The following is a 144,179-nucleotide window of genomic DNA, read 5'->3' as shown; positions in this document are numbered from 1 at the left end:
ATTTGGCTTTTATAGTTTCTCTATCAAATGAATATTCAGTTAAGGAGGTGGCTCCCAGTTATATGCACCAGAATGTTCAGCGCTCTTTATTGAGCACACCCAGCCCCTGGATTGTATAAGTCAGCCCCTGTGGTCTCATTTTCCTGGTGTTGGTGTTGAAAATAGGTCTAACTGGCAATGGTAACTTTCCTCTAGGGGAGAGCTAAGAGAAGGGGGCCTGAGACCCCAGGGAGTGGCTGGAAACTCAGAAGCATGTCCTGAAACTGGAGCCCAGGGAAACTGAACACATCCTATATCAATACTATTAAAGTTGGCCAATAAATCACTGTAGGATAATTTATTGCAATAAAATTTTTCACAGAGAATAATGATTTAGTATATAGTTGCATATTTTTTCTGTTCTTGAGTTCTGTGTGTGTGTGTGTGCATGTATGTGTATGTTTGACACATAACGTAAATTTAAACTTTGTAATGCAAGGTGCCACCTTCACTAGTGCCTAAGTAAAAGCATACTTTCTTTCTGTAGAGTCCTTATATACAGTAAGTGCTACTTTTTTCAATCTGTTGGAGTCCTAGGATCCTATCAGTTTTGGTGTAGGTAACCAAAGGTGAGGGTACTGTGATGGAATAAAGAGTCACTGGAGTCAAAGGATGTGACCTGGACTCTTTCACTGGCATTCAGCCATATGTCTCACGACCTGACCACCAGTTTGCTAACTTGTAAAATGGGGGAAAATCCTCTTCACCTCCTTAACTTTTACCTTGAACTCCCAGCCCCTTTGATTTTCTAATCAGTGCTCCAGAACTTGGTCTGAGCAGGGAAAGAGCACACGATACGGGATGTGGAGACAGAAAATGATAAGAACAAACTTTTCCTTAAAGGGTGTTTGGTTACATGGACACTTGCCCAGGCTCACTCATGTAAAGTTTATTCAGAGGGTGCAGGTGGACTGAACTGAAACTAGAACGCCAGCAGGAACCCAGGAAGCGCTGGGAAACAGCTGCTGGTCCCCGTCTTAGGCATCACATCTCTCACCCCTGCTTTTTATCACGGCAACCGGCTGCTGTCTGTTCCCACCGGTGGGGCTCGTGCCACTGAAAACCTGCCTTTGCTTACCTGTGGCTTCTGCTTCCTCGTGACTTTGAGCTGCATGTGGCTTTGGCTGTCCTGCTGAGCCCAAATCTACCTTGTGACATCTCCCATGCAACCTTTCAGCTTCTGCCCCACTAACTCTCAATCTCCCAGTTCACCAACTCCAGATTTTCTAGAAAATAATCCGATCGGTCTCATCACTTCCTTTTGGAGTAGCCCATCAGTTCTGAAGAAGAGGGACGTGCTGGCCTTTGGGCAAAGGTGCAAACCTCTGTAGATGGAAGGTGTGGCAATGTGGAGAAAATCACAGCTCCTGACCCTCAGGAGGGACTATGTGTGGATTAGCTCCAGCTAGAAAGTCGCTGCACGAAAGGACACTGAAAGCAGCGGTCGAGGAAAAAACACAACCACCACCAACAACATACTCAATAGAGTCCAAACACGGCGTTCAGCAAATTTTTCAACAGAAACCCCGCAGTCCTGGAAAGAATGGCATGCAGAGGTCAAGTGCAAAGGAAGAAGAAAAGCAAGTCATTCAAACCGAGAGGGCTACTCTATCCCCCAAAGTCTCCTTCAAACACGGAGAGAGAAAATCCGAGAATTCATCAGGACACCAAACCCCTCCTGAAAAATTCCAAAGCCAGTTCTTCCGTCTGAAAGAAGATGCCGGCGAGTAACAGACGCGCATGCGACAAAGCAAGTACAGCGACGGATTCAGAATACACGAAACCTGTCATCGCCGGGAGCAAACCGCTCCCCGTCCCCGGGGCCGCGTCCCCCGCCGCGCCTGCTTCTCCCGCCGGCCGGGCGCCCCTCGCCGGCGTCCCTCCCCGCCGTCCGCATTCCGCCCCTCCGCTACCCCGTCGGGAATCGGGGGACCCTCCTGAGGCGCCCCACGCCGCCCTCCTCTCGCCCGACACTACCCCCGCCTCACCCGGGCCCTACCTGCTCCGCCGCGCCGCCCCGCTCGCAGGTCTCCTCGGTCCGCCGCCGCCGCTGCCCCGCGCCGCACTCTGGTCCGCACGCGCTAGAGGCCCCTGTTCACATCATCTCACATAGTACATACGTGCAACTTCTTAGTGAAGAAAGTAATTTAGAGCACAGATTACTGGGTGTGAACTTTTTCAGGGAGCACACAGACTTCTAAATAAATTGATTCTAGGTGATATTGGGTGTTTTTTCTCTCTTTGGGTATAAGACGATTAAAGTTTGCATTGTTACTTATTTTGCACTTGAATTCATTCATTGGCTTAGCAAATATTTGTTCAGCAGCCTCTACCAACCCAGACCAGTGCCAAATAGAGGATGCATATCTACCCATCCCTTTAAAGTTCCACAGTCTGAGTAGCCTGGATCCTGCTTTTTCCTCTAGAAATGTACAGAACTATTCTCCATTTCCTCCCAAAAGTTACAAAATAGCACATTTCTCTTGAAATTAGAAATTTAAGTAAAAGTTCTATCCAGTATTGGATTTCAGGCTTTACATTCAGTAGTTGTTACGTGGGAATATTACTTGCCCTGGCTATATTATGTCTGTTAGAAGGGAAAGAAGGAAAATAGGTACAAAAAGCACTTTAAAATCATAAATTTTTAAATTAGTAAATTAGCAAATTATGTACATAAAGTGCTATTTGAAAATATAATATTATTACTACCACAATTAACATCATCATCAAAAGCATATTTTCTAGTCTTCCTTTAACATGGGAAATTCAGTTGGTCATAAATTATAAATTTATACATGAGACATACACTAGAATAAATGGTGTATATTTAAATATCTAAATAATATATAACCTTGAAGATACTGTGCTTAATATAGCAACTTCATTTTCACAGTTCCAAATGTGTTACAGATCATGACTAGGTCCATATGATGCCGAAAAAAATTTACCACTTCCAATTACTTAACTATTCGGCATTATGTAAATAAACCATGAATTTTTCACTTTCTATCTGTGAATACACCTCTTATTGGGCAATGTTGTTATTTGAATAAGAAGTATTATTTGCTGCTTTGTGATCACTCTGGAAGTATGGAGAAAAGATATATAAATCCATAGAATCATTACTTAGTTTGAATTTCATATTTTAAGAAACTATTAGTGGCAGGGAAAAGGAAAAATATGAGAGGTGGAGATTTTAATAAAAAATAGTCTTTCCACCCTTGCAGATGTACATCACATGTGTCCTTTCCTAAATCTCTGTCTCTGGATCCAAGAAAAATGCTGTCATGGCTTAGACCTACCTGCCCTTCCCAGAGACAAAGGACAAGAAATATTATCAGATGATTATTTGCAACCTCTGCTTATCCATCACCTTCTAATACAGGTTGAAGGAACTTGAACTAGTCATACAAAGAGCCACATTCACCTATTGTTTCTCCCTGACTCTAAATAGTCCTGCTCTCGTATGGTGATCATTTGACCACATGGATACCCAGAAACCAAGCACAATGTAAAGAAACTCTTTGTAATTTTCTTATACCATAGATATCTAGGCTCACTCTATGTGTTGTTATTAATCATCCTCATTTTAAAGATAATCTAGTTCTAAATATGGTCAACGCAACTCTCTAAGGTGCATAAAAAGCAGTCTGTCTTGTGCACATCTGCTTGGTTCCATTTCTTATCTGGTAGCAGCTACCTAAAATTTCTGCTTTTAGCTAAGGGAAGTGACCTACAGTAAAGATGTATAACGTACATCCTGATCCGTGGTGTAAGTTCCAAATGTCTTTGGGGTCACTGCTCAAAAATGGTGCCAGAGAGTAAAGGCTGCATGTTAGGAGCATTAGGAATTACCTGTTTGCTTCTCATTTAGCTCTTACCTGGCTTGTGCTGCTGGGGACCTGGCTTGCTTCTCTGGGAGGAGTGGGAGGATGAATATTTCAGACAAACAAATAGCCTCCTTGAGAGACTCATAAAGCCACAATTGGGAAAAGGGTCTGCTACTTAAGGCAATTAACTGGTCATCCACCACTTTGCTATTTGCTTAGGTGTGTGGAATAAAATTTATTGTATCTAGACAGTACCATTAATGTTTCAATATTAGATTGAGTGACATGAAATTGCTTTTGTTGTAGGTAAAATATCATCCAACATTAGTAGTTTTGTAAAGTTTAACCTAATACTTAGGAATATTTTTGTTCCTTTCCCCTAAGCAACTTTTCCATAGAGATGGAAAATAATGCTCACAAATTCAAAGAATATTGATATTCTGATCTGCCCACCTGTTTGTAGAATGGTAAATTCCTTTTAATAAGTTCTAGCTAGAAGCTGCCTTTTAAAAGATCTGTTTAGAGTTCCGAGACTACTTCATGAGTAATCTTTAGTATTTAAGGCAAAATAACCTTTCCTCTGCTCACAAATTAGGAGCTCCAGTAAAGTCTGGTCTGTAAATTATCCTACTTGCTTCATTCTACAATTTGTCACATACAGGCTTATTTGGATATAGGAAAGAGAAAAATTAAACATAACTACATAAATATATGTAGTGACTGCAAGAAGTATTCCAACTTCAGAATTGTCCCCCCTCACTGGTTGGCAAGAGCATGAACATCAAGAGAGTTCTATAGATCAGTTTTGTATCAGAGAATATTAGAGCTTGAGGGCACAATTCAAACTACTGTAATGAATAGCTGCTTAATGCATTCAAACGGTCTTTGGACATAAAGGCATTTGGAGTAAAATTTGTGAGGTAAAAGAGCAGCATTCATGGGTGTTTAGCTACTTAGGAATATTTCACACTCTTCCGCCTAAGAATTTTTTTCCTGGAAATGGAACATAAGTCTTGTTGACAGAAAGTGTATTAATTTACACTATAAAAGAAGCTGCTATTGTCCAGTCCTTAAAAGAGTAAGGGTGAAGAGATATGTGCAGAAGTTGTGTGTTTTGAGAAAAGATGCAATAAGACACAAAAAAGAAGCACGCTGACAAAGAGTCTAGCAGAGACTGGCGAAGACATGTTAAATACTTCTACTATTGATGCATGGACAGTTAAAGGCAGGAATAAAGCTCCCCCAGAAATAACTGAACCAAACAACTGAAGTAAGGATGGATATTTTTGGCCAGCTTCTTGATGCTTAGGCACCATGATTGAGAGAAAATAAGTGCTGACCTTTAAGTACAGTCCAACTAGGTGAAGCAGTGATTGGTCTGAACATTAGACAGTTCTAGAGGATATCTGTTGTGTGTAAAATAGTATTTTGATTAAAATGATTTGATTGGCAACTAGAAATAAATTTTATTTGGTTTATTTAACTAAAAGTATGTCCTCAGGTTTAAAAGTGTGAACAATCACACATAATTGACATGAGTTATGAGTGTATTTCAAATCTCACTGAGGGGAAGAAATTCAGAAAATTGTTCTCTACTGGCAAATCTTGTAGCTTCCCCAAATACCTGGTGACTCCTATTCAGAGGTTGAGAAATGGATCAAGGCTTGTTTCACCCAACTGTTTTTTGAGTTCTTTGAAGAGATGACCTGAAATCTGACCTGTTCAGTTATAACTAGTTTCTAAACTATATCCACCCTGAATTTTCTGTATCTCTGGATCCAAGTAAAGTCTTCTCATAACATAACACCATTGTTCCCAGAGACCGAGGACAAGAAGAGCCCTCCCTGCACCTGCTACCCCTGTGGCACTTCTAATTTTGGGCCACAACATTATCCTGGAATCCTCACAGTTCTTAAATCGACACTCTGCACAGTAAATATGATTGTCAGGTTATATAGGAGAATCTTTGTGACCATTTTGTGAAGTTTCAGGGATATGGAAGCACACCAGTCTCATAAAATGATCACTTGGATTTATTTTGCAGAAACCATCACAAGCGTTATCCACAATCTGTTTCCACTTTTTATTAAAATATACACATTAAAGGCTTTCTGTAGCTTCTAGCCCTCTCTGGTCAAATAGCCTCTACTAATGGGGAACTATCTGCAGCTGTTCCAGGTAATGTCACTAGTGGTTCATTATGTATAACACCATAAGCCATGTATATAAATTATGCTTAGTGTGTTATAATTATGAGCACTAACAGTGCATAGCATCAATAAGGCCATTTAATATGCAAACAGTAAGTAGTAACACTAGTAATGTCACCAAGCAGCAATGCTTGATAGCAGCAGGTACATTCAGTCAGCCTATGGCCACATCTCTCATCATCAGAAAGACGTGGAACAGAGCCAGTCATCGGTTTAATGAACACACAGCCAAGTACAGACTTCGTATGTAGACTTGCTTAATGGATGGGAAAATAAAACCTGCAAGGTGTTTTCTTAAGAAATAGGGAAATGCTGCACAATGTGACCCATTTTACAAAACAATGGATTTTGGGAAATCTAAAAAGTAGATTTGGATGGACATGGGGAAAGACCTATCCACCTTTGCATTTAAAACGGTATCTGTTGAAATTTCCTGACACATCTGCCCTTATATTTCCACTAAATGCCCATGGACAAATAGAAAGAAATATGGACACTCAGAACTACCACAAGAATGAGGATTGACAGACAATTTGTAGACAGAATCCTGGAAAATTTTCTCCTGGCTCCCTGCCAATGAAACTGGATTAAAGAACACAGTGGACAGACACCAAGACACAATTGATAGGAATCTCGGGTGGACTCACCGACCAGCTGACCAGGCTGAACAGGGTCTACATTCAAATGGTCACGCGTTGGCCTTAGGACAGGTCTGCATAGATCATTGCTTTGTTTTGTGGAAACATATTAAAAAACATATCTGCACAAGAGAAAAGGAATTCCCTGAATAGGAAGAGACGGATCAAATGATGGAATATATTTTTACCTGGAAAAAAATCACATTTTAGAAAACTCTGGCATCTTTTCAGTCCAAAATTATAATACCAGGATGAAATTTATAAAGTAAGCAGTAAATGTCAGAATTTACACTAGCCAGAAAATTGAATTATTAGTATGGAGAATAAATTCTCAAATTTAGTCAAGACAGGAAAAACAGAAAGAGAAAAAAGGATGGATAAAAAAGTCTCTGATGTGACAGGATTCCCAGGCTAAAACAATAGTTTTCTAAAGAAAAAGAAACAAACCAAAAACCCACAAAAGAAATAGAAGAGGAGACCCATCAAGACACAGCTGACAAGCCACTCGCGGACTGACGTAGACTGGTTGCCTGGGTCAGAGGCCCTCACGTCGAAAGGTCTCACCACGCACTCACCGCTCCCAGTCCCTTTCATAAAGCTCCACTCTTAAATGCGAGCCAAGGATTAACAGAAATTTGAAGAAACCGTCCAAAATTGAAGACAAAGACCAAAATGAAGAAAAGTTTAAAAGAATCTTTCAGGATAAAGAGATTGAGATTGAAGACATTTTTTAAAAAATTACTGATATACTTAGGGAGATAAAAGAAGGTATTTATTCATGAAACATAAGTAGGATGCAATAAAAACAGGATAATCTGGTCAGAAAAGCCCTACTGAAAATTTAAAATATAACAGCAATAATTTAGAAGTTAGTAGGCTAAAATATAATGATGAAATCTCAAAAGAGCGGAGCAGTCACACACACATACACACAATACACACGCACAGAGTAAATAAATTGACAGAGAGAAGATGGGAAAATTAGAAAAAAATTCCTGGTGATCCGACATCCGAGTGAGTCTTTTTCACTTCTAGAATTAAGTTCCAGCAAAAAATTCAAAAAACTTGGAAATAAGTAATCCAAGAAATAATTCAAGAAAAATTATCTGAATTCTGGTCATGAGTTCCCAGGGCCCACCAACTGTCTAGCACAATGGATGAAAATAACCTTATATGAAGTCAGGGTATCATGAAATTCAGAAAAGTAGGATGAAGATAAAAAAAGAAATGAAGAAGAAAAAGTGTGATTCCTGCAGTGCCAAGAATGAAAATAGCATTGGACATTTCAATAGCAATTTGAGATGCTGTAAGTATTGAACAAATATCTTCAAATTTTCTGGGAAAATTACTTCCAGCCCAAGGTTCTATACACTTTAAATTACTAATCAAGAGGGAGGTAAGAATAAACACATTTTAAACAATGCACTATCCCAAATGGACAAAGAGTTGGGCTGGTTCCAACGCTTAGCTTTTGTAAAGAGTGCTGCAATGAACATTGGAGAACAGGTATACCTTCAACTTGATGATTTCCATTCCTCTGGGTATATTCCCAGTAGTGGGATAGCTGGGTCATATGGTAGATCTATCTGCAATTGTTTGAGGAACCTCCATACCATTTTCCATAGAGGCTGCACCATTTTTCAGTCCCACCGACAATGTATCAGTGTTCCCTTTTCTCTGCAACCTCGCCAGCATTTATCATTCATGGTCTTTTGGATACTAGCCATCATAACTGGGGTGATATCTCAATGTGGTTTTGATTTGAATTTCCTGAATCCTGAGTGATGTTGAGCATTTTTTCATGTGTCTGCTGGCCATTTGTACGTCTTCCTTTGAGAAATGACTATTTAGCTCTTTTGCCCATTTTTTAATAGGGTTAGTTGTTATTTTGCTGTAAAGTTGTTTCAGTTCCTCGTATATTCTGGATATTAATCCTTTGTCAGATGTATATCTTGCAAATATTTTCTCCCAGTCTGTTGGTTGTCTTTTATTTTATTTTTTATTTTTTTCATTTTTTGTGACCGGTAAGGGGATCATAACCCTTCGCTTGGTGTCGCCCGCGCTGCACTTTTGTATCATTTTTGGGGTTCCAATTTCATTAAGTTCTGCTCTGATCTTAATGATTTCTTTCCATCTGCTAACTTTGGGTTTGGATGGTTCTTGTTTTTCTAATTTTTAATGTAAAGTATTAGGTTGTTCACTTGCCATCTTTCCATTCTTCTGAAGTAAGCCTTTAATGCGATAAATTTCCCCCTTAATACTGCTTTTGCAGTATCCCACAGGTTTTGGTATGATGTATCATTGCTTTCATTAGTTTCAATACATTTTTTGATTTCCTGTTTGATTTCCTCTTGGACCCATACATCATTAAGTAGAATGCTGTTTAATTTCCATGTGTTTATATAGTTTCCATAATTTCGTTTGTTATTGATTTCTAATTTTAAATGGATTAAAAATTATAAAGTAATTTTGTGGTCTGAAAAAATACATGGGATAATTCCATTTTTTTTTAATTTGCTGAGACTTGATTTGTGACCTAACATGTGATCTATCCTGGAGAATGATCCATGTGCTGATGAGAAGAATGAATGTTCTGAGGTTCTTGGATGTAATGTTCTGTAGATATCTGCCAAGTCCAATTGGTCTAGAGTGTTGTTTAGATCTTGTGTTTCTCTGCTGATTCTTTGCCTAGATGATCTGTCCAATATTGATAGTGGGGTGTTCAGGTCCCCTGCTTTTATGGTATAGTGTCCTTCGTTAGGTCTAATAGAGTTTGCTTTATAAATTGGCTGCTCCAACATTGGGTGTGTATATATTTATGATTGTTATGTCTTCATGATGGATGAATCCTTTTATCATTATGCAGTGGCCCTCATTATCTCTTTTTATGGTTTTTAGTTTAAAGTCTATTTTATCAGATATAAGAATAGCTACTCCAGCTCGTTTTTCATTTCTGTTTGCATGGTAAATCTTTTTCCATCCTTTCACTCTTAGTCTATGTGAGTCTTTATAGGTGAGGTGGGTCTCTTGAAGGCAGCATATAGTTGGGTCCTCCTTTTTAATCCAGTCAGCCAGTCTGTATCTTTTGATTGGAGAATTTAATCCTTTTACATTGAGAGCTGGTATTGAAAAGTGTTGATTTATTCCTAGCCTTATATTGATTTTTAGTTGGATGCCTTAAGTGTCTTTTGTTCCTTTCTTTCTGATTTAATGTTTGTCTTCTGTATTTGTTGGTTTTTTGGGTTTTAGATAAACTTTTTTGTCTCTTCATTGTTGCCATTTTTTATTTTACTAGTGGGTTTTGATTTTTCTTGAATTTTTATAGCAGTGGTAGTTATTTTTCAGGTACCAAACCCAGTACTCCCTTGAGAATTTCCTGTAAGGGTGGTCGTGTGGTAGTGAAATCCCACAGTTTTTGTTTGTCTGAGAAATATACCATTTGCCCTTCATTTTGGAAGGATAGCCTTGCAGGGTAGATTATTCTTGGCTGGCAATCTCTGTCTTTTATTATTTTGAATATGTCATCCCATTCCTTTCTGGCTTTTAGGGTTTGTGATGAAAAGTCTGATGTTAGTCTGATTGGGGCTCCCTTATATGTGATTTGATGCTTCTCTCTTGAAGCTTTTAACATTGTCTCTTTGTCTTTGAGTTTTGCCAATTTGACTAGAACATGTCTTGGAGTAGACCTTTTTGGGTTGAATACACTTGAGGATATGAGCTTCCTGAATCTGGAGATCTGTGTCTTTTCCTATACCTGGGAAGTTTTCTGCCACTATTTTGTTGAATATGTTTTCAATGCAATCTGCTTTTTCCTCCCCTTCTGGAATACCCATGACTCAGATATTGGAGCGCTTAAGGTTGTCTCATATCTCTCTTAGATTTTCTTCAATGTTTTTAAGTCTTATTTCTTTTCTTTTCTTTCTTTCTTTCTTTCTTTTTTTTTTTTTGTCAGCCTGTGTTATTTCAAACAGCCCATCTTCAAAGTCAGAAGTTCTCTCTTCTGCTTCTGCAAGCCTGCTGGTTAAACTCTCTGTTGTGTTTTCTGTTTCATTGAATGAATTCTTTAGCTCAGCAAGCTCTGCTACATTTTTTTTCAGGGCATTGATTTCCCTGTACATTTCTTCTTTCAGGTCCTGTATACTTTTCCTCATTTCATTCTGTTGTCTAGCTGAGTTTTCTTGTATCTCATTTAGTTTCATTAGAATTATCACTCAAAATTCCTTGTCAGACATTTCAAGAGCTTCTTGTTCTATAGGATCTAGAATTTGAGAGATATTAACTTTTGGTGGTGTACTTTCTTGATTTTTCATATTTCTGGTATCTTTCCTTTGATGTTTAGTCATTGTGGCAAGGGATTTCATGGTCCACTGATTTGACACTATTGTCTGGCTAGGATGCTGCCAGGGCTGCCAATTTGGCACGGCAGCCTCAATATCTGCTTGGTCACCCACTGGCGCCTCAGGTGTGTGGTCTCTGCAGATCTTGGGCCTCTCTGGTGGGGTGCCTCTCTGGTCACCGACTCTCTTTCCCGACTGCTGGTGTCTCGGGTGTGTGGTCACCTTGGGTCTTGGCCCTCTCTGGGGAGGTGCCTCTCTGGTCAGTGCACACTCATCCAGGCTGGAGAGGGTGTCTGGCAATGGTGAGGCCTTTGTGCTAGGTTGCACACTGGTGCCACGGGGCGTGTGGTTTCCCCGGGACTCAGGCCTCTCTGTGGGGGCACCTCTGTGGTCAGCGCACACTTTGCCAGGCTGGGGATGGAGTCCGGGAGCAGTGAGGCCTACCTGCTCAGTTGTACACTGGCACCACGTATCTCTGGCCTCTCCGACGGGGTGCCTTTCTGGTGGGCACACACTTGGCCAGGCTGCCAAAGTGTCTTAACTTTGCTGATTCTGCCTCTGTTTTGTAGCAATTGTAACATAGATTCTTCTGGGAACTTCTTTGTAACTTATGTGGAATATTCTCCAATTTGCCAAAAACTGTTTAGTCTGTTAAATTTGCTCCATTGATTTCAATAATATTTTTAGTCTGTATTTTGATGAATGACAGGTTTTTGAGTCTAATATTAAAAAATTCTCTTACATTTTAGAAGCCAGGTAATATCTATATCTCTACCAAGATATGTTAGCATAGAGTAGCAACTCTCAAATAAGCATATTCTTTCTCGATGACAATGGTTTGAATTCTGTAAGAAGGACTGCAGATCAAGGATTGAATTTGGATTTAAAAATTCATGGAAATTTGAAAAATAATAACTTTTTCATGTAAATAGCTTTGAAGAAAATTAGAAAACTGCAGAATGGAAAGCTAATAGAAACTACTCACTCTTCCCACCACCAAAAGATAACCACTATTAACATTTTGGCATTTTTTCGATCACTTTCACTGGTGAGTATATTGGAATGAGATTTTTTGACTTTTTGTTTTGAGTTATTTCATCTATAGCTATACCACATATATCTATGTCTATATCTATATTATCTCTCTATATATATGTAAAGGGAGGTGTATACAGTTGTGATCATATTCTGCATATATTTTCTTGTTTGATGGTATGTCAAGTATTTTCAATTGCTACAATTTTAAACCATTTTTTAAAAAAGAACTTCTGCATTGAGATATAATTCACATACCAACAGTTCACCAATTTAAAGTGTACAATTCAATGGTTTTTAGTATATTCACAGATATATTGTACCACAGTCAATTTTAGAACATTTTTATCATCACAAAAGATAAAGTCCTATACCCTTTACCTGTCACCTCCCCTTTCCCCCCATCTCCCTCAATAAGCAAACACTAACCTACTATCTCTCTATGTAGATTTGCCTGTTCAGGACATTTTACAAAAATTGAATCATAATATGTGGACTTTTGAAACAATATCAAGTCTTCTAATCCATGAGGATGAGATATTTTTCCATTCATCCAGATCTTCTTTAATTTTTTTAGCAGGGTTTTGTAGTTTTCAGTATACAAATCTTTCTCTTTCTTGGTTAAATTTATACCTAGGTATTTTATTCTTTTGGATGCTAGTGTAAAAAGAATTATTTTCTTAATTTTCTTTCAAGATTTTTCATTGCTAATGTATTGAAATATAATTGATTTTTGCATATGGATTGTGTATCCTACCTTGCTGAACTCTATTAGTTCTAAGAGGTTTTATGTAGATTCTTTAGGAGTTTCTATATACACAATTATGTCATCTGCAAATAGAGAGAGTTTTCCTCCTTCATTTTCTATATGAATTCATTTTCTTTTATTTCTTTTGCTTACCTAATTGCATTGCCTAGAAACTCTAGTACAATGCTGAATAAAATTCTGAGAGAAAATATCTTTGTCTTGTTCCTCATTTAATGTGAAGCACCTAGTCTTTCACCATTAAGTATAATGTTGGCTGTGGAGTTTTTCATAGATGACATTGATCATGTTGAAGAAGTTCCCTTCTACTCCCTGTTTATTGAACATTTTTATCATGCAAGGGTGATGGTTTTGTCAAATAACATTTCTTCATTCATTGAGATGATCATGTGATTTTGTGGATTATTTTTTGCTTTTCTTGATATGGTGTATTATTACATTAAATTAAATGTCAATCAACTCTTGAATCCTTGGGATAAATCTCCACTTGGTCATAGTTTATAATTCTTTTTATATGTTGATGAATTCAGTTTGTGAAGATTTGTTGATAATTTTTGTATCCATATTCATAGGAGATATTGACATATAGTATTTTTTTTCTTTCCTTCTTGTTGTGGATTTGGTTTTTGGTAACAAGGTAATCCTGGTTTCACAGAATGCGTTGAGAAGAGTTTTACCTTCTTCAGTTCTTTGGAAGAGCTTGTGAAGAATTGGTATTCATTCTTTAAAATATATTATAGTATTTAGTAGCAAAGCCATATGATCCTGGGATTTTCTTGGTGAGTAGTTTTTCGATAGCTAATTCAATATCTTTAATTCTTATAGGTCTATTCAGATTGTCTATTTCTTCTTGAGACAGCTCAGGTAGCTTGTCTCTTTCTAAAAATTTATCCATTTCATTTAAGTTATTTAATTTATGGACATACAGTTGCCCATACTATTTCTTCATAATCCTTTAAATTTTTGTAACATCAGTAGTAATGTCCCCTCTTTCATCTCTGATTCTAGTTACTTGAGGCTTTCTTTATTTGTTGGTCAATCTAGTGAAAAGTTTGCTAATTGTGTTGATCTTTTCAAATAACAAACTTTTGGTTTTATTGATTTACTTTATTGTTTTTCTATTCCCACTTCCATTAATTTTCATTCTATTTTTAAATTATTTTCTTCCTTCTGCTTGCTGTAGATTTAGTTTGTTATTCTTTTTCAATGTTTTAAGGTGGAAGATTAGATTATTAATTTCACATATTTCTTCTTCTTGTAGGCATTCAAACTGCAAGTTTTCCTGTAAGCACTCCTTCAATAGCATCACATAAGTTTTGGTATGTCGTGTCTTTACTTTCTTTCACCTCAAAGTATTTTCTAATTTCCCGTTTGATTTCTTCCTCGACTAGTTGGTTATTTTCAGTGTATTGCTTAATATCCAATATTTATGAACTGCCTAAATTGTCTTCTATCACTTTCTGATTTCATTTCATTGTGTTTGGGGAACATACGTTGGATAATCTCTCCTTTTAAACTTATTGAAGTTTGCTTTATGTGCCAACACATGGTTTATCCTGGACAATTTCCCATGTGAATTTTAGAAGAATGTATATTCTGCTGTTGTTGCATGGAGTGTTTTATAAATGCCTGTTAAATCTAGTTGATTTATAGTGTTGTCTATGTCTTCCATTTCCTTGCTGATCATCCGCCTAGTCATTTTATCCATTATTGAAAATGGGATATTGCTGAACTGTCTATTTCCACCTTCTTTTCTTCCAGTATTTGTTTTATGTATTTTGGTGTTCTGTTATTAGGTGCATATGTTTATAATTTTTATATCTTCCTGATAGATTGATGCTATTACCATTATAAAACACCCCTTTCTGCCTTTAGTAGTATTTTTTGTTTCAAAGTCAATTTTGCCTGTTAGTATAGCCACTTCAGCTTTGCTGCAATTGCTGTTTGTATGATATATCTTTTTCCATGCTGTTGATTCTATTTATATCTTTGAGTCTAAAATATGTCTCCTGTAGACAGTATGTAGTTGGTCCATCTACTTTTGCCCAGTTTGAGAATCTCTGTTTTTCGACTGAATTTTTAATTCATTCACATTTAATGTTAATACTAGTATAGTTGGGTTTACATCTACCAATTTACTTTTGGTTTTCTTTATGTCTTCGGTTACATATGTTTGTCCCACTATTCTTCTCTTACTTTTTTCTTTACATTAATTTCTAATGTAGCTTTTGAATTTTTGAAATATTTTTTGTTATATGTTTCGAGTCCATACCGTAGGGGTTTCTCTAGGGCTCACCATCTTACATTTTAACTTATCATAAGCAGCTTCAGATTTGTAACAAATTAATGCCAGCACAGTATAGAAACACTACTCTTGTATAACTCTGTTTATTTTCTGCCCTTCTGTGTTATAACAGGAATGCATATTATATATATGAATGTTATTATTCAACAATGTATTGTTATAATTATTACTTTTTAAAATTTTATGTTTTTTATAAGAAGTTGAGAGAAGAAAGCAACGCAAGTATATGTTCACTGCTTTTGCTATAACAAACATTTTATTTATCATTTCTGGTTCTCTTTATCTTTTTCTGTGGATTTGAATTGCCTTCTGTAGTCATTTCTTTAGCCTGATAGAGCTTTGCACCCAGCCACCTCATAATTACAATTATTGGTACATATATTACATTTCTATGTGTCACTTGCCCAACAATACTTTATATACATAGTGATTTATACAACTGCTTTTAAACCAGTAAAAGGAAAGGAGAAAATATGCATGTATACTATCTTTTATAATTACACATTACCTTTACTGATGCTCTTTGTTTTGCATGTGGATTCAGAATGTTATCTGGAGTCACTTGTTTTCAGCCTGGAGAACTTCATTTATTCTTTCTTGTTAGGTTGGTCTGCTGGAGACATATTCTTTCAATTTTTGTTTTTCTGAGAATGTCTTTATTTTACTTTTATTTTTTGAGGTATAGCTTTGTTTTATATAAGGTCTTAGTTGACTTTTTTTTCCTTTGAGCACTTGAATGGTTATCCCACTGTATTCTGGCCTACATTGTTTCTGATGAGAAGCTAATTTTACTGAGGTTTCCCCATAAGTGATGAGTCATTTTTTCTCTTAGTGCTTTCCACACTTTCTCCTTATGTTTGCCTTTTACTATTTTTACTATGATGTGTCTGAATATTTTTGTACTTATTCTGAACTTTATTAGATATGTAAATAGTTGTTTTTAATAAAATTGGGATACTTTTGTTTTTCCTAATACTTATAATGTTTTCTAAAACTTTTATAACATTTTCAATGCTTTCTCTCTCTGTCTCTTTCTCTCTGCTTCTTTTGGCACTTCCATTAAGCATATGTCAGAGGGCTTAATGGTGTTCCACATTTCTCTTAGTCTGTTTTGTTTTTGTTATTTTTTCTGTTTCTTGGCTTTATACTCTGTCTCGATTCATATTCAAGTTTGCTAACACTTTCTTCTACCAGTTCAATTCTACTTTTGAGCCCCAGTAATAATTTTTCATTTCAGTTATTGTATGTTTTAATTCCCGAATTTTCATTTGATTCTTTCTTATAATTTCTCTTTATTAATATTTTGTATTTGATGCAACATTGTCATTATATCTCTATACTTTTTAAATCATGGTTTCTTTGAGTTTTTTGAATGCATTTATAGTGGCTATTTTTAAGCCTTTGCCTGCTAAAAATCTAACATCTAATTATTCTCACAGGTAATTTTGTTTCATTTTGGTTTGGTTTGGTTTGGTTTTTTATCTGCTTTTTTTCCCTCCTATTGTATGGACCATGCCTTCCCATTGCTTTGTATATCTTGTGATTTTTTTTTGTTGAAAACTAGACATTTTAATTCATATGTTTTAGAAATCCTAGGTACTAGTTCATGCCTGTCTCTAGGCCATGTTATTGGTATTTCCTTTTTTGTTTGTTTACTGAACGACTGGATCATTTTAGTGAAGTCTATTTTCTTCCATGCATTCTTAAGTCTCTGGGTATGGCACATCTTTGGTTATGCCCACAATCATACTTAGATGATAGTGTTTTTTGCCAGGTCTCACTGTAATTATCTCTTTCCCTGTACACACCCAGTTATTCAGCTCCACTAATTGCTGACTAATTGCTACATTGTTTTCAATAATGCCCTGAAGCCCAAATTGCTCTGCACACTACTCCAATATTTGGGGCCTTTGAAGGCGTAATTCAGGAAGTCTGTGTTTGAGATTTCTTCCGACCCAATCAAGCTCCTTCCAGCTGTCTTTTTCCTAGGTTTTCTGATTTTTTTTTCCCCCCAAGCATAGTCTCTGAGCCAGAACTCTTGAGCTTGGAGTGCAGACAATGGTATGCTTATCTCTGAGAAGCTAAACACTCTGTGTGGGCACGAAATGGGCAGCAGCCTCAGGTCTTCTCAGCTTGCCTTTCTGGTTTTGGAACCATCATAGCATGAGCTGGGGCAAGATCAATGAGGGCCTTAATATTTTCAGCAGTATCACACCTGAGTTAGAGCTTGCATCCCACAAATGGAGACTGGGCAAAAGAAGGGAGGCCCCATACTTGGCCACACTCATCTGGAACTTCGCTTCAGCAACAGGTAGCCAGGTAGAAAGAGAGTCATGTGTTCTTGGCTACACCAATCTAGAATAGAGTTTCCATGTCACTGCTCTGGACAGGAATGATAGAGAACAGGTATCAGTTCAAATACTACAGACTCTCGCTGTTATTACTAAATTACAATAGATTTTTTTGAGTAAATGTTTCTTTATTGGCTATATATCCTTAGGACTATTTTCAGAGATCTTAAGTTGTTCTTTATTATTATAATTTTAACAAGTTTTCTAGGGAGTAGGTCTGTGGAGGTCCTGAATCCGTCATGCCAGAAAGCCATCATCACCATAAAATAATAATAGCTAAATTTTAAAAAACCATATGCTATTTCATTTTATCAATTAATATAATCATCATAATGATTCCTGTATTACTAAACTTTTGATTTGATTCTAACTTTTTGACGTTAACCATAGCACTATAGTAAACATCTTTGTGCTTTAAGGTTTTCCCATATTTCAATTATCTATTTAGCTTTGGTATTACTGGGTCAAAGATATGAGCTTTTCTGTTTGCTTGTTTTACACATGCTGCCAAAATCCTTTATGGAAATGTTCTAACTATAACTATAAATATATTTTTCCTTCATTATGTAAAATACTGTCATAAAATACTGTTGTAAAAATAAGTTTTAATTAATTTCTTATTGGAATTGTTTTGATTTTAAATGAACTAACATCTGTTTTATGTATTTTCTGGAATTTCTTCTTTAGTGTAAGATCAGTCATTGACTTTAACAATGTTTAATGGGATCTTAGGAATGTTATTATTCTTTTCTGTTCTTTATAAAATTAGAATATTCACCTCTCAGATGTTACATTCGTATTCACTTTTTAATTTATCCTTTACTTTCATTTTTAATATTTTATATATAGAAGACTTTATTTTAATGTAATCTAACATCAATCTATTTTGCTCTTTTTTCCCATTGCTTATAAACTTAGAAATTCTTATAAGTCCTCTTCAATAAATATTTGATAATGAGTTCTAGGTTTTTTAAGAAAAAATAAATTCATTAATATACCTGGAATTTGCTTGATTACAAGGTGGGAAATTCATTTCTGTTTATCTTCATAATAGCTGAATATTAAACTACCTGTGGATTGCTAGAACAAACTGAATAGTCGTTGGGATGGGCTTTGAGTATTTGCTTGGTTTTAATTAGATTGAATGTTATTCAGAGATTCAAGTCTATTTTAATGATGGATTTAGTGGCATGTTTTTAGAATCACATTTGTTACCTTCATAAAATGAATTAGATAAACATACTGATTAAACTTCATATGCTGTAGAAAAAAGAACACAAAGGACTTGTTTCTTGAAATAGGCAATAAAGTCATCTGGTTTTAACATGATTTTTATAAGTGATTCTTTGAAAATGCCTTTTAATTTTTGTGTGTGCATGAATCGATTGAGCTTTTCTCTTTTTCTAGTTACTTTTGTGATTAATATATTTCTAATAAAAAATCCATTTTAACTAAATCTGAGACTTTCTCACATTAGTTACAAAAATCACCTGAGTCTGTGAGGGTTAGCAACTGCAAATTAGAAATCCAGCTTCCTACGTAGCATTCTCTGCAGATTCTGATTTGTGAAGTCTGAAGAGAGCGCCAGAAGTCTGTATTTTTAATAAGCACACCCCAAAATTTAATTTGGGCTTTCAAGTTTTTAGAACAAATACATAAATTTTCTTCTTTGTATCTGTTACCATATTCCCATCTTCCTGTAGGTTTTTTTGTTTGTTTGTTTGTTTCTGTTTTTTGCATTTTTTCCTCTTTTTACTTAATTAGATTTACCAATAGTTAGCCTTTTGTTCAGTTCTCTCTTGAAAGAAAAACTTTTGAATTTAGTTTTGAGGTGAAAGATTTCTGGTTTTATCTTTGCTATTCATTCCTTCCAACATCATTGATATTTGTCTGCCCCAACTCCCACCTTGGCTATTAGCTCTCCTTTTTTTTGGATCAAATTATAAGAACATTTATGATATTTAATCAAAATAGTAAATGAAGATGAGTTTTAGATTTTAAACATTGTTTTATTCAATTATTATTTTATTCCTTAGTTGCTAGAAAACATGGATGATATGTTTTACACTTTGGAATTTATTAAATTTTTTGTGTGTCTTAATACATGATAAACTTGTGTCATTGTCCATCTATGCCTGAGTCAGAAACACACTTGTTATGGTACCAAATTTGTTTTTAAATTTAAGCTTTATAAATAGAATTTTTAAAACTTTACAACTTGTTTCTTGTCCATTGTTTTATCACTTACTGATGCTACAGTATTTAACAGCTTTAGCTTCCCAAATTATGATAACATGTAATTTGGGGCATATAAGTCATTAACACTTCTAGTTGAAGGGGGAAAATGTCTTTAAAATGTAGTAATGGATTTCTTAATGCAAATTCTTTTTTTTCTCTCTTAATCAATTCCTTTTACTCTAAACCTACTAACTCTATGACTCCTTTTCCTTTTACCAGAAACCTTGTCCTCACCTTTATCACTTTCTCTCTCGATCTCCAGCTATCCAGCTATGGTGTATATTAGGAGTTGCTGTCTCCAAAAGGCTGTAGAAAGGAACATTGATGGAGATGAGTGTGTTGGGAGGACGGCATAGTTGGGGTAGAGGGAGGATGAAATCCAGGTTAGACAATGGACCCCTCTTCCTTTCTCCTTCTTCCTCTTTAATCTGCATGTTTGATCAGAGGCCAGTGCATGCTTAGGTAGTGATTCTCTCTCATGATTCTCTCTCTCTCTGTATTCTTCATTCACATCTGAGAAATGTATCATTCACATCTGCATTCCTATCACTATAAATTTACACAAGATTCTCATTTCTTTTTCAAAATTATATTTTTTACCATTGATTTTGCATGTGGTTACAAGTTTTGTACATCCTTACAGAAATTTTAATTAGGAGATATTTTATAAGGCAGATCAACTCAGAACCTCCCCAAATAGAAGCATGTTATTGTAAAATGTACTTTCACTTTGTGTAGTCTCACTTTTGGATTTATTCTATGTTGATTTTGGTGAAGAACGTGCCAGAGTGTACAAAACTTGCTATCATTAGTATATGGGGGGCACCCTTCCTGAACTGACAACGACAAGCCCTATAAATAGCCGTTCACTTAAATAAAAGGGAAAAAAATCTACTTCCTTAATAAAATAATATTTTTGCATTATATCTGTGTAAGTTGTGTTTTAACATATCCATGAATTAAGTGCAATAAATGAAATTAAATTCACTATAAATGGTCAGTCCATTTGGATTTAAATGACAATCAAGGGGTCACGTGATGTAAGCTAGAAAGTTAGCCTCTCATTTCATGAGATAAATAAGAATCTCAACCGTTTGTCACTCTTTAGCAACTGTATAAAAAGTCCCTTCTTATTTTCTTCTTTTTAAATAATCATATGCAAAAACAGTTGCTAAATATAAAAAGAAATATGTTTTCTTTAGCCGGTAGCATTCAGAACTTCATGGTATTTATTTATCAAATGGAAAGTTTCTACCTTCCAGAATCACCTCAAGTATGACATTGCACAGGTATTAGCTTTTATTAACTTGAAGTGCTTCACTGCTCAGGCTACTGTCTCCTAGTCTCACCAAGACTCCAATATCACATGCTCGCATCTGCATGAAGCCTTACCCACCATGGCTCCCATTCTGGTTGTTCTCAGTCACTGCCATCAATGCACACCCTCCTCTAACCCCATTCCGAAGTTCTGTCCCTTTTCCATACTCACATACTCAACCTGCTGTGTCCTTCCTCCACAATAATTTCCTCGTGTACTAAGGATATCTTTCCCAGTCCTTCTTATTGTCTTCTGCAAAAACTCTCGGGACAAAGGGAATGCTATGTATACACCAAATCCTGTTTTGTTTTATTTTCCTGGATACAAATGAAGATGCTTTTTCTGACTCTTTGACAGTTCCACTGGAACCATTTAACTAGGTTTTGTCCAATGGGTTGTGGGGTGAAGTGTTGCAAGCCACTCTAGAGGACGGCTAATTAGAACAACCTGAGTGTGTGACCTTCCTCTCCTATCACCCCCTGACATGAAGACTCTGGAAACCTTTGAAGCAATTTCCTATCCCATCTAAAAAATTGATGACTAAAATAAATCTTCATTTTGTTTATCCACTAAAATGTTGGGTTTACTGTTTTCATGGAATAGCCTATTCTATAGTGTTTAATATAACTCCCCTTGTATTTTATTGTAAGTAAAGACTAGTACATCCTTACCTTTGTAGAATGTTACTTACACTTGCTTTCTTAACTGAAAGAAAGTTCTTTCTTTTAGCAGAATTTGTTTCATCTTAAAATTCTGTATGTACCAAAAAACTGGCTGTGTTCTCTGTGTTATTGATTGACAAATTAATTGTTAATAGTTGTCTGATTTTTCAAATGACCCAGAAATGGAGATGTTTTTGTAAAGTTGACAAATTTTTAAATATTGCAACTAAATTAAATTTTAAAAAGTAAACCTATTATGCAAAGCCTACCCACAGAAATTCAGGTTTGAACTAATTTAGGTCATTACTCCCATTCATCCACAAAACTTTTCTCCTGTCGAAGTCCAAGCAGCTCTTCTATCCTCATCCCCCTTTATCAGATATTCTCACAATTATGCATGAGCATTCATTGAAATCTTTGGTAGCAAAAGAACATTCTTCCTCCAACCCAAGTCTACTCCAATCTTAGTTGTGTTTAAAATCTTCAGTGACGACCCATTAATCATTCTCACGTCAAAGCTCTCATGCACGTGCCGTTACCTAAAACAATAAAAAGTTATTTTAAGGTCCCTACCTAGGGCCATTCCACATCCTGCCATCACCCTTACTTGGCCAACTTCTGAAATTTCAAACATGAGTATCCCACTCTGTGTATAACCTCGTCTTCCTGATCTGTCACTCCACTCTCTCATTCGACTTTCTCGTATACCTCACCGAAATCTCCTGTTTTTTCTTTTCACTGTTTTCTCCTGGTTTTACCTTCTCTATTCAGCTTTGAATACATAACTCCCCTGGTTCTGCCTTACACATATTAGACTTTGTACAAATTAGGGTTTATCAGTCCCTATCCTTATCCACTCAGTGCCCTCAGCCTAATATTTTTCTGGAGCATGCTCCCTGCTAACTATGCATAGACTTATCACAAAGAAAGGATGAGTGTTCGAAGCTCTTTAGTAGGTCAGTCTCCTGCATTTTTGTCTCTTTGCACAAGGATCACTCCTTTCACACACATTTACACTTCAGCCATTTCAAAATACTAACAGTCTAAAAGAGCTATTTCATGATTGGTATCTCTATATCTTTCTATAAGGGTTTTCACTTCCGCTTCAAGGTTCCCATGTGATGGACATACTGGGACAACTATATGAGCTTCAGAGACCAAAAATGTGGCTTCAAGTTCTACCCTCATCACGCTCAGTGTCTCAGTTTTATCATCTAAGAAACTGGCATGTCATAAATTCTAGTTGTTGTAAGAATGAAATTAGATAATTTACACAATGTATTTTACACACGATCTGGCCCATGGTAGGCTCTCAAAAAATGATAACTCTCTGTTATCCCCATTCTTCCCAACACAGCTCAGTTATCTTCTGTTCTGGAATATTCTTCCTAATCAACTGCATTGATTTCTCCTAACTTTCTATCACTGTGTCTAGCACATAATTATAGTTAAACTTAAAACAGTGATTTGAATTTGTTGATGGAAACTTCCCCAGCCCACATTCACATGAACACTATAACTGCAAACTCCTTCTGGACAGAGACCTTACACTGTTAGCTCTATATCTCAGGCATGTATTCAGTGCCTGGAATACCAAAGTTTCTAAATAATTTCTAAATAAACTGGAATTAGTTGTATCTGTAGGTACCATCCAACTTTCCTTTGCTTTCTCATTTCATATTTTTTCAAGTCCACAGTCAGTATCAGTGTTATCCTTAAATAATTGAATTGTTTAATGAGAAAAATTACAGAACACACACATTCACATGTTTCAGTTAACAGATCAAGGCCTTAGATCTTATAGGCAAGAGCAGGAGTAACCAAAACCACGCCCGGCCACCTTCTCCCAGTTCCAGGGTTCTATTTCCAGTGCTGAGACTCGTTGGTTTCCTCTTACCTGTTTAGCTCTGGGCCACAGCTACCATCTGAGGTTTTGCTAATAGCTTTGCTCTGTTCCTTGAGCCTAGCTCAGATATCCTGAGTGGTGGGGGGCAACATGCTAAAGGAACTAGCTACATGCCAAGGTATGTATCTTGATTTAGGAGTAGAGTAGAAGGGAATCATCCAACGTTCTGCAGGAAAAGAAAGGAAATGTGGATCAGGGATTATAGCACAGAAAATGAGCTGTAGATCCCTAGCATACAGGACAGAGAGACGACTGGTTAGCATAAAATAAGGGAAAAGATAAGGAGCTGAAAGGAAGGAGATGTAAACAACCCAATCCAGGACTCCAACTTTCTAGCTCATTCTTTCCAGGATAAACAAAATCAGATTTGGGGATCTGTTAGCTTTGGAAGAAGGAGTGTTTTACGTAAAGATGAAGAAAAACTATGAAATGAAGGGTGTGCAGAAAGAATAGAAAGTTGAGGAATGAATCAGTTTTATTAAGCCACAGAAAAGGAATATTTTTACTTTTGGAGAGGATGATACACCTCTGTGGTTTTGAATAACAGGAATAGAGAAATGGATCGATGTACTAATGAAAATCTTGCAGAAATGACATTTACTATTCCGGGGCATGAAAACGTTCTGGAACCGTTTCATTTTGTCTGTTGTAGCTTCCCATATGGCACTGTGTCCTCAGATTCTGCTTCCCCACTAATAAACTGATTTAAGTTTTGTCCAAAGTAGATTATGTACTATGCAGAAAAATTGAATTAAGAGATTTATACTTAAAGAGTCATTAAAGTTTATCTAATTCATGTCATCTCCAGTGGAGGAACCCACCCTACTTCACACCTGATGTCCATTTACCTTCTATGAAGCAGGCATCTTAGACCACAACCTAGCTGTGCTAAAGTTAGCATGCTCACCAAATTATCTTACGTTTGACAACAAAATGGAGCCCTGACTAAATTTATTTTATTGTCCAAAAAAAAATGAGGGTTAGTTACTTTTAAAAAATCCTGTCTACTTGTTGAGATATCTGTTTACTGAAGGTTTTAGAATGCTCTTCTGAGAATTAAAAATATTCAAAGAAAAGACAATAGTTACCTTTTAACAGTTACATTTGTGTAGGTTTCACATTTTAAGAATATTTAATTCGTGTTTCAAGAGAATTTCTGATTACAAGAAGAACATCCTTTTGTGACTGTGTGTGTGTGTGTGTGTGTGTGTGTGTGTGTTACTGTTCCCATGGTGGAGGTAACAGTAGTAAATGGTGTTCCTTGACAGCGGCCTCAGATGAGAAAAGTGGGAAAGAGTGGACATGTCTTTTATCCATATAGAAGAGTGCAAAGCATTTATTTAAGAATCAGCAAAATGCCAGGGCACTGAAAGTTGTTCTAATAATAATAGTTTGTGTGGCCCTGAACAAGTCATTTTGCCTCTACATCCTTGGTTAAGAGGTTAAACTAGATCATTTTTAAGGATTCTTTCACTTCTAAATATTGTGCAGCATTATAGTAATTCTTATTTTGGAGAAGCTGTTGATGGATTGGATAAAAAAGTATCCAGAGGTCTCCTAATTTCTGATTTTGGTGTGGCAATAACTTTCATTTCCAGTACTACTCTTGATTTTTAAATCCTGCCTTTGAGATTGGCCTCTGAATCAAAGCGAAATGCCCCATATTGTCCAGCAGAGGATACTGTTGGGATATGACAAGCTAGATTCTCCTCTGCACTGACTTCTTGGTAACAATTAAGATCCTGGAACTGAACTGAGGATATAGAATGGTTGAGATCATTGTCAGAGCTGTTTGACAGAGCTCTGTGATGCCCTTGGTGTCTGATGGCACTGCTGTGTGCTAACCTCTTTCTGGGGAAACAGCTTCAAAGCTAGTCAATTACTATCATTTTTACATGTTGGTCTTAAGGTATTCACTGCTCTTTGTGTGTAAGAACAGAGATAGGAGACGAGGTAAGCCAGGTAAGAACAGAGAAAGTCTTGATAGAAATTAAGCTGGCAAAGATCCCAGGACACTGCATTATGTTTATTGACTGGAAAGAAGCCCACGTGATGCTAAAGCACATATCTGAAGAAGGAAATTGGACATTTTTTTCTTAATCAGAGAAAGGGTCTTGATCTCTTTCATCAAGAAGCCCCAGGCATTAACTTTAGCCAAGGAAATTGTGTGATGATAACATGGTACAAGTTTTAGTTTCAACAAAAGGAAGCAGAGAAAAGGGATCTTTCTAGCTACAGGATACAATGACTATTTCTTTACATAAGGTCGATAAAATTGATACTAAATCTGACTGAAAGTTTTGTGATGGGGAAGGAAAGACAAAAGCATCTATCTGAGCCTTGAGAAAATGTATGGTATTGTATTTCTGGTTTTTGATTTTTATAAAGTTGTCCTCATAAAACTTGGTTTTAATTAATAATAGAAATGTTTAGGACACCAGCCCAGACAGAAAAAAATTGTTATATGTCCTCTAAAATGTAAATTTTTACCCCAAAAATGTGGTTTGCTATCTCGATGGTTTAGTTGGTAAGTTGTTTCATTGTTTCCTGTATTTACACATAAGTTGGTATTTTTCTGAAGGTATATACACTCCAAATAATTTTTATTAGAATTATTTTATTCTTCTTCCTTTATTCATAAAGTTATAGTATAAATCTTTTTGATTCATTTAGATCCAATAGGTAGAAACTAAATTCTATGCTTCACTCCCTTTTCTTTTAATTTCTTCTATTTTTCCATAACTCATCACCTGCCCCTTTTGTGGGTGGTGGAAAGGTTGGTTTTCTTAAAATCTTTCTGACATACATCTTTCCTTCTCTCTTCCAAGCCCAAAAGTCTCAGTAGACTTGAAATTGATAGACGTAAGAAACAACTTAATTACTACACTTCCCCCTTTTTAATGCCTGGTTTCAAATAAAATAGATAACCATAATCCCAATATTGCATTTGTTAAAATTTCTCTTGCAGTATTCGTCTCCCATATTCAAAGCTTTAAGCTTCTCTTTGTGTTAACTCGTTAAGTTTCAGAGCTTAGACCTGAAAATATTGCCTGTTCTATTAACAATTGCTAGAAAATGGAATCTCAGAAAAATAAAAGGGAAGAAAGGTTTCCTCTTCCCCTTTACCTGTAGCAATAGATACCACTTAGAATTGCCAGGTCCCTGTGGCTTTTGTCTTTGCTTTTATTGATGTGGTGTATCACATTTATTGATTTGCATATGTTGAACCAACCTTGCATCCCTGGGATGAATCCACTTGATCATGGTGTATAATTTTCTGCATGTGTTGCTGTATTCAGTTAGCTAGTATTTTACTGAGGATTTTTGTGTCTATCTTCATCAAGGATATTGGCCTATAGTTTTCTGTTTTTGATGTATCTTTGTCTGGTTTTGGTATCAGGGTGATGTTTGCCTCAATGAGTTTGGAACAATGGCCTCTGTTTCAATATTTTGGAAGAGTTTGTAGAGAGTTGGTATCAATTTCTCTTTGAAGGTTTGGTAGAATCCTGCAGTGAACCCATCTGGTCCTGGGCTTTTCTTTGCTGGGAGCCTTCTGATAACAGCTTCAGTCTCTTTTATTGTTATTTGTCTGTTCAGATTTTCTATATCTTCTTGGCTCAGTTTTGGTAGTTTGTGTGTATCCAGAAATCTACCCATTTCCTCCCGATTTTCAAATTTGTTGGCATATATAGTTGTTTATAGTAGTCTCTAATGATTCCTTGTATTTCTGAGGTATTAGTTGTAATATGACCTTTTTCATTTCCAATTTTTGTTATTTGGGTCTTCTCTCTTCTTTTCTTAGTTGGCCTTGCTAAAAGTTTGTCAATTTTATTTGTCTTAAAAAAAACCCTTTTTGTTTCATTGAACTTTTGTATCATTTTGGGGGCTTCTATTTCATTTACTTCTGCTCTGATCTTAACTATTTCTAAATATACATCCTTCATTCCACAGACATTTATCGAGCCCCACCATGCACCAGCTGCAATCTAAGTTTCATACACCTGGAACATTGCATTCGAGTATGAGATCGCACTTCAAGGGGGGAATTGACAAACTAGAACAGCAAAATCTCAGGGATCCAAAAGAACATGATCTGTGAGGAATCATTCTTGGAAATTACACTATTTAGATAAGAGGAAGGCAGATATGAGTGGTGATCTTAAATTTGTGAAGGGATGCTGGGTGGTGTAGATAACCACCTACCAAATTTGAAGACATAGCCCAGTCTACAGTATGTAATTTCCATGGTACAAATAGATCAAGGTTTATTGAGCAACAAATACAGAAGATGAAGCACAGTGTTCTTACAAAAGGATAGACCCATTCAGGATAGATAGACATAGATAGACAGAGATGATATATGGGTAGGTAGATGGATGGATGGATATATGGATAGACACATAGACAGATACGTAGATATCTCTATTTACATAGAGATAAATCTATAAATAGAGATAGATAATCTCTGTTTATAAAGAGGTAGGTGGTGATCTCTCCTCTAACACTTGGTCTGCTCCATTTGATTTCAGGGACTGGTTTAGCATTCTAGCTTGATACATATACCTGACTCATATCCCAGCAGGCTACAGGCTTTGATAGTGGGAGTGAAAATCACATGAGCTTGAGAGATTGCTTAGGAATCTATGATGATGGAGGATGCCAAGTCACTAAATATACATTCCAGTGATTCCATTTCCTAATATTGCTTTTATTCTCATCTCTCTCTGATAAAAATGCACAAAATAAGTTTCATAGGTTTCAGTTCTATACTTATTAGTTTATTTCCTCCATTAGGTGGGTCACGCTTCTTCCATAGAAACATTTAGGTTTTCAGGAAGGCAAGAACTTATCCACTGGGGGATGGGGAGGGAAGATGGAAAAGAAGGAAGGAATGAAGGAAACAAAATAGCAGCTTAAGAAATCCATTAGGTGGGTCATGCTTCTTCCATAGAAACATTTAGGTTTTCAGGAAGGCAAGAACTTATCCACTGGGGGATGGGGAGGGAAGATGGAAAAGAAGGAAGGAATGAAGGAAACAAAATAGCAGCTTAAGAAATTTGTCACCCAATAGGAAGCCATCATCCTGATTCTGGACAAGAGGGTCTGAGGAGGTGGGATATCTGACCTCTACCTGGTTCCTGACTTCACCAAAGGAAAGAATTCAAGGGCAGAGTCACAGTGGAAAGCAAAAGCAAGTTTAATACAGAGAGAAAGAAACACACGTTATGAGACGAAAGGCTAATATCCAGAATATATAAGGAACTCAGCAAAAACCCAAATAACTCAATATAAAAATGGAGCAATAAAACATACAAAAGGACAACAGATGTGAAAAAATGCTAAACATCACTAATCATCAGGGAAATGCAAATTAAAACCACAATGGGATATCATCTCACTTCAGTTAGAATGACTATTATAAAAAAGACAGAAAATGTCAAATGCTGGCAAGGATGTGAAGAAAAGGGAACTTTCATACACTGTTGGTGGGAATGTAAATTAGATAGTCATTATGGAAAATAATATGAAGGTTCCTCCAAAAACTGAAAGCAGAATACCTTATAACCCAGAAATTCCATCACTGGGTATATACCCAAAGGAAATGAAATTAATATATTGCACTCCAATGTTCATTGCAACAATATTCACAATAGCAAGGAGATGGAATCAAACTAAATGAATATCAAGAAATAAATATATTTTAAAAATCTTTGCTATATGTACACAATGAAACACTATTAAGCTATAAAAAATGGAATCCTGTCATTTACAGCAACATGGATGGAACCAGAGGCCATTATGTTAAGTAAAGTAAGCCAGGCACAAAAAGATAAATACTGCATAATCTCACTTTTATATTGATTCTAAAAAAAAAAAAAATTAAGTGGTCTCATAGAAGTAGAGAATAGAAGAATGGGTACCAGAGGGAGGGAAGACAAGGGGGACTGGGAGGAGAGAAACAGGTAAATCAATGAGTACAAAGTTACAGGTAGATTGAAACAATAAGCTCTGGTGTTCTAGGCTAAGTAGAGCTGACAATATTATATTGTATATTTCCAAAACCTAGAGAAGAGGACCTTGATGATAATCACCACAAAGACAAGATAAATGTTTAGGTAATAAGTATGCTATCCACACTAAGTGAATATTTGCACAATATATGCATTTATGGAAGCAACACACTATACCCTACAAATAGGAAGCAACACAATGTACCCTACAAATATGTACAACGAAAAATTTTTTAAAAAATTTCATGAAACAAATGAAAATAAAAACACAGCACACCAAAACCTACGGGATACTGCAAAAGCAGTACAAAGAGGGAAGTTTATAGTGATAAGTGCTTACATTAGAAAAGTAGAAAGATGTTAAATAAATAACCTAAAGTTGAACCTCAAGGAACTAGAAAAGCAAGTACAATAAAATCCCAAAATTAGCAGACAGAAAGAAATAATGCAGAGCAGCACAAAATTAAATAAAATACAGACCAAAAAAGACACAAAAGATCGACAAATCAACAAAACAAAAAGTTGGTTTTTCTTATAAAAGATAATCAAAATTGACAAACTACTAGCTAAACTAAGAAAAAAGAGACAAGACTAAAATAAATAAAATCAGAAATGAAAAGGAGACATTGCAAGTGATCCTAAAGAAATAAAAAGGATATTTCCTTTGCTCTTATTTAGATGAACAACTATATGCCAAGAAGTTGGAAAAGCTAGAGGAAATGGAAAAATTTCTGGACATATAAAACCAGTCAAGACTGAACTAAAAAGAAATAGAGAATTTGAAAAGAAATCAATAATGAGTCACAAGATTGAATCAGTAATCAGCAATTTCCCAACAACCAAAGTCCGAGGACTGGGAGGACCGGGTTCCTTTACTCCTGAATTCTACCAGACTTTAAAAGAAGAATGCACAGCAATTCTTCTCAAAATATTCAAAAATTGAAGTAGAGGAATTTCTTCATACTCATTCTATGAGGCCACATCACCCCGAACCAAAATAAGACAAGGAACAACAAGGAAAGAATATTGGAAGCCAATATTCCTGATGAACATAGATGCAAGAATTCTCTACAATAACAGCAAACCAAATTCAACAGCACAGCCAAAAATTATACACCATAATTATGTGGGGTTTATCCCAGGAATGTAAGGATGGTTCAAAAAACACAAATCAATAAACATGAAATATTGCATTAACAAAATGAAGGACAAAAACTATGTGATCGCCTCAATAGATGCAGAAGAAGCATTTGATAAAATTCATTATCCCTTTATGGGATAATGATAAACACTCACAACAAATGAGGTATAGAGAGACCATACCAGAACACAATAAAGGCCACATATGGCACACCCACAGCTAACATTGTACTAAACAAGCAAAAGTTGAAAGCTTAATTTCTAAGAACAGGAAAGTCAAACAGTGCCTGTTTGTAGATGATATGATCTTATACATAGAAAACCCAAAGACCAAACCAAAAAAACTATTAGAAGTAATAAACAAATTCAGTAAAGTTGCAGGATGCAAAATAAACATGCAAAGATCAGTAGCATTTCTACACATCAACAATGAACTAACTGAGGAAAAAATAAAGCAATCCCATTTAAAATAGCTGTCAAAACAAACAAACAAAAATGACACCCTAGGAATAAATTTAACCAGGGAGGTGAAAGATCTCTATGAGGAAAACTACACAAAACAAATAAAGAACTTAAGGAGGACACACAAAAATGGAAAGATATTGAATGTTCATGATTGGAAGAATTAATATTGTCAGTATGATCACACTACTCAAACCTATGTACAGATTTAATGTAATGCTGTTGTGGCAGATGTTGCCAAAGGAAACACAGGCACTCGGAGAAATGGAGAAGTCAGATGATTAATTATGCTAGCAGTCTCAGGGGAACTACCGTTCCAAAAAGCTGAGGGCTGAATGCAGGGAGAACTGAAGTTATATACCTTTCTTGAGGAAGCAAGCAAGCTTTTCTATTGCCTCTGTCTCTATCCAGGCAGAATCACCCAAATTGGGGTCTTCACCAGGTGGTTAAAGGTGGGTAAGGGGCTTTGGGTAGGGGGCTTCACCAGGTGGGCAAACTGGGTTACAGAGATGGGGAATGAGGTTAAGGTGCTTTCTGCAATGTGAGCTAGAGAGCAGCTCCATCTCTCATCCACACAGGAAATGGTGACAGGCTGAGGTTCAGCTCAGTCTCTCACTCACACAGGGAGGTCAAAAACTGACAGGCTTTCACACCACAGAGCTACAGAGTTTAGAAATACATTCAGCTGTTAACCCTTAACATAACTCTAGCTATTTCTTACAAGCAAGCATATTTTAACTGTAAAACTAAAATAAGGATTATAAACAAGGAAAGGACAAGGATATTAGCCATTTCAATGCAGATCAGATACCAATGACATTCTTCATAGAAATAGAAAAAACAATCCAAAAACTTGTAAGGAACCACAAAAGACCCTGAAGAGCCAAAGAAATCCTGAGCAAAAAGAAGAAAGCTAGAGGTATCATACTATATGTCTTCAAAATATACTACAAAGCTATAGTAACCAAAACAGTGTGGTACTGGCATACGAACACACATGGACCACTGGAACAGAATAATGAATTCAGAAATAAATCCATGTATCTACACCAAACTCGTTTTTGACAAAGGCATCAAGAACATATATTGAGTAAAAACAGCCTCTTCAATAAATGCTGCTGGGAAAACTGGATATCCATGTGCAAAAGAAAGGAACTGTACTCTATCTCTTACCACATTCCAAACCCAACTAGAAATGAATGAAAAACTTAAACATAAGACCTGAAACTGTAGAACTACTACTACAAAACTTAAGGGAAGCAGTCCAAGATAATAATCTGGGCAAAAATTTAATGAAGACTTCTGATGCACAGGCAATGGAAGCAAAAACAGGCTAATGGGATTACATTAAACTAAAGAGCATCTGCACAACAAAGGAAACAATCAACACAGTGAAAAGGCAACTGGCAAAATGGAAAAAAAAAAAAAGCATTTGCAAACTATTCATCTGACAAGAGATTAATACCCAAAATATACAAAGAACTTAAACTCTTATGCACTGTTGGTATGAATATAAATTAGTTACAGTAATTAGGGAAAACAGCATGGAGGTTCCTCAAAAATTAACCAAAAATAGAACTGCCAGGTGATCCATCAATCCCACTGCTGGATATTTATCCAGAAGAAGGAAAATTAGCATACCAAAGAGATATGTCCACCTCCATGTTTATCGCAACACTATTCACTATAGCCAACATATGGAATCAACCCAGGTGTCCATCAACAGATAAATAAAGAAAATGTGGCATATATATACAAAATACAATACTATACAGCCATAAAAAGTGAAATCCCATCATTGTGGCAATGTGGATGATCCCAGAAGATGTGTTAAATGAAATAAGTCAGATACAGAAAGATAAATACCACATGTTCTCAGACATGGGTGCTAAAAAGAAAGAAAGTGTTGTCTTTGTAGAAGTAGAGAGTAGAATTGTGGCTACTAGAGGCTGGGAATGAGAAGAGGGATAAGTATAGGTTGCTTGCAAATTCAAAATTACAGGTAGATAGGAAAAAGAAGTTCTAGTGGTCTACAGTAGTGCTAAGAGCTTATAATTAACAATGTTATTGTATGTTTTCAAACGGCTAGAAGAGAGGAGCTCAAATGTTCTCACCACAGAAATACGATAAATTCTTATGATGATGGATATACTAATTATCGATTTGATCATTACAAATTATACACGTATATTGAAATATAACTCTACTCCATAACTATGTACAATTAATACATGCCAATTTTTAAAAAATAATTTTTTAGAAAAGAAGCACATTTACAAAAATTGCTCTTATGACTTGCATCAAGTGACAAGACCTCTCAAAGGGAATCGTTGAGAACTCTTCGAGTTAATTAATCCCAAAGTTACTCATTCCTAGAAAATGCTTTTCATGCTCATTATGACCTTGACTTTTTTGCCTTCTAATTTTTTGTCCCCATTTGTGAGCTGTGTCATGGGGCAAAATGGATTAATAAGACTGGGATTAGCTTAGGCAATGCAAGAAGGGCTTGTTAAAGTATTTATGTCTTGGATTCTCTCTGCAATTAATACTCCAAGGAAAAGCTAATAGTGAGTGTAACACACATACTACCATACGGTCTTCTTCCCAAACACATGCTGACGGACAATTTCATTTACATCATTTTTCCAGCATTTCCAAAATGAGGTCAATTCTTTCTGAATCACCACATTAAAAAAAAAAAAAACTCTCAAAAATATCAACTGTATTGTGGGAGTTAGTGATAAAAATGCTGCCTGCCAGTTACAATACAATTAAACAGAGGAGAAAGGTAAAAATACGGAGATTTTAATGTCAGGGATCCACATGACTACATATTCTGATTGTAGATGCTTCTCACCTCAAAGAAACATTGGTGGAATCTGTCAATCATATTTCAGTGTTCAGAAATGGCTTTGCCCAGTGAAAAGCAGAATTAAAACCAAGCAGTTCAACTGAGCAGCAGGGCAAGGGTAAGCAATTTGGATTCAGAGTGAATTTCAAGAGGGAATGCAGAGGGCTCAATTTATCAAACATGACGGTCCTCATGATTTAAGTTAACCAGATACTTGCTGATAACTTTTTATCAGTGAGTGCAGTGAAGAAGTATCATACGTGTCGAACCAACCCCCCGTTCTAAAACCCCGAAGTTAGTTGTACTTTACATTCTTAGTTATTCATGGCAGCAGGAAATATTTAATTACCTCAAATACATACAAGGAAACACACACACATATGCATGCACACACACATATGCATACACGCACACACAAGAACATACACCATATAAACAATGGGATAACAATGATTTGATAATACACCAACAGAACAGAATCAATTATTTTTAATTAAATATCACAAGAATTCCTTAGTGTCTGCAACAAACCATGTCTATCAAAACAGAGACATAAATGCTTATGTACTTTTAGATGTGAGTGAATAGAAATGGATGGAACCTTAAATCTCATGTAAAGCAATTATCTCATTTTACATATGATGAAACAAAAGATCACAGAGAGGCCAAACAACATGCTTGAAATAACACTATGGGCTTTTCAAGATGGCGGCGGCTGCGGCGGCTGGCGCGGAGTAGCTGAGGTGGAAAAGGCGGCCACTGGGCCTCAGGCAGCCGGGAAACTTGTGGACCTTCCTCTCGCCATCTCTTAAGGGAGGCCTGCTGCTGCTGACCGGTCGTGGGGGGTGACCGCCACTTTGCCCCCGGCAGGAGAGGCTGCCTCATTTACAGGCAACAGCTTTGAAGTGTGGAGCAGGAAAAGAACTGTTTCTTAGCTGCAAAAGCGAGTCTCAAAACAGGGAACACGGCGCCAGGGCTGCTGTGGATGCAGCCAGGATCCTGGAGGCCGGGGCCCGCGCTGAAGGTGGCCAGCTGCCCTATTCAGGATTCGAGGTTTCAGGCCGGCATTAAAGAAGATTCCTGTGAGCGCCCGAGCCGCGCCGCGACTGAACAGCCTGAGGCAGCAGCGGCTGAGAACTGGGAAAGGCGGCAAACCAGAGACAGAGAGCGAGCACCCGACCTGGCACAGCACTGTGAGTGACCCCTGGCACAGCTCTGTTCAGGGGGTGGATGCCCACGCGGCTCCCGCCTGCACCACCAGGCCACTCATCGCCAGGTGCTGCCTCCATTTTCCCAGGTGCGGGCAGCTCCGCCCTGCTCGGCCATCACTGAGCCCTCCCATTTGCTGGCCTGGCGCCAGGCTTTCCGGAGCCTGCGGACCAGCCTTCGCTCCCACTCCCTCGGTGGTTCACTGGCGGGGCTGGTGGCGGGGGGCGTCCCGGGCCAGTTTCGGGAGGGCAAGGAAGTACGGGCGGGCAGACTGTCACTCCACCATACCCTGGACTCCGGCCCCAGGTAAACTCCCTGTTACTGGGAGGCAGATACCATCTCTGCAGCCACCAGTTTGGAAAAAAAGCCTAACGAATTTCTCGTTGGGAATAGTGTAGTAGGAGAGCTCCCAGGTCCGCTTGAACCTGCCGGAGAACAGGCTGCAGGTGGGCGCTAGACTTGGTTTATACTGGGGGGGATACAACGGTGAACAAGACCCGAGAAAGATCTACATAGTGCTACAAAGGCACCCAGAGAGACTGGTCGTCTGTGCCCAGCAGAAACCTGGTAGACTTCCTGGGCGAGGTGGTGCCGAGCAGGGTCTTGAAGGCCAAGCTGATAGACGATGGGTGCAGAAGACACGCCCCAGACCAGCACAGTGCGCACAGAGTGGGGAGACATGCGGCCAGGGAGGCGGAGACTCGACAAAAACCACACACCCAGTGGGGTTGCTACTGCACGATCTAACAGTCTGGGCCAGAGCACACGGAACAGGGAGAAGTCCTGCACAGGAAGTGAAAGTTCAACAGAGATCACACACCCTGTGGTACGTGATCCACCAGCCCAGCAGAGTCCAAGCTGACCAGAAAGGTGGCTCCCCGGAGAAGCCCAAGACCCGAGGCAACCACACACACAAGGCACTAGAGGCCAACTGAGCAGTCACGGAGGGAGCCATACGAAATTGGCAACCACAGCAACACCCTAGTTAGTCATTAGTCTCAAAACGGTGGACTGTGAAACCCCCAGCCACAATGAATAAACACCAAAAAAAAGATACCAGAACTACAAAAAATCAAGAAAGTAAACCACCAAAAGTTAATAAATCTCAAACTCTAGATCCTATACAACAAGAAGCCCTTGAAATGACTGACAAGGAATTTCGAGTGATAATTCTAAGGAAACTGAATGAGATACAAGAAAACTCAGCTAGACATCATGATGAAATGAGGAAAAGTATAAGGAAATCAATGTCCTGAAAAAAAAATGTAGCAGAACTTGCTGAACTGAAGAAGTTATTCAACGAAATAAAAAACACAATGGAGAGTTTAACCAGCAGGCTTGTCGAAGTTGAAGAGAGAACCTCTGAACTTGAAGATGGGCTGTTTGAAATAACACAAGCAGACAAAAAGAAAGAAAAAAGAATCAAGGACATTGAAGAAAATCTGAGAGAGATATCAGACAACCATAAGCGATCAAATATCCGAGTCATGGGTATTCCAGAAGGAGAGGAAAATGGAGATTCCATTGAAAACATATTCAACAAAATAGTGGCAGAAAACTTCCCAGGTATAGGAAAAATCACAGATCTTCAGATCCAGGAAGCTCAACGATCTCCAAATGTATTCAACCCAAAAAGACCTTCTGCAAGACATGTCATAGTCAAATTGGCAAAACTCAGAGATAAAGAGAGAATCTTAAAAGCTGAAAGAGAGAAGCGTCAAATCACCTATAAGGGAGCCCCAATCAGGTTAACATCAGACTTTTCATCACAAACCCTAAAAGCTAGAAAGGAATGGGATGATATTTTCAAAATACTAAAAGACAAAGATTGCCAGTCAAGAATACTCTACCCTGCAAGGCTATCCTTCCGAAATGAGGGGCAAATAGTATATTTCTCAGACAAACAAAAACTGCGGGAGTTCACTACCACAAGACCACCCTTACAAGAAATCCTCAAGGGAGTACTGGGTGTGGTTCCTGAAAAATAATTACCACTGCCATAAAAACCCAAGAAAAATCTAAACCCGCTAGTATAATAAAAATGGCATTCATGAAGAGAAAACAAGCTAACAAAAACACTATCTACAACCTAAGGAACCAACAAACACAGAAAACAAACAGTAAATCAGAAAGCAAGGAACAAAAGACACCTAAGACAACCAAACAACCAATAAAATGCTAGGAATAAATCAACACCTTTCAATAACAACTCTTAATGTAAAAGGCTTAAATTCCCCAATTAAAAGACACAGACTGGCTGACTGGATCAAAAAGCAGGACCCAAGTATATGCTGCCTACAAGAGACCCACCTCACCCATAAAGATTCACACAGACTAAGAGTGAAAGGATGGAAAAAGATTTACCATGCAAACAGAAAAGAAAAACGAGCTGGAGTGGCTATTCTTATATCTGACAAAATAGACTTTAAACTAAAAACCATAAAAAGAGACAATGAGGGACACTACTTAATGATAAAAGGACTGATCCATCAAGAAGACATAACAATCATAAATATGTACGCACCCAATGTTGGAGGAGCCAGATTTATAAAACAAACTCTATTAGACCTAAAGAAGGAAATAGACACTAATACCATAATAGCAGGGGACCTGAACACTCCACTGTCAATATTAGACAGATCATCTAGGCAAAGAATCAGTAGAGAAACACAAGATCTAAATAAGACTCTAGACCAATTGGAATTGGCAGATATCTACAGAACATTCCACCCAACAACCTCAGAATATTCATTCTTCTCATCAGCACATGGATCATTCTCCAGGATAGATCACATATTAGGTCACAAATCAAGTCTCAATAAATTCAAAAAAATTGGAAGTATCCCATGTATCTTCTCAGACCACAATGGATTAAAACTAGAAATTAATAACAAACAAAACTCTGGAAACTATACAAACACATGGAAATTAAACTGCATTCTACTTAATGACATATGGGTCCAAGAAGAAATCAAGCAGGAAATCAAAAAGTTTATTGAAACTAATGAAAACAATGATACATCATACCAAAACCTGTGGGATACTGCAAAAGCAGTATTGAGGGGAAAATTTATTGCATTAAATGCTCACTTCAGAAGAATAGAAAGATGGCAAGTGAACAAACTAACACTTCACCTTAAAGAACTAGAAAAACAAGAACAATCCAAACCTAAAGTTAGCAGACGGAAAGAAATCATTAAGATCAGAGCAGAACTGAATGAAATTGAAAACCAAAAAACAATTCAAAAGATCAACGAATCAAAAAGTTGGTTTTTTGAAAAGATAAATAAAATTGACAAACCATTAGCATGGCTAACAAAAAAAAGAAGAGAGAAGACTCAAATAACAAAAATTAGAAATGAAAAAGGCGAGATTACAACTGATTCATCTGAAATACAAGGAATCATTCGAGACTACTATAAACAACTATACGCCAACAAATTTGAAAATCTGGAGGAAATGGATAAATTTCTGGACACACACAAGCTCCCAAAACTGAACCGTGAAGACGTAGAAAGTTTGAACAGACCAATAACAATAAAGGAGATTGAAGCTGTTATCAGAAGGCTCCCAACAAAGAAAAGCCCAGGACCAGATGGATTCACAGCAGAATTTTACCAAACATTCAAACAGGAATTGACACCGATTCTTTACAAACTATTCCAAAAGATTGAAATGGACGCAAATCTCCCAAACTCATTCTATGAAGCAAACATCATCCTGATACCAAAACCAGGTAAAGATATAACCAAAAAAGAAAACTACAGGCCAATATCCTTGATGAATATAGATGCAAAATTCCTCACTAAATTACTAGCAAACAGAATACAGCAACACATACGTAAAATTATTCATCATGATCAAGTGGGATTCATCCCAGGGATGCAAGGTTGGTTCAACATACGCAAATCAATAAATGTGATACACCATATTAATAAACTCAAACACAAGGACCATATGATCATCTCTATAGATGCTGAAAAAGCATTTGATAAAGTTCAGCACTCATTCATGACAAAGACCCTCTATAAGTTAGGTATAGAGGGAAAGTATCTCAACATAATTAAAGCCATATATGCCAAACCCACAACCAATATCATCCTGAATGGGGAAAAGCTGAAAGCTTTTCCTTTAAGAACAGGAACTAGACAAGGATGCCCACTCTCACCACTCCTATTCAACATAGTGTTGGAAGTACTAGCCAGAGCAATCAGAGAAGAGAAGGAAATAAAGGGCATTCAGATTGGAAAAGATGAAGTCAAACTGTCCCTGTTTGCAGATGACATGATCCTATATATCGAACAGCCTAAAACCTCTACAAAAAAACTGCTAGAATTGATAAATGATTTCAGCACAGTAGCAGGATACAAAATCAACACTCAAAAATCAGTAGCATTTCTTTTCTCCAATAGTGAACATGCAGAAAGAGAAATCAAGAAAGCCTGCCCATTTACAATAGCCACCAAAAAAATAAAATACTTAGGAATTGAGTTAACCAAGGAGGTGAAAAATCTCTATAATGAGAACTACAAAACACTGCTGAGAGAAATTAGAGAGGATACAAGAAGATGGAAAGATATCCCATGCTCTTGGATTGGAAGAATCAACATAGTGAAAATGTCCATACTACCCAAAGTGATATACAAATTCAATGCAATCCCCATCAAAATTCCAAAGACATTTTTCTCAGAAATGGAAAAAACTATCCAGACATTTATATGGAACAATAAAAGACCACGCATAGCCAAAGCAATGCTGAGCAAAAAAAATAAAGCTGGAGGCATAACACTACCTGACTTTAAGCTATACTACAAAGCTATAATAACCAAAACAGTATGGTACTGGCATAAAAACAGACACACTGACCAATGGAATAGAATAGAGAATCCAGAAATCAACCCACACACTTACTGTCAGCTGATCTTTGACAAAGGCACCAAGCCTATTCAGTGGCGAAGGGACTGCCTCTTCAGCAAATGGTGCTGGGACAACTGGATATCCATATGCAGGAGAATGAAACTAGATCCATACCTCTCGCCGTATACTAAAATCAACTCAAAATGGATTAAGGATTTAAATATACACCCTGAGACAATAAAACTTCTTAAAGAAAACATAGGAGAAACACTTCAGGAAATAGGACTGGGCACAGACTTCATGAATACAACCCCAAAAGCACGGGCAACCAAAGGAAAAATAAACAAATGGGATTATATCAAACTAAAAAGCTTCTGCACAGCAAAAGAAACAATTAAAAGAGTTAAAAGACAACCAACAGAGTGGGAGAAAATATTTGCAAAATATATATCTGACAAAGGATTAATATCCAGAATATATAAGGAACTCAAACAACTGTACAAGAAGAAAACAAGCAACCCAATTAAAAAATGGGCAAAAGAGCTAAGTAGGCATTTCTCTAAGGAAGATATACAAATGGCCAACAGACATATGAAAAAATGCTCAACATCACTCAGCATCCGGGAAATGCAAATCAAAACCACATTGAGATACCATCTAACCCCAGTTAGGATGGCTAAAATCCAAAAGACTATGAACGATAAATGCTGGCGAGGCTGCGGAGAAAAAGGAACTCTCATACATTGTTGATGGGACTGCAAAATGGTGCAGCCTCTATGGAAAATGGTATGGCAGTTCCTCAAACAATTGCAGATAGATCTACCATACGACCCAGCTATCCCACTGTTGGGAATATACCCAGAGGAATGGAAATCATCAAGTCAAAGGTGTACCTTTTTCCCAATGTTCATCGCAGCCCTCTTTACAATAGCCAAAAGTTGGAACCAGCCCAAATGCCCATCATCGGATGAGTGGATACGGAAAATGTGGTACATCTACACAATGGAATACTACTCAGCTATAAAAACGAATGAAATACTGCCATTTGCAACAACATGGATGGACCTCGAGAGAATTATATTAAGTGAAACAAGTCAGGCACAGAAAGAGAAATACCACATGTTCTCACTTATTGGTGGGAGCTAAAAATTAATATATAAATTCACACACACACACACACACACACACACACACACACACAAACGGGGGGGGAGAAGATATAACAACCACAATTATTTGAAGTTAATACAACAAGCAAACAGAAAGGACATTGTTGGGGGGAGGGGAGGAGGGAGAAGGGAGGGAGGTTTTGGTGATGGGGAGCAATAATCAGCCACAATGTATATCGACAAAATAAAATTTAAAAAAATAAAAAATAAAAAATAAAGGCTCTCATAAAAAAAAAAAAGAAATAACACTATGATTTTATAATTACTAACAATACTAATAAAATAACTGCTCATATTTTGTTACTATTAAAAAGTACATTTTATCAAATTTATAATGAAAAATAAATATATTAAAATCATAAAATATCAACAGACTTAAAATATATTTAAAAAAATCATTTGTGTAAATCAAATTTCCTATTCATTGTTTCTGTTTTATTGGTAATGTTCAATTAAATTTGGCCTGAAGATGCCTACACATTCACGTCCTTACATAATCAACTGCAATCTAATTTAGTATTGATACCAAAAGCCTAATTTAGGAATGCACTCTTGTAACAAATAACTGCATCATAGCCAATTAGAACAACTGAGCTAACCAATTCAGCTGTTTTTGTGCTTTACTTCTATTTTCTGTCCTTAAATACTGCCTGATCATGTTGCAGGCCAGATGTTTTGAACCTGTTCTGGTTCTGAGAGGTGCTCAATTCACAAATCATTGTGTTTTTTCTTGCTCAAATAAACTCTGCTAAATTTAACTTGTCTAAGGTTTTTTGTTTTTCTTTTAACAGTAACAAAACTAAAAGTCTGTTCATATTAGTATAATTATGGGCCAGTGTAGGGCTACATGACTATGCCAGTTGATGGGTTGAGGCTCATTGCATGGCTAGACATTTCAGACTGGGTCACCAGAACCACTCACATGCCAGGCCGGCTAACCAGACCCCTCACACGCAAGTCCACTCTAGGTAATTGGGAAAGATCCCGGGAGCCATTGGCAGATGACATGAGCTCAGTCCTCAGCATTAGCAGCAGTAGCAGCAGAAGCAGCAGCAGTGATGGCCTCTAGGGGCATCTCAGGGGGCACTGACAGCAACAGCTTGCAGCAACAGCCTCCAGCAGCAGTAGCATCCTCCCCATGGTCACCAAGGAACATCCTGGGGGCAGGGTCCCTGTGGATCAAAGCCACTCGTCCTTTATACTTAAGTCCACAACCCAAGACACCTGGGTGTACATGTGCAATTACATTAAACAATAACCAAGGAACACCTGGATGCACCTGCATATTTACATAAAGCCCTCCGCAAGATTCTGAACATCTGAGGGGCACTGACCATTTTCCTATATTTTCCCTACAGCCAGTGATATTTCTTTTATATTTCTAATCTGCTTACATCTTTAAGAAATCTATTGATAATATTTTAAATCAAATGATGTTTTTGTTTTTTTTTCAAATGATGTTTATTTAAAAAAAAGAAGAAAGAAATAACACAGAACAGGTGAGAACTAAGTAAGGTACTCTGCTATCTAAGATTACTTCACTTAAAGGAAGGGATTGGAATCTAATTTAGAATTTAAATCTTCTATTGATCTTGCCTGCTTTCAAATAAGGTTTTATAATTATCTCTGTACTTGGCTTATCTACCGAATAGATTGCAAATCCCCTGGGAATAGGCACTGCGCGCCCATATATATTCTGCCACGGATCCTGTCTTCACTTCCGCTGCAGTGGTTCAGCCCAGGAGCCTGAGCACAGCTGAAAATCTACAACTATTTGTCATACTCATTTAGATATCTCCTTGGAAATGACATCCTTATACAGCTGGCCTCGAGTACTCTGCCAATTTCATTATTTACAGAGCTAAACCTAACCACATGGAAGCGAATGTGAGCAGAACTAAAGGGAAACATTTAGACTCGGCCCCAACGCATTAGACTTGGCCAGCTTAAATGCACCATAATTGCATCTTACTTTTATATCATGATTATTAAACAGGGCCTTGAACAAGAAGGGACCTCAGAGATTACAACATAAACCCAGCTCCTAAAAATGAAGAAAACCTCCTACACAGCTAAATGAGGCATGGAAATGAGTGCACAAAACTGAGCGCCTAAATTGGGAGCTCTGCTTCCCATCAAGGAACTTGAGGCCTTAGTTGGTACCTCCTGTCCGATGAACTGATCTGTTAATTCAGCAGCCATTCGTTGAGAATCTACTAAGCCACTTGTCTAGGAGCTATGGAGAATAAAAAATGAGTCGGACAGAAATCTGTATGAAACTAACTATGAAATAAATTGTATATTACCCGTCATAAGAAAAATACAGTTAAAATTTGAATTGAGTTCAAATGAGAGAGGTAAATTGGATCCGGAAATATCAGAATAAGCTTGAAGGAGATGACATAAATTTTTATTGGTCAATAGGATTTGAAAACTTGGAAAGAGGGGAGGTTGTTAGAGGAAAATTCTAGAAGAAGCTAAAGCATAGAAATGGCAATAAAATGAGAAAAATACTCTTCTTTTTACTTTTTTTAGTTTTAAAATATTAGTCATATAGGATCTTTATTATTATACTATATAGTAGTTTATTAGTATCTATTACATACACTATTTTTATTTTATATTATCATCATATTATGGGTCTTTAGAATATACCATTTATAGTTTTGAAATGGAGGATTCCTTGTCCCCTTCCCCTTGTTTTATTTCACATCTAAAAATATGCTTGCTTGTAAGGAAGGAATATCTAAAGGTTATGTAAAGGGTTAACAGCCAAATGCGTTTCTGAGTTCTGTGACTCTGCAGTTTGTCTACTTGTCAGCTCTTCCTGTGTGGGTGAGAGACAGGGTTACTCTCTAGCTTGATCTGCAGAAAGCCCCTGAACCATATCCCCCATCTCCATGACCTAGTTTTGCCCACATGGTGAAGCCCCCTACCCAAAGCCCCTTATCCATCTTTAACCACCTGGTGAAGACCCCAATTTGGATGACTCTGCCTGGATACAGACAGAGCCAATAGAAAAGCTTGCTTGCTTGCTCAAGAAAGGTATATAACCCCAGTTCTGCCTGCATTCTGGGCCCAGGTTTTTGGAACATGAGTTCACCTGGGACTGCTAGCATAATAAACCATCTGACTTCTCCATTTCTCCGAGTGTCTGCGTTTTCCTTGGAGACTTTTTCCCCAACCATGTAGTACTATATAATAGATTTATATTCATTTGTTATAAGCTATGCTAAAAGCATTGGCTGTATTGTCAGCACCCAGGGAAAAGGAAACAGTAGGCCTACAATTAATCGTTAGGCTATCCCTGTATGCTCATCTTTCTGTCTGCATTTGATTTCCATGAAGACCTTTCTAGAGAACACCCAGGGTGAGTCCGCAGCAGGCCAAAGCCAGTTCACTGAGCCCCCCAAAATAAGGTGTCAGCTTTAAGGTCAGTGAAAATGTTGCATGTGAAATAATACACTGGTCAAATAATTTTTAAAGTCCATTCAATGCAATTAAGACTATTATCATCCACTCATAATTGTACTCCTGACCATCATATTCTGAGGACCTTGATTCACACCCAGAATCATGTATATAATTGATGTCACTGTGGTATCTCTTGGAAAGCCACAGTATAAGATGGTTTCAAACATGTTAAGAGGATATTAAGCAGGTAAACTATTGTTCACATCCAGCAATCTCGGATGCACAAAATGTAACTTCCTTTATTTTTCAAAACTGAAATTATTTTTATCTTGAGATTCCATTTCTGCCAAATGATAAGCAAAAATAATTTAGTTACATTTAAGTAAACCAGTCAATTTTGAACTTCCGGTCCTCATTCTTCATCTCCCCACAGATGCCTCTAAACTCTGGACTTACACAGCACTACAGCACTGGTGGCAGGTTTGTCCTCTTCTCTACTTCGATGCACCTCCCTTTGCCCTCTTCTGATATGTGCAATGTCCTGTGTGACATGTGGTCATCCAGATCTATCTGCACATCTGCTGGGATTAACCTAGTCCTGCCATGGTCTCCGCAGTGACATCCAACACCACTCTCCCTTGCAGGCTCTTCTCATCATAACCTGGAGACCACTTTGAATTGAGGGCTTTCCTTCAAAATGTAATTGTATTTCTTTTAAAAATTTAATTACTTAGTGAAAATAATATACTGATAAGTTTCAAAAAGTTATTTTAAAAGAAGTAAGATTAGAACAAGAGTTAGAAGGATGACTCAAATGATGGTTAAATGTACTTTGAATTATAGAGTCAAGTTGACAAGTAAAACAGAAGACTCATGAATATAAATTTTTAATATTAAATTCAGTATCAATTATTTGGTTTCAGAAAAACAACGTGATCTGTTAGATGAAATTAATGCTATTAATTGGAATTTTATTAGTTCCATAGTGATTTTTTGTATTTATTTATTTTTGTTTGATTATTGCAGAAAGTTATAAGCCAGAGATTATTACTAACTTTATGTTTGAAATAACATAATATATAAGAAAACATATGAGTCAAGACAAATATTCTTTCCTTTTCCTATGTAACTCAAATGGAAATACCCATAGTCTAAATCCAGCATTTAACTTCTGGGTTATATATCCCAAAGAACCAAACATATGTCCACACACAAAAAAATTGTACACAAATTTTCACAGCAATATTGTTAATATTCAAGCAGTGAAATGAATCCATATGTCTATAAATGAATGAATTATAACCAAATGTGGCATTTCCATACTGTGGAATATTATTCAATCACAAAAGGAACTGAAGAACTGATAGATGCTACAATACAACATAGACGAATCTTGAAAACATTATGCTAAGTGAAAGAAACCAGACCAAAACGGCCACATATTACATGATTCTATGTTTATGACTTCTCCTGAAAAGACAAATCCATAAAGACAGAATATGGATTAGTGGATGCCTAGGCCTAAGGTAGAAACAGGCAGAAACTGCAAATGGGTGTAAGAAATATTTTTGAAGTGACAGAAATGTTATAAAATTGGATTATGATATTGTTGAAAACTAAATTTACTAAAAATCTAAATTCTACACTTTAAAAGGATGAACTTATAGTATATAAATTATATCTTGGTAAACTCGTTATTAAATATACCAGTAGTCTAGGTCTCTTTGGGGCATTACTGCACCTGTTTTTAATACTACTTATTATTAAATAAAAATAAATTAAATAGTGTCAGTTCTTCACATTTGCAGAAAGATTTATATTTCAAGAAAAGCTATGCACACAGAGCACATAGAAATATCTATGAGAGGTATTATCATTTCAATTTTATAGGCAGAGAAATTTGATGATCCTCTGATGGTTCAAATAATTTGCTCACTCTCATACAACAATAATCGCATGGTGAGGATTTGAACCCAGAACTTATGATTCAAAATCTTATGCTCTGGCACTCATGAAGCAACCATTCATTTGTGGAGCTATCAATCATTGAGAGTCTTGAAAAAGGGTCAGGAACAGCAATATTTGAAATAACATTATCTCTTTGCTTCTCAGATAAAATTGATCTGGCTGAGATAAGTTAAATGTTTTCCAAGGTGTCTCGTAACTTCCAGAATGGTCTCGAGCAAAAGTTTCATCATCTTGTGTAAATGGACTAAGTGTTTTTAAAAACTTATTAGTTTCTCCAAACTAGTTAGTGAGAAGGTCATGCATTCTCTAAGCCTTAGGGACTCAAGATGGACTTCAAAAGACTAGGTTCCTCAGTATGCCACCTCTGTTTAAGCCTCTGATACCCACTCTTAGAAGAGGATTTAGAGTTACAGAAGGAGCCAGAAGATCAGTGGGTCTGGTTTGGGAGTTTATTTGCACAGACCCTGACTGGCTCAAGGGTGGAAACTAAATAAACCACAAACTGGTCTATAGACCTCTTAAAATCATCCATCAGTGGTACCAGAAGAACAGAGAATAAGCCTACATTTGACTTGGAACAGAGCATTATATACATGATAAGTGTAAGCCTATACTTTTATTACATAATTTGTTTATTTTTTTCTCTCTTTTTTGTGTTTTTCCATCCTCACTCTCCTCCTCTCTGCCCTTTCAGTATCTTTAGTGGTTTGTTGTTGTCGTTGTTGTTGTTGTTGTTGTTTTTATCTTTATTTTTTTATTACCATTTGCTCTAAGTGAGCTAGTTACAAATCATTTAGTTTACTTATGGAAAATAAACAATTTTTTTAACCTTAGGTTTAGTCTGCTCAATCATAGATATTCCGTTTTGTTTTTCTAATTTAGTCTGTTGAGTAGCAGTTTTTCAACATTTTGATGATTCCGGACCCTTTAAAAAAAACAAAACAAAACAGGAATACTATTGGACATCTCCCCAGAAAAGTGTATGTGTTTGTGTGTTGTATGTGTGTCACTCTTCACAAATCGTTGAATATAATTTCAAGGGATTAAAAAGTATTAGAGAAGACTGTTTCAGAATCACTACAACATATTTTATACCTAAATTCTGAGCCTGAGTATATGACTTTGGCAATTTTCTTCTCTCTTAATCTCACTCTCTTCATCTAATATTTGAGACATAAAATGAGATTGTCTTTTTGGTCTGCGCCAGGTTTAATCACCTAAAATTTATTCTACATCGGTCCCAAAATATAAAGCTTCTCCACGGCCCTCTATTATTTCATGATGATAAAGAAATGTCTACAGTTAAGAAATTGTGCCATAGGATTACCCACAAAACCTTAAGATTTGGACTCCTGGTCTCCTAAGTGTTCCTTGGCATAACTGTTCTCATGAATTTTGGAATGTTCTGAAGAGCAGAAATTGAGAATCACCATCCTAACACACTTAAAGAGTTCTTGTCCCTGGAGAACCATTCAAACGACTAGCATTGCTCAGTGTGTTAGTTTCTAGAATTAACTTCCATGTCATCATACATGAAGTAAACACCCATCCTGAGAGTATCTCTACACATGGTTACGTATATCTGACTCACCCTGTGAAATCACGTCTGCACAAATATATGTGGCTTATTTTTCTTCAACATGAAGGGGTAGTTGGAACCTGAAGTAAAGTTCTAAAAACTCAGAAAGAACCATGTCTGAATATGGACCAGCCATAGCTATGTGACTCTTCCTCACTCCGAGACCTTAAAATACCTCTGTTTTTATTTGGCTCCAGAAAATACTGTCTGGTAACCTTGGGCACATTACTTAACCTTCTATGATTCTGTTTGTTCTATAATTTGGGAATAATAAGGGTATCCACTACAGATGGCTAAAACAATTAAATTAATGTTTACGGCTTAGCATAGTATCTTTCTAGCTTACGGTGAGTAAAAAATAAGTATTAGTAGACATTATTTTTTATTTAAATTTACTGTCTTTAACAGTGTGTCTGAGCCACAGAATAATATGGGGAAAGGTGAGGAGGTGGAGTGAAGGAGGGGATCGGAGCTCCCCACATTACTCAAGAGCTCCAGCTCTTCTGTCATGCTCTTTACTCAGTACTCTTCCACTTCTGCACTTGCCCAAGAAGTCATCTGATTGACCTCCAAATTTTCAAGTGCATTTCTAGCCCTAGGTCCTCTCATTAGTTTCAGAGTCACATATCCAGCTGCCTTTTGGACATCACCGATCAGTTGGACCATAAGCTCCTCAAAGTCAACAGGTACAAAAATAATCCTATTATTTACCCAGAAAAAACAAAATCTTCATTCTAAAATTAATTTCATATGTCATTTAATAGCACTGCAACAAACCTGGTCTTTCTGTTATTTTGCTAAGACTCATCAATTCTACTTCACAAGTGTGTGTGAATTTATCACTTCTGCCCTTGCCTGGACGGTAGCTTCAGATTCTTAGTTTGTCTTCCCAGTTCTAGACATTCATCCTGTGAAACATTCTAGACGTTGCTACCAAAGTCACTTATCTCAAACATGAAACTTATCATTTTGCATCACTAATTAAAGCCTAAGTTTTTATACTTTATATATGGCCTTTCATAGTATAGGCCCTGGATAGTTTCCTCCTTTGTAAAGACTTCCCTCAAAACTACAACATGAAGTATAAATTGTTCCAAAAATGTCATAAACAAATATCCTCAATTATATAATTATTACACTGTATCATATTTATTTAACTGTTTGTATTTTATTTTTCCTTGTGTCTGTGTGTTTCTTCATTGAAGAGTCTCTAAATTATTAGTTTTGATGTCTCAGCATCTCACGTAGTTTCTGACCACAAACTATGATCGATATATGTTTTTTGAGTAAAGAAAATAATTTAGCATTATAGCCATGAGGTATTCTTATAATTAATGTCTAATCAATTTTTATCTTAGCCTCATATAGTGCTAAGATTATTCAAGTGTAGGTTAATAATCTCTCTTCTTTCTCCTGTTGAACCTGTAGAATTAATAGAATTTATCCTACTTACCTAAAATTTCAAGACATCCAAATACATCAAGAAATCAAAATACTATTGAAAGAAATTAAAGAAGATACAAAAAGATGGGAAGACATTCCATGCTCTTGGATGGGAAGAATTAACATTGTGAAAATGTCTATACTACCCCAAGCAATCTACAGATTCAATGCAGTCCTCATCAAAATACCAATGACATTCTTCACAGAAATGAAAAAAACAATCTCAACATTCCTATGTAACGACAAAAGAGACTGAGTAGCCAATGCAATCCTGAGCAAAATAAATAAATAAATAAAGCCGGAGGCCTAATACTACCTGACTTCAAATGATACTACAAAGCTATAGTAGGCAAAACAGCATGGTACTGGCATAAAAGTAGACACTCAGACAAGTAGAGCAGAATAGAGAACCCAGAAATCACCCCTCAGGCTTATAGCCCTCTGATACTTGACAAAAGAAACAAAAAACACACATTGGAGAAAAGACTCCTTCTTTATAAGTGGTGCTGGGAAAATTGGATATCCATATGCAGAAGAATGAAACTAAACACACACCTCTCACCATATACTAAAATCAACTCAAAATGGATAAAATACTTGAATATAAGACCTGAAACTGTAAAATTACTAAGGGAAAATATTGGTGAAACACTTCAGGAACTAGGTCTGGGCACATACCTAATGAACATGAGCCAAAAAGCACAAGCAGCAAAAGAAAAATAAACAAATGGGCCTATATCAAACTAAAACACTTCTGCATAGTGAAGGAAACAATCAACAGAGTGAAACAACAACCAACATAGTGGGAGAAAATTTTTGCTAACTATACATCTGACAAGGGATTAATATCCAGGATATACAAGGAACTCAAGCAATTACACAGTAAAAAAAGAAATAACCCAATTAAAAAATGGGCAAAGGAACTGAATAGACATTTTTCAAAGGAAGACATACAAATGACCAATAGTTAAATGAAAAAATGCTCAACATAACTTATTGTCAGGGAAATGCAAATTAAAACCACATTGAGATATCATCACACCCCAGTTAGACTGGCTATAATCAAAACGACAGAAAATAACAAATACTGGCGAGGATGTGGAGAAAAGGGAACACTCCTACACTGTTGGTGGGACTGTAAATTAGTACAACCACTGTGGAAAACAGTATGCAGCTTTCTCAAACAACGACAGATATGTCTTCCATTGGTGGATGATTGGATAAGGAAACTGTGGTATATATACACCATGGAATTCTATTCTGCCATAAAAAAGAATGAAATACTCCCATTTGCAACAACGTGGATGAGCCTAGAGAAACTTATGCTGAGTGAAATAAGCAAAGCACAGAGGGATAAATACCACATGCACTCACTCATATATGGGAGCTAAGAGAGAAAGAAGGAAGGAAACAAAGACCACAGTAGTGAGTTAGACTTGCAGAGGGAGAGAACATTCCTTGGGCTACAAAGTGGAATGGGGGGAAGGGAGAGAGAAAGGGAGGTTGGGGATAATTGGGTGGGGGACACAGGGTACAAATGCAATTTGTGGTAATGGATATGCTGCCAGTATGAATCTGGCCCTCACATCATGGGCACAAGGGGTGACAATCAGCTTTGTATCTCATGAATATGCATAATCAATTAAAAATAAGTAAATAAGTAAACTTTTAAAAAATTGAAATTTAAAAAAGAAAATATTAATACCTGTTTTATAGGATTATTTTAAGGCTTAACTGGACAGTTTTTATAAAAATTCAATGTAAACTGTAAATGCACCCCGCACTTGTCCTCCTGTTTTCTCTAATTTCTTTTCCTTTACTTTCGATGTCTTTCCTTGCCTTTCTTAGTACTCTACACTTCTCCTATCTTTGTCACTTGCTCTTCTTCATCTGATGACAGTTAAATAGAATCTGATCATTTACCAGTGAAGTTACCCCCGTTCAGTCCTCACTCCCATAGACCACATTTTCTTCTAAGGATATTTGCTGGTCCTGCTGTCTGAATCACAGTAAACATTATCTTTTCATTAAAAGGATCAATGATGGATTTTATCCTCGTGAATATACTAGTAGCAAGCAGTGGAATTTGCTGGCTTGGGTTATGAATGTATGGTCATTTCCCCCCTTTCCATGATAACATATAACTTCTATGCTGGTAAAGAACAACAGGCTGGTTACAGAGTTAATCCTGGTGGGCATCCCACACACACAGGGGCAGGACAGTGTGCTCTTTGTTGGGTTCTTGATCTTCTGTCTCTGAACTCTGCTCATTCTTTTAGCTGTGATGTCTGTCCCACCTCCACATGCCTATGTATTTCTTTCTTTTTAATCTCTCCATGCTGGACATTGGTTTCTTTTACATGAGCACTCCAAAGATGCTGGCCAGCTTGCTGGTGAGGAATTGAATCAACTTGCTGGGTGGTTGCATGTCCTAGGTCTTTTCTATTTACCACTTCCTGGGCTGCATGGGGGGCCTGGTCTACACAGTAACAACCTATGACTAGTTTGTTGCCATCTGCTACTTACTGCCTTACACCATCCTCGTGAACCAAGTGCATGTCCCAGGTCTATTTTTACCACTTCCTGGGCTGCACAGAGTGCCTGGTCCACATGGTGATGGCCTACGACCAGTTTTCTGCCATCTGCTACCCATTGTATTACACCATCATCGTGAACAGCTAGGTGTGTGCCATGCTGGCTGCTGGCACCTGGTTCACTAGCTCCTTTCCTGCTACAATTCTCACTATGTTGACCTTCCAGCTGCCATATTGTGGTTCTAATGAGGTGGACTATTCCTTTTGTGACATCTTCCTCACAGTCACATTGGCATGTGGTAACATCCTTACCATTGAGACGGTGAGCTTCATCGGCATTGGCCTTGTGCCCATGACTTGATTCCTCTCCATTCTGGCCTCCTACATCTGCATTGTGGTTGCAATCCTAAAGATTCACTCTGCTGAAGGAAGGGAGGTACATGGAGTCATCCACCTGTATTTACCACACACCAGTGGTCACACTGTTCTTTGGGCCCTGTGCCCTCGTCTATACCCAGCTGTTTTTGAGTGAAGTGCTGATGACCCTAGTGCAGATATTTGCCAGTGTAGTCACCCCCATGCTGAGCCGCACAATCTACACCTTGAGAAACAAAGATGTGAAGGGAGCCCTGAAAAAACTGGTTGGGGGCCAGATTGTTTCAGAAAGAGGTCACTAGTCCACTTGTGGGTAAAGCCAATTTTTTCCTCTTTATTAGTGTGTTAAACTATTTTTAAAAAAATTATCGACACCAGTTGTAAGGGTCTCTCTGCTATAAAAACAGTTCAAAAACAATTGTACCAAATACAAACCTGTGACATCTTCCCCATCTCATGAACAGAGATCAGTAAACTTCTCCCCTAAAGTCCAGATAGGAAATATAGGTATTGTGGGCCTTATGATCTCTGCCACAAATACTCAACTCTGCTGTTGTAGAATGAAAACAGTCATAGAAAATATTTAAAGAAATGGGTGAGTCCATGTTCTAATGAAACTATATTTACAAAAACAGGTGGCTGGCAGTATTTGTGCCACAGGTCACAATTTTCTGACCTTTGGCATAAAGGGTAGCTGAATTTGAAAACACTTTTTTAAGGATAAGTTGATAATGGGTTAAGAGTAGACTTTGACGTGGGCTGGATTCCATCAGGCCACGAGTTAAACTATGCATCAGGGATAGGTGGTGAAGGGGTGGTTGTTGAGGAACACAGTGAGCACTTTCTAAGAACTCTGCAGTACCCCCAACAAGTGCACCATTGAGAGCTGTTTCTTACAGAAGATTCGTTTGGGCTGTTAACTTGCTAATGCCATTTGTAAATCACAACAAATGTTGGAGCAGGCAACTTGGAACATCTTTTTAACAAAATTACCAAACTTCATCACAAGATGTAATTATTTTATCTCAGCTTGGAGGGCTCCTATTCACAGTGAATCTCTTCCAGCTGCCTTTAGCCTGACTGCTCTCTGATAAATGAAACAATGTGTGATGTGCATGTGCATAGGAGTCCTATGTCTTATTCAGTGGTGAGGCCAGGCCCTCTGAGGGCTGAGAGGTTATTCACTCATTCCACAGACATTTATTGAGCCCTCCTAAGTCTCAGGCACAGTCAAAGTGTCATTACACCTGGGGCATTGCCTTTAATTCTGAGATTGCACTTCACGGAGGGCATTGACAAACTAGAATGGTGAAATGTCAGGAATTCATAAGAATGTGTATATGAGGAACGGTTGCTGGAAATTAAACTATTTAGATAAAGAGAAGGCAGATATAATCAATGATCCCAAATTTGTAAAGGGATGCTAAATTTAAAAAGGGTTAGATTTGTTTGGCAGATTGCAAAGAGTAAAACAAGGAACATTTTCTAAAAAATTTGAGGTGGTAGGCTTTAATGCAAGGGAATTAGTAGCGAGGGAATAGTCCACTTTGAAAGGGTGTCCTTCCTGTCTTTGGAAGTGTGGAAGTGGATTCTGTGTGCTGCAGAGGATAGTCTGAATTGTGCAGAGCAGCATTATCAAATCAGGGGTTTAAAAACACCCAGGGATTCTAAAAATCATCCCAACACTTCATGATTAGTAAAGATTAGCAATGGTACATTCTTTTCCACATAATTTTTAAAAGCAAAAAATAAAGAAAGGAAATAAATACGTTTTCCTCTAAATAAAACTTGTAGTTTGAATGAACAAGTGCATTCGAAAATATAGAATGATATGCTCATGTTTTAGTCACTGATTGGCTGGTAATGTGCAATAATAAGCTAACCTTTGCAGCTTTTAATTGTGTTTCTTGCTAGCCATTTATTTACAATTTCTATCCATATTGGAGTAATGGTTAAAAAAAGGAAGCATGTGGAAAAATGATATTGAGATTATGCTAATGAAGAGAGTAAGTAGTGTGGCATTATTAATATACCTTTGGCTCATATTGAGCTTAAGAACTCCTATTCAACTCATTCTGGTATTTCAAATTGATGTTAAAATATAAAGACAATTATATTAAAAATTTATTTCTTTTTCTGAGGATATAGACCATGTAACTCGTTATAAAAGAATTGAGGAGTGCTTACAAATAGAATCCTGTATTGTTCACTTTTTAATATTACTAATTTTTTTTTAACCATGATGTGTTACAATACTAAACAATAGGTTTTGAATGCTGGATTTTTTTCATTTGTACATCTTAATATATAGTAAAATTTAAAATTTGTATTTTAATACATATTTGGTGAACAAATCATGACTTCATTCAGCACTTTAAAAATTGTATTAATAAATTATGTGTTTATTATAATTAATTCATGATAAATTAAATTAGGTGCATTTTTTTATTGATCAGGAATACATATCTGTTTTTTGCATTTTATTTATATTATGGTATTTAGAATAAACTTAATAATGTACTTTTTAATTTATTTCAACTGGATTTTAAACACTGCTTTTTATTTTAAAGCATTTAAAAAATATTTCATAAATTTTTATAATATTATAAAATTTAAAGAATATTAATAAACACTTGTGCCTTACAGCCATTGCCGCAGACAAAGTTTAATGAAGACATTCCCTCTGTGTACTTCTGTTGGCCCCATCCTCTCACAAGTTATCAGCAACTGATAGAGTTTGGGTATTTTTGTCTCCCCAAAGTTCTTGTGGAAATCTGACCCTCAGTGTGGCAGTGTTGGGAGCTGTTTGCGTCATGGGGGTGGATACCTCATGAATAGGTTAATACCATGGTGGGTGTAGTGAGTGATTTCTCGCTCTTTTAGTTCCCACAAGAGCTGGTTGTTTAAAAGGACCTTGGCACCTCCCCTCTTTCTCTCTCTTGCTTCCTTTCTCCATGTGATCTTCTTGCACCCACGGGCTGCCCTGCCTTTTCCCCCCAGAAAGAGAAGCAGCCTGAGGCTCACACCAGATGCAGCTGTCCCAGAATCGTGAGCCAAATAAACCTCTTTTCTTTATAAATTACACCATCTCAGGCATTTGGTTATAGCAACATAAAAATGGACTAATACAGCAACTGATTCTTTTTAAGGAAATATCTTTCTTTTCTTTGTGAGTTTACCACCTATGTATGCATCCCTCAACAATATATTACTTAGTTTTTTTCTGATTTTGCAATTTGTTTATATGGACTCAGACATGATTGCCTTTGCTCTCCCAAAATTCGCTTTTGAGATTCTTCAGTTGTGGTCTACGTAACTGTAATTTTACACCCTATTTTATGTATTTATTTACTCTATTATTGTCAGACATGTGGGTGATTTCTACTCATTTTTATTATGAACATTTTTATTCATCTCTCTGAGGCACAGGTTCAAGAGGTTCTCTAGAAGATGCATTAGGAGTGGAATGCCAATCAGCCTTCTGCAATAAAATGATTGTAGCAAACACATTCACACCCTCAGTGAATGAGAGTTAGTAGCACACCTCACTCTGAGCAACACTTTATGTCAACAATCTTCTTAATATTTGCCAACCTGATGATGTGAAATGATATCCACTGCATTTTTTAAAATTATAATTCCTCACTACTAATAAAGTTAAGCATCTTCTAATATGTTTAAGAACACTTTGGTTTTCTTCCTTTGGAAAATTTATGTTATTTTTTTAGTTCAGTTTTCTTTTGATTGTTTTCACTTTTGTAAAATTGATTCATAGCAGTTCTGTTTGTATTCTGGATACTAATCTTCTGCTAGTAATATGCATTGCAACTATCCTTTCCTAGTTTGCAGATCCACTCTTTATTAGCTTCGAGGTATTTTTTTGGTAAAATAAATGACTTCCTTTTAAAAATATTTTACTTTATTTTTTAACTGACATAAAATAGCTGTACATATATATGGGGCACAATGTGGTATTTGGATACAATGTGCAATTGTCAAATCAAGGTAATTAGCATATCCATCACCTTAAGCATTTGTCATTTCTTTGGGGACATTCAACTTTCTCTCTTTTAGCTATGTAAAATTACACAATAAACTGCTAACTATAGTCACCCTATGATGCTATAGAACATTAAATGTTATTCCTCCTTTCTAGCTGTATCATTGTATCTGTAGACCAACTTCTTTCTAACTAACCCTTCTTCCTACCCTTCCTAGCCTCTAGTGACCATTATTCTACTTATATGAGATCAGCTTTAAAAAAAAAATTGTATATATGAGTGCAAACATGTAGTATTTATCTTTCTGTACCTAGCATATTTAGCTTAACACAATGTCCTCTAGGCTCATCCATGTTGCTGCAAATGTCAGGATTTCATCATTTTTATAGCTGCATAGTATTATATTCTGTATACATACCACCTTTTTTTCTACAATCATCAGTTGATGGACACTTAGGCTGATTCCATATTTTGGCTATTGTGAATAGTGCTACAATAAACATGTGGTGCAGATACTCCTTTGACATTCTGATTTTCTTTCCTTTAGATACATACCTATTAGTGGAATTGATGGATTATATGGTAGTTTTACTTGTAGTTTTTTGAAAAGTCTTGTTATTGTTTTCCATAATAGCTATACTAATTTATGTTCCAGTCAATAGTGTATAAGTGTTCTCTTTTCTTTGCCAGCATTTGCAAATTTTTTTTCTTTTTGGTAATGATTCTAACTGGGCGAGATGAGATGAGATTTCACTGTGATTTTGATTTGCATTTCCCTGATGATTAGTGATGTTGCACATTTTTCATGCACTTGCTGAGCATCTGTATGCCTTCTTTTGAGAGGGGTCTATTCAGATCATTTGCCCATTGTAAAATTAGATTATATGCTTTATTGTTGTTGAGTTATTTCAGTTCCTTGTATATTTGGGATATTAATCCCTTGGTGGCTGAACAGTTTGCAAACATTTTCTCCCATTCTACAGTATGTCTCTTTACTCTGTTGATTGTTTCCTTGCTGAGCAGAAGCATTTTAGTTTGATGTAATCTCATGTTTCTTATTTTTGCTTTTGTGGCCTGTGCTTATGAGGTTTCATTCATGAAATCTTTGCCAGACCAATGTTGTGAAGAATTTCACCTATGTTTTCTTCCATTAGTTTCGTAATTCCAGGTCTTACATTTAAGTCTTTAATCCATTTTGAGTTGAGTTTTGTATATGATGAGAGATAGGGGGATAGTTTCATTCTTCTGTATGCAGATATCAAGTTTTTCCAGCACCATTTATTGAAAAGTCTTTCCTTTCCCCAATGTATGTTCTAGTCAACTTGTCAAAAGTCAGTTGGATGTAAATACATGGATTTGTATCTAGATTTTCTATTCTGTTCCATTGGTGTATTTCTGTTTTCGTGCCAGTACTATGCTCTTTTGATAACAATAGCTTTGTAGTATATTTTGAGGTCAGGTAGTATGATGCTTTCAGTATTGTTTTTTTGCTCAGAATTGCTCTGCCTACATAGGGTCTTTTGGGGTTTCATACAAATGTTTTTTCTATGTTTGTGAAAAATGTCATTGGTATTTTGAAGGGATTTTCTCTGTTGGAAGACTTTTCATGATTCAGCCTTACTGCTCATTATTTGTCTGTTCAGGTTTTCTACTTCTTTTTGTTTAATATTAGTAAGTCACAGATCCAGAAATCTATCCTTATTCGGTTTTTCAATTTGTCATCATATAGATGCTCATAGTCATCTCTAATGATTCTTTGTATTTCTGTGGTGACATTTTGTGGCCTAACATATGGTCAATCCTGGAGAATGTACGATCTGCTGATGAAAAGAATGTGTATTCTGTGGCTGTTGAATGAAATGTTCTGTAATTATTTATCAGAAACATTTAGTCTAGAGTGCTGTTAACTCTGATGTTTCTTTGATGATTTTCTGGGTAGATGATTTGTCCATTGCTGAGAGTAGGGTGCTGAAACCCCCAGCTTTATTGAATTAATGTCTCTTCCTCACTTTAAATATGATAATATTTGCTGTATACATCTGGTTGCTCAGTTTTTGGTGCTTATATGCAGATGGTCTTCAAAAAGCTCATGGAAAGATTCATACTATCTTTTAATTCCATTTTTCTAAGAACTTATTGAAGTACCCTTGCATTTACAATTGTTATATCCTCTTGTTAAACTGATCCTTTTATTATAATGTCACGTCATTCTCTGTCTCTTACTACAGTTTTGGACTTACAGTCTGCTTTATTTGATATAAATACAGCTACTCCCACTCACATTTGGCTTCCATTTGCACGGAATATTTTTTTAACCCTTCACTTTTAGTTTATGTGTTTCTTCATAAGTGAAAGATTTTCTTGTAGGCAACATGTAACTGTTATTTAAAAAAAATAAATTCAGTTAGTCTATGTATTTAAAGTGGGGAATTCAGTCTATTTACATTCAATGTTAATATTCATAGATGAGGACTTGCTCCAGTCTTTTATTTATTGTATTCCACTTTTTCTGTATATCCTTTCTTTCTTATTTTTTTGGTCTGGTTGTTCTCCATAGTGGTAAGGTTCGATTTATTTTTCTCATTTGTGCATCTGTATTATCAGTGAGATTTGTATTTTCACACTTTTTAATGATGGTAGTTATCATTTGTTCACTTCCAGAAGCAGGGACTCTCTTGAGCATTTTTTTGTGAGATCATTCTAGTGGTGATGAATTTCCTCAGTTTTTGCTTATCTAGAAAAATCTTTATTTCTCCTTCCTTTTCTGAAGGATAGCTTTGCTGGTTATACTATTCTTGGCTGACAGTTTTTTCTCTCACACTCTTAATATATCATCCCATTCTCTCCTCACTTGTCAGGTCTCTGCTGAGAAGTCTACTCTTAGTCTATGGGAATTTCCATATTTGTTACTTGATTCTTTTCTCTTGCTGCTTTTAGAATTTTCTCTTTGTCTTTGACTTTTGATTACAATGTGCCTTATAGAGAACCTTCTTGGGTTTAATCTATTTGAGGATCTTTGAGCTTCCTAAAATTGAATGTCCATATCTCTTTCAAGATTTGGGAAGTTTTCAGCTATTATTTTATTAAGTAGGTTTTCAAAGATTTTTTTTTTTTCCTTTTCCTTCTTGGATGCCCATAATTCAAGTATTTGTTCCTTAATAATGTCCCATAAGTTTTGTAGGCTTTCTTCATTCCTTTTTATTTATTTTTTCTTTTTCATATTTTCATGCCAGTGGGTTCACAATGTTGTAGCCACTCATGTGAGCACATTGGGCTGATGGAAGAGCCTCATGGCTGGGGAAGTGCAGTGGGTAAAGTACATTTGCTTTATTCTGGATGGTGCAGCACTATAGACTCCATGCAGTTTCTTTAGCTACAATTCATGTTCACTATGTCTGTGAGTTCCTCAGTAACCTAGGCTGTGGAGATTAGTAGTGGCTGGGCATCTCTGGGTGAGGTCCCTATGGAACAAAAAAGCTATGTTGTTTTGATCCTTTTTTATGGCTGTCGTGTTACATGAAAGATAATTGCCAGACTTTGAACATCTCAAGGGGCAAGACTCTGACTCCGATCACAAAAGAGTAAGTCCCGGTTTAGGCAACTTGTCTTGCTTATGGTTGAATAGGTTCTTAATTAATATTTGTAGAATAATACCTTAATATAATTCAGGAAGAATCATGTAGAAAACTGATCCTAGTTCAGGGAAGTAAATTTTTCCAACTGACTAAACTGTTTAGGATTCTGGTAATAAAAACTATATTTTCAAATCAAAATATGAAAACAAAAAATACTCTGAAAAGTCAAAAACTGTCTTAGTCCTGTCAGGATGCCATAACAAAATACCAGAGACTAGTTGGCAGAAACAAAAGAAATTTATTTTCTCACAGTTCTAGAGACTGTAAAGTCCAAAATCAATGTTCCATCAGGGTTAGGTTTCTGGAGCTTGGAGATGGCTGCCTTCTCTCTGTGCCCTCACAGGAGTAGAGAGCAGGAGAAAAAGAGATCTGGTGTCTTTTCTTCTTTTATGAAGACACCAGTTCTATTAGATCACCTCTTTAAAGGCCCAAGCTCCAGTATAATTACTTGGGGTGGGGAGGGAGTCAGAGTTTCAACATGTGAATTTGAAATGGACACAATTCAGTCTAAGCAAAAACTAAGGAGACACTGCGATTAAAGTATTTGAAACTGGATACTTTTGAAAGTCTGAGAAACATGATTGTTATTTCTCATTCCAATAAAATACACTGAAACTAAAAGAATGGTTTCTACATATGTCTTAATATTGGGCTGTAGCCTTTACCTTTTCTCTTACTTTCCTAGGTCAATCATAAAAGTAGAAAGTATAAATAGTGTTCCATCTTCTTCATATCACAGTAAAGCCACAAGGGGAAACATCAGCATATTCTGTTTGAACTAGATCATTTACTCACTTCTAATTGCTCCCTTTGCTTAACAACCTCTTTGAATAAGACTCATTCAGGAATGGAGTCCCAAGGGCTCCAAGGACATATAAATTGCTACATATGTAGCTGTCAGTGTCTTTGAAGACATCTTTGCAGAAGATATAGGCACATTTAGCTTTATATTCTTTAGTCTGAGTTTATTTGAGTTTATTTGGCTAAGGTAAAAAAAGCTTTCCAGACGATAGGCAGAGATCCCTGACCTTGGCTTGTGGTGTGATGTCAAAGGAAAATTGGGGCTAAAGATCCTAGAGAAACAAATGGAAAAAGGATCAAATTTCTTCTCTGTAAGTCACATAAGTGTCATCTTCCTTTCTTGTTTTTACTCCTCTTTTTTGCCTCTCATATCCAGTGGAAAGGTGAATTTGGATTTTTTGGCTTACAAATGTTCTTGGAATTTAGGATGAACAGGAATGTGGGGCTATTGGGCACAAGAATAGGACATTGTTTGCTTGGTTTTTCTTTCAACCCATTATGCTAACCTACCAGTTCACAATCCCCATTCTTATTATTTCCCTTTATAACGGGGAAGTTAGACTTGATTCAAAGTGATTAAAATAATAAAAACTGTAGATGAGTCTACACCTTGATACACTTAGTTTGATTCTTTCTGTGATGTGTGACAGCCAGTACTTATTTGGAGCCAGTATAAATTACTATAGCTCTTGTCTTGGGACTAGTCACCTTTTAGAGCACAGTACAGAGCTTTCCGAGGGCGCAAGTGACATGGAGGAAGAAGACAGAGGAATTCTACATGTCAGCAGAACGAGGCAAAAGAGGATCAAGTAGTAATCCACCTGCTTTACAAGGTTGTGTAGAGAGATTAGTATCTGTCAGTATCACATAAGTTCTTGTACAAGACAAGACAACTGAATGATATCCAAGTTTCATCATTCATTGAATCATTTTATTCTTTCATTTGTCAAACATTTATTGAAAATCTGTGCCAGGCCCTGTTTTCTACACCAAGAATAATCACTAAAAAGTATTTACTCTCCTAGATTTTATATTTTAGTGTGTATGTGGTAGCTAGGGAGACAAATTAGTTTTCCATTACTTATTAAGGAGAAGCAAGAAAATTTTCAGAGCCTGGCAATGTCCAGAGGAAAATCATTGATTACACTGGAGCAAAATTTCACAAGGTCATGAAGTCAGTAATGCTACAGTATATCTCAGATGTGGTTCAGTGGAAAGACTGATGTCTTAAAAAAATTAGATCCTAAGTTCTGCCGTTTACTAGCTACCTTAATTTAGGAGAGTTGCTTAGCCTTTGTATGGCTCAATTGTTTTCTATGGATATGCCTCACAGTTTACAATGAGGCTTAAATGAACTGAGATCATGTTGTATCCGCATTTTGAGCCCTAAAGCAGTGATCCTTCAACATTTGTGGCTCACTTAAAAGACATAGGGATAAAATATAATGTTGTCAGTAATTGTGGTTTACAAATATAGTGATTCTCCAAGGATATGAAAAAGCCCTTGAATGATTCTGTGGCTTGTTATCCCTCTACCCTGGGGGAGGAGAAATATACATTTTTGTGTGTCTTCTTTTCTTTGAAAATCCAGGCTCTAAGTTGTTCTTTTGTTTTGTTTTGTTTAAATATTGTTTTAATGCGGGATATCTGCATTTGGAATTGGTTCATCAAAAATATTTGGTACAGAAACTACTAAGTTGGCTATGACAGCTATATTCCAATAATGCTCTATAATCACAAGCTGTCTTTCCATAACTTAGAACCAAAACACAGTTATTTAAATTATAAATTTTCTTTCTCCAATATGTTCACTCTGTTGACAGCAAGCCAGGGCATTCTTCCATGTCCTCTGCTTTCTCTTCCTCCCCCAGGACTGGCTCCCATGGCGGCAAAGAACTGCTCGGTGGTGACTGAGTTCATCCTTCTGGGAATCCCACACACAAAGGGGCTGGAGACTATACTTTTTGTCTTATTCTTGCCCTTCTATGCCTGCACCCTACTGGGAAATTTATCTATCCTTGTGGTTGTTATTTCTTCCACTCGCCTTCACACACCCATGTATTTCTTCCTGGGGAACTTGTCTGTGTTTGACATGGGTTTCTCCTCTGTTACCTGTCCCAAAATGCTGCTTTACCTTATGGGACTGAGCCGACTCATCTCCTACAGAGACTGTGTCTCCCAGCTCTTCTTCTTCCATTTCTTTGGGAGCATTGAGTGCTTCTTGTATACTGTGATGGCCTATGACCGCTTCACGGCCATCTGCTACCCTCTGCAGTACACAGTCATCATGAACCCTAGAATCTGTGTGGCCCTGGCTGTAGGCACATGGCTGTTAGGGTGTGTCCATTCCAGTGTCTTGACTTCCCTCACCTTCACCTTGCCATATTGTGGTCCCAATGAAGTGGATCACTTCTTCTGTGATATCCCAGCACTCTTGCCCTTGGCCTGTGCTGATACATCCTTAACCCAGATGGTGAGCTTCACCAATGTTGGCCTAGTATCTCTTGTCTGCTTTCTCCTAATCCTTGTATCCTACATGCGGATCACAGTTTCCATCTTGAGTATTCGTACAACTGAGGGCCGTCTCCATGCCTTCTCCACCTGCAGTGCCCACCTCATTGCCATCCTCTGTGCCTATGGGCCTATCATCACTGTCTACCTGCAGCGCACACCCAATCCCATGCTCGGAACTGTGGTTCAGATTCTGATGAATCTGGTAGGACCAATGCTGAACCCTTTGATCTACACCTTGAGGAATAAAGAAGTAAAAACAGCTCTAAAAAAAATATTGCACAGGACAAACCACATTTCTGAGAGTTAGCAAGAGCAGATGGATGGGGCCATGACCCTGGAATTCTTTCTGCTCCAACACGTGAAATTTCATTGATTCCTCACATGTGATGACGACCTTGAATTTTTAGCACATGTTGAATAGTGTGGACCACTATATCATAATCTATCTTTTTGTGTACTTCATTTTCTTGTATTATCTTGTATTCTGTCTCTCCATCCATCTTCGATATAACATAGTTTTGGTTGTTGTTATTTTGTTTTTCTTCTGCAGCGAACTCCTGCCACTGGATGGAAGGTCTTTTCCATAACACCACTTGCTCTCTTTTCTTACTTGATTCCCCTCCAAACTATGTGTAAGATGATCCTATAGGGAAAGGCAATAAATAGAAGAAAAGAGATTTTAAATAGCTGATTGACAGAGTAATAGAATCTTCTTTATTTTAATATTAACAGACTAAATGTTAGAGTCGACACAAGTTGTCTTTTTCCTCTCCAGCTGTCTGGAAAGGAAATAACTTAGAATTTGTCAGCAAGGATGCTCTCCCTGCATCCCTTGCTTGGACTCAAGTCTTAACTTCTCTGCCTAAAGGTTCTTTGGCAAATAGGGTTAACTGCAACTGACTAAGGAAAGTGAAAAGCTTTGCAAAAGATATCATAGACCTTTGTTTGTTTACATATCATTACCAGCTGATAGTATGACTGTTAGCACGATAAAAATTTAACAGTTTTATCAGGTCAGATTATTGGATTGGATCAGAGGTCCAATCATGACTTCCAAGCATGACTCAAGGAAGCCCAGGGCTCCAGTGAATTTATTTCAAGGATTCTGCATTAAGTATAGTTAGTGAGAACTTCGCTTTTATCTATCTTATGTATTAGATTTCTGAGCAACATTTTACTAGATAAAGTTTGAAAGCCAGGACTATGTGACCTTCATGGTAACATCTAGGATTAAAAAACATGAGTATATTGTTTGTGGGTTTTTTGTTTTTGTTTTGGGTTTTTTTTTTTGTTGTTGTTGTTGTTGTTTTAACACATAATTTTTAAAGTGTTGATGCCTTTTCTTCAATGCCTGAACCTTAATCTTAACCCTCCAACGTTCTCTGCGTCTTGCTAGACTTCTTAAAGCTCCAAGATTCATTTCACTACCTGCCAAACAATTTTCCTTTTTTAATAAAAGACAACTGTAAAAGAAATATTTATTATTATACTTGGCCTCATGTGATCTCCTCATTTTTGGATATGTATCAAACATATATACTTTGGTTCACAAATGGCTGGACAGAAGATTTGTTGAACCTCTGATCATATCTCAAATGCCATAAAAGGCAGAGATATTTTGCATTTTGATTCTTGTTAATATTTTAAGACAAAATAAAATATTGTTTTAAAGAAATGTTAATCCACTATCACAAAATCTCCTTTGTTTCCATTACTGATTTAAATAAATCTGATTTTACTCACAGCTTGTATAACAAATTAATTTTGATCCCATTTTAAAGGGAGAAGCTTTCGTGATTTTAATTGTTTTAAAAGTTTCTTATTAGTGAATCATTAATTAGTAGTTGCTAATAAACATCTATTCAGCATATTTCTTTCAATACACTCTAAAGCTGTGCTTCCTGTACAAATTTGTTTGAGATCATTCACAGCCACAACAGAAAAGCTCTTTTTAGTTCTTTGCTGCACTAGCTTGCTGAAGACAGACTGTAGAGTGGCATTCTGTGCTTTAGTCCCTCCTCTCTCCATATTTCTTAATTAGAAACGAAATTTTCTATGGCCATGGCAACTTCGTTCCTCCTTTCAGTTAAGTGGTTCATGTTAGATGATAATTAATTGGTTCTACAAAGAAGAGCCAGGTCTAGCAATTTCCCAAGGTTTCTCCCACACTCTTTCCCCAGCCACCCCCAAACAATCTGAAAATTGTTAAAGTTAGGACAGTTTCAGGAATATTTGAATATTTAACAAAACAAAGCCATTCTACAATACATGTTTATTCAGTTCATTCAAGAATTTCTTCTCTGAACCCTCAGATTAGGAGACGCTGCGAAGCCTGAGGCCTGACAGTCTATGACAGAAGCCTTGAAGAGCCAGCGTTCCTTACAGAGCATTCAGACCCGTGAACTCACGAATATTCTTACTGTTATAGTAAAGCATGTAAGAGGAGCAAGAAATGTGCACATCTTGTCAAACTTTGAGTTTCTATAATGGTGTACTCTCAGTCTTAATGGTTGGAGCACTTGTTTCAAAATATTTTTTATGCTTGAAATTCTGCCATTAAGCAATGGATTTCTTCCCAAACTTTACATTCTCTTTTTAAAGCAAATTCCCCTGGAAGTAACAGAAATGAGATAATATCTAGCTTCAGAAAAGGAGGTCTCCGTTTATGGTTGGTGGAAGGATAAACTGGAAGGCAGGTGAGAGGGTACACAGATACATCTTTCTCTAGATTTCAATTTGAACAGAAGTCAGCACTGAGGTCCTGAAACCTCTTTTCCCACGGTCACCCTAGAGAAGTAATTCAGTTGATATTTACTAAATGCCTGTTTTGCAGCAGAAACTATGCTCATGCTAAATCTATAAAGATGAGTGACGTCCTTTCCCTGAAGAAGGAGTCTACTGTATGTTGATAGACATGACAGACTCATCTGTAATAAAATGTGAAAATAAAAACAGAACACACTTTTTGAGGGTTTACCATATGCAAGGTATTATTCTTAAGCACTTTACTTATATTACCTCACTTGATCCTCACCATACTCCTGTGAAGTATTAATATTAGTTTTACCTCGTTTTATACATAAGAAAACTGAGACAGCAAAGATAAGTAATTTTCCCATCTAGTAAGTCACACTGCTAGAGTTAGAAGCCTTCCAGGCTGACTCCAGTGTCCTTTCTTTTAATATTTTTATTGCAACATCAGCACCATGAATACAGAGAAGCAATAAGAGCATAGAGAAGTGACTGGTTATTTCTGCTTCCAGCTCTTTCGAAAGGCTTTGCAAGAAAGGTGCCTTGTGAGCATGTGAAGGATGAATGGACTGGGAGGGTGAATAAAGGTCAGACAGAGAGACTGGGAAAGTGCCTAGAATCAGAGAGAAGGGGACATCTTGTGAAAGTACAGATGTGTAATGCACCCATTGCATTCATGGAAAACTATATTGGTAGAATAGAGGATGATTGAAGGTGGGTGCAGACATAAAGAGAGAGAAAGTAGAAAAAGAGAAGGGGCTGGTAGAATAGAGACTAATCAAATTATTGGGTTTCAAATTGTGAAGTGTACTCTACATAGGAAGGCCATATGTCCAGGTTTGCTGGGAGAGTTTATGCACAATTTTTAATAGAACCCACACCCTGAAAATTGTTCTGATGGGTAAGGCAAATTATATGGACACCCTCCTACTCTATGAAGCTAAGGAGAACTTGGCAATGGAGACTCAATAAAAGGGTGGGGGCTGAGAGTGACCTAAGTCGGTGGAGAGCATTTGCCACTCTAGTCAGTGCCAAGCAGAGTGGAGGGCACATCATTAGCACAATAGAGAGTTCCCTGCTCTCTTATACTCCCATGGTTAACGCACCCAATCTTTGCACCATCAGGTGTTTTTAGCTTCAGAACAACAGAAAAAGATAAGTCCCAAACACTAATATTTACAGCTAAGTACAACCCAAGGGACAAGAAGCCTAAACAAATGAACTGACAAACTTAAATATTCTGGTATCAAAGTCAAGCTGGCCCTTAGGTATAGAGGAGTAAAGGAAGTTGTAGCCAACTTATCCCAAGTACTGTCATCCTATTGGAAAATTACTTATATTGATAGAAAAATGCAACACCTATTTAAAATATCAAATTTGGTGATTTTCTAGCTCTGGTCTAGGAAATGCTGTGAATGTGTAATAAATTTTTTACCAATCAATGGGCAAAATAATTTTTTTTTAATTGTTGGCATTTCCTTTCCTTGGAATGAAGGCAGGTTTTCCCTGAAACTATCCCTCTTACCCTTTTTATGTGTTTATTTATGGTATATTAATTGTATTTTAATGTATTTATTTCTCAAAAGAAGAAATAGGTAGGTTCATATCTAGCCATAATTTAATATTACTATTCTTCTTTTTTTTTACTGATTAATAAAATCCAAAACCAGACAAAAACTGATTCTGCATAATTTGATTCAATTCACCAGTTTTCCTTATAATTTGACTTCTTAGGTCTTACTGCAGAGAAGCTGTGGGCTGTCGATTGTGGCAGTTAGTATGACAATTATGATTCTCTTTATAAATTAAACTTTCAGCATTCAGACTTCCCATGGGTAGCAGAGCATTTCTCTTTGTAGTTATAAATATTCTAGACTCATGAAAAATTAGTAAATTAGAATTCTGGCTTTATGCCTCAGCTTTGTGTGCTTGGTTATTGTGAAATCCACCTCTGAGAGATCAATTTACTCTCTCTGTGCAGAGAAGATTAAGTTTCCAAGACTACAGACTTGAGGGTAAGATGTCTAGACTGTGATGCATTCACTAAGGTCATTATCATGACTCTATGTCTTCTCTTGGAACAGCCTGCTGGGCTTTTCCTGGTGATGTACCAAACTATGTTGAGAAATTCTACACTATTATCCTGATCATACTGATGAAGAAAAACAACTAAGATGTTAAAGCTAAGGTATATGCCTAAGGAGATGGAATAATTTGGGTGAGTCAAACCCAAGTTCTTTGTCCTGTTCATATCCCAGTACCCAGTGTTACTGGGATACTGGAAAATATTCCGTTGAAGTGACTGTAAAGGCAGTGAAGAGAAAATGCTGTAGGATGGGATGAAGTTGGAGGTAGAAGGTGGGAACAGAGGAAGATGGAGGATAATTACTTTGAAATTATCTACAGCAATCTTAGAAATTTTCTAAGGTCTATTTTATATTGAAGATCATTTGAAAATTTGAATCCATATTCTAGTCCATAATAAATCTGTCTTTAATATTTTAAAAGAATGTCCATTCTCAGAATTTTGAGTTACTTCAGATTTTAGAAATATTAACTCTATTCTGTTACTTCAACAACCACAGGCCCACCATGGATTAATTGCTATCCACATAACAATTTGAAAAGCATAGCTCTACACCATGTTGTTTCGTCTTAATTTGGTCATTATAAAAGAAATTTGTTTTTATCACTCTTTCCAGGTCCATCTTTCTCCTTGAAAACCCTACCTATTCCCTTAGTTTTCACCTAGTCTTCACAGCCTCCAGTCTGCAACGTGGTCTTGAAAGTAATGGTTGAAGGTTCCTTTCCTACAGTAACATTGTGCATTTGGAAGATTCAGTAACAGTGCCAGTGATGAATAGCTTGGTTCCATTTCTGATAGTAAGGTTTGTCTCTGACCACCAAATTCCTGAAACTTTTAAAGAGTTGTAGAGCTGGACAGAAGTCATCCACAGGTTTACTATTTGTTTACTTGCTTGCTTGCTTGTTTACTTGTTGCTGTTCACTTCTGCTTTTTGGAGCTGGGGAGGCCCATGCCAGCTCCTGACTTCGAGAAGTTTGTCCAATTTCAGTTTGTTTTATATGAGACACTTATACTTATCATGAGACATCCCATGGTGGCTACTGCCTGTTTTCAGACCTACAGCACAAGTGTCCTGGGCCACTAGGGTGGCTTGAATTTTTGTCACCTCCCTCCTTGAATATTGTAATAGTCTCTTTGTTATTCTCTGCAGGGCTTTCATTTATGTAAACTCAATTCTAAATTGTGAAATCCATGTTACAAGAGCATAGTCAATCTGGCCTGTCTGACTCAAAAAGCTTTACTGACGTCTCATTACTATTTGTTATTGTCATAGACCAGGCAATCCACAATACATTCTCTGCTGACCTGTCCAGCCTTAGCTTTTATTGCTGTTTGTTTCTGAGTTTAACCAAACATGTATTCATTAATATATGCTCAATTTCTCACATTCTTTTCTATCTCTGTACTTTTATTTGCGTAATTCCCTTAACATGTGAGATTTACCACTTTGGTAATATTTCTATTTTAATTTGAAATTTTAGAAACAGTAAACATTGAGTAAGAATAATCATGTGGGGGTAGAAAGTACTGTACTGTGAGAAAACAAATAAATATTAATAAATAATTTATTATTTATCTGAGGGGTCTTCCAAAGGATCATGGTAAGATTTGTACTATCTTTCAATTCTATTTTCCATGAACTTCTTCAAGTATCCTCATATATCATTTAATTATGAGTGCTGGAACAAATTATTTCTTTTACTCAGTAAGGGCTGTTTAATCTATAAAGCAATTTATTTATTTATTTTAATCTGTTCAATAAAGGTCTGAAGCAGATTATTTCTTGAGGCCTCTTAGAGCAAGATCTGTGGGTATGAATGCACAGCAATCTGTAATTTACTTTGAAGTCCATATTATATTTGTGATGTTCTTTTAATTGACTTTCACTGATCCAGCCTTGGTAGGGTCATAGCAAAACCAATCACCTGATTGTTTATAACTCTGCAGAATAAGACCAAGAAAAAAGATATAAACCAGAGTCATCTCAGTCTGGTTCGGTGTTCTTATTTACTCTAGTCTTTATTGGGATTGCTATGGACATAGAATGAAATTTTTTATGTGAAGTCTTTTAAGAATATACTAATTATCCTGATCTGAGCATCACATATTGCACATAGGTATTGATATTCAACTCTGTACCCCACAGATATGTAAAATCAACTATGTTACAATAAAAAGAAAAAAGATATACTTTAGTTCATGACAACATTTTCTTTTAAGCTAATAATATACTTTATACAGGTGGTCTGTACCCTAGGTTGTCATGAACATCTTCCTAAAGCACCTTCAAAAAATAAACCTTCTCTGTATCCGAATCAGACTTTCAGTCTTATTTCTTCGTCAGTTTCACAGGTGCAGTCCGCGTGTTCTTTCTCTGTTCTTTTCTACAACTTCAGATATGGCTCCATCATTGTGGGCTTTGCTCTCTTTATTGACATAGCTGTGGGGTTTCTATTTTGTCATTTCTTGTATAGCATGAATCTCTTGGCTGTTTACTGGATGTGTTTTGTAATAAAACACAAATCCAGTCAAAGCACAGCCAAGAACAAGAACAATTTTCATGTAAGTAGTTCAGGAGATGCGGTGGGAGATATTGACGCTAGTCCCATTGCTAGTGAGCCACGTGCCTCACCCCGGGGAAGCAGTTGTCGGTCGGGTGAGACTGTGACTGCTCATCCTACAAATGGAACTCTGATGTCCAGGGAGGTCCAGTAAGCTGCCCAAGGTCACCTTAGGTCATGTCAACGCTAAGGAGAAGGTTTCAGCGTTGCTCTAAGTGTTTGGTAAAAACAGCCTCTCCCTCCCCCAGCCTTTTCATAGTCTTGATTAGAATGTGTGCTACAAAATCATGAAGGCAGTAAGTCACTATGAAGACTAAGAGCTGAGCTGTGAATCAGGAAGACGTGGGTTTGCATCTTGCTCTTCCACTTACTAGCTGGGCAGTCTCCTCATCTATAAACTGATGAGTCCTCCTTTTGTTGCAAAGAGTGCTAATGTAGTTTAAATGATGTTTATTATAAGGAGTCTAATATTCCTCATGAAACCGAAATATTGTATGCTACCAAGTCTCAGCAGCAAATGGAAGCAGGGCTGGGGTTTTGTCCAAGCTTTAGCTCTGCCTTCCATCCCTGTCTGATCTTGCACATCCTCCCCTCTCTCCCTTGTCTTTACAGATGGGCCTTCTTCACATGACAGCTAATGCTCCCAACCTTTATATATTCAGTCTAGACACCCAAAGAGAGACTGACTCAACTCTCTCAGGTCCAAGCCAAACACACTTTAGAGAAGGATTCATTGACCCAGGTCTGGTCAGGTTCCTACGTGCACTGATCTAGTTCAGCTGGGGTCCTGCCCTGCTGTAATGTGTCCACGTGCACTGCAACCTCATGGCAGGTACAGAGAGGCAATTCCTGGTCATGGGCTTCTGATAAACTGTGCCACAGTCACCATATTGTGAGTATTCAATGAGATTATAAATATAATGTCATGTCCAGATGTTTAAAAAAAAAAAACTCAGTGAAGAGTGTCCATTATTAATAAGACTAGCTACTACCCAGAATAAAGGGAAGGAAATGAGATCAATAACCACAAATAGAGCCAAACCTCTGATTTTAAAACTTGAAGATGTGTATCTTTAATCTTCAACTTTATCTTTATTCTTACTGTATCTTTAGTCTTTAACTTTAGGATTTTGACCTTTCTTACAGAGAAATTGCAAAGAGGTAGATGTCAAGGTTCGCTGTAAATTAAATATTCTTGAGATTGCCCAATCACACTGTTAATAAATTTGCTGTCTGTGTCCACACGTAACAGTTCACGGCCCAAGTGTTCATTGATTAGGTAGGAACCTGGCAGCACTGGTAGATGTGATACTATTCGTTCTAATCATCCCCCCATCTTCCCTTTTCCTCCTCACCAGCCTCTTCTGCCTGGCAACGGACAGGCCTTGAGAAGAGGACTCGTTGTCTGAGGTAGTCCAAGGACATCTCACTAGGAGTAATGAGATGGAACTCAGCAAGGGACAATTTACGCTGAATTATAAGAGAAATTTCCTAACAGTAAGATCTATTAGACTAGAGAATAGGCTCCCAAAGGACATGAGTGTCATAGCCAAAATCATTTAGAATGTGGCATAAGTCCATAAGTAGAATGAATGTGGTTGTCTCATTTTATTCTCCATTTGTGTGGACTCTGCATCTCCACGGAAAAGTTAGAGAGAAAAGATGTCAAGTAATTGACATATGAGGGGCCTGGCAAACTTGGTAACTATTTATCCTTCATGTTCTGAAATGTAATTTTTGTAATTGTTGTAGATTTATAAAGCTGCAAAATTTATAAAGTCCTACTAAGTAATCTGAGATATTTCAGCATGTGTGTCAGGACGTCTTAACTATGTGGCAATCTTTCCCAGACTTCCCCACTTCAAATGACATTTGAGGGTCACTCTCAAGTGCTAAGCAACCTAGGGTGCTGCTGAGGCTTTGAAGCAGAGATCAGTTCCTGGTCATAATGTCCCACCAAAGTCAGGGACACTCCGAGAGACAGGGTCTGAGCATCCAGCTGGTCTCTCTGAAGGCCATGGAGAACTCTGCCCCCATCCCTTTAAAATTGGTACAGACCATGTGCCTAGAATTTTGGTTCAGAAAATATTGTCATTAATTATCACCCAGGTTATTATTTTTAATGAAGTGACACATGCCATCTCTTCAGCATTTTAACATAGTGAAAAACACTTTCAGAGTCTGTATAATGATGAAGCTGCTAGAAAATTTGAGGTAGTCTAGTCTACCAGTTAACCAATTTAATTGACTGGGCATTCAAAAGGTGAAGGAATTTGTCAGCACAAAGGAATGTAAATGAATCTACATTATTCATCAACTGGGGGCCATAGCACAAATATTTCCAGCTTTCCAAACTCTTAACAAATTTTTACCTCACAGAGTAAAATATACACATATTGCTGCATATTGGAAAATTGCTTCTGTAGATTTTGTTTCTTAGGATTCCTGGAAGTTTAGGCACACAGGAAGTGGAAGAAAATAAAACAACTATCTTTTTCATTTCATCATCACCATTTCTTAATCCCGAATTCTTTTTTTTTTTTTTTTTAAAGATGACCGGGAAGGGGATCTTAACCCTTGACTTGGTGTTGTCAGCACCACGCTCTCCCAAGTGAGCCACGGGCCGGCCCCTCTTAATCCTGAATTCTATTCCTGGTGTGTTTTTGTTAGTTGAGGTATGGATTTGTGTACATGGGGTAAAGATCCAAAATCACAGTGGGTTAAGCAAGAAAGAAATGTATTTCTCTCATGTAAGATTCCTTGCTGAAGTGGAAACTCTATTGATCAAGTTATCAGGAGCAGGCTCTGTCTTGTTGCTCCACTGTCCAGAGAGGGGCCCTGGTCCACACAGGCCACCATTTCTTACCACCATGTCTGCATTCTGGAGGATAGAAGGGGGACAACTAGAAGATTACAAACTTTATTTCTGTTCGTGTTCCACTGGTCAGAACTTTCCCACATGGCCACACTGGGTCAAATATAGGTTAGTAGAATAATGTTTATCTGAGATAACCAGCTAGAAATTCATTTATTATAAAATAAAGGGACACTTACAAGATGAAAAATATTTTTCACCGTGTTCAAGTGCTTGAGATAATAAGTATGTCTCACTTCATAAAAAAATGATACCTTCCACAGGGCCATGGAGATGCTATTTTGTTGTTTATGCTGTCTGGAGTTCAGTTGGTACAATGGCTGAAATTACATGTATAATATTTCTTTTGTGTGGGGGTGTGCACATTTACAGGGTGAATTTTAAGGCACTTGAATGATATCTAGCAAAATTTAAAAATAAAAAATCCAGCCCCCCATTGCCAAACCCACCATAGCACCCCCAATGCCCCACCCCCACCCCTGCTCTCTGGTTTGGGTGGAGAGGTAGCTCAGGAGAGCTGGGGGCTCATGTGTCCCCATTGCCCCCAGGCTCCTGGGACAGCTCACACCCGTCTAGCAGGCACAGTCAGATATCGCCCACCACCAGGCAGACTCCTTCTCTCCCAAGTCCAGCTTCCAGCAGCACAGAGGCGGTTGCTGGGGGCAGAGGGGCCTCCCCGTCAGCCGGACCATCTTGGGATTGTCCCCGTAGCTCTGGCTCTCCAAGTCCACTCAGAAAAGCCTAAGCAGCAGCAGCAGCAGCATGGGACACACACATCCTCACCAGCTGTGTGGCCTCAGGCTTGTGACCTGACCTCTCTGAGCCTCCATCTGTACAATAGGCCAATTCTACGGATTGGGGTGATGCAAGGTTAGAGGTGGGTGACTCTGTGAGAAAAATGGGGACCGGGCACGATGTGGTTGAGAGGAGGCTGGAATGAGTGACCGAATACCTACTTGTCAATCCAAATCAGGACCAGACCGCGGTCGACCAGATGGAGACGCACAAACTGGGCTCAAGGAGTCACACCTTCTTGCTCGTGGCCGCCACAAAGCCCGTGGTCCTCATCGACAGGGCAGACGAGGGTGGGGCTGGACACGAGCGTAGGCGTCAGGGTGACCCGGGGTCCATGTGCTGCTGCGAGTCCAGGGACACCGCGCCACACAGACCTCGACTTTGGGTCTGAGGAAGGCGATGACTCAGGGGCGCGAGTGGCAGTCGCAAAGCTCTCGCAGCAGCGCCACTTGCCACTGTCCCTTTTTCCCAATTCTGTGCCGCAAAGTCCCTATGCGCCTTTTTCGGGGTGTCCCTCGGGTTACCCGGGTTACCCGGGGCGCAGCCAGGAGGAAGCAGGGCCCCGAGGCCGCTGTGCGTGGCCTTCCGCCATCGACGCTCATTACGTTCTGGTGGCCTTGCCGGACTCGGGGGCTGCCTGGGGCGAGAGAGGAACCGCAGGCCCAGCGAGGCGGCTCTAGCGATGCCCACGGCGGGAAGTTGCGTCCACAGACCTCTCTGCAGCCTTCCCAGCCAGGAGGGGGGCCTGCCCTTGTGAGGCCATGTCCTCTGCAGTATCACCCCAAGACTCAAGCCCAGAGGCCCCCAAATGGACAGCCGCTGCAGAAAGCTGCGACACTTGGGGGACGCAGCCCAGGTGGAGCCCGGCTGTCCACGAGCTTCTGCAGTCTCTGAAAGCCTGCGCCGCCCCCTTCTCTCGCTGAGAAGACAGACAGACAAAGCAGGAGCTGCCGAGCAGACGTCCCCTCCTTTCACAGCCTCTCTCAGGAGACCCAAGTGTTGACTCCAAGCTCAGTTTCCTGCTGCACGGTCCCCTTCCGGGGTCTCTGCCGCAGGCACTTGCTAACTGCCCTGCGAGTCCAGGATGCCTGGTCTGGGTGTCTCGGTGGACACAGGCAGGGGATGCGCTTTCTCCTCTGAGCCATCAGCTCTTCAGCTGGCTGATGTGCCACAGCCAGGGAAGGCAGGGCTGGGGCGGCCTGTAGACACAGGCAGGGGCCTTGGCTTGCTCAGAAGTCAAGGCAATCCCTGGTCGAGGGCCTGGAAGGGCTCATGAGCAGAGACGCAGCGGGTTTGCCAGCAGCCCCACCTCTACCCCAGTGGACAGAGCAGCGCTCAGCAGATGGAGACGGGCAGCAAAGGGCTGTTCCCTGGCAGTGTAGAGACCAGGCCCAACTGTCTCCCTCCTGAACAGATGCCCAGTCCCCCTCCATCAATGCTAGGCTCATTCCCGCTCATGTCCCCCACCCCAAAGGCTAGGTAGCAGAAAGGACCTGGTAAGAGGAGGGATTCAGAAATCAGAAGACACCCAGGGCCCAAGTATATAAAAATGGACACTGTTTCTCCTCATTGTGTTCTTTCGGTGCCCTGGAGAGTCCTGGAACCCAGATCCTAAGCCTTGGACCTTTGGGGTTAATACTTGGGGTCCCTGCTTCCTTGCCCCCACCCCCCACCTGCAACCAGTAAGTCCAGGGGGTGTCCGAGAGGCTGGCCAGAATCCATAAGGGCCCGAGTCTCCCAATAGCTCCAGCCACAACTCCCTTTCCCCGCATTCATCCAATCAGCAGCCCGAGACCAGCACTAATGTGGGCAGCTGATGGTCATCATAGGTCCCAAGAAGTGCCCCAAAGCTACATTCCAAAGGGGCCTAAAGAGCCTCATTGTATGAACAGGAAGATTGGAGGTCAGAAAAGGCCAGCATTTTCCCAAAGTCACACAGCACGTCACTGCCCAGGTGACACCAGAAGCCAGGGCTCTGGACCCCTGGAGCCCACTTGTCCACAGTGCCACACAGTCCCTGCCTTGAGGAATTAAGCAATGGTGGGGCCAGCTGTCCCAGAAACCCCCACTCTGGGACTCAGTGTGTTTTCAGAGACACCTTGTTCTCTGCCACGTCTGGTGGGGGCGTTGGGCAGTTGGGGGCTCCAGGGAAGAGTATCAGGCACAGCACTTGGGCTCCCGTGGCCAGGAGGAATGCTCCCCACGCTGAACTCCCTCCCCTCCACAGTGGCTTCTGGAGTGAGGCAGCACAGAGGCGCTGGGCTCCTCTGCCTGTTTGGTGAGCTGTGCAAGCCTGGTGGCAAAGGTGGAGGACAACATGGCCTGGGCCTACAGTGTGCTCCTGGTGGCGGGGCTGCCGCTGGGGACCAGGACACCGCCGCTGGGGACCAGGACACCGCCACTGAACAGCAAGGAGGTGAGGGAGTTAATGGTGGCGGTGGTCCTGGCCATGGTAGAAAGCATGCCTTGTGAAGGGGACTTGGGCTCATGGCTCATGCCTTTCATTCCAGGACCCCACAGTTCTGCCTGGGCTGGCACATGCTGGATCCACCATTGCCCAGTGTTTGTCTACACTGCTTATCTCACTTGGGGCTGCTCAGCGGCCACCCATCAGGCCACACATATAATATTTCTAATATAACTTAGAGGGAAGTGGTATGCATTCTCAGTGAGGGTGAGAGGGTATTAAATCATTAATTGCCACTATTTCTAACATGGCATAAAGTAATGTTACACCAGAAAACTGGGATCTTCATGCTCATGAATTGACAGACCAATTCTTTCGGTGTTTTACAATTTTCTTCCCAGATAAAAATAGTTATTCAGTTTCTCAGCCATTTGAAGCCAGCTTTCTTTTCCTTATCACTTCTGTTTCAGGAGTGAGATCTGGGATTTAACCAAGGAAGAACAATGTGATAGGAAGTACAAATCTGGCTTCTAATAGGGGTTCTGCAGCTGCTGAAAGTGTAAGCACATCTGTTTTCATGCTGGTTGGAACAACAAGGTATCTATTATGATGATTTGACATAAATTCTAGTGTCTCCTTCTGGGGATGGCAGATCATTTACAAAAACTCATGTATCTGATGCTGCAAATTTGCTAGTCTCCAGTCAAATGAACCGGCATTTGAAATTATAGTTTCTAATTTTATTTTAAAAAGTGTGTAGATGTCAACAATATTTTAATTACAGTGATAAGTGGTAGGTGTATTGGTGACATGGGTTACTGATGAACTCACTGCAAAATACCCGACATTATTTCCCGATAGTCACATAGTAACTGCCTGGTAATCCCATGAAGCACGATGGCAACTGTGGAGTGAGCAGCACATAGGACAACGCGGCAAATGGAATGAGTCACTGCTGTAAGTTCTCTTCACAAAAGGAGGGCACCAGGGACTTGCGAGTGACAAAGGAGAAGGCAGGAGAAAGTGGCGGATGACACTCAAACCAGCATAGCCTCATAAAAGTGCTCGAAGGCTCTCGTGAACAAATATTGTTTGGGGTTTTGGGGTTTTTTTTTTTTTCAATTTAGAAAAATAAAGATTGACAGTGCTGCCTAGAAAAGATGGAAAAGTGCATTTAAGGGGTTATTATTATTCACCAGAGGGCCTGGCGTGGTTCTGATGGCTTTGTAAGGAGAGCTAGTGAGAAGTTTCACACTCTCTTGCTCAGCCTGTTCTCTCCTTGTGATACCCTGTGTTTCTGCGGAGTCACCACCAAGAAAATGTCCGTCACCAAAATGAGTTCCCTGGACCTTGGACTTCCCAACCTTCAAGCAGTAAGAAATAAATTTCACTTCTTTATTAAATACTCTGTTTCAGGTATTCTGCTATAAGCAACAGAAATGGACTACTACAATGGTTTTCATATTTTGTTGGATATAATTATAATGACGTCTTATGTATAAAAATAGACATGGTTCTAATTTCACCAACAGGGCTCAGTTATTGCTAATAAATCCTTTTGTTATTTTTATAACGTAAAAGTTGAAAAAGCCCTTCAATGTGAGAAAAATAGGAAAGCAGCTCCCTTGCAGCCTTTGCCTTAGCTGGGATTATCTCATCAGAACATGTCTTGTGCATTGAGGGGCACCGTGTTAGCCACTATGGGGACCCACAACTGCATAGGGTAAGAGTTCTACCCTCACACTGCTCAGTCTCACAGAGATGATGATGGAAGCATAAGTCACTGAAATCCTGGGAAGGATTTGTCATCTTCTCCCTCTCTCCAAATGAGTCTCTTCCATGTTATCCTAGTCAATATCACTGTCATCCTTGCAATTTTTCCGGGAAGGGTTGTGGCTGTTCCCATTGAATCTGGCTTGACTTTCATTCCCTCATAAGCAAGGAAACACCAAGTCTGGTTGTTTTTGCCTTCTTAGTCTGTCTTGCCTCTGTCTGTTTCTTTTTATTACCATTGCTACGCCCTTAGCTCTGGAAGAAACAACCATCACATATCTGGGTGACTCTCACAGCATCTAACTGGCCTTCTTGCCCCCTGTCTCAGCCAACTCCAACTGTTTATTCAGGATGACCTTTGTCTAAGAGACAAGTCACATTGTGACCTAGCCTGGGTTAATCTGACCTCTGAGCTTGCTGTTTAAGTCTTGCTCTCCAGGTTCTAGATAAGTGAACTTGCCATCCAATGAAAGTCTCTCTGTCTCTCTCTGTCTCTCCCTCCTTCCTCTATCCTTTGGTAAATGCAGTTACCTCCTGGATAATTCCAACAATTTTTTTAGTTGCCATCTTACAAGTTGCTGTTTCTGGGGGATCCTTGACCCCTTCTCCATCAGGTGAAGCCCCTCCCATGTGTAACCCCAGAGCATTTTTTATTTAGCCAAATCATTGCACCAACAGTGCCTATTACACTTATCAGTTTGCTCAGGCATTCTCTTCAGCTAGATGACAGGCTCATAGAATCGAGTGCTGTGGTCATTTACAATGTTCCCCTGCACCTAGCAGAGGGTGTTAGCAATAATTAGAGGTGGTTAAATGAATGAATTGGCAATACCCTAAGGGCAATTTGGATAGACTGCTATGTAAGATCAGCAGAAGGAAGCCTGCTTCCTGTTGGGTATTTAGGGAGGTTTTGGGGGGAGTTGGATATGCTGTGCTTTAGCAGATAGTAGGATGTACAGATTCAGAGTTTGGGTGTGACAGGAAGGATAGGTTCGGTGGTCAGTCAGGGAAGTGGGGATACACATTGGCAAGAGCTCTAGACCTGCAATATCAGCCTCATTACATGTGAAGGGGATTCTCATGCCACAGAAGTGAATAAAGTATATTCCGAGAGGGAAAAAGGCTTAAGGGCTGGTTGTTGTGAAATATCTAAATTCATCAAAAGAGATGGGAGGGTGCAGAAAAGAAGACAAGAAACAGTGAGTAAGGGATCATCACTGGACCCAAGGGAAGAGCAATTGTTCAAAGTTGGGACTGCCCCACAACCTGAGATGAAGGGCGAAGGCTGGACAATGGATGTGAGTGCTGGTGATCACCTGTAAGCAGCTGTATCAACAGAAGGATCCAAAAGCCGAGGGAAAAATACAGGAAGGTGGAGAGAGAGCACTCTTTGAATCCCAGCCTTGGAGACTCGAAGGGAGCAGCAGCAAGGGAGGCCCTGGGCACAGAAAGAGCAAAGGAAATGGGCCAGGGTGGGTGGAGGACAAGGCTCTCACAGGCACCCGTGAGCATTAGCCTTGAAGAGGAGGAGAAGCACAAGAAGGAAGACAGAAAGCAGAAGCATACCGACGTGCAGAGAAGAAGGTAAGTGCAACCAGTTAGCGTCAGTGCAGCTTCTCTTTTCTATGCAGAAGGAGGCAAAACAACTTGAAAAAGTCCGGGGCTAGGGTTCAAGTCTGAGAAAACTGTCCAAGCTTCTGAAAGTTGCAAGAAGGATGGGGGGAGGGGCTTACAGTTCATTCTCATAATGACAATTTGCAGCAGACCTCGTTGAGGGAGGATTGTGCCCTTTACAGTGCAGCCAACCTCATGGCTGTCTTCAGTGGGTCTTAGGCCCATGGGCTGAGAGGAGACAGCCCATGGGATGGCGGACCCAGGCCAGCACTGGGTCAGGGAGGCCAGGCCCAGAGCCCTGTGGTCTTTGCTCAGGAGCCACAGTTTTACATAACATTGTATCAGTAGTGTTCGTGCAACGAGGACAAAAGAGGGCCAGATATAACAATATCACTTAACAGTTAAGCCAGAATAGTGGGGTCCTCTTCCATTATTAATGCTTTTTATTAATGTGGCTTGGCTCATTCCCATGATGGTTTCCATTTTCAAGGCAAGCCTCATTTCCCTTTGTAATTCTTCTCGGTCCTGGTTTGTATTCATCTGGCTGCCTTGCTATCAATATGTGCTGATCATGTGCATTTTACAACTCATTCAACAGTGTATTTTGGTTGTTTCGGTCTCCAAGGCAGTATATTCAGTATTCATTTCCTAGCAATTTAATGTGACTTAGCATGCTTCTTTATGTTACATATTGTTCATTGGATTTAATTAGTCAGATGCTATGTCACATCATATATGGAACATGAGGAAAAGTGACATTAATGAAAATCTGGTGACATTCAGTACTATGCAACACATCAGGTTAAAAATAAAAGAGGGAAAAAAAGAGCTTCTTTATTTCCAGTGAGGCCTTTTTTTGTTTGTTTCTTTTTTCTTATTTTCGCCCTCAGTCCTGAAAAAACTGCTCTGTTTAGATCAGGCATTAATGATTACTGGCAAGGCTTTGTGGGTAACTAGTCATACAAGTATCAACCCTCCTACATCATGCGTAGGTGAAAGGGAAGGAAGAGGAGGGTTTTTGCTGAAGTGTTCATCACATCTTAAGTCTCCAGTTGTCCAAACCATTCGATTATATCACCTCATCCTGTGTGTGTCAGCTTGTCTGGCACTGAGCTTTACCAGGATGAGCCAGCAGGGGTGTGAATTCAGAGGGAAGGAAGCAGGACCCAGCACAGAGGCTGCTTGGACTGACTGAGAAATAGCTGCAAAGCAAGCAAGGATTCAAATGGAGTCACCGGCAACGGACAAGGCTTTCTTTAACTTGTGAGCTGTAATCTCCAGTATCAAGTGAAAAAAATTCACAAAGCAATGAGACCTCAGATGGGATCCCCCAATGTGGAGTATACTTATGTTTATAAAGCAAATATATCTCACAGGGCCTGGCTTCAAAAGCTCTGTACTTTCAGGTTTAGCCTAACCTTTTGGAATTACATGTAGAAATGTTAACCTTGCAAAAGACAGGAAACTTTCCTCAGGCTAAAGTCTCTGTTATAGATAAAGAATTGCTGGCTCAAGGACAGACAAGTTACTTAATTGATATGTAAAATACTGGGGAAGTTGTGTAGGGAAAGAGAATGTTTGCTAAGATCAAGCTTTTGTTGGTGGATCGACTTAACCCTTGCAAATTGCATTATGGAAGGTCACTTTGCTTGTTTCACTGATGTTACCAGCCTCTATTGTTAAACAGTACTTAGCCATAACCCCACCTATGTTCTTTTTCCTAAACTTCGTGGTTTGGAAAATAAATTTGGGGAGAGAAACCCAATTCATCGTTAATTTCCAAAGGAAGGAATGCCTTGCTCTTGAGGGTTCCAGGAAATTAACCCCTTCGGGGTCTCTCACTTCTCAGAAGAAATGGGCTTTGAGTAATCCTTTTTGCATCTCCATGATCCTGTGGGAGACAAAGCAACACACCAATCACAGAGGACACAGTGCTGGAAGGTAAATGAAGGCAGGGCCTCTGGAATCTCCTCCCCATGAGGAGGAGAACTTTCAGTTGAGTCCCCAAAGCTCAGATCCTCACATTCCCTCTGGGGGCTCCATTGGGTGGAATTGCCCCTGAATTCACGTAATCTAGTCCTGAAACACTGTGTGTGAAGAATAGGACATACGGTTAACTGGAAAGTGAGCAAAAGAATAGAACATGATCTTCTGAATGTGTCAACCCCTTAATTTTCAGGGTTTGTTTAAAAAATGTGGAAATAATTTGAGCTCTTCATTTAAAATGAAGGTATACTGTAATTTTCCATGTTTTAAACCCACATGCCTCATTCTGACACTGTATTTATATTCGTCATGGTTTGGTCTGTTCTGCATTGAAACAACTGGCTGATTGCATTTCCCAGTGCCAGCCTCAGAGGATGGTCATTCTTTCTGTCGTCCTGCTCCTCCTGCCTCCTGCAGGCCCCCAAGGAAAGCCTCAGGATGCTCCTTCCCTTTCCACCTCTGCCTGAGGGCTGTGTTGTTCTACCTCCTTTCTTCTGTTTTCTCTTTGGAGAACATGATGTGCAAATACCTTGGTTTTTACTTAATTGGCTATCTGTGCTGGGGGAGTATTCACCCTGAAGATTTTGTAGCAGGTGCCGAACTCTGTCTTCCTCTTTTCTTGGAGATTAACTGCAGTTGGCCCTCTGTATTTATGATTTCACATTCATGGATTCAACCAACAGCTTATTAAAAATATTTTTAAAAATTTGCATCTGTGCTGAACATGCACAGACATTTTTCCTTGTCATTCCTTTAAACAATATAATGTAACAACTATTTACACACATTTACATTATATTAGGTATTGTAAGTAATCTAGAGATGATTTAAAGTATACAGGAGGATGTACCTAGGTTATATGAAAATACTATGCCATTTTATATCAGGAACTTGAACATCTTTGAATTTTAGTATCCATAAGAGTACATGAACCAATACTCCACCAATATTGAGGGATGACTGTATCTGGAATTAAGAGGGACAGGAATCAAGTGCTAATCAGTCTCTAGATCTTTGCAGAATTAGTGTATGTGTCAGGGGGCTCTGGGTTTGTTGCTAAAGTTTTGGTTCCCTTTTTAACTTCTGTAGTCATATGTGCCAGTTATTTAGGTGGAGTTAGTTCAAAATCATGTTGGCCTCCTCACATTGTTTTTTGGTTTTTTGATACCTGCTTCCTATCCACAACCCCTTTCACTGCTACTCAATACTAAAAAAACAATGCTATCACTTTTTAGGGGTAGGAAAGTCAGGAAGGAGCAGTATAAAATTTAATTGATTATAAGCAAAGAACGTGTACAATCAAAACAAAACTTACTCTTGGAGAGATAATCTTGTCTAATTCTGTTTTCACTATCATGTATCTGAATTCATGTATTGCATTATTGGAAGTTCTTAAATGTCCTATCCTAGGTATGTTATTATCCTAGGACTGCTGCAGCAAATTGTCACAAATTGGGTGGCTTAAAATGTATTCTGTTACAGTTCTGGAGACTAGATGTCTGAAATCAAGGTGTCATGACGCTAGAAGTATAAATCAAGGTGTCCCTCTTAAACCTGTAGAGGAGTATTCTTCCTTGCCTTTTCTAGCCCTGGTGTTTGCTGTCAGCTTTTGGCATTCCTTGGCTTGCAGCTACATCACTCCAAGTTTCTGCCATCATTGTCACATGGCATCTCTCTGCGTCTCTGTTTTTATGTGATGATCTTATAAGGGCACTAGTCATACTGGATAGGGGCCCACCCTACTCCAGTATGACCTCCTCTTAACTAACTACATCTGCAAAGACTGTTTCCAAATAAGGTCACATTCTGAGGCACTGGCAATGAAGACTTCAGCATCTTTTTAAGGGAACACAACTCAGTCTATAACACCGGATGTTCAGCTTGTGAATCCCAGCAATGACAGCTATCAACAGCATAGCTGCGAGGGCACCTGCTGCCACTGTCTGTACAATGCACTAGCTCCATTACTGTCCCTGGCAGGGGCCTCTTCTACAGTTCTTCACGGTTGGTATGGTCCACAAGAGCTAAGCCGTTTCTATTTCCAAAATAACTGAAATCATTGATTTCAGAAGCATTTATTGAACACCAATAAATGTACCAACAATGGAATGATAAATAAGTTTACATGAGTTAGATTAGACATCTGAACAACTAATCAAGTATAGGAGTGACTCCTGTTTGGATCACTGCTCCTTTATTTTCCTTCTCTTTAGGCAAGTGCTGGAGATGAACTTGCCATGGTCTCAGGAATGTGAGTCATGGGAGCTTGCTTGCTGTAAGAGAGGGTTGGAGGGGCGGAAGTAGCAGCCATTACACTTTGCAGAGATGAGTTAGACTGGCCATGGGGGTGTCAGTGACCTCACCAGAGTGTAACCAATGTGGCCAACATTGACCAGAATGAGGTCATGAGATCCAGTAACTGAGAAGGACCCAGTGGAGAGGTCACAGGGCCAGTGGATATTAGATGACCAGAAAGTCCAGGGTCACTCTTCAATAGTTCTATACTCAGTTGGGGTTGGAGGGCAGAATTTTATTTGTGGGGTTCTCAAGAGCTCCATGGAGTCCCCATCATCTCTAGTAAAGAACGTCAAGGAGACTGGGACTTACAAGGATGGGAGAAGCTGCACATTGGGGTACAGTGCACAACTCTAGTATCATCATGTAGGTAAATGCATTCTAGGCTTTGGAGTGTCAGAGTTCTTTTAACAAGAGGACTGTTTAGAGGGTGATGAAGTGGCTGTCAGGCACATTAGGAGAGCAAGCGAGGCAGCCTGTGAAGTGTGCATGCCCAGGCTCACCAGAGGGACTTCCAGTGACAACCATGGCCTCTGTCCCTCAGCTTCAGGGACCTCAGGAGAGGAGGACAGATGTTCAATGAATACAACCACTCCTTAGAAACATAATCTCTACATCTGTGCTTGCTGCTTCCGCTCACCAGATTTACTTTCCTTTCTGATTCATGGAACCCAGGTCACGTGGCCGCACTTGCTATGCAGAACCTGGGCTGTGAGCTTTCTGGCTTCTTCCTTGGGAAGCTGAGGATCATGATGCAACTAAAATCATGGGAGGGTGGCCACAGATGTCGAGTACCGCAGACAAGAAACGTCTTCTCCAGCTCTCCTCCCCACCTGCCCACACTGGGTGGATGCCTCCTCCACACTGCTGCTGCTGGTGTCCATTTCAGGTTGGTTTGGGGACTGAATTCTAATGTATGGGAAACTGATGGCAGAGATAGAGGGAACAAGCCGTGAGTAGCCCCAGAACCTCGGGAGTTTTGACTCCCCCACTGTAACTAATGACATAGGACAGTACAAACAATCCCTGACTTGTGACAGTTTTGGTTTCCAGAGTGAATTTGCAATTGAATTGCTTAGAACCTAATTTTATTTTTTTCGTAGAATAGCTACAGTTTCCTTATCTAGCTCATATGTCCATCTAAACCGCAAACTGATGAGAAAGAGCTTTTTATTTTCTGAGTTTTAGGGGTTTTTTTTGTACTTTAAGTTTTACATTTACATCTCAACTAGCAGAATAAGGGAGAATAATTTTTTTTTTAATTTAGATTTTATTGTCTATATTTTCGTTACTGTCATTTTCCACCATTCTTGTTTTAGCCATTAACAACTAATACAATTAAACATTAAAAAATGTCTTTACAACTGCACAAACATATAGAGTTAATCGGGTTCTCAACACTAATCTCCAGAAAACGCCGAGGTATAGAGCCGTAAATTTCTACCTAGAAATTTATTACTGACTAGTCTCATTTGGCACTAGTTTTACTCCCCCAAAACTGATTCTGTCAACAACCACTGAGTCCCTGCTGTGCAGGACATAAAACTGCTGAGATGACCCAGATTAGGTGCCCAGTAATTATTTATTTCTTTATATTGTATTAAAATAACAATTTATATTTTCACTGAGTTATATATACAGTGTTATGACTATTGAATTATTTTATTTTAACAGTTTTTTATTGAAACATAGTTGATTATACATATTTCTGGGGTAAAGATTTGAATATCAATACCTGTGTACAGTATGTGGTGGTCAAATCAAGACAATTAGTATTTTCATGTTTACAAAACATAGTCAATCTTTGTGACCATTAACCAATTTCTCCCTAACTCCCCTCTCACATCCCCTTTCCCAGCTCTAATAACCACAGTTCTCTTCTTCTTTTTTTTTTTAAAGTTCATCCTATTATTGTGATTGTTGTTTCTTTCTTTTCTATTTATTTATTTATTAGCTCCCATTTGTGAGAGAGGGCATGTGGCATTTCTTTTTCTGTGCCTGGCTTATCTCACTTAACATAATTTTCTCCAAGCTCATCCATGTTGCTGTGAATGGCAGAGTAGTATTCCACTGTGTACATTGAACACGTTTTCCTTATCCAGTCACCTGTTAATGGACACTCAGGTTGGTTCCATAACTTGGCTCTTGTAAGTAGAGCTGCAGTATACACAGGGGTGCAGGTATACCTTTGATATGATGATTTCCATTCCTTTGGGTGTATACCCAGCGGTGGGATTGCTTCTTCATACGGCAGTTCTATCTGTAGTTGTTTGAAGATGCTCTGTATCATCTTCTGTAATGGCTGCAACAATTAACAGTCCCATCAACAAAGTAGGAGGGCTCCCTTTCTCCACATCCTTGGTAGCATTTGTTATTCTCTGTCTTTTTGATAATAGTCAGTTGAATAGGGCTGAGATGGTATCTCAATGTGGCTTTGATTTACATTTACCTGAGGATTAGTGATGTTGAATTTTTTTTCATATACCTGTCAGCCAGTTGTATGTATTCTTTTGAGAAATGTCTATCAAGCTCGGTTGTCTGCTATTTAATCAGGTTATTTGATTTTTTACTATTGAGTTGTTTGAGGCCCTTGCATATTCTGGAAATTATACCCTTGTCAGATGCATAGCTTGCAAATATTTTCCACCCATTCTATAAGTTGTCTCTTTGCTCTGTTGATTGTTTTCTTTGCTGTATGGAAGCTTTTTAGTTAAATGTAATCTCATTTGTTTATTTTTACTTTTGTTGCTTATGCTTTTGAGGTCTTATTCATAAAATTTTTGCTTAGTCCTCTGTCCTGGAGTATTTACCCTATGTTTTCCTGTAGAAGTTTTATAGTTTCAGGTCTTACATTTTAGTCTTTCATCTATTTTGAGTTGATTTCGGTATATGGTTAGAGATATGCATCTAGTTTGATTCTTCTACACAATGAAATCCCGTTTTCACAGCACCATATATTAAAGAGGCAGTCTTTTCCCCAATGTATATTCTTGTTGCCTTTATCAAAGATCAGTTGGCTGTATAAATGTGGGTTCATTTCTGGATTCTCTATTCTGTTCCATTGGTCTGTATGTCTGTTTTTATGCCAGTACCATGCTGTTTTGGTTACTATAACTTTGTAGTATAATTTGAAGCCAGGTAGTGTTATGCCTCCCACTTTATTTATTCATTTATTTATTGCTCAGGATTGCTTGGGCTATTCAGGATCTTTGGTTGTTCCATATAAATGTCAGGACATTGTTTTTTGGTTATGCATATTTATGGGGTACACTGCTGACCATCACCACTTGTGCCCAAGATGTGAGGGCCAGATCAATAGTTTCACCATGCCCATTACCAGAAATTGAGATTATTTCCCATGTTCCCTACCTAAGTAATCTCCAACTTCCCTCCCCCTCTCCCTTCCCCCCACCCCACCCCACTCTACAACTCTAGGTGTGCTCTTTCCCTCTGCAAGTCCAACACACTGATATAGCAGGTGCTCAGTTTCCTTGGGCTCAAGTTTTAGGATATGCCTCTGGGTTTCCAGCCACTCTCTGAGGTCTCAGGCCCCCTCCTCTAAGCCCTCCCCAGAGGAAAGTTACTGTTGCTAGTTAGACCTATTTTCAGCACCATCTTGAGGAAAATGAAATCACAGGGGCCTGGCTTATGCAAATCCAGTTGCTGGGCATGCACAGTAGACAGAACAGAATATTCTTGAAAATTCTTGAATATACCTGGTGCATGTTATAGGGTCTGACCAATGAACATGCTCCAGGAAGAGACCAACTGACCATGTGGAAGACTAAATGTTACATAACTGGGAGCCACCCTCTTAACTGAATATTTGTTAGATAGAGGAACTATAAAAGCCAAATCCAGACAAAGGAGGGATTGTTGCTCACTTTCGTGCAGGAAACTGGAGCTGGCTGAGGTGTGGATACTTTACTTTGTATCAAACTTACTTTCAGCAAGTGGCTGCTCACTCTCTTGAACCAGCCTGCATTCTGTACTGAGCTTTAAGTATGTATTTCTTGCTTTTGTGTTAAACTTGGTGTGGGCCCTGCTCAATCTCTGGAACTATGCCACACTTTCTCTGTGGAACCTGTATTTCTTATGTAGTGCATTAAAACTGTTCTCATTTTCTGCTGTGACTCTTCATTTGAATTCTTTCTTGAGGCAGAGTCAAGAACCTGGTAAAAAAGCTGGGTAGATTGAGGCTGACTATCAGGTCCCACTGCACCCTACCTCCAACATCAACACCACTGTGGTCCTTCCTTCCTTCTTTCTCTCTAATCTCACATTTATGAGTGAAGATTATTTCACTCCACATAATTTTCTCCCAGCTCATCCATGTCACTGCGAATGGCAGAATTTCATTCCTTTTTTATGGTTGAGTAGTATTCCAAGGTGTATATATACAACATTTTCCTCGTCCAGTCATCTGTCAGTGGACATTTAGGTTGGTTCCATGTCTTGGCTATTGTAGACAGAGCTGCAATGAACGTGGGAGTGCAGGTATCCCTTCGACATGATGTTTTCCATTCCTTTGGTTATATATCTAGAAGTGGGATTGCTGGATCATATGGAAGATCAATCTGTAGTTGTTTGAGAAAGCTCCATACTGCTTTCCATAGTGGTTGTACTAATTTACAGTCCCATCAACTGTGTAGGAGTGTTTCCTTCTCACCACATCCTTACCAGCATTTGTTATTCTCCATCTTTTTGATAACAGCCAGTCTAACTGGGGTGAGGTGATATCTCAGTGTGGTTTTAATTTGTATTTCCCTGATTATTAGTGACGTTGAGCATTTTTTTAAAGTGCCTGTTGGCCATTTGTATGTCCTTCTTCGAAAAATGTCTATTCAGTTCCTTTGCCCATTTTTTAATTTGGTTATTTGTTTTTTACTGCGTAATCACTTGAGTTCCTTGTATGTTATGGATATTAATCCCTTAAATGTATAGATTGCAAATATTTCCTCCCACTCTGTAGGATGTCATTTCACTCTGTTGATTGTTTCCTTTGCTGTGCAGAAGCATTTTAGTTTGATATGGTCCCATTTGTTTATCTTTTCTTTTGTTGCTTGTGCTTTTTGGCTCTTGTTCATAGACTCTGGGCCCAGACTTAGTTTCTGAAGTGTTTCCTGTATATTTTCCCATAGTAGTTTTACAGTTTCAGATCTTATACTTAAGTCTTTAATCTACTTTGGTTGATTTTAGTATGTGGTAAGAGGTGCATATCTAGTTTAATTTTTCCCCATACAGATATCCAATTTTCTCAGCACCACTTATTGAAGAGGCAGTCTTTTCCCCAATGTGCTTTTTTTTTTGCCCGTGGCAAATATCAATTGGCTGTAAGTCTGTAGGTTGATATTCTGCTACACTGGTCTGAGTGTCTATTTTCATGCTACTACCATGCTGTTTTGGTAACTATAGCTTTGCAGTACAGTTTGAAGTTCGGTAGTGTTATGTGTCCGATTTTATTTATTTATGTATTTATGCATTTATTTATTTATTTTGCTCAGGATTGCTTTGGTTGTTTGGGTTGTTTTGTTATTCCACATGAATGTTTTGATTGTTGTTTCTTTTTCTTTTTCTATTTCTGTGAAGAATGTTATTGGTATTTTGATGGGATTGCATTGAATTTGTAGATCACTTTGGGTAGTATGGACATTTTCACAATGTTAATACCTGCAACCCATGAATAGGGAATGTCTTTCCATTGTTTGTGTCCTCTTTAATTCCTTTCAGCGGTGTTTTGTAGTTCTCATTGTAGAGATCTTTCGCCTGTTAGGTTAAACTTATTCCTGGGCATTTCATTCTTTTGGTAGCTATTGCAAATGGACTTGTTTTCTTGATTTCTTTTTCTGCTTCTTCATTGTTAGAGTATAAGAATACTACTAATTATTGTGTATTGATTTTGTATGCTAAAACTTACTGAAATAATTTATGAGGTATAAAGGTGTTTTTCTGTTGTTGTTGTTTGTATTTGTTTTTGTTTTTGTTTGTAGAATCTTTAGATTTTTTCTATATATAGAATCATGTCATCTGCAAAGAGGGACAGTCTGGTTTCATCTTTTCCAATCTGGATGCCCTTTATTTCTTTCTCTTGACTGAGAAAGAAATTGCTCTGGTTAGTACTTCCAATACTACATTTAAAAAAGGAGCGGTGAGAGTGACCATCCTTGTCTTGTTTCCGTTCGTGAAAGGAAAGCTTTTTATCCCCATTCAGGATGATTTGGCAGTGGGTTTTGTCATATATGGCTTTTATTATGTTGAGATACTTTCCTTCTATACCAAATTAGTTAGTCTTTCTCATGAAGGGATGCTGAATTTTGTCAAATACTTTTTCTGTGTCTATTGAGATATTCATATGGTTTTTGCCCTTGATTTTGTTGACAAGGCATATCATATTTATTGGCTTGCATGTGTTGAACCATCATTGAATCTCTGGGATGAATCCCACTTGATCATGGTGTATAATTTTTTTTATGTGTTGCTGTATTCTGATTGCCAATATTTTGTTGAGTATTTTTGCATCTATGTTCATCAGAGATATTGGCCTGTAGTTTTCCTTTATTGTTGCATCTTTGTCTGCTTTTGGTGTCAGGGTGATGCTGGCCTTATAGAATAAGTTTTGGAAAGTGGACTCTATTTCAATTTATTGGCATAGTTTGAAAAGAATTTGTGTTAAATCCTCTTTAAAGGTTCGGTAGAATTTAGCTGTAAAGCCCTCTGGTCCTGGGCTTTTCTATGTTGGTTACTGCTGATTATTGCTTCAGTCTTAATTCTTGTTATTGGTCTGCTCAGGTTTTCTATGTCTTCTTGGTTCAGTCTTGGTAATTTGTATGTGTCCATAAATTGATCCCGTTCCTCCAGGTTTTCAAATGTGTTGGTGTATAGTTGTTTATAATATTTCTAATGATAAATTGTATTTCTGTGGTATTGGGTGTAATGTCTTCTCTTTCATTTCTGATTGAATTATTTGGGTCTTCTCACTTCTTTTATTAGTTAACATAGCTAATGGTTTGCCTATTTTGTTTATCTTCTCAAAAACCAACTTTTTGTTTCATTAATCTTTTGTATTTGGGGGGGGTCACTATTTCATCTAGTTCTGCTCTGATCTTAATTATTTGTTTCCATTTTGGGGATTGGATTGTTCTTGTTTTTCTAGTTCTTTGAGATGTAATGTTAGGTTGTTTACTTGGAATCTTTCTAAGTAGACATATTCATCTATGTGAATATATATTCATCTACGTGAATCCATCTACTTACATAGACACATTCATATTCATATGTAGGTAGATGAATTAATATATATTCACGAGAATAAATATGTATACATAGATAGATGGATGTAAGCGTTCATTGCAATAAATTTCCCTCTTAGTATTTCTTTTGCTCTATCCTACAGGTTCTGTTATGATGTGTCTTTATGTTCATTAGTTTCAAGAAATTTTTTGATATCCTGTTTAATTCCTTCTTGGACTCATAGGTCATTTAGGACCCTGTTGTTTGCTTTTAATGTGTCTGTATAGTTTCCAGAGTTTTGATTGTTGCTGATTTCTTATTTTCATCCATTGTGGTCTGAAAAGATACTTGAAATGATTTCAGTTTTTTAAAATTAGTTGAGACTTGATTTGTGACCTCACATGTGGTCTCTCCTGGAGAATGTTTCATGTGTTGAAGAGAAGAATTTATATTCTGTACTTCTTGGATGAAATGTTCTGTAGATATCTGTCAAGTCTAATTTCTCTAAAGTATGTTTCTCTGATGATTTGCTGCCTAGGTGACCTGTCCAATGCTTAGAGAGAGAGGTGTTCAGGTTCACAACTATTACCATATCTGGGTCTATCTCTCTCCTTAGGCCTAATAATGTTTGCTTTATATATCTGGTGCTCCAGTTTTGGGTGCATATGTATTCATGATTGTTATGTCTTCTTGCTGAATGGATCCCTTTATCATTATATAATAACCTTCTTTGTCTCTTTATGGTGTTTGATTTAAAGTCTATTTTATGTGAAATAAGAACAGCTACTCCTGCTCATTTCTGGATTCCATCTGTGTGGTATATCTTTTTCCATCCCTTCACTATTATTCTTTGTGTGTCTTTACAGGTGAGGCGAGTCTATTGTAGACAACATGTAGTTGGGTCTAACTTTTAATCCAGTTGATCAGTCTATGTCCTTTGAGTGCAGAATTTAATCCATTTACATTTAGGTTTGTTATTAAAAGGTATTGTCTTACTGTTGACATTTAATTGCTTTTTATGGTTGATTTTAATATGTTTTTCCTTTTATTGTTTGCCATTGGTGTTTATTGTTTTTTTTGATGTGGTATGATACAGTTTCTTTCTCTTTCTCATTTGCATATCTGCTCTGCCAGTGGTGTTTGTTATTTCTGGTGTATTCATGGTGGTAATTATAGTTTTGGGGGTTCCAGGTGGATTCTTTTAAAGGTTTCTCATAGAGCTGGTCATGTACTGGTAAATTCCGGCAGATTTTGTTTGTAGTGGAAATGCACTATTTTCCTTCATTTCTGAAAGATACCCTTGCTGAACATAGTATTCTTGGCAAGCAGTTTTCTTCTTTTAGTACTTTGAGTATATCATTCCAATCTCTTCTGGCCTGTAGAGTTTAGGTTGAGAAGTCTGCTGTTAGTTTGATGGGGACTCCCTTATATTTGACTTGATGCCTTTCTCTTGCTGCTTTTAAGAGTCACTCTTCATCTTTGGGTTTTGCCAGTTCAACTATAATGTGTCTTGGTGCCCACCCCGTGGCGCACTTGGGAGAGTGTGGCGCTGGGAGCGCAGCAGCGCTCCAGCCGCGGGTTTGGATCCTATATAGGGATGGCTGGTGCGCTTGTGGTGCGGCCGGTCACAAAAAAGACAAAACAACAACAACAACAACAACAATATATATATATATATATATGATGTGTCTTGGAGAGGCCCTTTTTCAATTGAACCTGTTTGGGGACCTTTGAGCTTCTTAGACCTGGAAGTCCATATCTCTATCAATACCTGGGAAAGTTTTCCACTATTTCATTCTCCTCCTGCTTTGGATTGCCCATGATTTGAATGTTTGTGCTGTTAAGGTGGTCTGCTAGCCATCTTAGATTTTCTTTATTTTTTTATTCTTTTTCTTTTTCTTTCCTGTTTCTTTTTCTTGCTTTTTGTTTTGTTTTGGTCTGCTTGGGTTATTTTAAAAAGACTGTTTTCAAGATCAGAAATTCTTTTTTCTGCATGCACTAGCCTGCTGCTTATGCTCTCAATTGTAGTTTTTATCTCATTGAATGAGTCTTTGAGTTCCAAGAGTTCTGCCACATTCTTTATTTTATTTGTCTCTTCGTTAATTGTCTCTTTCAAGTCCTTGATTATTTTCCTTGTTTCACTGTGCTGTCTAGCTGAGTCTTCTTTTATCTCACTGAGTTTGTTTAAGGTTGTTACTCAGAATTCCTTTTCAGATATTTCAAAGGTTTCCTGCTCTATGGGATCTGGTATTTGAGAATTATTGTTTTCCTTTTGTGGTGTTGTATTTCCTTGTTTTATCATATTTTTAGTCTATCCATGTTGATGTCTAGTAGTCTGGTAGAGCAGTTGCTGCTTCTGTTATTCTGGTGGTCACAGAGCCTGATTCTCTAAATGGGCTACTGCTCCAGCTGGCTACCTGCGGCTCCAACACTCAGCATTTCCCTCCAGTGCTTGGCCTGCTGGTACACTCATGCAACTGTGGGCCTGAGCAAGATTCTGGGGCACCACCATACATAGAGCAGCTTCAATAAAGAGCTTTTAATACCAATTGGATAAATATGTATAATGAATTCTGTTTCAATAATAAAAAGAAAACAAAATAAATAAATAACTAATGCTAATCCATCAAAGGTGTATTGATACCCTCTCAGCGCCAGACACTGTTGAAGCATTGTGGACACGATGGTCAATGGTGCAGATGGGAATGCTGTCCTCAGGGTTGCATTTTATACAGCAAGTTGCAGAGAAAACTAAATTTAGGCCAAGGGTGGAAGATTGCTGGGCTAATGTCCATTTAAGTAAGATACTCTAAGTGTAAATTCACAGAACACTTCTTAGTTTAGCTCACCTTTAAGGGTATATTCAGATTCCATTCATTCTTAATTTCAACTGATTAGAGCACAAACAGAAGAACAATATTGATGAACATTAGTTCTGTATGTCAGTGACATTTTGGAATGTTTATGGGTGTCCTATCTGATCTGAGGTCCCATCATGTATAATCTGTAAGAGCTCCTTTAACAGATATAACATTCTCCATTCTGAATTCTTGCCAGTGCTACACTGTTGAATGTTTAACAGCCCACTCTCAAAAATAAAACAAAGCTCTCATTTACATTGTTTGCCAATTCTAGTGGTGTAAATACTCCTACTGTGGCTGATTTCCAGCTACCAAGGAGATATTACTGATTGTGGAATTGGGAAAGGATATGCCTACCTGGTTCCAACCTCACATGGGCTCACACTGATTACAAGAAGGTATTTCATAACTCTGTCATCCCCCCAAAATTGTTTTTTACACATAGAAATTAATGTCAGCAGTTCTCCCTAAATCTCATGGCTTACAGAGAAACCAACAGAAGAGCAATCAATGCAACTATTGAGGCTTAGGGGGTATGTTTATAACTTCAGTCACAGAGCTAATAAAATGAAGTAATTCTGCTTATATAGACCATATCAGGAAGTGACACCAATTCTTGTCTTTACACCATATTCAGTTAATTGACTCTCTAATTTTATAAATTATTCCGTGAAATATTTCTTGAATCTGGTGCTTTTTTCCCATTCCCACTGGCCTTTGCCTGTTCCAGTTCTTCAGCTTTTGAGGTCTGTACCTCACCTCTTCACTAAATTTTTTGGTGTTCACCTTTCTCTGCCTCCTTTTTCATACCATTCCACATTTAATATTTCTACGATTCTGATATCATCTCATTAATTTCATGCTCAAAGTCAGCAGCAGTCAATCATTCCCTTCAGGATTAAAGTCACGTCCTTGGTCTGATATAAAATGTATTCTGTTGTCCAATCCCACCTTACCTATCTAAATAGACAACCTATTATTTCTTCTCAAGCGTCTTTCATTTCAGCCAGATTGATGACTTACATTCTTCAAGAGCATTGCAATTTTCTAATTAAAAAAAATTTTTTTAAATATTGTATACTCACAGGAAGTTGCAAAGATGGCACAGAGCTGGTCTGTGTAACCTTTCCCCATTTTTCTCCATTGGTTACACTTAGATAACTATCACATGTTGTCAAAACCAGGAAACTGACGTTAGTACAATGTGTGTGTATAGTTTTATGTCATCTTATCACATGTGCCAATTCATGTAACAACCACAGTGATAAATGTATAGAACTTCTTCATCACCACAAATACTGCCTTGGTGACACCCTCTTATAGCAATACCAGCCCCACCCCCAGAAGTCACTGGTCGATTCACTATCTCCAGTTTGACCACGTTGAGAAGGTCAGTAAGTGGAATCACACAGTATGTTACTTTTTCTTGCTGAGTACTATTCCATGGCATGGATATGCCACAGTTTGTTTAATTATTCATCTGTTTAAGGACATCTGAGCTGTTTCCAGTTTTGGACTCCTATGAATAATGCTTCTATGTACAAATTTTTATGTCACCATAAACTGGGAAAAATGCCCGGTAGTGCCATTGTAGGGTAGTAGGATAAAGCCATGTTGAGCTGTACAGGAAACTACCAACACTTTTCCAGAGTGGCTGTACCATTGTACATTCCCACTACAGTGTATGAGAGATCTCGTTCGTCTTCCTCCTCACCAGACGTTGGTGTTGCCACCATTTGTTATTTTAGCTGTTTTAATAGGTATGTAGCAATATCTTATTATGGTTTTGATTTGGCTAGTTATGTTGAACATCTTTTCATGCGTTCGGCATCCCAAAACATCTTATTTGTGACTCCAAGAATTTATTTGTTGTGTACTTTCTACAGCAGTAACGTTCCTCTTTCCATTTCTTCATCCATCCAAATTTTATTCATTTTCCCTGACCCAACTCAAATTCCATCTCTCCCTCAAATTTTGACTGTATTTCACTTGGTCTACTTTGAACTTCCATGGTAATTATTTGTTTTGAAATGGCTTGTATTCTTACTGAACCATTTTTTACTTGTAGTGGACACTGTTAGTGATCCTCCTAGATCCCTCAGATCCTTTTGAAAGATTGTCCTTGCACTACTGGTTTCTTATCCACACGTGAAGAGACCTGGAAGTTTCCAGGAGTTCATGTTCACCTTGCAGCTTCTTGCCTCAGATTGAGGTAATTGTAAGACATGGTTTACACTCCAGAATTCCCCTGCAGCATTGGGCTTAAGCTACTCTTCTGTCTTGGTCTGAACTTACATCCCTTCTTGGCTTCCTCCTTTCCTTGTTCTGCTTACCTTCAATCCCTTGCCACTTTCTCCTGTGAGCTCTTTCTTAATAAATCACCTGCACACAAATGTTCATCTCAGGCTCTGTTTCTGAAGAACTCAAACAAGGACAGTTGGTACTAGGAATAGACTTGGAAACTGACTCTGAGGATGGGATTCTGATCATGTACATGTCAGAGGGTAACAGTACCTTCTCACTGGTGGTAAGTGGAGTATTCATCATCTGTGGCATGTGCTAGCACTGAAATTACTAATATTTTCATGAGCAATGACTTTCAATGAGATATACATGAAGAGGCAGCACCGACTTTTGTGATATCTCTATCATTTAAGAAGGATGAAGGAAATGATCTCTTTAATGAAAGTGGAATTTGTTGTATTTGTGTAATACTGATGGATTGCAAAGAAGATTTGATGGATTTCAAGTACCAACTTAAGAAAGGGAGAGGAAGCTGGAGGAACATATAAAAGACACTCATTTTTGGCAGTCGCAGAGAAGACTGCTGAACTACAAGATCAGGACTTAATTTTAAGAGAACTAGAGCCTTGAGGATGTCTGCAGTTTCAGCCTTGGCAAGTCTCGACCAATATCAGGGCCAGAATAGGGAAGAGAGAGAGTCTGAGACTTGGAATGAGGGCACATGCATTCCAGAGCCGAGGGCTCCACTTCCCTGGAAGCTCCTGAGCCTGCAGAATGTGCCCTGTCCTTTCATTGCAACCCTCCCAGCCTGAAGACCATGTGGGGGCCTCAGCTAAGGCATATGGTTTATGAGAGAACACTCACCCTCCCCATGGCCTGCCTCCACTGCCCCACCATGACCATTAGAGCAATGTCTAAAGCCAACTTGCTTAATGGCCTGATGGGGGAAATAGTGGCCCAACGATGGGAGAACGGAGATTATTCACATAAGGACTTTTAGGACTGCTGAATTGTACAGACAGAAACTGGCAGAGCCTGCCCAAAATGGATATTGAGTGTTCTGAGCCTGTGTGTGTGTGTATGTATGTGTGTTTATGTGTGTGTGTGTATTGTGTGTACACCTCCATATGTGTGCATATATGTGTGTGTTTGTGTATGTGTATGTGTGTGTATGTGGGGGGGGCAGAATATAAAACTGATACGGGGGACTTTTTTGATATGCATCCTTAGCTCAGGATTTAATACCCTGGAAAGGACTTCTGGACCAGTCCTGAAGTGCTGCTAGGTTGGCTCTAGGAAGTTTGGAAAAAATGACTGCCTATTATAACTGGCCTGCCAGAACTGACTTGGCAGAATGTTGAAAAATGGATCAAAAGGACCATAGAAATGGGCGTGCTAAGATGGATTTATATCAGACCTGAGAACCCTCCAGCCAATGGTGTTTCTTGGGAAACTCAGAGGACACTCTTTCCAATTGGGTAATGAGGAATGCACTGGTAACAAAGACTGGAATCACTGAGAAACTCCAGTGTGGTTGATGATAGGGATTGCTCTTAAGTAGTTGGGCCTCCTAGTATCAGTGGGGTTGATAGGATTCCCCCATAGCAGTGGCCAGGAGGCAGCTGTTGCCCATCAGAGTCAAGGGGAACATGATTGCTGTAGTAGACAGCAGAAGCAGAAGTCAACCAGAGAACAACAACTTCAGTCGCCTGTGATGGTGGATGATAGACCATAGTGTTCCTGCAGGTAAGATAAATGTACAACTAACACTAGATTACTTTACATAATCAAAAAAAATCAGGGATGATGAGCAGTCAGGTAATGCCAGCAGCCCCAATGTAAAGACAGGACCCCTCATCCAGTTTTCATACCTGAGTTGGTTCTCAGAAGCAGAACTCATAGACTGAAGGAGAAGCTGGTTATTCTTGAGGACAGACCTTGCTCACCACAAGACAATGCGGTAGTGATTCCCATGGTCCTTCTCCAATGGGACTCGCAGACATTTATCTCAGTAACATTCCATCTAGAAGAAGGAGTAGCCACATCTTTTATGGCCTACTGAACGTAGGATCTTTGGTGATATTGTCTCCAGGGAACCCAACGTACCATCACAGGTTGTCAGATGAGGTCAGGTGATATATGGAGTCCTAACTCAGGTCTGACACACTAATGGATCCACAAAACCCAGGTGGTCATTCCTGGTTCTCGGATGCATAAATAGGATGGACATCAGTAGCAGGCTACAGTACCCTCACTAGTTCCTTGACCTGAGGAGTAAGAGGTACCATATTGGAAAGGCCAAGCAGAAGCCCGTCAACTCTCCTTGGCCCAGGCCAAGATAGTAAAGGAGAAAAATGACCTCAACCTGAGTGAAATGCTGGATTGTTGCAACTCTCAAAGATGTAGTGTGGTGTTCTTCATTACACACATTGGGTTTCTCAATCTGGCCAGTATAAAAACCTGGTGGATCAACTTAGATAAGTGGCAATTACAACCTCAGACACATAGTAGCTGTGGTATCCTTGCTACACTCTGATTTGTGCTATGTGAATGCATTTTTTTCAATACCCATCAAGAATGAGGATCAGAGTTAGTTTGTAGTCACCTGGAATGGATAGCAACCTGCATTCATGGTCTTGCTTCATAGCTAGTCTTATCCTGGCTCAATACGGTCTGACAGGGCTGAACCATCTGGTCATTCCAAAATATGCTGTGGGTCCACTATATTGATGACATGTTCATGGGGCATGAAGAGCAGAAAGTGGCAAATACTCTGGATGTGCTTTAAAGGGTGGGAGGTAAATTCTACAAAGTTTTAGGGTCCTGCCCTGCTGGTGATTTTTTATAGATCCAGTAATCTGGGGTGGGCCAGATCATTTGCTCTAAAGTAAAAGACATGTTATGACACCTTGGTGTTTCCACCATTAGGGAAGAAGCCAGGCTTGTTATGCTGATAGGGATTTGAGGACAGCATACGTTATATTTGGAAATACTCTTTTGGCCCATTTATCAAGTGACTTGCAGGACTAACAGTCTTGAATAGGTCCAGAGCAACAGAGGCTCTGTAGCAGGTCCAGGCTGTGGTACAAACAGCCTGTCACTTGGGTCATGTAACTCACTCTCTCCTGTGCTGCTGGAAACATCCTTGGTAGATACAGATACATGAGGACTCTCTGGCTGGTCCCAATTTGAGGACTGCAGCACCCCTACCTAGAGTTCTGGGCCAAAGCCATGCTGCCTACAGCAGAGGACCATGTGCAAAGCATGTGCCGGCATTGTTCGGGGTCTTGGTGGAGACTGAATGTCTGCCCGTGGGAAGAGAGCTGCTCATCAGGAGCCACCTGCTTCTGGCTGACGGCATCACAAGGTTGGACAGGCACGGCAGCAATTCTCAGGGGAGCAAAAGGAAATTCTCCAGAGCATGCAGATGACGAATGTAAGTTGCAGCCTGGGGGCCAGTTGCAGCAATGGGAACTACAGGTCATCCCACTAACCTCCTTGTAAATTCTCCCAGAAATGGTGACTAACAACCATCTTGAAGGTGTCCTGATGGTATAAACTTGATGTGAGTGGACCTGAGTGGCACAAGGGATGGAGTGAAACCATTAGTGTCAGTGCTTCCCCCGATGTTCTCTAGAATCTCTGTCCTGTCTGGCACCCTTCCCCGCCCCCCGCCCCAGCATCTGGCTGCTTTTACCTTCAATGACCACTGCCTAAAATTCTTTGGAGGATGGCCCTTGGTTGACTGGAGTCACTTTTACTACATGTGCAGAGAGTTGAAAGTGTCTAGGAGTTTGTGTTCCCCAATGCAGACCTTAGCTAATGACTGAGAAGTTCGGGAGCACAAAAACACAGCTCCTTTGCCTCAGGTCGAGCTGAATCTACCCACTACAGGATTTTGTCTGAAATCACATCCTGGCTTGACCTTTCCCTCTTCCTTGTCCTGCTTCCTTTTCTCCTTCATCGGTTTCTGCTGGGAGCACTTCCTTCCTTCCTAAATAAATCATTGCACCTGAAGCCTTATCTCAGGCTCTGCTTCTGGCAAAACTCATCTATGACACTGTCTTTTCTTCTTAACCAGGATGTAAGACCCTAGAGAACTGAGACGGTTTCTTATAATTCTTAAGTTTTTAATCATTATGTGCAGTACAAGGCTTAGGTGTAGTAGACAACCACTAGAGTCTCAACACAATCCTTGGATCATTTTAACACACTTCAAATGATTATATATTTGTGTATCACAGGAAATAAAATATTTGATTACTAAAACCGAGATGTGATTTACTATTTTCTTCTTCTTCTTCTTTACAAAATGATGTAAAGCTATTATTTTTGAAAATCTTCATTTTATTTTGACATCTTCCAGCATGACTCAAATATTACTCATTACAAAGGGCCCATCACTTTATCATCAAGTTTAGGAATGACACAAAAGGAATGCCTTATGGCAATAAAATTTATTTTTAAAGTAAAGTTTGATTTTTCAAAGATCTCAGAGCATACAAATGAATTGCCTTTCGCACTTGGCTATCATAATATTCACAGAAAATTACAATAAGATGAATCATTCACATCACTCAGAAATTCATGATTCTAAGGTGTATGAGATGCCTCTGATGAGATAATGTATAAGGAAAGCACATAATTGAAGCAGCACATTAGACTCTCCCTTTAATGAAGATGACAAAACCCTCCCATCACAAGTAGGGGACCCATCATTCCCTGTGCTATTCTCATCCCAAACAAATTTAAAAGACATAGTCTTGACTTACTTTGGTTATATGATGTGTCTGTGTGATGGAAGAGAAGCTGACCTTCTGAAAAATGACAGTTTTAGAAAGGAATGTGACCGGCAAATGGGGCCATGAAGTGGAATGAGTTGGAAGGAAAGAGCATAGCCAGATCTGGGCCATGCTGAGAAGTGGGTGAATATTGAGACATATTCTTGGGGAGAATATTCACGAGTGCATCACGAAATTCTTCTGGCTGCCCACTTTCTGTGCATTCAATAAGTTTGCACGTCCTGCCACCTCTCCCCGCAGGCTGATCAGCACCCATGAGTTCTGGTCAATGAATTGGGAGCAGAGAGCTGTTTCACTTCTGGGTTGGAGCACTGAGTGCCCTGGGTGAGACCCTGTGGAGCTCTCTTCTGCCATGGTGGTTGGACATGTTTGAGGTTGTGGCTACTCTGTCACTCAGGAACCTAAAGTGATGAGCACAGCCCCACCTTGCAAACCATGATAAGTGTATAATAGGAATGAGAAAATATGTTGAGATGTTGGTCAAAGGGAACAAAGCTTCAGTTAGGAAGAATAAGATTTTTAAAAAATTTATCAATATACAATGCAGTTGATTTTCATGCCCCTTTACCAATTCCTCCTTTTGCCCATCCTTCACCCCCCCTCCCCTATCAACATCATATCTATGTACCTGTCTTAGCAAGTTCAAGGAATTGTTGTGATTGTTGTATCTTCTCTCCTCCTCCCCATTTATTTGTTTGTGTGTATTTATTTTTATTGGCTCCCACAAATAAGTGAGAGCATGTGGTATTTCTCTTTCTTTGCCTGGCTTATTTCACTTAATACAATTTTCTCTGAGTCCATCGATGTTGCTCTCTAAGTCCATCCATGTTGCTGTGAATGGTAGTATTTCATTTTTTTATAGCAGAGTAGTATTCTATTGTGTAGATATACCACATTTTCCTTATTCACTCATCCAATGATGGTTCCAACTCTTGGCTATTGTAAATAACACTGCAATAAACATGGAAGTACAAGTATCCCTTCGACATGATGATTTCCATTCCTTTGGGTGTATACCCAGCAGTGGGATAGCTGGGTCATATGGTAGATCTATCTGTAATTGTTTAAGGAACCTCCATTACCATTTTCCATAAAGGCTGAACCATTTTGCAGTCCCACCAACAGTGTATGAGGGTTCCTTTTTCTCTGCATCCTCACCAGTATTAATCATTCTCAGTCTTTTGGATATTAGCCATCCTAACTGGAGTAAGATGGTATCTCAGAGTGGTCTTGATTTGCATTCCCCGAATGCTGAGTCATGTTGAGCATTTTTTCATGTGTCTGTTGGCCACTCATATATCTTCCTTTGAGAAATGCCTATTCAGCTCCTTGCCCATTTTTTAATTGGGTTACTTGTTTTTCTGCTGTTAAGTTGTTTGAGTTCCTTTTATATTCTGGATATTGCTCCTTTGTCAGATATATATTTTTCAAATATTTTCTCCCGCTCTGTTGGTTGTCTTTTCACTCTGTTAATTGTTTCTTTTGCTGTGCAGAAGCTTTTTAGTTTGATATAATCTCATTTGTTTATTTTTCCTCTGGTTGCCTGTGCTTTCAGGGTTGTATTCATAAAGTCTGTGCCCAATGCTACTTCCTGGAGTGTTTCCCTTATGTTTTCTTTAAGGAAGTTTATGGTTTCAAGATGTATATTTAATTCTTTAATCCATTTTGAGTTGATTTTCATATATGGTGAGAAGTATGGGTCTAGTTTCATTCTCCTACATATGAATGTCCAGTTTTCCCAGCATCATTATCTGAAGAGGTAGTCTCTTCCCCAGTGTGTGGTCTTGATGCCTTTGTTGAAGATCAGATGGTTGTAGGTACATGGGTTGGTTTCTGGATTCTTTGTTCTGTTCCATTGGTCCATGTGTCTGTTTTTATGCCAGTACCATGCTGTTTTGGCTACTACAGCTTTGTAGTATAGTTTAAAGTCAGGTAGTTTTATGCCTCCAGCTTTATTTATTTATATATTTTTGCTCAAGATTACTTTGGATATTCATGGTCTTTTGTTATTCTATATGAATGTTAGGATTGTTGTTTTTTTTTTCCATTTCTGAGCAAAATCTCATTGGAATTTTGATGGGGAAAAGAATAAGTTTTAATGGTTTATTGCACAGTATGGTGACCATAGTTAGTACTAACATATTGTCCATTTCCGTTGCTTATAACAAAGTACCTGAAACTGGGTAATTTATAAAGAAAAAAAATTTATTTCTCAAAGTTTGGAGGTTGCAAAGTCCAAGGTTGAGGGAACACATCTGGTGAGGGTCTTTTTTCCACAGCAATGCAGAGTGCCCCATGGAGAGAATTTGTTGAGCAAAAGAGAAGTAACTTTCTCTCTCTCTCTCCTTTTAAAGCCATCAGAACCATGCCCATTATTCCACGAGGGGACCAATCCATTCAGAAGGGCACAGTCTTCACAATCTGATCACCTCTCCAAGGCCCTACCTTTCTAATACCATAATTGGATTACCCACCCTATTAACACTGTTACAATAGATATCAAGTTTCCAATACATAAACTTTTTGAGGACACATTTAACCCATAGCATATTGCATGTTGGAAAATTGCTGAAAAAGTAGATTTCAAGTGTTCTCATTACAAAAAAATGAAAAATAGGTGAGACGATGGGTATGTTAGTTAGATTGATTTAATACTTATATCAAAACATCATGTTGTATGCCATTAACATATACAATTATTATTTGTCAATTAAAATGTTTTTAAAAACTTTTTAAAAGAATAAATTTTTAATGTTAAGCTATTGAGATAATGGGATTTTTTTTCTACAGAATATCAGCCCATCTTCCCTAATATGGAAAGTGATGTTTATTTTCCATTTGGCTTCATACCATCTTTTTAATACCTTTCTTCCACTGCTTCCTACCCCTCTGCAGCCCTTCCAATTAATCTCCTAGACTCCCATGGGTTCTGTCTGTTTTCTCCCAAACCAAAACCCATTGAGAAATTAATTTATACTAAGGCACAATGAAGCTTAATATGTTGTATATTTCTGTATTTTTTTTAAGTAGGGACAAAATTTAAGGCAAATAAATAAATAATGGATAATGAAGATTCAAGATAGACAAAAACATTGTGGGAATAAAAGCCTGGTGGGTGTGAAATTTCTGCACAGTCCTTAACTCACTGGTCCTGCCCTACACACTAGCAGGCCAGTAGGATTAAAAACATGGGCTCTGGTGTTAGAGCAGGTACAAATCCTCTTACTATCACTAGCTTTGTGACATTAGCAAAGTCTTATAAATTATCTAAACCTTAGTTTCCACATCTATAAAATGGGACAAATATATGCAAGTTATGGTTGGTGTGAAGATTAAATAGAAATAATGGATAAACGCTTTGCTGAGTGTCAAAGCTATAAATAAATCGTTTTATTACTCTCACTATTATCTTCCACATAACAAGCTCTTCCACTCCTTTGTATGGTCAGAAATTTAAGGGGTATTATCACTGATATTTTCGTTAATGATTGCTTTAGAAATTTCCCCACAATTCCCATTGTCAGTGGTCATTTGTACTGAGTTCTCTTAATTCTTTAATTTCTCCGAGCTATTCTACTCTAGTCCAGATTAGGAAAATCAATCCCATTTTTAAAATCCATGGTCTATATGTCTTACAGCTACATTTTTATTCTTTTTTTCTCTAAAGAGGACTAAAGGCATAGCTCATATATTCCTTGGCACTTTCCAATGATCAAGTGTATCACATTAATTTCTCTGGGTCGCAGGACAATTCATTCCAGTGTTGCTTGGTTTCATACGATCCACCAGCCGGAGAATGAATTAACCTAAGAATCCAAGAGGGAAGAAGGTGTCAATTTCGTCCTAAATATATATATAATATATATATATAAAATATATATATATATTATATATATATAATATATATATCGATTGATAAGTATACATATTGTCAAGGTGAAGTCTGTTCAACTTGACAATGGAAGTGAGTCCACATCATGGCAGAATAAAAGGCAGAATCAGGTCTGATGTGAGTCTGACCTATCTCGGGGATTGAGATTTTAACCATGGTGGGATAAGGAGGAGGATTTTGTTTTGTTTAGAATAGGATTACGAGTCTGAAAGATCCAGGTTACCCTTCCATACTGGCTATGTGACCTTGGACAGTTCAGTTCTCTGTGCATCTGTGTCTCTACATATAAAAACGGGGCGGGGGGGGGTCGGCCGCTTCCGCCCGCGCCCCGCACCTCCTCCCGTGCTCTCTGGGCGCCCCTCGTCCCCTCCTTCCCGCAGCCCCGTCCCCTCCTCTCTGGGCTCACTCCGGAGACTCCCGTCCTCGCCCCAGCCCTGCCCGGCGAGGCAGGACCAGGAGGATGCGCGGCGGCGGCAGAGCTGAGAAGGGCCAGCCTTCAGGAGCAGGAGGGCCGCACCCTGTGTTTCTCCTCCTGGATATCAGCCCTCGGGAGCTCTGTCTGCTTTTCGGACCATTTAAGGGCCGTGAGGGTGCTCTTATAAAGCTCACGTCTAAGCACCCGGGTTCCGTCAGTTTTCACCGTCGCTCAGAAGCAGAAGCTGCAGGGAATGCTTCGAGTGGCATCCGCTTCGATCCTGAAATTCGGCAAACACGAAGATGGCCGAGAACAAACTAGTAAGCACTGCAAACCCCAGTACTGCTCTGCCCAGCGCTGGTACCTCAGTTCACTGGCAGAGAGCCAACTGCACTTTACCCAGTAGCCCTAAGTGCGGCCTGTACCCTGTGAACCCAGCGGGGCTGCCGCCTGCTCTGCCTCCTGCTGCTTCCACCTGCCCCTCTTCACTGCATGGCCAGTGTGTCTCTCCTGAGGCAAAGCCCAGCACTCACGTCTTGTCCACTTCTCCAGCATGTTACATTTGTCTCTGGGAGAGTGTTTGTAACCTATCAACCTGCTGCAGACCAGCAGAGGGAGCTGCCGTGTTTAATTTGTTAGCTATTTTCCCCCCTTTTGCCAAAACTATTACTTGGCACATTTGAGAGATTTCAGTAAAAATTTTAATCAGACATAAAAAGGGGGAGGTGTTAATATCTGAACTGGGGTAATATCTGTTTTGCTATGTCTTGCTACTATTGCAGGTTTTTCCTAGGTATCAAATGATAAATCATTCAAATCGGAACTTTAGTTATTTTTTTCAATGTGTTTATATAATTTAATCACTCTCTTTTAGAACAATTCACTGACACGGTTTTACAATTTACATGGAAAATATTTTCCCTATAGTTTATACTTTTAAATATAAGAATTGCCCTTAACCAGTGAATTGAGGGTCCATGTGATGTTGGCAATACTTGCTGAAAATGAAGTGGAACTACGGTGAATATTTGTGGGCTTTTTTCAGAGAATATGAAAACATTAATATGACTGAAATTTATTTTCAAAAGCAACAAATGAGCTTATTGTCCTTATTACTGAGAACCACTACATTCAAAAATGACTTTCCTTTTAGAAGAAAATCTTTTCATTCTCTCTCTCTCTCTCTCTCTCACTCTCTCTCTCTCTCTGTGTGTGTGTGTGTGTGTGTGTGTGTGTGTGTGTGTGTGTGTGTGTGTGTGTGTGTGTCTAGAATGTTGGCCAAATACAGTTAAATCCATAAGAGACTGTTCTGTTATTATGACCTAATTCAGCATAGCCTTAACTAATCTAAGGCTGTTTGTTTTTCAGAGTAATCTTAATAAATTTGCACTCAAGCCAAAAGCTTCTACTGTGTTTTTAGTAGAATATGATTGGGCGGCAGTGAAGACTCTCTCCAAATTGGAATGGGACCTGTGGTGATAACACGAACCCCCTAGCTATGGTCACACTGACGATGCCCATGGAAAGCGTGTCTTTCAACGGCTAATAAGGAAAGCAGAGGGTTTCTCAGTTACAGCTTCTTGTTTAAGACTGGATGGAAACCACGAGCACCACTCCAACAATGTGTGATTGATGAGGGAAGAATTGGTAAACCACAGCCTCGCCCATCTCCTGAGAGAAGGCAAAATACAGCAAGTGTCTCCCCAAAGTCCCCACACTTAGTATTTTACAGCACTTTTGAAAAATGTTTTCTTTTTTAATTCCTAATAAATCTAAGCTTTAAAAAAAATTTTTTTTCCTTTTGTATAAAATCTTTGTGAAAGGACTGAGAGATGAGAGTTCACAGATAAGTTCTTTATCCTGATTTTTCTTTCATTCTCATGTATTTAGAGCCTTTCAACTCCCAATTTGAATGGAAATAGAATTTGGAGGTTTGGGAATTTTCTGTTGCCCACAGGAATCCCAAATGAGTACTTGTTCCATCAGACCTTGCTTTAGTAGGTCACAGCAACCTCAAACTTACAGTAGCAAACTTTCCAGAGCTAAAGCCCCTCAAAGTCCGTCATGTCAGGTAAACTTTATAGGTTCAGTTGTCCATGATATACATCACTGGAAAACATAACCCACCCCCAATCCCAAACAGGAAATGCTAAGGAAATGTAAGACAAAAGATGATCAAAATGATTTTCATATTATTCACTCCGAGAAAGTAGTATCTTTGTTAAAAAATATAAGTTGCTGGTCAGCTTAGTCTTCTAAAATTGAAGGCATGCACAGCCACAACCCTGGGTAATTTTCAGGCAGCCATGCTCATACCCCCATTTCTAAAACTAATATTCACTTGGCGACTACACCAACCATCTTGTACTTCTAAACTTAATTCTGAGGCATTGTCAAATAATAGCAAACCACTGGAAACAGTGGCCTATCAAGCATTCCCTGATGACTGATGATATTGGGTCCCTTTTCATATCATTATTGGTCATTTGTATATTTTATTTAGGGAATTACCTGTTTAGATTGTCCTTCTGTTGTTGAGTTGCAAACATTCTCTTGGTTGTCTTTTTGCTCTCTTGGTGTGTCCTTTAAATGACAAAAGTTTTAAATTTTGATGAAGTTCAATTTAACTATTTTTTTTCTCAAGTTTCTGGTACTTTTGGTGTAATATCTAAGAAACCATTGCCTGATACAAGGTCATGAAGATTTGCGCCTCTTTTCTTTTAAGAGTTGTGTATCTTTAGCTCTTACAGTTAGTTCTTTGATTCATTTTGTGTTCATTATTGTTCTGTTATCATTATTTTTATGTTATGAGGTAGGGGTCCAAATTCATTCTTCTATGTGTGGATATCCAGTTGTCCCAGCATGATTTGTTGAACAGTCTATTCTTTCCTTTTACTGTGGTCTTGTCATTGTTGTAGAAAATCAATTGAGTAGAGATGTATGGGTTATTTCTGGATTCTCAGTTTTATTACACTGATCTAAGTCTTTCTGTTGAACACGGCTATAAACATATATTTTCTTAAGCAAAATATTCCAGGAGCTCTTACTGATACTACCAGCTCAAATTCAGGACTTCATTGGTAGCATGTCTCCCTTTTAATCTATGCTGACAATGCTGGTTCTTAGTGACATCAGTATAATTACTTGTTTTATCTGAAGATACACATGCAAAAGCTTCAGAATAACAATGCAAGTACTACCACCAACAATATAATTACTACAAATATTTTTGAAATATATTTTCACTAAGTAAAGAATTCTAGGTTGACACCTCTACTTTCAGTACTTTGAAAACGCCACTGTACTGTCTTCTACCTTGCGTTGTTTTCAGAGAGAAATCTACCATCACATTCATTTTTGTTCTTATTTATGTAATGTGCCTTTTTTCTCTGTCTCATTTTAAAACTTTGTTCCTGTTTTAAGCAATTCGATTATGATATGCCTTGATTTAGTTGCTTTCATGTTTTTTGTGCTTGAGCTTATTCAACTTCTCAGATTTATGGGGTTTTAGTTTGCATCAAATTTGGGAAATTTTCATCCAGTGTTTTTCAAATACTTTTTTTTCACCTCTTACCATCTCTTTTGGGAACTTAAATTACATGTATATTAGCCCACTTGAGGTTGCACAATAGCTCACTAATACTTGTTTCTTGTTTTAAAATATTCTTTTTTCTCTGTGTGTTTCATTTTGGACAGTTTTTATTGCTATGTCTTACAATTTGCTAATCTTCTCTTCATTTCTAGTATTCTGTTAACCCCATTCAGTTATATTTTTTTTACCTCAGCTAATATATTTTTATCTTTACAAGTTTAATTTAGGTCTTCTTTATATCTTCCAAGTCTCAACTTCAGATGTTTATTTTTTCCTGTAACATCTTGGGCATATGGAATAAAATTATAATAATAGTTTTAATATCCCTGTCTACTGACTTGCCTGAGTCATTTCTGGATCAGTGCTGATTGACTATTTTCTCCTAATTATGAGTTGTATTTTCCTTATTCTCTCCACACCTGGCAATTTTTGATTGGATGCCTTTCATTGTGATTTTTTCATTTTTGGCTTGCTCAGTCAACAAGAATCATTTGAAGGACTTCAGTTGGAGCTGCACAAGAAGAAAATTTCACCTTCTCACAGGACTGGGAACTTAAGCATCATGGAAAGAGACAGTAGATGAATCCAAATCCTACCCAATTAATGATTAGCTGAGATTTGCCTTTGACATAAAAGGATGCAACAAGGACCAGGAAGGATTACTCCTGCTCACTCACCAGACCAAACCCTTAAATACTGCTATGGTTGGAATGTTTATCTCTTCCAAAATTTATGTTGAAATTGAATTGCCAATGTAATGGTATTGGGAGGCGGGGCCTTTAAGAGGTCATTGGGCTCTGCGCTCATGGAAGAATTAATGCCCTTATTGCAGGAGTTGGTTTGTTACAGAATGGCAAGTTTGGCCCTCTTTTCTCTCTCTCTTCAACCCTCTGTCTCACTCTCTCTCTTTTCTTCATGTTATGACAAAGCAAGAAGGCCCTCACCAGGTGCCAGCACTTTGATCTCGGATTTCCCAGATTCCAGAACTGTGAGCCAATAAATTTCTTTTCATTATAAATTGCCCAGTCTCAGATATTCTTTTAAGGTAGCACAACACAGACTAAAGCAGATAATAATTACAGTCCAGAGTCCCCCCAAATTTGCCACAAGCTATTGGGCATTCAGGCCCAAAGTGTTTGCAGTCCCTTTCTCCCATCCCCTAGAGTTCAGTCCTACAGGCTAAATGAAACTCCATAGCTCCCGTCCTAGCCCAGCCCCAACTGCTCTCTCTGACTCTGATCCTCCCCTGTGATTACACAGGGACACAGGAAAGAAGCCAAGATAATGCATAAATAGTATCATCACCCACATTTTACAGAAACAGAAGCTGAAGCTTGAGAGGTATCACCTTGCATCAAGCTGATAGTCTCCAAAGGCTGGGTTCTCTGCCCTATGCTGCATTTCATCTTGTGATGCACCAGGCTGGATGGAGGCTGCGCTGCATTACTGTCAATTTGGAAAATGTGTTTAAAATTTTGGCAATTGTGCCATACATCTTGTATCAGAAACTACCAGGATCTCACACCAGGTTTTAAGGTCTTTGTGTGTAATTTTCTGTGCTTGGTAACTTTGTTGAGTAAATCATGACAAAACTCAGCAAAATAAAATGTGTAGGAAAGTGTATCTTTAATCAGTCTGCCACAACTTAAACCTTTGTACAGATTTTTCTCTCTTTAACTGGATTCTGATTTAGATTATTTATAATTTTCCTTTCTTTTATGAGGTTATACATGTGTAATAGAAAACATTGAATGTAAAGTAAAAACTGTATATTTGGAAATATCCAGGAAGATAGAAGTTTTATTTTTCTTTGAGATAATTAGCATCTCCAATGGTTTGTATAATGCCATTCTGTACAACAGTTTTCATTTAGTTTGCTGCCGCAGATAAAAAAAAATTATCATTTATAAAAAGCACAAATAAAACCATGAATAGTCTTACAAATATTTTGCCTTTTGTATCACTTAAAGAGTCATTCTGTTTGGATATACAAAAGTTAGGATAGACCAAGCTGAATTTTTCCTCTCAATTACCCTATATACTGGTATTTGGGGAATAAATTGGGTAATATATATAAGAAGAAATGTCCCGGGCATGTAAAGGTCAATGTCATGAGAACCAAAATTATCTACCTCATATTCTGCGTGGACACTTAGGACGAAGCCACCCCCACTGTCTACATAGTGACTTTGCTATTTTCACTGCTTCGTTGGCATTTCTTTTCCTTTCCAGGACTGTTTTGCCCAGACAAATAGTATGATTATTTATTAAATGAACATCTTTAAGGATCCATTAGCTCTTCAATGGATAGCATCAAACAGTTCCAGACCTGAGATTCTTTCAATGCCTCACCTCAAAATCCTCACCTTGCCATTCCCACAAATCCATGACTATTGTATTGGGATTCTTACCCAATCTCCACTAAGTTCCTGTGTTGAAAGAGCTACCTTAAACCAAAACTTCAATTCTCAACAAATTCTGATCTTGCTTTCCTCCCTCAGAGATGCAAAGCTTTGCAGAGATGGTGTTCTCCCTTCTGCAGGAAAGAAAAAAAATCAGCTTTTTCTTATCAATGGATTCTGTTGATCCTATTAGGGAAATCACTTTTTGACAGTCATTATCATCTCCAAGCACTTATTGAGACCCTACTGAGCAGAGTCCTGGGCTGGGTGCAAGCTCCTTAGAGCTTGTGCTATATTGATTAACTTGTTGTGCCTAGACCCCCCCTCAGGGCCGGCCACCTGCCCACCTCCCAGCCCTGACTCCTTGGCCTGCCTGAACCCTTCACTCTAGCCGCAGGGAACTGCTCACCTTTCCCAGAGATGCTCCTTAGAATCTCTTGGCTTTTGCCTGTGCTGTTTCTTCCACCCACCCAGAGAACTCCACTTATGCTTAGAAACCCAGAACAAATATAAAGTTTCCCTTATGAAAACTTCTTGGGCCCATCTCACCCTCACACAGAAAGAATCATTTCCTCCTCTTTCCCACTGCTGTTTTGTGCCCATGTATTTTTTATCAGATAAATGAAAAAGCTACCCTGTGGCTTATCACACTGTATTGTAATTACGTTTCTTTCTCTTTGAGGTACTTAAGATCTGAGACTGTGTGTGTGTGTGTGTGTGTGTGCGCGTGTGTGTATGAGCATGTGTGCGTGTGTGTATGAGCATGTGTGCGTGTGTGTATGAGCCTGTGTGCGTGTGTGTATGAGCCTGTGTGCGTGTGTGTATGAGCATGTGTGCGTGTGTGTGTTTAGTGTCTGTGTCCTTAATAGCAGGTACAGGAAAGACAATTGAATGGGTGATTCAAGAGAAATAGAAAATAAAGGAAAGAAATAGAGAAACAAGTAGAAGTGGAAGCAAATAAAAGGAAAGGAGAGGATATGATTTGCCTAAAATTCATTTTCTCCAACACTCATTGACTTATTTAATGTATCATCCAGTAAGCTCAGAACTTTTACTATTTTAGATTAATTACTCCTATAAAAAAACCTGTGAGAGATTTACTGTACATTTTATTTTATTCTGCAAATATAGGAGATATGACACGTAGAAGCAGTACAGGTGCTTGAGGTCACTGAGTTGCTAGTGCTGGAGCAGGGATTCCATCTAAGCAGCATTTGCACAAGAGTGATAAATTCATAGATAGTTTATCCATTGGTATCTTTGTTTAGACCCCACCATGTTCTAAGAAAAGTCTAAGAGGGTTTTTAATTATATGAGCTGGATAGCATACTAAGGAGATGAAGGAGGACACACACAAATTTATTTTCAAATTGATTATTGGACAATGCAAGGAAGGAAATTTGGACCATTGAAAAAAAGTCAATACCTAAAAGAAAAGCAATACAAACGTTCTAAGGAAGCACTGTCTTTTCAACACTAAGAGTAGAAAGAAGGTCCCTGAGTCCCCCAGTCTGTCCGGTTTCCTCATAAAGGAAGAGTGAACTATGTACGCCCAATGCCCTCCCCATGTCAGTACACAAGTAGGTCCCATGGATTCTAGATTACAAGGGGCCTCAATGCTGTTCCAAAGCATCACCCCAGATGCAATTCAAATCAGAATCGGGGAGTGGGAGAGAAAACGCAGTCCAGGTACACAGGTCTAGAATGGGCTTTCTTAGCATAGGTGTGTAATTTAGGACACTGACAAAAATGGACACACCATAATTCCTGCAAGTACAATGGGATGGAGAGATATTATTCAATATAGCTGTTGTTGGAAATGGAAAAAGTTTGATGGGATGTTTGAGATGGGAGGCAACACCCTAAGGACGTGCTTAATCAATAAAAGAGGTCACTAAGCCACTTTTCAAGAAAAACGAGTCCTTCTATTTAAATAGTTCTGAGTTTGGCAAGGTACTGGATGCATTTGGTGCATAGAAGCTATGACTTCAAGAACTGCTCCTGGTAAGTAATCCATGCTGCCCATTAAATGAAGACCACTTGCATTTACCACAGGGGTCGAACAACAGCATAAGTGCCATATGTTTAGTACCAAATGAGTGACAAACAACAGGCCAAACACAGGAGTGTGGTAAGAAGGGATTACTCCAAGTTGGCAATTTATGTGGGACACAAGCTGGACTAGAAATAAAAGTTGTCAATGATGAAGAAAATGCTTTATGGTGAGATCTGTTTAGTCCACACATGAACAAGTGCTGTGCCTTCTTTTCATGAAATCTGTCAATCTGGATAACCCATGTCTACTCTTTACGTTGAACTTAATCCACAGACAGTATATTGCAATTTCCATGTATTTATTTTGGAAACACGTAATCAAGGAAAAAGTTTGGAAATACAATTCAATTGAGCCCACATCCCAACTGTGAATAAGAAAAAACACAGAGCACACTAACTGTGTTTCTTGGCCAAAGAGGGCTGTGGCAGGATTTTGACTAAACTTCCCAGTCCTGCCATGACTAATGTTTACAAGTTCAATATGCTACACGAGAAGGGTATGGAAAACACAGTTTAAAGTAGCACATTTGTCATCTACAGGTAGGCTCCAGTGTGGATCTGGCTCTGTGACTTTGATGTGAAGCTATTTCAATTTTATTTTTAAACTGATGAAGTTTCTCTCTCCCCTTGTATATATAACAGTCATCACAAAGAACTTTGTAATTCTTTGGGTTTCCAACACTACTGTAATCATGAACAGGCCCATGACATTTTCCAGACAGTTACTCTGGTGGGATCGTCCCCACACTGAGAGAGTTTCTACATGGATAAACCTGGGCTGGGGGGGCAAGGCCCCCATGACATGTATTTGGACAATGGAGTCTGAGGGTGGCTCTGCTACATGCTAACTTTAGGAAAGCTGCTCAGCCACTCATTTCTCAATCTCTGAAAGGAAGTCAGTAACACATTCCCTGACCACCCTAAGCGGATGTTATGACAATCCAACTAGATTACATATGTCTATGAGACGTTTGATGCTGTAAAATACAATTTGAATGCAAGATTCTTTGGTACCATTATTTTTTTTTAACAACTCTAATACACTTGGCCACATAATTGCTCCATTACAAAAATTCGTTTAAAATAATTTTGGGTTTGGTGAATTTATTTGATGAAAAAAACAGATTGATTCAATTGGTTCAGCTGAGCTAGTTCATGTGATAGACCAAGCATCTGGCATACACTGAGCAGAGCTTGCAATGAAAGGAGGCTGTTTTGCTCTTGAAGGTACGTGGCCCACCCCACCCACGGAGCTGCCCACCCAGACACCATCTACTTTCTTGGGCTTCTGTTGAACTACAGCCCAGAGCTCTGTACTCCCCTTCCCTACAGATGTTCCCATGGAGTGAGTGAGTGGCAGAAGGTACCACTCAAGTATAGATACAAGATAAAAATGATGCATCTTCCTAGAGATTCAGTTTTACTTAAAAGTTTTGGAGGAAAATCCCCCATAAACCTTATATTTATTATATATATATTAGCATGTAAAAATGAATGAATTTATAGAATAAACATAAAAAAAAAATTCATACTTGCAGAAATCTGTCTGGACTGTAGAGCCCTATTCATGATCCTCTTTGAGTGATTTTGGTGTGTGTAAGGATAAGGTTGTCCCATTGAGTCCCCTTTTTGTTTGGCTGAGGATTTCTCTTCATACTGCCATCAAATTATGAGATAATCCAAGTCCCCACTTCAGTTCTGGGGCTTAATAATGTCTAGGACCCAGAAAGTCGATTGTCCCCTTGGGAGGTACCCTCGGAGTCTGTGCTGCGCAGTGTCCAGACCCTGATGGGGCCCAGGACTGCAAGTCATACCCTTGGGAGGATGCTCTGAGAGTGTCCTAGGCAGGTACAGAGCCCTGATGAGTGCCCCCCAATCCTGATTCTCAGTGAGTACATGGCTGCCTGTGCAAGTGGCCGGCAGTCATTTTTGGACAGCAGTATCATGTTGTCTGCTTGGTATTAAGTCAGCCCCCAGGCATTTCTGGTGGAAAATCCTCTTCCCTAGAGCTCTGCCGGGCCGTCCATACCTTCCCTTAGGGCCACATGGTCACGTCTCATCAGCTGGTGTTGTCTAGTCTCTGGGGAATCTGTCTTTGCAGGGGTGCAACTGATCCTTCCACTCATGTAGTGTTGTCAGTCTTTCTGCTGGTTTTAGTCCATTTCTGCTGCTGCAACAAAATACCTGAGACTAGATAATTTATCAAAACCAGAAATTCATTTTCTCATAGTTATGGGGGGTGGGAAGCCCAAGGCCCACTGCCAGCAGGTTTGGTGGCTGGTAAGGGCTGCATCCTCTGGAGGGGAGGAATGCTGTGTCCCCACATGGCAGAAGGCAGAAGGGCAGACGAGCTGGATGCTGCATGAAGCCTCTTTTATAAGGGCCTGAATGTTATTCATGAGGGGAGAAGCCTTCAGGATTTCATCGGTTCTTAAAGGCCCCACTTCTTAAGACTATCACATTGGCCATTAAGTGTTTACACCTGAATTTTGGAGTGGACACATTCAATTCATAGCATTTTCTTCCTTTTCTTGTTTAGTATTACTGGCAGTAAATGGGCCAGAGCCACAAATTAATACCTAGAAAAACAATCCACCCTCATTGATGACATTTAAGAATATCTACTTTTTTGTTTATTTGTTTTTTATTGAAAAATTAATGATTATACATATTTATGGGGTACAAAGTTGACTATCAATAGTTGGGTACAATATGTACAATATGTGATGGACAGATCAGGATAGTTAGTTTATTCACCATTACAATACCTAATCATTCTTTGTGTCTGTTAATCATTTTTTTATTAATTTCCCATTAATCTCCCTCCTCCACCACCCCACCGCCTTTCCACTTCTAGCAGCCACGATTCCATTCTCTCCTTCTAAAAGTGCAACGTTATTATTGTGATTGTTGTTTCTTTGTTTCTGTCTCATTTTCTCTTTCTTTCTTTCTTTCTGTTTATTTATTCATTCAGCTCCCAATTCCTTGTATAATCTGGATATTAATCCCTTGTTGGATGCATAGTTTGCAAATATTTTCTTTCTGAACCAGGGTTGTTTCATTTAACATGATTTTCTCTGAGTCATTCATGTTGCTGTGAATGGCAGAATTTCATTCTTTTTTCACGGTTGAGTAGTATTCCACTATGCATATATATCACATTTTCCTTATCCAGTCATACATCGGTGGACATTTATGGTGGTTCCATAGTCTGGCTATTGTAAATAGAGCCGTGATAAATGTGGGAATGCAGGAATTCCTTCGACATGATGATTTCCATTCCTTTGGATATATACCTAGTAGTGGAATTGCTGGATCATATGGCAATTCATTTTGTAATTGTTTAAGAAACCTCCATACTGTTATCCATAGTAGCTGTGCTAATTTACATTCCCACTGGCAGTGCAGAAGGAAGAGTTCCACTTTCTTCACATCCTTGCCAGCATTTGTTATTTTCTGTGTTTTTGATAATAGCCAGTCGAACTTGGGTGAGATGATATCTTAATGTGGTTTTGATTTTCATTTCCCTAATGACTAGTGAGCATTTTTTCATGTAGTTGTTGGCCATTTGTATGTCCTTCTTTGAGAGAGGTCTATTCAGCTCCTTTGTCCATTTTTAAATCTGATTATTTGTTTTTTCACTGTTTATTTGTTTGAGTTCCTTGTATAATCTGGATGCTAATCCTTTGTTGGATGCATAGTTTGCAAATATTCTCTCCCATTCTGTAGGTTGTCTTTTCACTCTGCTGATTTTTACCTTTGCTGTGCAGCAGCTTTTTAGCTTGATACAATCCCATCTGTTTATTTTTGTTGTTGTCTGTGACTTTGGAGCCTTATTCATAAAGCCTTTGCCCAGCCCTACGTCCTAGAGTGTTTCCTCTGTTATCTTTCAGGTGTTTTAAAGTTTCAGGTCTTATATTAAAGTCTTTAATACATTCTGAGTTGATTTTGGTATATGGCAAGAGGTACAGGTCTTAGTTTCATTCTTCTGCAAATGGATATCCAGTTTTCCCAGCATCATTTATTGAAGAGGCTATCCTTTCCCCATTGTAGGTTCTTGGTGCCCTTGTTGAAGATCAGTTGGCTATAAATATATGGGTTTATTCCTGGGTTCTCTGGTCTGTTCCGTTTTTCATGTGCCTGTTTTTATGCCAGTACCATGTTGTTTGGGTTCTATAGCTTTGTAATATAACTTGAAATCAGGAAGTATAAAGCCTTTGACTTTATGTTTTAATTTATTTGCTCAGCATTGCTTTGTCTATTCGGAGTCTTTTGTTGTTCCATATGAATGATAGGACTGGTTTTTTTCTATTCCTGTGAAGAATGTCATTGGTATTTTGATAGGGATCCCATTGAATCTCTAGATGGCTTTAGGTAATATGGACATTTTCACTATGTTGATGCTTCCAATTCATAAACAAGGAATATCTTTCCATCTTTTGGTGTCCTCTTTAATTTCTTTCAGTAGTAATTTGTAGTTCTTATTGTAGAGATCTTTTACCTCCTTGGTTGAATTTATTCCTGGGTATCTTATTTTTTTTGATGGCTATTGTAATTGGTCTTGCTTCCTTATTTCTTTTTCTGCTAGTTCATAGAATAATTCCATTTTGCCATGTTTTATTGGTGTCTCTCTCTCATATTTGGGAATTTTGATATTTTAAAATATTATTAAACTTGTTTATGTTATTATGAATTACCATGCATTACAATCAACATTTTTTGAGCAGCTTCCCTGTGATAAGCTCTGAGCTAGGCTCTTCTGGGAATGTAAAAGTGATGAAAAAATGGAGTCCCTACCTGAAAGGCTCCCTCTCTGGCAGAGGCATGAAATACACACTTGATTCATATATGAACAGAGAGGTGGGGACAAAGTGCTTTGGATCGAGAGGGCTGCCCAGGGAACGGGAAATGGGAAAGGCTTTGAGGATGAAGTGCCTTGGAGATGAAGCTCAAAGTCTGAGTAAGAGTTCTCCAAAATCTTTACCCCTTTAATTTCTACTTCTCATTGAATATATGCGATGTCCTCGTCAACAAGACAGATGCCAGTTTCTGTTCATCTCCTTGTTACACACCATCTCAACCACTCCCAGGACCATCCCAAGTGTTCTTTGGTGCACATGTTCCTCTGAAACGAGTCATTTCTACAGGTAGCACTTGGTCTGCCCACAGAAGGATCAGGCCAATAGGGTTTTCTGTCTTTAGGTTTGATTGGGTGACAGTTCACCGGTTTGACCCATGTGATCTGACGGGCTAAAGAATACAACAGAAATGCCTGATGGCCGTGGGAACATCACTCCTGTGCTGGTGATGGCAGTGCATGCCAGGGAGAACCACTCAGGCCATATTTACATCCCCACACAAGCCGATTTGTGAAATTCTCCTCCTCTTCTTTTCTCTTAATTCAATTCAATAAAGCCAGCTTTGAAAAATGTTTCAGGCTAAGTAGCAGGAAGTCTCCTTAAATAATTTCATTTGTAGCCAGTGTTTCTGGCATCAAGTAGTTCTATTCTTAGTGTCCTTCCACATCTGACAGAAGAGGATGAGTGGCATGCAACCAAATACACCAAACGTTTCTCAGTTTTCTGCTGCGATGCCCTGTGTGTCTCGGGGCCCTGCTCCCCCAGCTGGTGGGTGTGCAGTGTGGAAGGGTGTTACATAAAGACATGAAGTTCTGGGCCATGAGAGAATTCCCCTTCTTTCTTCAGGCCTCCTTAGCTGAGGTTAGAACAGATGCCCATGCCCTTAAAACGGCTGCAAGGTAGGCAGGCACCTGTTGCTCTGACATCTCTGGGATGGCTTCACAGAGGAAGAGTCATACCCTCCATATCCCATGCACTTGGTGGAGGGAACTCTAGTGATGCACACATGTGTGTGAGTGTGAATGAGTGTGTGAGTGTGTGTGCATAAAAAAGAGGGGCTTGAGACAACAGGACCAGTAGGGGAAACTCAGGAGGTGGGGGATGGTTCACAGGTTCACAGCCAAGTCCATGTCCAGATCTATGAAAGGGAGAGAGAGAAAGTCTGGTGGGAATTTTCCAGGAGTGACCACTGAATATCAAGACAAGGAAGAATCTATGGACTTTCTTAATACTGGGTATACAGAACTTAGTAACCTTCTTCCATATGATATTTTATTTCTTCCTTTGGCCAGAACTGCAATGTAGTTAGTGGAAGGCAGTAAATTTTTGTACTGTTTTACCAGTTAGATTTAGCATAGAGTATACATTCTCCTTTCCTCATCCAACTCCCTAACTCTTCCACTGACTTCTACTTATTCTACCTAAATAAGTACCATTTAGTCAACATTATTTTTTGAAAATCATCTTACTCTTTCTATACAAAGATAGCCTGTTCACTGTAAAACTTTTAAATAACGCAATTTAGAATATAAATAAGATTAAAATCATCCTAAATCTAACCAGTTACTCTTAACATTTTGGTGGATATTTTTTAAGACCTCTCTATCCATCATTTATCTATAAAGAGAAATTTATGTGTTCAATGAACAAATATTTATTGATCACCTATTATTTGCCAGTCACCACTAGAGGCACTGGGGGTATTGGGGTAGGAAAAACCAGACCTAGCACAGGCCCTGCTATTGGGAGTAACAGTCTTCTATGGGAGCCATACATTAATCCAGTAATTACTAAAATGTGTCTATCATTACAAACTAAATTAAAAGCTGTGATGGAATGGGGGAAGTTCCAGGCAACATGAAACAAAAATACCTATCCTACGCTTGGGGTCTGGAGGGTGAGTGGAGTTAACTGTGGATGGGGAGGCACGAGCACAGAAGGGAGTGGAAGGAACATGTGCCGAGACGTGTGGCAAGTGGGTGCTCACCTAGGATGGAGCCTGGAGAAGAAGAAAGAAAGGAAAGACCACAATAATAAGTTGAACTTTCAGAAGGAGAGAACAAACCTAAGGATACTAGAGTTGGGGGGAGGAAAGGAGGAGTCATGGGGAGTGACAGGTAGGGTAAAGGGCACAAAGAAAATTACGATTTTTAATAATGAATATGCTAGTAATAAAAAATAAAAATTAAAAAAAAGAGTGATTGGAAGCTATCCATCTATTTTAAGCATAGAGGGATGATGAAGGCAAGGAAAGGGTTGAGAAATTCAGCTGAAGACGGTGATCACTGGGATTTGGAATCTGACGGTAGAGATGAAAAGCAGTAACACATTCAAGATATTTAGGAGGGGAAAATTGACAGAATTAGTGAAGTATTAGGGGGGAGATATCAATGATCATACATGTGCTAACTTACACAACTGGATTGCTGGTGGGAACACATGGAGAAGGTCAGGTTTGTGGGGGAAAGATGAGGAGTGCATTTTAGGGCAGGTCTGAGGTTCCACCAAGATGCCCAGTGTAGGGGTCATAATAGCTGGAGTCAGGTGATAAGCTCAGAGGAATAGTTGGTGCTGGAGTTAGACATTTGGAAATCATTATCGATACCCAAGCCTTAGGCTTGGGCATGATGGCTGAGAAAGAGCAGATGTACAAAGACTGTCCTGTAAAGAACTCCAGCATAATTACTGACCTACCGGAGAAGACCAAGCCTGGAAAGCAGACTGTGGAGTTAACAGAGAGTTGAAGGAGATCCAAAGTGAGGGCAGTCCTCAGAAGTTGGAGGAGGAGATTGCTTCAGAAAGAAGGGTGTGGTTGACGTTGCCAAGCATTGCTGGAGGACAAGGAAAAAGAAAAATGAACACTCACCTTTGCATTTGGTGACATAAGGTTACTGGCATGTCAGCAGGAAGTATACTGCAAAGTGTGGAAGGTGAAATCAGATTGCTAGAGCCAGCCGAAGTCAAGACATGCAATCGCCCCAGGTCCTCCTTCCCTCCACCTTTGCTTCGAGCCTATTCTCTGTGCAACTCTAAGACATGATCACATCATTCCTTTGCTTGACACCCTCCAGTGGCTCCTGGGAAAAAGCCAAAGTCCTGTTACTGGCTCATCAAGCCTACAATAACTTACAACTGAGGGTCCTTACCTCTCTGACTTCACTTTCTGCTGCTCCCCCCACAGCTCCAGCCGCCTGGTCCCCTTGTTCTTCCTTGGTCATGCCAGGGATGCTGTCGCCTCAGGGACTTACCCTGGTGTTTGCTCCGCCTGGAGTCTACCTCACCACTCCCACCCGCCGGTGGCTGCAGAGCTCACTTCACTCCTCCCTCAGTCTTTGCTCAGTTACCGACTTCCCAGTGAGACTGAGACCTTCCTACCCATAATCGCAGCCCACGCCTCCTGCACTTCTAGCTTCCTAAACCTGCCCCTTGCTGTCCACGGCGAACACCACCTTCTAACGTACTATAGAATGGATTTACTTATTATGCTCATTATTTACCATCTGTCTTCCAAACTAAAACTCAAGTTCCATGATGGCAGGAACTTGTGTCTATAGCAGTGCCTGATGACTGCTGGGCACACAATAAATATTAGTTTAATAGTAAATCTAAGAAGCAAATGGATTCCATTTTCTCCAAAGGCAAGAAAGCCAGGAAGTTTATCTTGCTGTGAATTACTGATTGATCATGTAAAAGGGACTAGTTCACATAACCTTTCTGAAAGGCAATTCAGTGAGATATAGCACAATGTAAATCATGCCTACCCTCGGCTCTGCAACTGCACTTCTAGGATTTAACTTGTAGGAAATAATTGCTTAAGGACACAAAACATGTGTTTGCATGAGGATAATCATTACAGTGCTGTTTACAATACTGAAAATTTGCGGTAAAAATGGACCATTAGGAGACTAGTTATATAAATTACAGTATGGGTACACATGAGATATTAGGTAATAATTAAAAAAACATGATTCCTTGAACCAAAGCAGTGACAACGGAGGTGGATGAGGGGGAGTCCAATACAGGATGTATGTGTGTATAATAGATATAAATAGAGATATGTTAAAATACATACATATGTAATATGTAATATATATAAAATCCATGTAATACATGTGTACTATGCAATATAAATATGTAATATATAAAATACATATACAAGTATATGCAATATGTAAATAATCCATATAACATGTAATATAGGAATCCTTTCGAAATATATATATTTTACATATATATTATATATGTATTTGAACAGGATTTCTTTAGAAATTGGATGTGAGATTTGAGGAAACAAAAGCATCAAAGATGCCTCCAAGATTTTTGAACAGGGTAACTGTTACATAGGCTTTACACCAAACATGAAGAGGAATTACCTGTGGAATATACTTGAATTGGAAAGATCAGAATTCCCGTTTGGACATGTTAATTTGAAAATACTTAGTAGGCATATATTGTGGGTTGAACTGTGTCCCCCAGGAAGATATATTCAAGTTCCAACCTCCGGTACCTTTGAATGTGACCTTATTTGGAAACAGGGTCTTTGCGGATGTAATTACGTTAAGATGAGGTCATACTTGATTAGGGTGAAAAGGTGAAGACACAGGGAGGAGAAGGGAAGGCCACGTGGTGACAGGATCAGAGATCAGAGTGATGCGTCCACAAGTGAAGGAATGCCAAGGATTGCCTGCAACTCCAGAAGCCAGGAGAGAAGCCTACAACAGGTTCTCCCCCAGAACCTCCAGAGAGAGCATGACCCTGCTGACACCTGGATTTCAGACTTCTGGTGTCTAGATTGTGAGAGAATAGTTTCTGTTGCTTTAAGCTGCCTAGTGGTTGGTGATTTATTACAGCAGAACTAGGACACTCATATGTCCACGCCTGATATCAGGCTGCTGAATATATAATTCCTGAGTCCAGGAGAGAGTTCTGGACTGGAGATGTAAATGAATGTTGTATTGAACGATGATAATGAAAGCTGTGAGACTGGGGATCGTCAAGGCTGTGAGAGGAGACAGAGGAGAGGAGACGAGAGGGACTGAACTTTGGAGTACAGGAGGTCAGGTTAGATGGGGTCGAGATTTGGATTTAGCCAGGTGGAAGTCATTGGGTGACCATGGGAAAGCAGGTCAGTGGTGGAAATAGGGGGGCGACCACAGAGTGTTTGAAACAGACTGGGGGAGAGGGCTACCAGGGATTGCAAGTGCAGACAATTATTTCTAGGAGTTTTGCTGCAAAAGGCAGAAGAGGAATGAAGCAGTAGCAGGTGTGGGTGTGTGAGCAAGAGGAAGTCGTCTTTGTTTATGTTTTTAACGGGAGAAATAACGGCATGTTTTCGTGCATTGGGGAATGATGCAGAAGAGTGAGGGGGCGGGCGCTGGAGCATTGGCCTGAGTGGGCAACGGATGGTGTATTCAGTCCAGAGGCAGAGGACAGGTTCTGAACAGGACACGCGGCCTGCATCTGCCAAGCAGCCAGGCACTGGGGGTGAGTGGGTGCCAAGGGGGAGTCTGTGCGAGTGCTGCTCTGATTGCTGCGATTTTCTCAGTGGAGCAGGAAACAAAATCGCCAGCTGAGAGAGAGAGAGAATGGGGGAGAGAAAGAGAGTGGGGGAAGAGGTGTTAAAAGTCTGTGCAGAGAGAAAGGTGAAACAATTGTCTAATGTGCAAAGGATTATTTTTTAATTATATGAAATTCAAAATAGAAAAAAGTGGAGGCAATATAACAAACACCTGTAAGCAATATAAGTACTAAAGAATGCTAAAATGTTTCCATATTTGCCCCAATCTATTTTAAACCATAAAACATTAGAAATGAAATGATCAGAATTTATTATTATTATTAAATTTATTATTAAATAAAGTTAATTATTTCTCTATCCTCCTCCTGAACAAGATGAGGGAACTTAGAAAGCTTTAACTATAACTTCCACCTTTTGTCTTTCATGTTTTTGTTTTCAGTATTTTAGTTCTACCTTATTTTTACCCTGCCAAATTCGATATGATTATCTTCCATGGTCAATGCTTGTTTAAATTTGCCATTATGTTGACCAGTTCATTTGTGTACATTTGTGTACCTTTGCAGTATGCACATCTCTTCATTGTTGGGATTCAATTTCATTTTGTCTGAAGTTCATCCTTTATTAGTTCTCTCAGTGAGTCTGTGCGTACTAGAACTTTATATAGTCAGCATGTGTGAAAATACTTGCTCTTACTTGCATATAATATCTTAGGTGAGTACAGAATTTCAAGTTGACAAATTCCTCTACCAGCACTTTAAAAATACTGTTCCATTTTCTTTTGGCATATAATGTAGCTAATAAGTATTCTGCACATTTGATTTGCTCTTTGATGGTATTTTAACTACCTTAAACTTTTCGTTCATTTTTCTCTTTCCTCCCACTCACAATTCCTTTTTTCTTTCTTTTCTTCACTTTCTCCTTCTTTTCTTTACATGTATTGAGTACCTTCTGAGGTGGATGTAGGAATAGAAGGTGAGTAAGATCCAGCTTTTTTTTTCTTTACTTCATCTGTCTTGTTAATAATGATGATGACAATGATGATAATAATAGTAACAACAATAATGCAAAAAAGAAAAAATAGTTCTTTTAATTTTAGGTGTGTAATTTTCCCTGATAAATGTCAAAATGTATTGAACAGGTATTTGACTAATGGCTAATACATTCCAGCTCTTGCTAAGCACTTGGGGAACAATGACAAATAAGTCAAATGTGGTTCTGTTTTCATAATCTTACAGTCTAACATGAGCAATATACTAAAAACACGAAAACCACCCATGCTCAAAATGCTTAGGAAGCGCGGTGTTGGCAGGAAGAGCAGAATGATGAGATGGAGACGGCTGCAGTGAGGGCTGCCCTGGGTGAGAGTGGACATGAGGGTGAGGCCAGGCTCGTGGAGGAAGCTCTGGGAGCCTAAGAGATGGGGAGGGTCGGGTTCTGAGAAGAGTCAGGGGAGGCTCGTTCTGGACACCTTGGCGCTATGACCTGAGAAACATGGAGGTTTAGCCACTCAAATGATTTTTCCTCACCAAAACAGTGGGTCTGTGATGAGAAATCTTTCTAAATTTCAGCGCAAATATTGAAACTTGTAGATTGGTTTTATAAAATTCGTACTTGCTTATGCAAAGTGCCTCATCTTTCCACAGTGATAAAAAGCATGTGAAGTTACCTCAGTCTCCAAATCAGCTTCCACCCTCCGTCCCTCCAGCCCCCTCTCCCTTCATTCTTTATTTCTTTCCCTTACTCCCTCTCTAATTTCCTTTCTACCATCCCCTCTTCCTCTCTTCTCTCTTCCTTGGTTTGTTTTCCTAGAACCTGATCCCAGGTACGTAGGAGAAAATAAAATGAGTTTGCGTTGCTCTTATTTTTTCTCGAGCTTGGCTATAGGGAATCGCTAAATATAAAGTCCTCTCTTGTAGCCTCCTTGATTTGCTGTCACCTCCCTCCTTTCTCCTTTTTGTTCCACTGTACTCTATTCTTTTTTTCTTTTTTTTCTTGTTCATTCATTCATTTATTATTCATACACAGACTATTTCCAAAAAGAAGTAAAAGCAGTCTCTTTTCTTATTCAATTTTCCTTCTAAACATTTTCCTTCTTTCCCTTCTTCCTACTTTCCTAATCATGTCTCTTTCGGCAGGACAATGTCAAGGTAATTAAAGAATGCTGGTTCCTGAGCATTTCACTAAAATTGCCTTCTACAGAATAGAACTCACTTTTTTAAATGAGATTACGTCAGAAAATAATTCATCCTATGGTTCAGCTGTCTCAGGGTTCAGATTCAATTTGGCTATCCATCCAGAAGCTGGGAGTTTTAATAAAAGCTTTTACAAACCACTTGGGTATTCAAAGTTTAATATATAACAAACAATAAAAATCGTACTTAGAAATATGAGTAAAAATGCTACAAATATTCACTTTCATACATAATCCGCACTCCCTTAGACTTGGTATTGAAATCTGAAAAACACATTTTAAATTCCAGTAAGTATATCATATTTACTTATGTAGTTGTTGTCAGCACAAGATTTGGAGAAAATATGAATGTTTCCATAGTTTAAGTATTTTAGATTCTTTTCTTAACTCTGTGCTGAGTTAGAAAGTTTCACACGATTCTGTATCCCTTCGGCAAGGTGGAAGAGTCAGCTTTTTTCATTTGTTTTGAAATAGGTGGTAGAGTAGTAGAAAGAAATCTGGCTTAGTATCACTTCTATTTCTGCCCCTGACTACATCAGCTATTGTGGGCGAGTGGTTCACTTTCCTATGCTTCTGTTTGCTCATCTGTAATGTAAGAGTAACAACACATTTCTCAGATTTTGTTGTGATGGTTAAATGATGATGTATGCTAAAATGCCTTACAACTTGTAGAGTCCCTCTAAATATGTTCTCGTAAATATTTTAGAATCCCTTTTTATATTGTTGCCCTAGGTTTCCAGTCCTCTTCATTAGTTCACTTTTTTCAATGCATTTTTTTTTTAATGCTATTATGAGTTAAATACTATTTTAGGCAAAGATCAGAAGTCCCACCCTTGTTGCATTTTCTTTCTAGCAGAGAAGGAGGGGTGAGTAAGGGGCTATCAAATTGCGTAGAGGCCTCTCTTGCTGCAAGGGGAGAGAAGTAAAGCCCTTGAAGGAAGCTTGACAAGAACAGACAGAGAGTTCCCCTGACTGGGAGGAGGTTGAGCCAGGCATGGCCATAGGGTGTCCTGGCCTGATGTCCTCTGGGTTTCTGGTGTTACTCCAGGAAGGTGATGGGAACTCAGAGTGATGGTGGCTAGGCTCTGGATACTGGGTTCCCCAAACTTCTTGTAGAGTCTTGTGTCCCTGGGGTGCCCAGAGGCTGCAGAGTAAACCACTCCAAAGGAATGCATTGGCTATTCATTGTACGTGTCATGGGTAAACCAAGGACCAAACACTGGCAGGGACTCTTTCTTACACAACCCCTGGGTAAGGGGGAAAGAAACCCAGTAGTAGGTTTCTTGCCAGGGTAATCTTTTGCGTTCAACTCAATTTGACTTTTAAGGAAAAAAAGAAAAGACAAATACCTTTTCTTGCATACTAGATTTGAGGTAGTTAGTTCATGAGATACTAAGAGGTTAAATGACTTGTTCAGGATCACACAGAGGGTAAGAGGCAGGGCAAGAAGACACATTCTATCATTCCTGGGCCACATACGTCCCTCTGCGTCACTGTCTTATGAGATCATGTGGGGTTTTGTTAATAGAAAGATGGAAGTAACACGATTTTAGGATTGGCTCAAAACATTGAAATGTAACCGCAGTTCTGCCCTCAATTTCTAAAGCAAATAAGGCATTTCATTCTGTCCTGGACAAAACTTTCCAGGGTTTCTCCTGAATTCAGAACATTCTGGTGGAGAACAGAGAGGGAAAATATCCTTTAGTCTGCTGCATTGGCTGTGTTTTAGAATAAAGACAATGACTGGAAATGGCAGCCAATCCATAATCAGGTTTCTCTACATAAAATTATGGGAAGAAGGCATCAGCCACTGGCTATGGGTATGCACAGTTAGAAAATACAGGGCAAAATAATAGGGATAGTACTTTCTATCTATATATTGTTTGGTCACATTCAAACTGATTTGTAAGACAGCGTTTGTCTTCCAGTGGCCCTGGATCTTCAGTTCAGACTCTTTTTCATAAGTACTAATGTGCTAGTACAGCATGTTTTCTACCACATCATGCACCCTCCACCAGCTGAAGCTTCACTTGTGGATACCTTTTTGCCTTATACTTGCCCCTCTCAGAGGAGCTGGAGGCAAATCCTCCATCTCCATCCCTGATGAATTTCTGCTGTTTATGCCTCTTGGGGAGACTTGGTGGTTTTTCTCAATAAGTACTCTCAGTTTTAAGATTTAATGTCAGGAAATAGAACCCCTAGTGGTGTCCAGCACTGCAGAAGCAGTGTCTGATACTCATTCCTTAGTTACCATTCATTGCTTACCCTGTCTAAGAGTAGCAAGCTGTGGTCAGAGCAGGGTAAGTAAATGAGAAAAAGCCAGAAGTCTATGGGATTTTGTTCAGGTTATCATCATTAAACAGAAAAGAAGCACAGCACTTAGGAAGACTGGCTTTGGCTACACATATATGTTGGGGGCTGCATGAAACTAATCACAAAACACTTGCACACCTTGTAGGAGTTTGTAATCTATAACAGATGAATAGGTGGCAAGTTGGGGAAAGAGGTGCTGGTTTTCTGCGGAGCTTTGGGAAATTTACCTCCTTCAGAAAGTTTACCCAAACCAATTACAAAGAGTTATTTTTCTACTTCCAATGTGCTATTTAATCCCAATGAGCATTTTTCTTTATGTGGAAATTACTTGCACTAATATTTTGCAAATTGGAAATATGTAGTTCGTTTTCAGCAAGACACAGTTGCATGTGTCCATATGTATCACCATCTCCAAGATAAGATCAAGAATCCCACTGGCTTCCTTTTGCAGGACCTCTGCAGCAATTTTGAGGGTACTCCAATCCAGCAGAATAGGGAGAGGTGTGCAGGGAACTTCCAGGAGGTTTCCCAATCTTTCCACACTCTGTGTTCACCCTTGTTGTCCTGTCAGTTACTCTGCCTGCTTCAGTTGCCTCTGTCCATTCATCCTCCCTAACTTGAAATCTTTCCCCTCCATCTTATTAGTCAGCCCCCATTTTTCTTGTTATAAACCTGCATCATTTAGGATGCTTTCAGCTACAAATAACAGAAAATGTAACTAAAAGTATCCTAAGCAATAATGGTATTTACTATTGTGCATAATAAGAAGTTCATTGCAGGGTGGTTTCAGGACATCACTAAGGACCCAGGTCCCTTCAGTCTTTCTGTTCTGACATCCTCATGTTGTGGACCTGGTCAGGATGGTTTTCACAAATCCAGACAACATATGCAGATGAAAATGCCCAGAGGAATAAGAATAGAGTGTTCTGATTATGCCCCCATTTTAGGGATGAGATAATTCTCCCCAACCATCCCCCACCCCAGCAGACTAGTAGTGGCCGGGACTGTACCACATGCCGAGACCTAAATCAATCACGACAACTAGAATGAGATCACAATGATTGGCGTTGCCTAAGTAAAAGACCATGTTCCCTTCCCAATCTTAAAAGATAGGGGGTTTGGAAGGTGAACAAAATTTGATTCTCTGTTAGCCAGGAAGATGATAGGAGATATGGCTAGAAATTGGGTAGAAAATGTATTCTCTGTGCCAAGACCCTCATCGGACCATAAGCCAGGGTGCTCTTCTCCTTGTCAAATTTTATTTTACTTGAGAGGTTGTCTCCGCCTTAACTCATCCCAGATTCAGTACATACTACTTCAAAAATCTCTCCTTTCTCTTTTAGTTTCATAACCTTCTGATGCCACCTGTGATAAAGAAGATTCAGAGAGTTCTGGGATAATTATTTATTTCGTATATTGTAGAAATATCCACAAAACAGAAGCAAAAAGGATAATGACCTTTTTGATCAAATCCCTTAAATAAATCATGGTGTTGCACAGCTTAAAATGTATGTTTATTACACTCGTGAGTTTCTATGATTTCTCAGGGCTTCTCTCATTTACTATCTCCAGATAGGCAAAATGACCCTCTTGAGAAAGAGTGGCATGACAGTGGGTTGAATCACGTGAGAGGCAATAGGACTATTTATTCAAAGATTATCTCGAGCGTCATCAATTTTGATGACTTTAGGACCACATTGGCTCTATTTAGGCAACGCTATGGGTTAAATATGTCCCCCAAAAGTCCATGAGCTGGAAACTTGATCTCCATTGTAGCAGTGTGAAGAGGGTGGGAAATCCAACTGAGGTATTTGAAAGATGGGGCCTTTAAGAGTGATTAGATTGTGAGGAGTATTCCCTCCTGGATGGACTGATCCATTCATGGCAAAGTGGGCATGGCTCAGGTGGTTTCATAAGGAGAGCAAGAGAAGAGGTTAGCTCCTTGCTCGGCCCATTCTCACCATGTGATAATATGTTCGCCATGGGACTCCGTGGAGAGCTCCCACCCGGAAGAAGATCCTCACCAGATGTGTTCCCTGGACCATAAACACTGTAAGAAATAAATGTAATTTCTTTATATATTACCCAGTTTCAGGTGTCCTGTTATAGCAACAGAAATGGACAGCACCGTGCCCGCTCTCTGAGCTGCTTTATAGTAACCACGTGGTGAAATATCCCCCAACTCACTCTAAATAACTGTCTAGTCAGGAGCCATCATCTTACATTAAGTCAAACATTACCTGAGCCAAATTTCTAGTGAAGTAATAATGGCACAGGCCAATGGTAGGCTCTGGAGGTGGGATAGCAGCATGGAGACCAGTGGAGGATGTTAGTAAAGGAAATTCAGGAAATTTAAGGAAAGAGGCAGTGGATGTGTAAACTTAGGAATCAGTCCTTGCACTTTACCAAAAGTGTATCTCAGGCCCTGCAAATTAGAGTATTTACCAGAATGATCATTTAGAATATAGTAAGGAAGGGAAGGCCTGGATGTGCAGAAGCAAAGATAACGTGTCACACTACGTTCATTTAATGTTTTAATGTTTTATCAGGCTTTTTTGGAGCGTCTGCCTTTTGGCTATCTTAAAATGTTTCCTCCTTATCACTTCAGTCATGAAATGTAGACTCATTAAGTTACTGTGCTGGGTGGTTCCATGGAGCCTGGTTGAACATGTAGCTCAGCTTCAGTCATCAACACGCTGCAGAGCCAGTCTTCCTGACAGCTTCCTCCCAACACCAACGCTAAAGACATTTCTGTTTAAAAGAACAAGTATGTTTTCTGACTGGACCAGAAAGTGTCTAGGACTCTGGTATTTTACAGGACCCCTTCCAGACATAAGACCAGACAAATGCTTCTGAAAACTTACATAGGATTTGCTCTCAGTATGAAATGATAATGGGTGGTTGTTCTCCAGTATCAATGATGATGTAGATATAATCAGAATGATAATACCTTACATGGGTATATTGTCTCCTGTGTTTAAAAATGCTTCACATGTATCACCAGAATAGCTGTATCTCCAGAGTTGAATGGATTGGGAAAGATGCAACCATGTGAACAGAATAAGTAAACCTTGTGAAATAAGTTTGTGCCAACTGTAGTCTCATCTAGAACTGGATTGTACTCACCTTTCACTAACTGCTGTCTCCACCAATAGGTATCTCCCTCTTAGTTAAAACAGTGCAAACTTGTTTTTGTCAATCATGATGGGCAGATTTCTCTTCCTTTGCTCTGAAAATACATCTGACTGACCAGTTTTCTGACCACCACGGTAGGAAGAGGCTGAGTCACTCATTTGGTTATTTATTTCAGCTGACATATTACATAATGCAGGATAAGGCATTTATTGCCCAGAGAAGGTCAGCAGTTCACAATCAATAAAAACAAGTGTGTTCAGCTATAAATGACAATCACAAACCTCATTTATATGAAATTAACAATACTGTAAATCAAGGATTCTTACTGGTCTAAAGGGAAGTAGAAGCCAATCAGAGGCTGTGGAATATACTATAAAGCATATGTACTTCACAGGGCCTGGTTTTCCAAAGCCTTGCAGTTTCAAATATTGACCTTGCAAGGACAGGAAGTATTTCTCAGGCTATAAGTCTCTGTTGCAAGATAAGAATTGTGGCAGAGCAGGTTGCTGGCTCAAAGACAGACTAGTTACTGACTGTTATGTAAAGATACTGAGAAATTGCTGTTAAGAAGGAATGTTTGCTAAGATCAAACTGTTGTTGATAGGACCACTTAATTGTCTACTGGAATGTCATCTGGCTTATCTCACTGAAAGTTACCAGCCTACAGTGTTAAACTATAACCCACCTTTGTTCTCTTCCTGTAACTTCCTGGTCTGGAAAATAAATGCAGGAAGAGAACCCCAATTTGGTGTTAATTTCCCAAATGGAAGGGTTGGCTCTCTCAAGTTCCCAGGGAGATTAACCACTTCAGGGCCTCTCACTGCTTGGAAGAGATGGACTTTGAGTAATCCTTTGCGTCTCTGTCACCCAGGGGAAGTGGGGTGACAAATCCGTGGGGGGTGAAGCAACACAAAGCAACAAGAGGCCTGCCTTCTTTTTTGTTTTCTACCATAATGTTTTGGGAATGAAGTATAAGGGTCCCATGGTACTGTTCCAAACTAGTCTTCTAGAGAAGCTGCTTTCTGGGGAGCATGGCAGTTCTCTCCACAGTATTCCACAGGCTTGTCACAATCAGCATAAAGGAGAGAAAGGTTCTGTACCAACAAGTAGCTTCAACCCAAGTCTGAACCCATCAGAGGAGACTGGAGCCATCAGAGGTACTTTGTGTCTAAGCTGTTTCAGCCTGACTGAATCTGAAAATAAACAACTTTGTCCTCTGTCATTAATGTTCATTAGCACCTTAGCCAAATTCTCTGCCCAAAGAGACTGGGTTTCAGTGTGATGCTAAATTATTTCAGGTCAGCGTATTATACTCCTTGATAATTTCATATCCACAGTTCCCCTCTCTCAACTGACATATCAAGTCCCTCACACACACGCCACCACAAATAAGCACGTACAAATAGAGATTGTGCACAAAAAGGAAAGGAAGAGATAAAAACAGGAAAGCTATTTAGGGCACTGTTCCCATTGGAATTTCAGCAAAGCAGTTTAACTGTAGTTAGTAAGTGCTCAGTGTAACCTAATAAAAAGCACTTGGCAATATTAAGCAAAAATTCTGGTACCCAGAATTCCCTCATTGTTTATAACTAGGTTCATTCTCTCTCTCTCTTTGTCTTTCTCTTACAGACATGTAAAAAATGGCCTAATAAGGATCCTTGTGTTACTGAATTAGGCTCTTGGGTCACAATAGCATCAAAATGAACAAAGCACCCAGCAGAATTTAAGGCAAGTCATACTTTATTACGAAGAGACAGACTTATGCACAAAAGAGACAACAATAGAAAAGCTATCTCTCCAAGAGAGAAGTTGGGGAAGGGTTTTAAAAGCAAGCTGCCCGTCAGTTGACATCAGTATCTTCTTTTGATGATTTCTGATATCTTCACATGGTCATGGTCATGGGGGAGGTGTCAGTTCCAGGAGTGTCCTGCATGCAACTCCCAAAGGGGTCTCAAGGTTAACCTGTAATTTAGTTTTTACAACACAGGGAAATAAAAAATGGGTAGATAACAATAAGTTTTAAATAAAGAACAAGGCTTGGGGAAGGGGTTTTGCAAGTCAGTGAATATCTGTTCCTTCTTATCTCAGTTTATTTCATCAGGGCAGGACATGGGGTAATCATGTGCCCTGAGGGGTCCCATGACTGAGAAAAGGAAAAATGATATAATGTCCTCTGCAGGGAAAATGGAGTTGGTTTGGTTCACCGGCCAACCCTATCCTGTCTCACTCGTGGTAAACTCAGATGGAAAATGGGAAGAAAGAGTTCCACCATCTCCAGCAGCTCATTTGAAGCAGCTCCTTGGAGTTTCACAATAGGAATCAGCACTGGCCAGTGCCTCCAGATTATTTTGTATATTCATAAAGCTGCTTATCAGCCATCAGGAGAATGTGCAGCAATCTGGATGAAATAAGGTCAATCAGTGGAATAATGAGGAAGGTAATATCTCCCAAGAGACCTGAAGTGGGCTTTCATCAAACTGGGCCAAAACTCTCCAACTATTTGATTTACAAATGCAGCCTTTGATCTTTGTTTTGAGGAGAAGAGACTGAGAGACAGACCTGCTGGTGTACTGTCCAGCCTGGGAAGATAACAAGCCAACTCTGAAGGAGAAGTGCGAGAGGGAAGAACCTGGCTTTATGGTCTCAGCCAGCTCTTGTTAACTAAAATCCCATAGCATTTTTATTCACTGTGCCCCAATATATATTCACTTAATGGATCAATTCCCATGAGGCTTTTTTATTTTTTCCTTTAATCTTCCCTATATTTATACATGTGGATCACAAGCCTTCTCTTTTCAGGAGGTATTGGGCCTATATGAATACTTCCCTGGTTTGTATTGTTTTGTTCCATTTTTTGGCCAGAAAACAATGAAGACTTTCTAATGAACTTGAAAAACCATTTCTGAGCTATAAAACCATGCAATGAGTTAAAGATAGAAGTATCTCAATTACAGATAGAATGCAGCTATTCAGATTTTTTTTCTTATTTTCTCTCTTTTTGCCGTAACTTGCATGGTATAAAACTGTGAAGTCTCTCTCTCCTGCGGTGTGTGTGGCCACTGATGTTTCTATTAAGTGTTTCTTTATTTTCTTTATTATTTTTTAGCCTGACTCCTGTGGAATCACGCCTGTGTCTGCATGGCTTAGTGATCATTCAGTAGTTTGGGCAGAGGTTGTACTGAAATACGTTGCATCTGTAGGGTTTCCGTGCTTGCTGACTGACCCGGGTATAGGTTGGGAGCACATTCAGAGTGTAGCCACTTCTCCATATGCCTCCTCTTTTACGTTCTTCTCAGCTCTCTCAGGTCTCCTTGCACATACGCATTGTTTATGTCAGCCAGGCATCAGTTCAGGGCTTAGCTCTGTCCCTCTCTGGGCCTGTAATCTTCAGGATCTCCCAGTTAAACTTTGTCCCAGCTGGAACTGCAACACCAGGATGGAAGAACTGTGGGTTTTCCCCATTCATTTCCTATAAATTTTGTTACATTTACTGACAATGCAACCTCAAACATTTAGACTCGATTCCAAGTCAACTCCCTCTCCCCTGCCACTCCGCACCCCCCACCACCACCCATAGGGGCAAGGTAGCTGGTTATAGGACCAGCCCAGCCCTGGTAAAAGTAGCATATCATGAGCTGGGTGTGGGTGAGCGGGTGGAAGCAGTCCCAGGCAAGAGGGTAGACATTACTACTGTTTTGTTTCACCCAGTTTTAGAAGTTTTTTTAAATGATTAAACACTTTTCAATTTGTTGCTTAAATATGGTCAATCTCCAGGGCCCTGTATTAGTTGTTTTATACTTGTTCCTATTTGTGTACATGGAAGATAATTTGCCAGCCTCTTTACACTGCCATTGCCAGAATTTCCATTAGTAAAATTGGATTTAAAGAAGATTTTTGTTATAACAAAGAGAAGGAAGGGGATGAAAATTACTTACCTGGTTCTGTACTAAATATCTTTGCTCGGCGTTCTTTCCCACATCACAAATCTGCGCAACAGCTTAATTTTCCACTCTGCACATCAAAACATCACAGTGTCCTAATGCCTTTTTAGCATCCTAGGAACTCATTCTTTGGGAAAAATCATTTTGCACTTTCTATCAGCATGGCTGGGAAGATTGAAACTGCCTTTCACTCACCTCCACCCAATACACAGGAAGCTTAAAGGGGCCAATATTTTTTTCTTTCTTATATGTATAGAGAAACCATAAAGTATGTTAACTTAAGAACCTGCATCACCTATTATCTGTCATAAAGGTTTGTGATCTTCTTTCATGTTTTCTAAAGAAATTCAGTTGATACACAAGAGTAATTAAAATTAATATCTGTAGAATATAACCTCATGATGCTTATTTTGATGGTGACCTGGCAGGAGAGAAAGGAATGAGGCTAGGGAAGAGCGGTGTTGTTTCTGTCAGCTATGTTATTTCAGAACACCATGAAATGCTACTGTAGGGAAACCAACCACACATCATAGAACTTTATTGATAAATTAAATCTCAACGAGTGTAATTCATCTGCTTAAAATTAAAAGCAAATAAACTTTTATAGCTTTCCATATTTTAATTTTCATATCAGCAAACTGACAAATGAGAGAAAAATGCTTTGTTAGACTATGCATAGTGATTTTGTATTCAGATGTATGGTAAATACGACTACAGATAATGCACCAAAAAGACAAGCACCCAGAGAATCTGGAAACTGGCATTGCTGGATCTTTATTTTTCTTCCTTCCCTGGAACAAAGTGAGATAAGATAATTAAACTTTTCTAAATTTTAAAACAAATTGATTTAAGTTAAAGGGAAGGGAGAAGGCAACGTCTGAGAAGATTCTTGATTTATATGAACCTATTTGTGTTTTATTTGGCTATTCATGGTTATCCAAACCTAAGTTACATACACCAAGATCTCACTTTCTTAAATATAAAGTTGTACAGGGGAATGTTTTAAAATATGTAATATTTCCTTTTATAAGTGGTAATTCCATTTATTCTAATCCTTCCCTCCATCAAAGGTAGTACATGAGACAGACACACGAGGGTACTTCAGAAAGTTCTTGGAATGATTATATTATCTTTCAGTTCTGTTTCTCCACGACCTTTGTGACGTGCCTGTGTATTCTCATGGGAACGAAAGCACAAACAGATGTAGAAGAACAAGGATTCCTGGTTCTGAGGTTCAAAGTTAGGTTTGGAAGTCCATGCTCTCGGCTGCACGAGCAGGCACTTGAGACGGGCTTGTTTCTTTCCTTCTTGGAAAAACTGACTGGAATTTCAAGAGGGAAGCTTGTTCTAAAGTGGGCTATATGAGAGGACCTAAGAGCCACTTGCTGAAGCCATGAGAATTTTCTCTCTACTTTGGGGAGGTGTAACAGTGAGATCCCAGGAAGAGATCCTCAGTGGGACCTGGCCCTTTGAAGGGTTGAAGACCACAGGAGGGTGGCATGTAGGAGGGTGGAGGAAGGATCACAACATGGCACCTCGAGCTACTTCTCCACATTTTATGACAGCCCTAAGCGCACAAGGCTGGGGCCAGTTCCAGTGTCTTTAAGGATGTAAATACCGTTCTTTCTACCATGCCACCCCTTGCACCCTCATAAACACCGTATCACGAGGAAGGAAAAGTTGGCTCCTTTATGAGGCCACTTGCACACACTGCCGTCTGCTTTTGGAGTCTTCTCACCATTAGTGGCCGATCTTCTTGCACTTGCTCTTGCAAGACTAAGAGGGGCGTGCGTGAGACCCTTCCCATATATGAAGATGCCTTTCAGATGGCTTGAGGTGTCAGCCACAGTCATAAGAGGCACTGAGCTTTTTAAATTGTTGCATTGAGAAGGCACACTGTTATATACTTAGAACTTTAGAAGTTAGGTTTTTCAGGTGATTTCACTCTACTGTAGGGAAGAGAACATAACACTAAAATCACGTAAACCCAGCATTTACTCATCAGCAAGATGTTCCCTAGAATTAAAGAATAATATAAACAATGGAAAATAATATATAAAAACCCAGTTAACATTTTCTTGAAGAAAAAAATGCATGGGCTCCCTGTTCCTCAGATATAAAACATATCATGGAAATTGTGCTTAGAAGTGCCAAATAGTGTGACTTAGCGAGAACCTGACATTCCTCATTTAAAAATAGCTGATAGATGAGGGGAGGGAGATTTATTACTTTCTGATTAAGCTCATGTCAACTCATGAAGTTTATTTCACTGTAAATCTGTTGACCAGAGTCTTTTCTGAAGAAAGCTGCTTCTTGCTGAAGCTTAAGTATTCGTGGGAAACCTCACAATAAGCACAGACTGTTCCTTGGGCTGAGCTGCCACATCTCAGCCAGGAATGCAGTGCATTTCAGTGTTTCCTATGTGCCCAGCGTGTTTATGGAAATGAGGTTAAGATTAATCTTTGCTGTTTTAAAATCCAGAGCAGCAGGTCTCACCACACAGAGGGGAAGAAAAGCATGCTGACAAAAATCTTAAGAAACTCCAGTTGAAACCCAAACTAACGTTTGCTGCACCCATAACCTGTCATCTTAAACTTGGAATTTGCAGGCCAGTCAACACATCCAACAGTATCACTGTTTCTATGAAAATAAAATCAAAATGCAGATTGTAGCCTTTAATGTCAAGTTCCAATGTATTTCTTTTTAATAGTTAAAACTTTTATAAAGGTCTGGAGATGAATATTTCTATTACTCTGGTGAGTCGAAGGTATGGGGAGCAAAGGGACACCTGTTGTTAGCCAAAGTAGTCACTTAATTTCAACAGTCTGGGAAGTGATTAAGAATAGGTATTAAATCCAGATCACAATTAAGCTCATGCAGATCTAAAATGACACCCACTTGCTCTTCAAATGCTACAAGGCACGTAAAAGGCTGATTCAACTTTTGTGAAGATCCAAAATAACAACCGTAGCCATAATGGCACAGAAGCGGGGTCAACAATCGTATAAATAGACTTGTTTGGAGCTAATGGAGGAGGTCTGGCCTGGATATGTGGATTGGAGAAGCTGTGCCAGGCAGTATTTGATAACTGAAGCCATAAAAGTTAATTCAGAGTGCCACCTTGGCATTTGTAGGTCCCACACCACCTACACCATGAGCTGGCCCCAGCAGCATTTCCAATTTTAACTTCCACTAGTCTCCTCCAAGGAAGGCTTCTCCCTCCTCCTTGAAAAGCTCCATGTTTTGCCTTCGATTCTTTCTCACAGTTTCTCTGTGACCATAACCGTTTTCGTCTGCCGATATCCATGCATTTTTCTATGCCTGCTCCTACTAGGAAGCCTTGTCACAACGTCCACGACACAGGCCGACAGTTTTATTCCCACGTCACTTTCCAGTCTGCTTTCTTGCTTTCCTGCTGTACTGATGGAGATGTTCCATGTTCAGAGCAAGGCCAGAGCACAGACGGGGACGGAGTGTGGCAACAGATGAGGCTGCGGGGCCGCAGGAGGAAGACCCCGAAAGCCTCTCACAGCATCCCTTTCCTTCCCCAGGCCTGTGATCTCATCCACAATGCTCCTCCTTGTAGTCCTGTCTCAGAGAAAGTGGTCCCAGGGAGGAAACTGGAAAGGGGCGACGCCTCTCGCGCTCCCTCCCTCGCTGCATCTCCCACCTCCAATCTCGCAGTCGGTCCCATCACTCAACCCCATCTTAGTTCTCACAGTTCCCATTTCCTTCTGTTCCTCGTCACTTCTAAACTTTTAACTGAAGTTTTTTGGTGAACACCTTTGTCATTTCTGGGTGTATTTCCATAGCCTTCTTGCTCATCTTTTTGCCTCTAGTCCTGGGATGGTCTGAAACAAACTCCACTTTCCATCAGAGGCTGCTTTCCAATGCCAGACTCACCAGGAACGCCTTCTGTCAGGACACCAGGGTGCTGAAGCACACTTACTTATTGTCACAACTGCTCTGCCACTCAGGGGCCAGGAAGGTGGTATTTCTACACGTAGTGTGCTGAACATTTGCATCGCACCTAAAAACAGTGGACATGGAACTTGAAGGGGAAACAGGATGTAAAATCCAGTGTCATTAGGCCAAAGGAGGAGAGAATTTTAGGAGCGTATGAGGTTGTGGGTCTGTGCTTTTCCATGACTTTCAGGGGAGGCACATCCTGTACAGCTCTAGTGGTAAATGATCTGTCTGCGCCAATCACGGAATTCACATTACATGTCTTAGTCTTGGTGTAGAAATGGTGGTACCCTTTGTGTCTGGCTAATGGAACTTCTCTTTGGGATGGGGGCTTTGAGAAGAGTTTCTTTGCACCTGTTTTAATAAAATACAAAATAATTGCTTTGCTGTCCTGGATGTTACCTTGCCCACATATGACCCTGATCTGCTCTGGCCACCCCAGGGTGAGACTCAGACAAGCCTGACATCCTGAGTGTGGCTGAACAAGGACATGAAATAACCAGCACTGGCACCCTTGAAGCCTCTCGTCATATGGGAAAATTAAGCTACTTTATTATTTAAGCCAGTTTGTATTAGGGTTTTTCTTCTTGAGGTTGAAGACATCCTAATTGACACATTATCTGCTTTTAATAAGCACAGGCAAGAACATAAATATTGGTACCCAGTTGGGGTTAGTACAATGACTATGTAACATTCAATGATATTTACTAGGATGGAAAAATGCTCATTACTTTTACTGATGAGGTCATTCTTTGGGGAAAACTAGCACCCTTGATTATAGACTTACAATTCATAATGAACTTGGATTGGGGATAAAAAATAGTTATAAGATAGAAAACCATAATAAAACATGTATGGAAGCACCTACTTGGATCCAGCTTAGGGCTATAAAGTGCATGTGAATTGTAGTAGTTAAGACTTACAATGTGCCAAGTGTGCTTCTAGATGCTTTGAATCCAGGCGAGGCAAGACTAAGCAACGAAGAGGACCAAGGTCCTGCAGCAAGGAAAGCACAGAGCTGAGAGTTGATTCTAGAACTTGTGCTTCTAACCATAAAACTACAGAGGCCACAGCACTGTAGGTCAAGGAATTATGTATGAGCCAACCCATGTGGTTCCATGCACACAGGCCGTGAACGATGTACTTGGTAACCCAGATTCATGTGCAGTCATTTGTGTAAGATTTAGACATCCCCTTAGGAGAAGTTTTGGAATGTGTCCAAAAGAACATAATTAAATGAACTTGGGGGAAAAAAATGGAATATTAAGGGTAACTTGTTATAAAAAAATAAGTTGAGAGAATACAAGGGATTAAATTTATTTAGACTGAAAGAGATATGTACTGAGTTTTCAAAAATTTAAAGATCAGTTGCCAGAAAAATAGCGATCAACTATTCCCCATAACAAGGTAAACACCATTTTTTGAGCTCTTGCTACGTGCCAGGCACATTATTTTTATGTAATCATTTTTATTTCCCAGGAGTTAACTGTGACTTTATCCCTGCTCATTTTTTTTTTCCATTTCTATTCTATATTTGGTAACTGTTATTTATCTCATTTCTATACTAATTGTGACATCTTTATCGTTAATATACATACAAGTATATATTTTTAATGTAGGATCTATGCTTTTTTAAACTATGCTGAATTAAAGCCAGAATTTACTGCACCATATTTGACAAAAGTTGATGGGTTTCTTCTTGTAAGTGAAAATAACTATTTATTATGAAACTACTACATTTATTGCAAAAAAGCAAAATAAAGAAAAAAATTTAGGACCTCATTTAAGTCAAAAGATGATCACTGCTAATACTGTATATTGGTTCAAAAATTAATGTGTGTGTAGATGGGCTAATGCTGTGAATGGTGTTTTATAACCTGCTTTTTTACTCAACCAGATCTTGAAAATCTTGTATGTTGGACTTCTCATGGGCAAGATATACATCATTTATTTTTTTCAGTCTTCTAATATTGGAAATTTGCTTGTTGCTAATTTTCAGTTTTACTAAGAGCTTTGAGTATAAAATTCCAGTGACCAAATCTTTGACACATCTTTAATTAACTCCTCAGTACAGATTATTCAAAGGGGACTTATAAGATCGAATTGAAAGCATGTTTTTAAAACTTTTGATAATTACATGCTTGTAGGCCACTTGTTTTTTCTTCTTTTTGAATCATCAGTTCATGACTTTTGTCCACTTTTTAAGAAGTTTTTTGAAGAAGTTTTTTTGTATTTATTTATATTTTTATATATTACATCTAGGAATTCCTTGTCCTACATTACAAATAATTTACCAATTTTCTTTCTGGATAGTATGTGCCTTTGGACACAGTCAAATCTGTCAGATATTTCTTTCATGATTTTGTGTTTTTTCCTTTTGCTTAGAAAGAGCTTTTCAATTTCAAATTTCTTTACATTTAAATGTATATTTTCAGTCATCTTATGGTTTCATTTTTTGGTTATTTATCATTGTTACCATTATTTTATTGGTTTTAATATGTTTTGCTGGTTTCAGTTGACTGTTGGTTTTCTTAGTCTATTATGTCACCAGAAAAAATAATTTTGTATTTTTTTCAACTCCTATTCTTTATTTCCTTTTTTCTTGTCTTATTGAATTGGTTAGAAAATCAAAAATACAATATGATAGTGATAAAAGCAGGCATTATTAACTCACTTGTAACTGTAATCGAATTCTTATATGAGGGTACTTCAAAAAGTTCATGGAAAGATTCATATTAAGTTTTAATTCTATTTTTCCACAAACTTTTTGAAGTGTATTCATAATGTTACCTTATGAAATATATTTTGTCTGTTGGTTTTAAATGGTTTCTTTTATCCAGCAGGGCTTTTTTTGTCATTCATCATAATAAACTATAGTTTTTCTCTTTTTATTTATTGATGTGATGAATCATGTGCATTAATTTTATGACTTCATAGCACTCTTGAATTTTGAAGTAAATCCTATTACTCATAAGTTATTATTCTATTAATAATCTGTTGAGTTATGCTAACAGTGTTGTATCTATATTGATAAGTGAGATTAGCCTGTAATTATTTATATTTGCTTCAATTTTTCATATTTTTAAAATATCTTTTTCTATTCTGAGATATTTTATATATCAAGGGTAGAGTCTGTTTTTTGGACGTGTAAAAGAAATTGACAATATAATCATTGGAAGTTTCTATCTTTGTTGGAAAATATTTTCTGTCTTTGAAAACTTGGGACCAGATCTAAGCCTACTATATCTTCTGTAGACCTTTTTGATAATTAATGTTTAACTGATAAATTTAATTAACACAGAATTACATGCTTACTTTGTTCTTTTTTAAACCTCACGTATTTCTTTTTATGTCTTTTTATTCCTAATCATACATGAATTTGAAAGCTCTTTATTTCTTGATTATATACAGAAGAAGTTGATTTTTTAACAGTTGAAAGTACTGCCTTGGATTTTTTATTAATTAAACTATTATTTGGTTCTAAATTGTTTTATATCAATCTATGTCTTCCCTTATGATGCCACTTTCATTTTGTTTTACTTATCTACCTTTTTGATTTGACTATTTAGGTGTCTATATCTATCTATCTATCTATCTATCTATCTATATATATAATGTTGTTTAAAGAGGAACATTTTTAATGTTTTATATGAGTTTAGTGTTGTCCATATTCAGACATGTACCATCCTCATTAATTTCTGTACATTCCATACTTGTAGTTTGAATTTTTCTTTTCTCAGTTATGTGGAAAGTGATCTTACCCCCCGACCCCCACCACAAGTCTAAGAAATTGACTTTGGAGGCTCCGGTCAAGATGGCAGAATAGACAGTTCCCAGCGTCACTGTCTCCCACAAATCAACCAATTTACATCTATAAAAATGTAACATCAGCCAAGCTGGGGCTGCTGGAGCTCAGGAGAAGAGGTAGAGAGACCTACGGATTTCATGAAGGCAGGAAAAACCATGATGAGAGAAAGAAAAAACTGCTCTGAGAATTTCAGGCTGCGACCACTTTAATGCTG

General features: G+C 38.8%; 1 protein-coding gene and 1 pseudogene across 1 annotated transcript; both read left to right on the top strand.

Moving 5' to 3' along the window:
* Positions 1-62,966: 62,966 nt before the first annotated feature.
* LOC134377106 (olfactory receptor 10D3-like) lies at positions 62,967-63,905 on the top strand. The gene has a single exon (XM_063095722.1). The coding sequence runs from the start codon at positions 62,967-62,969 to the stop codon at positions 63,903-63,905; it is 939 nt and encodes a 312-aa protein (XP_062951792.1).
* A 13,078-nt stretch (positions 63,906-76,983) lies between these two features.
* On the top strand, positions 76,984-106,824 carry LOC134375879 (RNA-binding protein with multiple splicing-like; annotated as a pseudogene).
* The last annotated feature ends 37,355 nt before the right edge of the window (positions 106,825-144,179 follow it).

This window comes from Cynocephalus volans, chromosome 4 (genome assembly GCF_027409185.1).
Source record: "Cynocephalus volans isolate mCynVol1 chromosome 4, mCynVol1.pri, whole genome shotgun sequence".
In the NCBI taxonomy this organism is placed as follows: domain Eukaryota; kingdom Metazoa; phylum Chordata; class Mammalia; order Dermoptera; family Cynocephalidae; genus Cynocephalus; species Cynocephalus volans.
Note: the sequence above shows the minus strand (reverse complement) of the source record. Positions and strands in the feature narration are given on the sequence as shown.

Bases quoted from the DNA above. Each gene is read 5' to 3' on its own strand.
- LOC134377106 (XM_063095722.1), top strand. From the start codon at position 62,967: ATGGCGGCAAAGAACTGCTCGGTGGTGACTGAGTTCATCCTTCTGGGA.